Source organism: Sus scrofa, chromosome 7 (genome assembly GCF_000003025.6).
Source record: "Sus scrofa isolate TJ Tabasco breed Duroc chromosome 7, Sscrofa11.1, whole genome shotgun sequence".
Taxonomy (NCBI): Eukaryota; Metazoa; Chordata; class Mammalia; order Artiodactyla; family Suidae; genus Sus; species Sus scrofa.
The window spans coordinates 115,264,130-115,404,994 of record NC_010449.5 but is presented as its reverse complement, the minus strand read 5'-3'; the positions used below and the strand labels follow the sequence as shown (position 1 = coordinate 115,404,994).

General features: G+C 50.5%; 5 protein-coding genes, 2 long non-coding RNA genes and 1 pseudogene across 8 annotated transcripts; 3 read left to right on the top strand and 5 right to left on the bottom strand.

The window, feature by feature from the left end:
- Positions 29,106 to 29,907, top strand: LOC100519611 (annotated as a pseudogene).
- Positions 34,134 to 41,346, top strand: LOC100152306 (interferon alpha-inducible protein 27-like protein 2). Of its 2 annotated transcripts, XM_021099654.1 has the most exons (6): positions 34,134 to 34,264; positions 34,421 to 34,450; positions 35,005 to 35,166; positions 35,653 to 35,900; positions 39,553 to 39,680; positions 40,832 to 41,346. In XM_021099654.1, exons 1-6 carry the CDS (start codon positions 34,258 to 34,260, stop codon positions 40,968 to 40,970), a joined length of 714 nt encoding a protein of 237 aa, XP_020955313.1. In that variant the 5' UTR covers positions 34,134 to 34,257; the 3' UTR covers positions 40,971 to 41,346. The 2 variants fall into 2 exon arrangements, with proteins under 2 accessions (XP_020955313.1, XP_005666469.2); XM_005666412.3 differs by lacking the exon at positions 39,553 to 39,680 and having other exon boundaries at positions 34,135 to 34,264; positions 40,832 to 40,855.
- Positions 43,458 to 48,376, bottom strand: ISG12(A) (putative ISG12(a) protein). Its single transcript, NM_001198921.1, is given in 6 exon segments — positions 43,458 to 43,687; positions 44,177 to 44,338; positions 45,140 to 45,169; positions 45,900 to 46,028; positions 46,846 to 47,001; positions 48,328 to 48,376. Coding segments are annotated over 5 exon segments (531 nt in total). The 5' UTR covers positions 46,973 to 47,001; positions 48,328 to 48,376; the 3' UTR covers positions 43,458 to 43,604.
- Positions 57,640 to 76,873, top strand: DDX24 (DEAD-box helicase 24). Its single transcript, XM_021099653.1, is given in 9 exon segments — positions 57,640 to 57,699; positions 57,702 to 58,358; positions 66,274 to 66,792; positions 68,111 to 68,264; positions 68,518 to 69,033; positions 70,987 to 71,062; positions 73,199 to 73,387; positions 74,661 to 74,790; positions 76,329 to 76,873. Coding segments are annotated over 9 exon segments (2,568 nt in total). The 5' UTR covers positions 57,640 to 57,644; the 3' UTR covers positions 76,601 to 76,873.
- OTUB2 (OTU deubiquitinase, ubiquitin aldehyde binding 2) lies at positions 78,940 to 100,186 on the bottom strand. The gene is made up of 6 exons (XM_001925368.4): positions 99,970 to 100,186; positions 87,826 to 87,921; positions 86,440 to 86,558; positions 83,331 to 83,415; positions 82,578 to 82,772; positions 78,940 to 81,688 (listed from the first exon to the last, which is right to left on the bottom strand). The coding sequence occupies exons 1-6, from the start codon at positions 99,970 to 99,972 to the stop codon at positions 81,482 to 81,484; spliced, it is 705 nt and encodes a 234-aa protein (XP_001925403.1). The 5' UTR covers positions 99,973 to 100,186; the 3' UTR covers positions 78,940 to 81,481.
- LOC110261730 lies at positions 110,624 to 118,745 on the bottom strand. Its single transcript, XR_002346199.1, has 4 exons — positions 118,093 to 118,745; positions 116,558 to 116,632; positions 116,174 to 116,284; positions 110,624 to 111,903 (listed from the first exon to the last, which is right to left on the bottom strand). It is a non-coding gene; the product is annotated as an uncharacterized LOC110261730 (long non-coding RNA).
- LOC100518436 (putative uncharacterized protein encoded by LINC00521) lies at positions 120,157 to 123,549 on the bottom strand. Its single transcript, XM_021100085.1, has 3 exons — positions 123,460 to 123,549; positions 121,965 to 122,187; positions 120,157 to 120,592 (listed from the first exon to the last, which is right to left on the bottom strand). Exons 1-3 carry the CDS (start codon positions 123,547 to 123,549, stop codon positions 120,399 to 120,401), a joined length of 507 nt encoding a protein of 168 aa, XP_020955744.1. The 3' UTR covers positions 120,157 to 120,398.
- LOC106504541 lies at positions 127,570 to 134,168 on the bottom strand. The gene is made up of 4 exons (XR_001298102.2): positions 133,835 to 134,168; positions 131,529 to 131,587; positions 130,577 to 130,705; positions 127,570 to 128,769 (listed from the first exon to the last, which is right to left on the bottom strand). It is a non-coding gene; the product is annotated as an uncharacterized LOC106504541 (long non-coding RNA).

Sequence of the window (140,865 nt, the reverse complement as noted above, 5' to 3'; positions counted from 1 at the left end):
TCGCATCCTTCAGGGTTTTACTCAAATGTCACCTTCTCCGTGAGGCCAACTTCGGATGCTTTTTTCCTTTTTTCTTTTTTGGCCTCCCCAAAACATATGGAGTTCCCAGGCCAGGGATCGAATCCAAACCAGCGTTGCAACCTACGCCCCAGCTGCAACAATACCAGATCCTTAACCCACTGCACTGGGCAGGGGATTGAACCTGAGTCCCTGCCACTGCAAGATACCACTGATCCATTGCAGGGGGAACTCTTCAGGATGCTTTTTATGAAAATGAATCTGCCTTAGTTTGCTAGGCCACCATAACAAAATACCACAGACTGGTGACTTAAAACAACAGAAATGTTGTCTCACAGTCTGGAGGCTGGAAGTTCAAGATCAAGGTGTCAGCAAGGCTGGTTTCTTCTGAGGCTTGGAGATGGCTGCCTTCCTGCTGTGTCCTCCCTGGGTCTTTTCTCCGTCTGTAAGCGTCCCTGGTGTCTCCTCATGTGTCCAAATTTTCTCTTCTCACGAGGACACCTGTCCTATTGGGTTAGGGCCCACTATAATGGCCTCATTTTAACTTCATCACCTCTTTAATGCCTAGTCTCCAAATGCAGTCACATTCTGAAGGACTGGGGGTTATGATTTTAACATATGCATTTTGGAGGACACAGGCCAGCCAGCCCCTAATACTCAAGCACCACTACCATCAGCACTTACCAGTCTAATATTCTGAGCATTTTACTTAATCGTCTCTTTTGCCGTCTTTTTCCCCTCGAGCCCTCCACTCAAATGCTGTCTTCCATAAAGGGAGGGTTTTGTCCATTTTATTCACCCCTGCATTCCCAGTGCCTAGAATAGTGCCTGGTACCTGGTAGGTGCTTATTAATTATTTGTTGAAGAATAGGCACAGGGACGTCCCATTGGGGCTCAGCAGGTTAGGAACCCAACTAGTATCCATGAGGACACGGGTTTGATCCCTGGGCTTGTTCAGTGGGTTAAAGATCTGGCATTGCCGTGAGCTGTGACGTAGGTCGCAGACACGGCTTGGATCCCACGTTGCTGTGGCTGTGGCTGTGGCGTGGGCTGACAGCTGCAGCTCCGATGTGACCCTTAGCCCGGGAATTTCTATATGTCTCCCGTGTAGCCATAAAAAGCAAAAAAAAAAAAAAAAAAAAAAAAAAAAAAGGCATAGCCTCTCCATTACCTTGCTGTAAACTCGGGGAAATTGCCTAACTTCTCCGGCCCTCAGCTCCCTCTGTCGATTGAGGCAATTGGTCTGGGTAATATAGAAGGAGAGTTCTGTCCTGTTTGAATCTTTGTGCTGACTTAGATTCCCTTAGAAAACAGTCAGAGGCAAAGCCGAAGTGCGCACCCTTCCCAGGGAGGTGAAATTCCAGGCAGTCAGAGTAGGAAGAGGAAAAGGAGGCGGGCAGACAGGGCAGCAGATTCGGGTGCTGTGCTGCGGAACTGGCCTCCGGTCCAAGAACAGGCACAGCCAGGTGCTCAGCCACAGAGGACATCTCCAGGCAGGCAGTGCAGAAGCCCCCGCCCTGGGAGCTGCCCACGAGAAGGAGGCAGATAAGGCTTCCTCCTCCCACTGTCTACCTTCTCCTGCTCAGATTTGGCCCCTTGGGAGTTAAGTCCTGAGCCCTCATGGCCTTGGCGGGGGCAGGCCCCAAGCCCTCGCAAGGAAGGTCTCTGTCCCTCTGACCCAACTGGGAAATGAAGGCTTCAGCCCCTCAGGCTGCAGGGAACTGAGAAAGGAGGGTAACCAGGACAGCAGTCCTGGGTCCTTGAGAAGTGGCTGGGAGCCTAGGAGACAGCTGAGATGCAGAGGATGTGGGGAAGTCTAAGATGGGTCTGTGCAGGACCTCAGGGAAGGAACAGTGAGGAGGGGAACCCTGGAGTCTGTGACAGACGTCAGGAAGCCTCCACGGCCCCAGCAGCCCAGCCTCTGGCAACGTCCTTGAACCGGGTGCCCAGCCTCATCACCTGCAGGGACCTCTCCAAGTGACCGTGGTGATGGAGGGGACTCCGGCTTCCTCCACAGAGTGACCTTGAGTTCCATGGGCAGGAGCTGCTTCAGTAGCAACAGGATCTGGGCGCCCAGCCTCCGCCCCCCCCCCGCCCCTGTCCGCTCCCCCCCCCCCCCCGCCCCCGTCCCCCCCGTCCCCGTCCTCCCCCCCCCCCCCCTCCTCCTCCCCTCCTAGCTGCCTCAGCCCCTCCTCCCGGTCCTCCCCCCACACACCCGCCAGCTGCCTCCCCACCTCCCCTGATAGTCACTTTGCAAACTCTTCCCAACTCCAGCCGCCCCCTCAGCTGTCTCCGGAGGGAGAGAGGGCGTTCATTGCCACGGTTCCCCTCCTCCGGGAGGGGGTGTTTTTTCTCCTGTGTGGGCCGGGTGTGTTGGGTTGTGCCCCTCCTCGAGGGCAGATCCCTCCCTCTAGGGGTGACGGTACACACTAAGAGCAGATTGCACATTTGTCTCCTGGGAGGCAGTGGGCGAGGGAGGCAGAACGCGGCGTGTGAGCGTGGGGAGGGTGTCAGCAGATCGGTGATGCGGTGATGGGCCCGAGAGCCGGGAGCTGACGCTGCTGCCTGTCTGTAGAGGCAGCGGGAGGCTGATTATAGGGCTGGGTCCCGTGGCCCTGGATGTGGGTGCAAGGAGCTGCGTACTCACTTGACTGCCAAGGTGGGGGTGACGGTTACCCTGGTGACTGGGCTAGGAAGTGGGTTGGCCTTGCAGGCAGTCAGGCTGTAAAGAAAATGTGATCAGCCGGGTTAGGGCTTCTCTCTTCTTGATGGGAGTACTGCTTAGATGGAGCCTTGTCATCATAAGCGAAGGACAGCTTTCAGGGCTCCCACCCACCGTGCCCTCTGCTGGTTCCCTGTGAAGATGCCACTCCCCACCCGCAAGCCCACTAAGCTGGCATGGAAGCATCCTAGTCCTAACCAACCCTGAGACCTGGAGAAAGTCACTTTCTCTCTCTAGCCTTACCCAGATCTCCAAGACTCCCTGGATCCCCTCGTGTTCTGATTCCTGCGCCCTGCTCCCTAGACATTCTGATTCAGCAGGTCTGGCGCTGGGCCTAGGAATCTGCACTGCAGCCCTTCCCCTCTCCACACCCCCAGGTTCCCTGTACCTGCTGTTCAGAACCCCTGCCTCTTGGCCCTGCCAGCGCAGGCATGGGGATCGGAAAGACCCAGAGGCTTCTCGGCTCTGCCACCTGCTTGGGCAAGTTATCTACAGCCCAGCTACGCCTCAGTTGTCTCACCTCTACAATGGGAGAAAGAGGACTGCCAGGCAGAGTGCTTTACTAGGAGAATCAGCTGAGATGAGGCTGCGCTGGCGCCTGGCACGTGCCGAGGGTCCCACAAGTGTTACGATTTTGCTAAATTTCAGCTTGTTATTCTCTACAAATCTGTAGTGTCTCTACTATCCTCGCCCCTTCCCAGCAGCCCCCTTCCATCTGCTCCTCTTCTCCAGCCAAGTCCCACATCCAGGCAAATGGTCTCTGCCGTCAGCAAGGAAGCGTCAGGCTAGACCTCAGACAGAGGAGGAGGAGACAGTACACTCACAGCTGGGGCCCTCACACCCAGTTCCATGTGTCTAATCTGTTGCCATGACAACTCATCGCTTCCCAGCCTCGATGGGGTGGAATGACTTCCTCCAACTCAGGGGCTCTGGATGTGAACGGTCATTTTACCAAAAGGCACCAGAGCTGGGAGCGCTCCACACTCACCCCCATTCCCACCACCGCATTTTCTTTCTTTTTTTAAGGGCTGCACCCGTGGCATATGGAGGTTCCCAGGCTAGGGGTTGAATCAGAGCTGCAGCTGTCAGCCTGGACCGCAGCCACAGCAACACTGGATCCGAGCCACATCTGTGACCTACACCACAGCTGACGGCAATGCCGGATCCTTAACCCATTGAGCTGGACCATGGATCGAACCCACAGCCTCAAGGTTCCTAGTCGGATTCGTTTCTGCTACACCACAAGGAGAACTCCCATCCACTGCATTTTCATTTCAGGATAAACTGAGGGCTCTTCCCAGTTGAGGACTTACCTGAATTTTGTGTCAAGGCCCCAGCACCTAATGCAGTGCCTGGAGAAATGCTGAGTGAAGGAAGAAAGGAATGTAGTGTCCATCAGATTCTCTTGGATTTTTTAACAATGAACTTTGTTTAGGAGAGAGTTGAAATTAGGAGTCCAGGCAACTGGTATTTATTTTCTTCCCCATCTATCCCCTTCGGGAAAACTGCATTCCAACCTCTTTCAATGGCATTTATTCACCTTGGCATTGACACAGGACTACATAGGAAAGCCTAGAGCCTCCAGACCCCCCAAGGTGTTGGAAGTGTTCGTGTTGCCTCAACAAGTGTGTTCATCTAAACTCATTTGAACCAGAGTGGTTATTAATATGTCAAATTCCATACAGCAACAATGGTCATATTCCCTTTGCAGGGCCTTGCTTCCCCCAACCACAAATGTTTAAGGTTCCCCTTTACCCCCAGCCTGGTTAAAACAAATCTAAGATTGTAAATCCATCACCTTTCGTCATAGTGACCGGTATTTTTCAGATAACGTACCCTCTTGTCGGGGGACAGAGGTGTAAGTCTCTGGCTTTTTAGACACAGCGGTGCCAACTGTGCCTGAACCTTTTGAAGTCACGTGCGGGTGGGGAGAAATAGTCTGGTGCTCTTAACCTTTCTTGACTTTAAAAATTAATTTTAGGAGTTCCCGTCGTGGCGCAGTGGTTAACGAATCCGACTAGGAACCATGAGGTTGCAGGTTCGGTCCCTGCCCTTGCTCAGTGGGTTAATGATCCGGCGTTGCCATGAGCTGTGGTGTAGGTTGCAGACGCGGCTCAGATCCCGCGTTGCTGTGGCTCTGGCGTAGGCCGGTGGCTACAGCTCCCATTCGACCCCTAGCCTGGGAACCTCCATATGCCGCGGGAGCGGCCCAAGAAATAGCAACAACAACAACAACAACAACAAAAAAGACAAAAAAAAAAATTAATTTTAAAAAAATTCGTTGAAAGCAACACAAAACAAAACCAATTCCCATCCTCCTCTCTCTGGAAGACCACCTCTCTCTAGTGAAAGAATTGCTGAAACTCAAATCTGCTCAGTATGGTAGCTGATTAACAAATCCCATAAGAAAAAGAGATTAAAACTCGTGGCTCAGTTTTTTTTAAAAATATCTGAGAGAGTAATATTTCTATTCTGTCTGCCTTTAAGAGACAATTGTGAGATGACAGAAAATATAGGCATTGGTCTCTCTCTCTCTGCCCTTGGTTCCTGGCACAGAACTCCTAAAACCCTTGTAATTTCCTTAGTAGTTAGAATGCTAGGAGCATCATTTGATCTACTGCGGCCACTCTGGGTGGAATCCTGGATGGAGGCTAGTCCCCAGAGTGATCAAGCCATGGTTAGAAGCTTGGAATTTTCAGTCCTACTCTTTGTCCTCCGGAAAAGGAAAACTATGCAAATGGAGTTAGTCATTGATCTGGCCCCGTGAGGAAGCCTCCCTAAAATCCCAACAGGAGGGGGCTCAGACAGCATCCAAGTGGGTGAACAGGTGGAGGTGATGATGGGAGAGTGGTACCCGGAGGGGGCTTGGAAGCTCCATGCCCTCCTCTCTTCCATTGTGCGTTCATCTGTATCCTTTATCACATCCTTTTATAATAAACCAGGAAACACAAGTAACCTGTTCTCCTGAGTTCTGTGAGCCACTCTAGCAAATTATTCAAACCCAAAGAGGGGGTTGTGGGAACCTCTGATTTATAGCTGGTGGGTCAGAAGCACTGGGGATAACCTGGACGAGTGAGTAGCATCGCAAGTTGTGGGGGGCAGTCTTGTGGGACTGAGCCCTTAACCACAGAGATTTGATGCTACTTGGAGGTCGATAGCATCCGAACTGGGTTAAATGGTAGAACAGCCAGCTAGGGTTGAGGACTGCTTGGTGAATGTGTGAGAGAATGCCCCGCCCCCCACCCTATTGCAGTTGGGCCCTAGCATGATTCCAATAACTGAGCATTGGTTAATGAAGCCTGTGCTTAAGAAATAACATTTGGGAGTTCCTGCTGTGGCTCAGCAGGTTAAGGACCTGACGAGTGTCTGCAAGGAGGTGGGTTCGCTCCCTGGTCTCGCTCAGTGGGTTAAAGATCCAGTGTTGCCCAAGCTGCAGTGTAGGTCAAAAATTCGGCTTGGATCCCATATTGCCACAGCTGTGGTGTAGGCCGGCCGCTTAGCTCCGATTCAGCCCCTAGCCTGGGACCTTCCATACACTGCAGGTGCGGCTGTAAACATTTTTTAAAGAATAAAAATGAAAATAAATAAATGAACACATAAATAAATAAAAAGAAGCCGCATTTTTTCTTTCATTAACAAACATTTGAGTACCTATCTGTGCCAGGCAGGGCCAGCTCCATGGGGCCTGCAGCCTGCACTGTGGCACAGGGAGGGCCCAGCCCCCAAAATGCCCTGTTTGAAGTTTAATGCTCTCCCATACCATCTGGAAATTTTTTTTTTTCTTTTTGCCATTTCTTGGGCTGCTCCTGTGGCATATGGAGGTTCCCAGGCTAGGGGTCAAATAGGAGCTGTAGCCACTGGCCTACACCACAGCCACAGCAACACCAGATCTTTAACCCACTGATCAAGGCCAGGGATCAAACCTGCAACCTCATGGTTCCTAGTCGGATTCGTTAACCACTGAGCCACGACAGGAACTCCACCATCTGGAAATTCTTTTTTTTTTTTTTTTTTTTTTTTTTTGTCTTTTTGTTGTTGTTGCTATTTCTTGGGCCGCTCCCGCGGCATATGGAGGTTCCCAGGCTAGGGGTCGAATGGGAGCTGTAGCCACCGGCCTACGCCAGAGCCACAGCAACGCCAGATCCGAGCCGCGTCTGCAACCTACACCACAGCTCACGGCAACGCCGGATCGTTAACCCACTGAGCAAGGGCAGGGACCGAACCCGCAACCTCATGGTTCCTAGTCGGATTCGTTAACAGCTGCGCCACGATGGGAACTCCTGGAAATTCTTAACAGCTTTATCTTTGAACTTGTGTTTGTACATGCACAGGAGCAGAAGAACCAGCATGGGGCATAGACAAAGGCAAGCTTCCCTCATCTGCTGGTTTTTGAGTCTGGTTCTGGTTCATTTGCCAGCACAATACTTTCTTTTGTACTCTGGGTCTCAAAGATCTGAAGGGAAGCAGTGCCACCCAGCTGCTTGCAGCCTCCCCACAGCACACATTTGTGACCTGTCTCTGTTTTCAACCTCAAACTTATTGCTTTTTATTTTTTTTGGCCACACCCGCGGTATGTGGCTGAACCCTGGCCAAGTTCCCGGGCCAGGGATCAAACCCACACCGCAATTGCTGCCTGCACCACAACTGTGGCAGTGCTGTATCCTTAACCTGCTGCTCCACAAGGGAACTTCTTCAACCTCCCATTTATTCATCAGTTCCTTAGCCAAGCAGAATTGAAAGCCGATTTAGGGTTCTGTCCTTGACACCCAGCTCTGTTGCAAAAAGGAAGAGACTCCTTTATACAAACACGATGTGAAAAGTATATTCACGAAGTTTCCGTCATGGTGCAGTGGTTAACGAATCCTACTAGGAACCATGAGGTTGTGGGTTCGATCCCTGGCCTTGCTCAGTGGGTTAAGGATCCGGCATTGCCATGAGCTGTGGTGTAGGTCACAGATGCGGCTTGGATCTGGCGTTGCTGTGGCTCTGGCGTAGGCCAGCAGCTGTAGCTCTGATTGGACCCCTAGCCCGGGAACCTCCATATGCTCTGGGTGCGGCCCTAGAAAAGACAAAAAGACAAAAAAAAAAAGTATATTTGCTCTAACAGAAATATTTATAAAGCATCTCTCTACTCACCTAGCACCATGCTTGGGGCTAAGGGAGAACAAAAGGGGTGAAAATGGGATGCAGCCCCAGCCTATTTGAGCTCATGATCTAACAGGAGAACCAAGATGTACAAACTATTAACAAGGGCAGCATCATATAATAACCACATAATTGTTTTAAAATCAAAACTAACTGTAGTTACTCAGGAGTTACTTCTTAGACAAAGCAGGAGTGTGGGGATGAGGCGGAAGGGAAAGTGTGTGCTCTTACTTATATCCATGATAAATCAAGCCTTATACTTCGCCATGGTGAATCAACTATAGCTCAATAAAAACTTTCAAAAGAAACTTAAAAGTTTTTTTGATAAAATTAGTTTTTTAAAAAGCAACTCTATACTACTTGCTCTTTCCCCTTAACATGAGAAGTAGGGAGTTCCCACTGTGGCATGGTGGATTAAGAACCTGACTGTCACTGTTCAGGTCGCTACAGAGGCTCAGGTTTCACCCCTGGCCTGGCCACCAGGGCTTAAAGGATCCAGTGCTGCTACAACTGTGGCGTAGGTCACAGGTGCGGTTTGGATTCAGTCCCTGGCCTGGGAACTTCCATATGCTGAGGGTGCAGCCATCAAAAAAAAAACATACCAGGTAGGACGGGATATAAGACCTAAGGTGGGTGCTTCCTATTTGAGGAGATTATCTCAATGAATCTTTAGCCATCAGGGCTCGTCCCTGAACCCTTTGGAGGGGTAGGAATGAAAGTCTCCCCCGATGAGGCAGAGGGGAGGGAGGAGATACCACAACACAGGGCACAGTAGTGGAAAGACTTCTAAAGACCAGGAAGTCTAATATTCCGTATTAAGCAGCCGGCATTGCTGCGTTGTAAAGGCCCTCCCTTGCCGGTAAACCTTGGATAAAATCTGCCCCACAGACCAGGGCACTGTGCCCCGGGGGTGGGGCTTCTTCTTTCATTCTGATGTTTCTCAATGTGTCTGACACTTGGCCAGGAAAAAAAAAAAAAAGTATTTCTTTATAAGAGAGAAAAAAGAAATGTTTAATGACTAGAGGCAAAAGAGAGAGTGATTAATGGTCCACCAGCTTCTCCAGATGTCACATCAGGGGACAAGATACAGAATGTGTTAAAAGGTACTTCCTGAGGGTGTGGGTTGGATGGGGAGATGAGTGGGAGACCCAGCGATAAATAGGGGCCCCAAAGACTCAAAGCACCTCAGGAGTGAGCCTGTATCAGAAGGGCCCACATTCAGGGTGAAACAGAATGAGCAGGTATCAAATGCTTCCACGCCATTTCTGAGCAAGACCTTTAATGCCACCGTGTGCTGGGACATCGCCTGCCTGGGCAAACAGAGCCCCAGGCAGTCCGTTGCCACCTGTTTCACCCCAACGCCTGCTCATGTTCACTCCTGACTCACACTGGCTCGCTGTTGCAGAAGAGGGGGCAGCTCTCGCTTCTCTCCCTGTGTCACCACAATAATTACTGAGAACAATAATTTGAACAATGAGAACATATAATTCTCTGGTAACGTGCAAAATACCGTCTTTCGTGGCAAAAAAAAAAAAAAAAAACCTGAGTATTGGGTAATGGAAGCCGTTGTGTTGCACTCTCTGTTGGAAACAGAGTCACTCACTCGCTTGCTCATTCTTTAGGAATGCCGGGGACAGGACTGGCAATGTACACCACAGAGTCCAGAGTCCGGCTTTATTCGCTCCCAGGGAATCATGATCCAGAAGGAAGGCCCACCAGAACAATGACCATTTGATGCTGGGCTCTTGGGGAATAACAACTCACCTCACAGAACCCAAGAACCCTCCAGCCACCATTGTGGAGGGGTCTGGTCTCAGGCCAAAAACCTCCTGAATACCCCCCACGGACATGACACCGGAGGCTGATCTGGGTCTGAATCCCAGTCCTGCCCCTCACGAGCGAAGTGACGTGGGACACGTGTCATTTCCTCCCCAAACCTTCGTTACAGAAGGAGAAGCAGAAATAAGGCAGGTGCTCTCAGATCCCTCCAGCAACAGGAAATGGGAAGGACTGAAGGATGTAGAAACTAAGGAGGATCTCAAGAACGGCTCTTCTGTGCCGCTTCAGGCAAATCGCTGTGACTCAAAGCACAGCACACACCGAATGTAAGCACAAACAGAGATGAGGTCCTCTTTTTGGAGCTGCACCCGCTGCATATGGAAGTTCCCAGGCCAAGGGTTGAATCAGAGCTGTAGCCGCCCGCCTACGCCACAGCCAAGGCCACGTGGGATCGGAGCCATGTCTGTGACCTACACCACAGCTCAATGCAACGCCAGATCCTTAACCCACCGAGCAGGGCCTTAACCCATCCCCGTCCTCATGGATACGCATCGAGATCGTTACCACGGAGCCACTATGGCCATGCCTATTTCCTCTTAAAATGAGCTCCAGACCCACAAAACAATTTCAAAAATACTGCATTGCAACAGAGTCTTGAAGAGAAATCAAAGGGGCATCAAAGCACGTACGAAAGGTCCGTCTCCATTCAGCAGTCACTCCAGCTCTGGAAACACACGAACCCCGACACAAACAAAACCTGCTTAACACAGTTTTCGAGTTTGTTGCTAAGAAACCATGGCTGCCCGGTATGTACGTGACCATTCTGCATCTTGTGTCAACTCCTGATGATGGAGAGTGAACTTGACACCGGAGAATGGAAGGGGGGATTGTGTTTTTCAGCACCTCTGCAGTTAGTCCCGTATTGTCTGGAGGCCTGAAGAACCAGGTGAACGAACAGACGTCAAGGAGTTGGGGCAGAATGGAGGGAGGGCGAAAGGAAACAGGATCCTTCACGTGATCATCCACAAAGGCCTACCAGCTGGGTGGTAGCGTTTCACTGTCTGTCCTTTTTTTCCTTTCAAATACTGTGCTGTCACACTGGTCAAGCATAGACACCCAGGCCTTGACACCATGATCTGAGCAGACCGAAGATGGAGGGGCAATCGTCATTGTCACCCTAAGCCACTCCCCTCTCCTGGTGGTAGGACAACAATGCTGATGGAAACAAGGCTGCCTCCAAAGGTGATGGGTGGTCCCCTCCTAGCAGCCCTGCTCTAACATCCTGCCGGTCCCGGACGGCTGAGCATCCTTTAGCCTATGTGTGGCTGCAGTTTCCCAGAATCCCACATCACTCTGAAGCACAGGAGATGGTGTCTTTCTGAGCTTCGAAGGCATGTTTCATCAATCACTTCGCTTAGGAAAGCAAATGGTCTCCAGATGACTCAAAATTATTCCTCCACGCCTTGGATGGATTTCAGCTCCCTTTTGTTGGACGTGTCATTGGAAAATCAGTTTTTTTAAAACGTGGGTCCTAGTGATGAGGCATGGGAGACAGAAACATTAGCAAACAACAGTGCAACGTGATTGTCAGGGTCAACACACGGGGCTGTGGACCCCAGATAAGATGCTCACGCCTGAATGGAACAGGTGTGGGGGGGTCACAGCAGGGGTCCTTGAAGAGGTGACGTCTGAGAACCTACCGCTGTGGCTTCTCCACTTGAGGGAAGATACATGGCCTCAGTCATCCTTGCATCCACCCCGTGCCTTGCACAGAGCCTCACACTCGGTGAGTGTGCCATAACCATGGCCATGGACTGTCACCGGCTCAGGCATCTTAGATGACCTTTTAACATCTCAGCCTTGCTCATTTCTTGAGCCCTAGCTAATTCTCTACCTTGCTCATTTCTTGAGCCCTAGCTAATTTCATTTGTTTGACTTTGACTTGCCAATTTTATAAAAAACCAGCTCCAAACCAGCTTCCAGGCGCTTACCGTGACTTGGAAGAGGACCTCTTCCTTGTCCAAGCAGAGCCTGGCATGGCGGGCCCATTCTGGGCATCAATGCCCTGAGGCTCCCCAGAGCAAGCCCTCCTTTTTGGCGCTTGCTGAGGGGTCAGGCAGGTCAGGGGGCAAATGGCGGGGCCCTGGCACCTGTGCCACCATCTCCATTGTCAAATCACAGGGCTTTCATGCAGCTGTGTGGGCACACATACGCTCGTAGATTTTGTTTGGGGGCAGTAGTTTTCCAGAAAAGTAATACAAGTATCAGTTAAACTCATTAAGTCAGAAAAAAGGAGAAAAACACCTCCTTCATATGTTAGCAACATTTTGAATGACAGCCTTTTTAAAAAACATACCCAGTGCTAGAGGGAAAACAGACAATGACTGCTTAAAAGCCACTTGTTATTAATACCTAACTTATATGCTGTATCATGTGCATTCTTTAAAGTCCTATCTGTGGGGGGAGAACTGTGTACCTTGGATCTCAGTCTTCCTTAATCACTGCTTTCTTGATGTCAATTTCCGTTCAAGAACTTGAACTAATGCCTAAGTCCTACTGAAGCCGGTCCAAAGCCTCGGGCCCCGTGTTTTCTATTGTGAAGTCCTTCTGCCCTTTAGCCTCCTGTTCTCACCAGGGTTGCTGCCTCTGCTTGTGCTATAAACCATGCTCCTTCCTGCCCCTGTATGCTTACCTGAGATCTTCCCCTACCGTGAAAACCCTTGCCTTTCCTCCACTAATAACAATGCACCATGTCCTTCAAAGTTCAACACATGGGAGTTCCCACTGTGGCACAGTGGGTTAAGAATCCACCTGCAGTGGCCTGGATCGCTGTGGAGGCACAAGTTGGATGCCCGGACCAGGGCAATGAGGCAAAGGATCCAACGTTGCTGCAGCTGCGGCTCAGATGCAATCCCTGGCCTGGGAACTTCCAAGTGCGGTGGGTGTGGCTATAAAAAAAAGTTCAGTGTAGGCCTGCTTTCCTTCTGGAACTCTCTCACATCATCTTAGCCCTCCTCTCTTCCTCAGTCCAGTGCCCCCATCAACGTGCACATGGTCTTGTGGTCTACACTTGTTTGTGTCTTGTGTCTGTTTCAGAGACAGGAGGCAACATGCTTTAATGGGGAGTTCATTGGATTTGGAATTGAACCTCAGCTTCATCACCTATTAACTGTGTGGCCTCGGGTACAGTAGCGGTTGTCTCTGGACCTAGCTGCCTCATCTATTAAAAAAAAGGACTATAAAATCTCCTTTGTGGGATTGAGGTGTTTGCTTTTTTTTTGTTTTTGTTTTTGTCTTTTTAGGGCCACACCCACAGGAAGCCTAGCATACAGGGAGCTTAATAAAGAGGTTACCGTTGGTATCAGTGATCTCGAACGCCTCCTTCGGGCCTGACCTTCTCAGAGGGCATGATTAAAGAGAGCTGGATGGCTGGGGCCCGGGCAGGAAGGCGGTGGCCTCTTCCTGATGCAGGTCCTGCCTGAACACGCAAACCTCTCCTATGGACTTCCTCCTCTCCCTCCCGCCCCAAACGAAAGGCCGCTTGCCATTGTTGGCCTGTGAGATAAATTGTACCTTTTGATCCAGGAGTGTTTGCTTCTCTTTTGTGCCTCGATCTGGGTGTTTCAACAAAAATACCCCCTCTTTAAGCCGCTCCACCCTAGAGCCCAGCTCAAATCCACCCCCTTCTTCATCCTTTCAATCTGAAGTTGCCAGGAATGCCTCTAAACCCCCACCTCGCCAATGTGTCCTTTGCTCATTGCCCTGCAGGATTGAAGGAATTAATCTGTGAAAAGCCCTGAGGGTAATTCCTGGTGCAAAGCAAGCTCTAAGGAAGTGCTGGCTTTCATTACAATTATGCGCACCCTCCATCACTGACTGGGCTGGAGGCCATCAGCCCTTCTGTCCGGGTGCCTCTCCCGACCCAGTCTCCATCTGTGGAGGCTGATGGCCAGGGATGCGGGACCAGGCTCCTTGCCTCTCGCTTCCTGTTGGGCTCAGCTAATGAGGAACCCAAGGGAGCGCTGTCAGGGTATTGCTTTCCTTGGTACCTTCCCTGCAGGACACTGAGAGTGAGGCCGCAGAAGGCCCGTCCGCACAACTCTCTCCCTCTCCACGTCCTGGTAACAGCTCCTCCCAACCTCCCCCCCCAGGCCACTTGATGTCACTAGTCCCAAAGTACAGCATGTTCCCTTTATTAGATTCTCCTGAGGTTACTCAGACTGACTGTATCATCTCTTTCTTGCCAGGCTCCTATTTGAGATATCTGCTTTTTTTTTTTTTTTTTTTTTTGTCTTTTGTCTTTTTAAGCCCACACCCATGCCATATGAAGGTTCCCAGGCTAGGGGTCTAATCAGAGCCGTAGCCGCCAGCCTACACCACAGCCACAGCCAAACCAGATCCAAGCCGGGTCTGCAACCTACACCACAGCTCATGGCAACGCCAGATCCTTAACCCACCGAGCAAGGCCAGGGATCGAACCCGCAACTTCAGGGTTCCTAGTCAGATTCATTTCCACTGCGCCACGACGGGAACTCCTACTTTTTTTTTTAATGGCTGCACCTGCAGCATACGGCAGTTCCTGGGCCAGGGATTGAATCCTAGTCGTAGTTGAGACCTGTGCCACAGCTGCGGCAACACCAGATCCTTTAACCCATTGTGCTGGGCCAGGGATTGAGCCCTCTGAGCCACTGCAGTTGGATTCTTTTTTTTTTTTTTTTTTTTTTCTAGGACCGCTCCAGGCATATGGAGGTTCCAGGCTAGGGGTTGAATCGGAGCTGTAGCCACTGGCCTACGCCAGAGCCACAGCAACATGGGATCCGAGCTGGTCTTCGACCTACACCACAGCTCATGGCAACGCCGGATCCTTAAGCCACTGAGCAAGGACAGGGATCGAACCTGCAACCTCATGGTTCCTAGTCGGATTCGTTAACCACCGAGCCACCAAGGGATCTCCTGCAGTTGGATTCTTAACCCACTCTGCCACAGTGGGAACTCTGACACCCATTTTCTAAATGTGGTCCCTGACAATGTTAGGGTTAGTTAACGTCAAGTCTGTCATGTTCAGTGAGTGTCTTCAGAGTTTCTTTTTTAAAGACAATTTGAGAAGTTCCTGCTGTGGCTCAGGAGATTATGAACCTGATTAGTATCCAAGAGGATTCGGGTTCCATCCCTGGCCTCCCTCAGGGGTTAAGGATCCTGTGTGGCTGTGAGCTCTGGCCTAAGTCAGCAGCTGCAGCTCTAATTCTACCCCTAGCCTGGGAACTTCCAAATGCCATGGGTGCGGCCCTAAAAAATGCTAAAAAAGGACTTCCCAATGTGGCAAGCCAAAACGAATCTGTCTAGAATCCACGAGTGTGTGGGTTTGATCCCTGGCCTCCCTCAGTGGGTTAAGGATCCGGTGTTGCTATGAACTGTGGTGTAGGTCACAGATATGGCTCAGATCTGCATTGCTATGGCTGCGGTGTAGGACAGCAGCTGTAGCTCCGATTCAACCCCTAGCCTGGGAACTTCCATATGCCGCAGGTGTGGCCCTAAAAAGCAAAAAAAAACAAAAGACAATTTGAAATATACATATGCATTTTCAAGATCGTTATTAGTACGAATTCTTCTCCTTTTTTTGTCTCTCTCTCTCTCTTTTTTTTTTTTTTTTTTTTTTTTTTTTAGGGCTGCACCCACAGTATACGGATGTTCCCAGGCTAGGGGTCGAATTGGAGTTGCAGCTGCCGACCTACACCACAGCCACAGGATCCTTAACCCACTGAGGGAGACCAGGGATCAAACCTTATCCTCATGGATACTAGTCAGGTTCCTTACTGCTGAGCCACCACAGGAATTCCAGTATGAATTCTTTATACTTGCTTTAAAGATGTAAACTTGAGACTCCCTAAGTATGTCAGGAACTCCTGGGTTTTAGAGTTTCTTTGAGAATGCCATGCAGGGCACTGAGGCAGAGAGCCTGGACGAGGGGGGCTGAGATGCCGAGGAGCTGTTCTATTAAGACCATAGCCTTCACAGCGGGGGGGCTTGGGTCCCCGTCGAAGGGGCATGTTCTGGCCCCTCCTGGGAACCACAGTGCCCCTCAGAGAACGAAGGTGCTGTCCTTATTAGCTGCGCTGGGCAGACGAGGGAGCAGCCACAACACCAGGAGTTGCTCTGGACAGTGGAGCTGGGGGAAGGCAGCCCCACAGGAAACAGCCTGTCCCAGGCCTGGAAAAGGGCTGCTCCAAGCCAGACCTGATTTGGAATGAAAGAAGGAAAGAGAGAGAGAGAGAGGAAGGAAGGAAGGAAAAAACAAAATATTTCTTTTTTTTTTTTTGTCTTTTTACTATTTCTTGGGCCGCTGCCACGGCATATGGAGGTTCCCAGGCTAGGGGTCTAATCGGAGCTGTAGCCGCCGGCCTACGCCAGAGCCACAGCAACGCAAGATCCGAGCCGCGTCTGCGACCTACACCACAGCTCACGGCAACACCAGATCGTTAACCCACTGAGCAAGGGCAGGGACTGAACCCGCAACCTCATGGTTCCTAGTTGGATTCATTAACCACTGCGCCACGACGGGAACCCCCAAAATATTTCTTGAACTTCATTGTTGTAGCAGAGGCTAATTGTCACACATACACACACACACACACACACACACCCATTTTATAGGAGAGACTTGTACCGATGGCCACCCAGAAGAAATCATTCCCAGAATCCTTGGCAGATGATTGTGCACAGAATTCCCAGGTCCCGCCCTTAGGGAAAGGGGCATGATGATAGCAGGTTATGCTTACTCAGCTCTGCTCTGTGCAGCTCAGGGACCCATGTTCCTTCTGTCCCTAAGACATTGCCTTCATCTGCTGGGTCTGCATTGGCGCTCCACTCATGTCGGCATTCTGTGGTTGCCAGGCTCTGGGGTGGGGGTGAAGGTCGCTGGAAAGGGCAATAGAGGGGAGTTTGCTGAGGGCGATGGGTCTGTTCTGCGTCGTGACTCTGGTGGGTGTCACATGAACCTATACACGTGTTAAAAGCCGTGGACCTGTAGACCAGAAGGGGGGAAAGTCGATTTTACTGCATAATTTAAAGACTGAAATTAACACAGAGAGGCTAGATATGTATATATGTGTATGTGTGTATCTATGCACTATACCTACATTTAGAGTTTAGTCCTGTGCCTGATGCACAGAAAATGTTCTAGAACAGTCCTATTTGATGTGCGGTCCACAGACCAGCATCCCACACTTACTGTTCGGGTCCCTGATGATTCCGGACCTCGTGCTAGAGAATGAATGGATGACTTAGTTAAGCACCCCGGTTAGGCTGCTGCCGACTTTTCATTTTGAGAGACAACTTCCTCAGTGGAGTTAAAAGCGTGTTGATTTACATGACAGGTGCAAACTCCTTTTGTAGAAGCAGGTGAGCCCTTTGAATAGCGCTGCTCTGGAAAGCGTAGCTACAAAATAACGTTCACATTATGTGCATAAGAACCTTGCAACAATGGTCGCTGAAGGCGGGGACCATGGCGCTGATCCCTGGGTGGCCCGTGCCGGCACAGGACCTGGCCGGCAGACAGAAGATGTCAAATCAGGTTGGATGGAGGAGATGGGGACGCGTGCTCACAGTTCATCCCCTCATGCAGTTGACCAACTGGGGGGCAGATAAACAACCAATGTCGCCTAATGCAAGGCGTATTGAAATGTCAGCTGAATCGTGGCCCAAGAGTCCTGCACAAGGACCGAAAGGGGTGACAACCTGTTGGCACCTGTGTATTTCCCTGATGCCCTGGATTTTGCCTTTTTTCCATATGCCCCCAGAATGAGTCCTTCTCTCCAGGCTTTCACTGTCTATAGCACTGCTGCCACCATTCTTTTCTTTTTCTTTCTTTCTTCCTTTCTTTCTTTCTTTCTTTCTTTCTTTCTTTCTTTCTTTCTTTCTTTCTTTCTTTCTTTCTTTCTTTCTTTCTTTCTTTCTATGGCCATGCCTGTTATATGGAAATTCCCAGGCCAGGACTGAATCCAAACTTCAGCCATGACCTACACCACAGCGTGGCAACATCGGATCCTTTAGCCCACCGTGCTGGGCCAGGGATCCAACCTGCACCTCCACAGTGACCCGAGCCACTGCAGTTGGGTTCTTCACCCACTGTGTCACACTGGGAACTCCTGCTGCCACCTGCTTTAATCTAGAGCCCTGGCCTGTTCCAGAAAAGTCACCCCAAGATCTCATCCATGAAAAGGCAAAGGGGTGAAACAGAGGGAAATACCTGAGACTACAATTGAGAAGCCAGCACCTGGGGCCCCCACGCTGCCCTCAATAAGCTGGTTGGTCTCCGGGTGGGGGATGCCACTGTCTAAAGGCTTCTATCTCCCTTCTACCTCCCTTGCTGCCCAGCAGATGGGCTGGGCTCCCAGACTCACCTTTACCCTTTCAACCCTGACCCCTGACATTCTCAAACTCACTGGGCTGACAACCTCACTCACTCATTGATAGGACCCTTTTCTTTCTTCTTCTTCTTCTTCTTTTTTTTTTTTTTTTTTTTGTCTTTTTAGGGCCACACCTGCGGCATATGGTAGTTCCCAGGCTAGGGGTTAAATCGGAGCTGTAGCCGCCGGCCTACATCACAGCCACAGCAACAGCAGATCCAAGCCGAATCTGCGACCTACACCACAGCTCACAGCAATGCTGGATCCCCGACCTGCTGAGTGAGGCCAGGGATCAAACACACATCCTCATGGATACTAGTCAGATTCGTTTCCACTGCATCACAAGGGGAACTCCCAATAGGGCCCTTTTCATCCTTCTTTTCCTGCCTAAGAGCTGCACCTCTGGGCATGCTGGTCCTTTGCTGAAGGACCAGCAAGCTTTGACCAGAGAGAAAAGCCTGTTTCCCTCCCGACAGGAAATCCAGAAGTTGAACGCCTAGCTTCGATCTCTTATCTGTCTTTGAGGTTTCTGGGTGCCCTCAGCACAGCCCAGAGCTGCCCAGCAAAGAAGTCTACCATCTCTGCCATCACAGAACTGCTGGCAGATCGCAGCTGCCTCTATTCTTCAATGTATAATTTATGCGGCCCCTTTCCACTGCCAACGACAGCCCGCAAAGCACACTCGATCCTGCCCAGGGAAACCGGGAGCTCTGCCCTCTGAGATGCGTGTGCTCTCCACCCACGGCCACGCACAACTTTTCCGAAATCTCTCGCTTTACTGGGGCACCTCACTAGGCCAGGAACAATGGGACCTGGGAATAATAAGACAGTCACCACAATTTCAAGGCTGCTCTCAGAGGCAGGGACGTGGGTGATATTAAACACATAGAATGTATTTGCAGCAGCCACGGAGCTGTGCCCAGCAGGCTAGAGCCCACAGCTTTACACAATTACATCTTAGCAGCCAAGTAGCATGGCCAACTGGGCATCGGGTTCCTAATCAGATGGCTGGCTTCTGATTTTGAGGCTGTCTGCTACCAGGAGGCCTCTGAAACATCATGCCAACTCTCCTCGCCTTTCAAATGTAATGCACTCGCTCCGGCCCGGCCAGCCCTGCTGGGTTGCAGCAAGGATCAAGAGGAATAATACATGATTTAATTTGTTGGTGATATTGGAAAACATTAAAACCTAGACAAACAGGTAAGATTCTAAAAATGAAAAATTCTTTAGCAAACCTGCTCAATTTTTGACATAGTAAGTACATATGTTACAGTGTGAAACAGAGGGTCGCATTCAAATTGCATAGGTGTCTATGCCAGGGCACAAAACTTGCTTAAGTAAAAAGATCTCTGTGCTTGAAAGAAAAAAAGAAGGAGTTCCTGCTGTGGTGCACTGGGATTGGTGGCATCTCTGCAGCTGCAGGATGCAGGTTCAATCCCAGCCGGCACAGTGAGTCAAAGGCTCCCTTTCTTGCCACAACTGCACCATAAGTTGCAACAGTGGCTGGGATCTGACTCTTGACCTGGGAACTCTATGTGCTGGGGAGTGGCCAAAAGTGGGGGGGGGAAGAAAAAAGAATATTAAAAAAAAAAAAAAGGAGTTCTCCCTGTGGCTCATCAGGTTAAAAACCTGACACAGTGTCTGTGAGGGTTTAGGTTTGATCCCTGGCTTTGTTCAGTGGGTTAAGATTCCAGCGTTGCCACACACTGTGGTGTAGGTGTGGCTGTGGTGTCGGTGGGCAGCTGCAGCTCCGATTTGACCTCTAGCCGCGGAGCTTCTGTACGCTGCCGGTATGGCCCTAAAAAAAAATGAAGAAGAAGAAGAATATAAGCAGGAGTTCTTTGTAACACACTCTACTCTGGCGACTCAGTGTGGTCTGTGGGCTGGCGTCAGCATCAGCACGTAGGAGCTTGTTAGAAATGCAGGGTCTCAGGCCTCTCTAGGCCGAATCCCTGAATCAGAACCTGCTTTTTCCCAAGACCCCCAGGAGATTTGGGTGAGAAGTGCCATAATCAGCAAGCCTAGGAGTGGTGTGGGAGCAGGGGTGTGCCGTCTGGAGCCCACAGCTCTTAGTTCAAGTCCAGTTCTGCCCCCACCTGCCTCCATGGCCTTGGGAAAGCTGCTGGAGCCTGGTTTCCTCAACTAGAAAACCGTGTCGTGCTATTTCACTTCTCGGTGGGACAAAAGGAACGTGAGGGGTAACCAGACATGGCCAGATGGGAGATGGAGAAGATACAGTGTCGGAGAAGAGCAGGAAACGGATCAGTGCTCCTTCTGCTGCCCTGTGTCAAGTCCGCCCAGCCCATCTCTTCCCCAGTGGCCAAGACCTGCTGACCAAAGGCAGACAAAGAGCACGTGGCTCCCATCCTGCCTGCAGAAATCTGAACATTCAACCAACACAATGGAAAGAGAAGCCGCAGAGCTTGGGGCCATGAAGGTCCCCGCTTCCTCCAGGAGAACTGGTGGGTTTTCGGCCTGTTCCCAGATCACAGAGCATCCCATGTATGGTACCTGGAGACCCAAGGCTGAGGTCGGCCAGGGAGTGGAAGAACCTCAGAGCAGCCTTATGCTCCAGGTTGCAAAGCAGAAGGCTGGGGAGCTCTCCCAGGCTGTCTCGAGGCCTTGCCTGCAGGTGGATGAGAGACATTCCTGTTACACTGGGTTTTCTATTAAGCAGGCGTCTTGATATAACCTGAAAGTGAGGGTTCTTGACCTATGTTTCAAAATTCTCCAGCAATGCTGGGAAATGGACTGCGTCACACTCGACAAAATTCCATTCAAGTAATTACCCAGGGAGAATTATTCTAATTGCACAGATGTAAGTGCTCCATTTCGTGGGTTTAAAAATACCCACTTTCCAGGGCTGTGGGGAGCATTAAATGAGATAAGGCGTGGATGGCTCTTGGCAGAGGGCTTGTGTTATTCATCTTTTCCCTGCAATCTTGCAGATGAATTGAAAGCTTCAGTCTGACCCAGAGGCCTCGTCCTTGACCTCAGCCCTGGCAGCTGCATTTTGATGGCTCTGCTAATCAAAGGTCTAGTTCACAGTCATGGCGTCCCAGGCCCTGATCCTAAAAGCCCCGACTCATGGCGGATGGAATTTTTTGCTTTTGTTTTTGTTTTTTCTGACAAAGCTCTTCTATTTTTTTGCTGAAACCACAGGCAGCCTGGCCCTCTGTGCTTTCTGCAGCTGAAACTGATCCCTTGAGGAAATCAAGTTAAAGAAGCGCTTGCAGACACTAGTTTTAAATGCTCCTACATGTGCATTCAAAACCCAGGGACTATACAAGCCAACATGTAAGATAAATAGTACATATTGAGTACACACTGACCAGGTGTGGGAGATGGATTTATTGGCCCCGATTCTTCACCCTCCCTGTATCCACACCCTTGCCAAGGCCTCATTTAGGCAGGGTAATTCCACACCCCCAGATCTGGGGCTTGACCATGTGACTTGCTTTGGCCAATGGGATGGAATAGAAGTGACGTCACGCCAGTCCCTAGGTCTTAAGAAGCTTCACATGTTTCTGCCAGCTACGGAAAGAACTTCCCCTGTGCACCTGCTGTCCCATCAAGCTGGACTCCAGACTGAACCCACGTGGGTCAGAGCCTCACCAACTGCACACAGATCATTAGGGAATCTTAAAGCAGAGTCATCCAGCCCAGCCCAGCCTCAAATAACAGAACTGCCCCAGCCTGCCTGGAGAACCAAAAGAAAAGAAAAGAAAAGAAAGGAAAGAAGAAGAAGAAGAAAAAAAAGGCTGTTGCTTTAAGCCACTGTGTTTGGGGATAGTTTATTATGCAGACTTCTTGTGGCCGAAGCAAACCAATATACCACGTGATGAAATTGAAAAAATAAAAGGGGAGGAAAAGAAATTAGGAGGGAGAAAAAGGAGAGCAGGAAAGAGGGGGAAGGTGAGATGTCCTTACAAAGTGTGAGCTCGTTCTGGCTGAAGACGAACATGGCCTGTCAGGTGCTCTCGGCTCCAGGCGCCCAAAGCAGTAACTATGTACCTTGGTGCCACAGAGCCTGGTTGTAGCAGCTGCACGTCATCCTAGGAAGCTGAGTAGAAGAAGCCCAGAGGAAGCAGAGTTCACAGGGAGACAGAAAAGGGACTGCAGAGCTAGGGACACGTAGGACCAAGGATCAACAAGGCCCACATCTGCATTCCAGGTGAGAGAAGATTGGGGATCAGATATATGTTACTGAGACTCAAGCCCAGCTTAGGAAGGCAGGACAGGGCTGATCAGAACATTAGCCTTGGACCGAGGCAGGCAAGGGAGACCCAGAACTAAGCCCATTTCCTCTGGGTGAGGGTGGGGCAGGGACAAGGCAGGTGCCAAGTGTTAAGAGAAAGGCACTTAAGTGTAGGAAGGAGTCAAATGGGAAGAGAAGTGTTTTAGTTAGGGTTCCCCAGAAAAACAGAATCAAATGGATGGATAGATAGAATAGAATAGAAAGAAAGATAGACAGATATATAGATATGTAGATAGACACACAGATACATAGATGGAATAGATAAATACTTAGATCTATACATACATACATAAAAAGAATAGATACTTATATAGAATAGAAAGATAGATACACAGATACATAGATAGATATACAGATAGGATATATAGATGCATAGATACTTAGATACATAGAAAGAACAGATACATAGATACACACATACATACATAGCATAGAATAGATACATAGATACATAGAATAGAAAGATAGATACATGGAGTTCCCGTCCTGGCGCAGTGGTTAACGAATCCGACTAGGAACCATGAACCATGAGGTTGCGGGTTCAGTCCCTGCCCTTGCTCAGTGGGTTAACGATCCGGCGTTGCCGCGAGCTGTGGTGTAGGTTGCAGACGCGGCTCGGATCCCACGTTGCTGTGGCTCTGGCATAGGCCAGTGGCTGTGGCTCCAATTCGACCCCTAGCCTGGGAACCTCCATATGCCGCGGGAACGGCCCAAAGAAATAGCAAAAAGACAAAAAAAAAAAAAAAAAAAAAAAAAAAAAAAAAGAAAGATAGATACATACATACATAGAAGAAAGATAGATACATAGATACATAGAATAGAAAGATAGATTGATTGATTGATTTGAGAAATTGGCTCACATGACTATGGAGGCCAAAAAGCCTGAGGATCTGCCATCTATAAGCTGGAGACCCAGGGGAGCTGGTAGTGGGTTCAGTCTGAGTCTGAGGCCTGAGAGGCAAGAGCACCAGAGTCAGGGCAGGAGAAGGTGGCTGTCTCAGCTCAAGCAGAGACTTGAACATGACCTTCCTTTGCCTTTTGTGTTCTATTTAAGCCCCTGGCAGGTTAGATGGTGTTCACCCATGTTGGGGAAGTTTCTTTACTCTGTCTACCAATTCAAATGTTCATCTCTTCTTCTCAACTGAGAAACCTTCACAGACACCCCCAGAAAATGTTTTACCCCTCTATCTGACCTCCCTTAGCCCAGTCAGGTTGACCCATAAAATTAGCCATCATACAGAGGTGCCCGGTGGTTGCATTTGGGGGACTTGTCACGTGTGGGTTACTCGCCTATTGGAGTGGGTTGAATGGCAGCCCCCCAAAGATGCATCCATGTCCCGACCCCTGGAATCTATGACTATGACCTTGTTTAGTAAAAAGGTCTTTGCAGGGAGTTCCCATAGTGGCTCAGTGGGTTAAGAACCTGATGATGTCTCTATGCAAAATTCCTGGCTTCACTCAGTGGGTTAAGGATCCAATACTGCCACAAGCTACAGCATAAGTCCCAGGTGGGGCTTGGATCCATGTTGCTGTGGCTGCAGCTCCAATTTGATCCCTAGCCTGGGAACTTCCATATGCCACAGGGGGGGCCCTTATTTAAAAAAAAAAAAAAAAGTCTGCAGAGTTCAAGATCTGAAGATGAGATCATCCTATAGGATCCAGATCAGCCCTAAAACCAATAACAAGTGTCCTTAAGAGAGAGAAAAGAGGGGAGTCCCCTGGTGGCTCAGTGTGTTAGGGATCCAGCATCGTCAACCTTGTGGCTGGGGTCACTGCTGTGCTACAGGTTTGAGGATTTGAGTCCAGGCCCTTCTACCTGTGGCCAATATTAAAAGGGGGGCTGGGGGAGAGAGGCCACGTTGTAATAGGGAAGAAGCTTTGTATTCTATTACAAGTTAATCACTAAAGGAGTGTTGCCTCTATGCTTAAATTACACACAATGGCCCATCTGTGGGAACCCTGCCTAGAGGTAATGAGAGTCAAGCTAAAATACCTTTGTTTAGCTGACAGGAAACATTCTAACCAAGCCCGCCTAATGGTTGCAGGAAAGAAGAAATTAACACACCCTCTCTGGAGTCTGGCCTGAACCAGGACTCTCGCCCTCTCCCCTTTTAGGATCAAAGAAGCCTGAATTCTAGCTCAGGGAAGACGGCTCTTTGGGACACCAGTCTACCATCGCCTTGGTCTGGCTTTCTGAATAGAGCCAGCAGTCCTTGCCCTAACAACTTGTCTCTTGATTAATTGGCCCATCGTGTGTTGTGCAGTAAGAGCTTGGACTCAATCAGGATGTGAAGATGAAGGCAGGGATGGCAGGGCTGAAGCCACAAGCCAAGAAAAACCTCGAGCCCCATCTCGAAACTGGAAGAGGCTGTGAAGACTGTGCCTGGAGCCTGATGCCACCTTGATTTCAGACTCTTGGTCCCTGGGACTGTAAGAGAGTACATTTTTTTTTTTAAGCCACAAGGTTTGTACAATTTGTTATGGCAGCCCGCTGAAGCTGATAGACCCCTCCACCCTGTGTCACAGTAGAGTCAGCTACCGATGAGAACGTTCCCCCAAAACACCTCTCGGAAAAGAATCCCTTCATACATGAGCACGTCTCATCCTGGTGTCACCTCATGCCTCTTGGAATGGTTATTATCAAAAAGACAAAATAGCAACTGTTGGCGAGGATGTGGAGAAAAGGGAACCCTCATGAACTATTGATGGGAATGCAAATTGGGGTGCAGCCACTGTAGAAAACAATGAGAGAATTCCTCAAAAAATTCAGACTAGACCCATATGATCAAACCATCCCATTTCTAGGTATTTATCCAAATGTGAAAAGATACATGGACCCCCCTACGTTCATTGCAGCATTATTTACAGTAGCCAAGATATGGAAGCAACCTAAGTGCCCGTTAAGGGATGAATGCATAAAGAATGCATAGTGTTGGGAGTTCCCCGTACTGGTGCGACTAGGAACCGTGAGGTTACGGGTTTGATCCCCGGCCTTGCTCAGTGGGTTAAAGAACTGGCGTTGCTGTGGCTGTGGTGTAGGTCGGCGGCCACAGCTCTGATTAGACTCCTAACCTGGGAACCTCCATACGCCACGGATTTGGCCCTAAAAGGACAAAAGACAAAAAAAAAAAAAAAAAAAAAAAAGAATACATGGTGTTATTTGCCTTCTCTGATTTACTTCACTTAGTATGAGAGTTTCTAGTATGATATCACTTATATCTGGACTCTAATACACGGCACAAATGACCCTTTCTGCAGAAAAGAAACTCATGGACTTAAAGAACAGACCTGTGGTTGCCAAGGGGGAGTGGGAGAGAGTGGGATGGACTGGGAGTCTGGGGTGAATAGATGCAAACTATTGCATTTGGAGTGAATGGACAATGAGATCTGCTGTAGAGCACAGGGAACTATATCCAGTCACTTGTGATGGAACATGACGGAGGATAACGTGAGAAAAAGAATGTATATATATACACGTGTGAGTGGGTTTCTTTGCTATACAGTAGAAATTGACAACACTATAAACCAACTGTCATGGAAAAAATAAAAATCATTAAAAAATACATGGTGCAAAAAAAAAGAAAGAAAATGATAGCCAAGATTTGATAAGAAATTGAAAAATATTTGAAAAATAACCAAGTGTGATTTTAATTTATATTTCCTGAATTTGTGTGATATTGTGCTTCTCACACATGTGTTGGTTATTTGAATAGCCTCATTGTGTGGTTTCCTTTTAGGCAGCTTGCATGTTTTTCTTCTTGACTGTTTACTTTTTTATTGATTTGCAGGTGTGATTTATATATTCTGGATATCAGTGTGTGTTACCTATATGGCAAATATTTTCTTCCACTGTGTGGCTTGAGTTTTCATTCTTCTCATGGCCTTTTTTTTTTTTTTTTCTTTTTCTTTTTTGGGCTGCACCTGTGGCATATGGAAGTTCCCAGGTTAGTGGTAGAATAGGAGCTGCAGCTGCCAGCCTACACCACAGGCACAGCAATGCCAGATCCAAGCCACATCTGCGACCTGTGCCACAGCTTGCTACAACACCCGATCCTTAACCCACTGAGTGGGACCAGGGATAAAACCTACCTCCTTGTGGATACTAGTCGGGTTCATTACTGCAGAGCTACTAAGGAAGGAACTCCTAGAATATTTTTCATCTCTATAATCACAAGATTAAATCTCTTGAAGTACACCATTAAAATTGGGATCTAAACTCTAAATAACTCTAAAATGGCACATATACCAAATTCCCATGCGCAAGTTAAAGATTGGTGCCTACTTCAGAGTTCCTGCTGTGGTGCAATGGAATTGGCATCATCTCTGCCGTGCCAGGATGCAGGTGTGATCCCTGACCCAGCACTGTAGGTTGCAACTGAGGCTCAGGTCCCTCCAGAGGAACTCTGTATGCTTCGAGGTAGCAGGGGGGAAAAAAAGATTTGATACATACAAATTATTTTTTTATTTTTATTTTTTGCTGCACAGCAGCATGTGGAAGCTCTTAGGCCAGTGATCCAACCTTCGCCACAGCAGTGACAATGCCAAGGAAATTCATGTACAAATTATTTTTGAAATAAATGCCCAAAACATGAATATCATTGTTTTCTCTTTAAAAAGAAACATTTCAGGTTTAAGGTGACAAGATGTTAGCTTTTAACTGGGTGATGCTGCCATCTAGTGGACACTTTGGAAAACTGATGGCATGTTTTTAATAGTCACAGTGATGGATGTTCTAGTATGTAGTACAGAGGGCCAGGGATGACTGACATCCGGAAATAGGCAGGAGAATCCCGAAAGATTAAAATTATACTCTACAGGAGTTCCCGTCGTGGCTCAGTGGTTAGCAAACCCAACTAGCAACCATGAGGACGTCGGTTCAATCCCTGGCCTGGCTCAGTGGTAAGATCTGGCGTGGCTGTGGTAGTCGAAGACAAGGCTCAGATCCTCGTTGCTGTGGCTGTGGTGAAGGCCAGCAGCTACAGCTCCAATTCAACCCCTAGCCTGGGAACCTCCATATGCTGCAGGTGAGGCCCTAAAAAAGTCAAAAGACAAAAAAAAATTACCTGGGTTCCCGTCACGGCTCATGGTTAACGAACCGACTAGAACCATGAGTTCGGTCCATCCTGCCTGCTCAGTGGTTAAGGATCTGGCGTTGCCATGAGCTGTGTGTAGGTCAGAGACTTGCTGATCCTGGGCTGTGGCTCTGGCATAGCCTGTTAGATCCTCGCCTGAGAACCTCCATATGCCAGGTGGCCTAGAAAAAAAATGACAAAAAAAAAAAAAAAAAAAACAAAGCCACATAACAAAAAACTCATGATTATCTGAGCCTAGAAATTCACCATGTTATATATATACATATTTTTGCATGATTTTAATATAGATTGAATTTTTAAGGCATTTCATTCCTCTTGCCAATGGGGGTACATTGCCCTTGGATTTGTTCTGAACTTTCCCAAGAGTTATTAACCATTTCAAAAAAAATGTATCATCAATTTTGTCACACCCAGTACTTGAATCAGTCTGCACATGCAGCTGTCTCACTCACGAGGGGTGGATATAAACATATAGGCAGGGTTGTATAGCTATATTTCTTAAGCCCTTGCTTCAAATTATCAAATATAAAAAAATGTTAATAGAAATTTCCCTTGTTGGGCTGTGGGTTGAGGATCTGGTATTACTGCAGCAGCTCAGTTTCGATAGTGCAGTGCGGCCATAAAAAGAAAAAGCCTGTTGGGGAAAGAGATAAATCTCTCAGTAGAATTTCAAATAATTTATGGAGCTAGTCCATCCTCAAAGAGGCGGGGCCTCAACGTCCACTCTTGAAATGTTGGCTGCAATGGTTTCCTTTCCAGGAGGATGGAAAGGGATGGGGGTGGGTAACTTAATGGGAGAGAAGCCTGACCAACGCCACCTCAGCCAAGTGTTTTACTTAAGCCACACTGAGGACGACAGTGCAGGGGTCACAGTTTGGAGAAGCACCTGAATTGTATTCCACCAAACTACAAAATAGGGAAGGCCTGTAGAGGCAAAAAGCACAGGTTACATAAATTGTTTGTCAACAGTTAGGGTTGGAGCCAGCAAGAAGTAAGGATGCTTATTAAGCAAAAATTGGTTGGAGATCAAAATGGTTGCATGGTTACAAAGAGAGATCTTGAGGGAGTTCCAGTCATGGCGCAGTGGTTAACAAATCCGACTAGGAACCATGAGGTTGCGGGTTCGGTCCTTGGCCTTGCTCAGTGGGTTAAGGATCTGGCATTGCTGTGGCTGTGGTGTAGGCCAGAGGCTACAGCTCCGATTAGACCCCTAGCCTGGGAACCTCCATATGCCGTGGGAAGTGGCCCTAGAAAAGACAAAAAAAAAAGAGAGAGAGATCTTGACACCATTTTAAGGTGGCAGCTGGCAGCTACTAGCAGATCCCATTTTGAGAACAGCTTGTGGTGTCCTTGAGTTTGACATAGTTCAGAAAATTCAACTTCTTGGAGTTCCCAATGTGGTGCAGCAAATTGGACTAGTATCCATAAGGATGTAGGTTCAAGTCCTGGCCTCCCTCAGTGGGTCAGGGATCTAGTGTTGCCGTGAGCTGCAGTGTAGTTTGTAGATGCAGCTGTGGCTGTGGTGTAGGCTGGCAGCTGCAGCTCTGATTTGACCCCTAGCCTGGGAACTTCCATATGCCTTGGTGTGGCCCTAAAAGCAAAAAAAAAAAAAAAAAAAAAAAAAAATTCAACTTCTCAAGAATGCAAGAACGTGTCTGAAACCACATCCACAATAGCCTCCCAGATGCCTTAACCAGTTTAATGTTTTGTCAGAACAAAGAACAAACATGAAACAGGACAAGGGTATATTCTTTCAAGATTCCCAAAGGGACAGATTAGCATGGACACAGCAAATCAGCATGATCTTGGTGTCTGGGAAGGAAATCTCATCTTCAAAAGCGTGCCAGCAGCCAGCATCGCCAAGGTCCAGGCCATGTTCAGCTCCGGCTAGGACTGTGAAGCCCAATGGCGAGAAGCCGGATGCACTGGAGACGGGCATCTCCCAGGCTCTCCCGGAACTGGAGATGAACTTGGACCTCAAGGCCCAGCTGCTCGAGCTGAACCTCATGGCCGCCAAGGAAGTTGAGGTTGGCAGCGGTCAGAAAGCTGTTATCATCTCTGGTCCTTTTCCTCAACTGAAGTCTTTCCAGAAACTCCAGGTCTGAGTTGTGTGTGAGTTGGAGAAGTTCATTGCTCAGAGGAGAATTCTGCCCAATCCACCTCAAAAAATCCATACAAAAAATAAGCAAAAGTGTCCCAGGAGCCACACCCTGACAGCCATGCACGATGGCACCCTGGAGGACTTGGCGTTCCCTCGTGAGATGATGGGCAGAGAATCTGGGTGAAGAGGGACGGCAGCCACCTCATAAAGGACCCTTTGGACAAAGCACAGCAGAACAACGTGGAGCACATGGTATGAAACATTTTCTGGAATCTATAAGAAGCTCATGGGCGAGGATGTTAATTTTGAATTCCCAGAGTTTCGGCTGTAAATAGAAATGACTAAATAAAATATTATTCATAAGTGATTTATTTTTTTCACACCTGTCGCATATGGAAGTTCCCAGGCTAGGGGTTGAATCAGAGCTGCAGCTGCTGGCCTACACCACAGCCACAGCAACTCGGGATCCAAGCCGCGTCTGTGTCCTACACCACAGCTCTCGGCAATGGCAGATCCTTAACCCACTAAGCAAGGCCAGGGATCGAACCCGTGTCTTTTTGACTTGGTTTTTTTTTTTTTTTTTTTTTTTAAAGATTCTTTTTTGACATTAAACAGCATTCTGTTAGATAAGTTCAAGCCAGATTGTCGTGCCATGAACGAATGACTAAACATGGTTGCGGTTGATCCCTGCCTGCTCATGGAACGACGGCTTCTAGTGTGTAGGCAGATGGCTCGATGGTTGTGTCTGGCGTAGTGTGCTACAGCTCTATCAACCCTAGCTAACTCATATGCACGGAGCCAAAAATACAACAAAAAAAAAAAAAAAAAAAAAAAAAAAAAAAAAAGTTCAAGCCAAATCATGTATAAGCCAAAGTAACTTCCCCATACCTCAGATGTGGAAATTTTTCCCACCAACATTAACAGTTATAAGTCATGCTGGTAGCATGTATCTTCGATAGGCGGTGATAAGAATGGCAATTTACCTCTGTGACCTTCCTCCTCCTAAACTTTCAGCTAATCACAAGGGGACCATTCAGACAAATCCCAGTGAAGGAACACTTTCCAAAATACCTGACCAGTATGCCTCAAAACTATTAAGGTCATCAAAATAAGGAAAGCATGAGAAATTGTCACAGCCAAGATGTACCTAAGTAGGCATGATGACGAAATGTCATGTGATATCCTGGAAGGATCTTGGAACAGAAGGATATTAGGTTAAAACCAAGGAAATCTGAATAAAGTATGACCTTGACAGTAAAGTGCCAACACTGGTTCATTAATTGCAACAAGAGTACCCTACTTTGATGAGATGTTAATAAAAAGAGAAATTGGGTGCAGGGTATGTTTGAACTCTCTGTACTATCTTTACAATTTTTCCTTAAATCTAAAACTTTCTTTAAAAATAGGTCATTCTGGTACAAAGACAACTACAAAATGTCACCAAGGGATATGAAAAAAAAAAATAAGTAGAAAGACATCATGTTCGTGGATTTAAAAAAAAAATTACCCTTTAAAGATATTTCTCCCTGGATATTTATTTCAAAATCTAGCTTGGTTTCAATCAAAATAGCAAAGAATTTATTTGAAATTGAAAAACACATTGGTTAATTTCATCTGGAGAATGAACAGGTAGGATGAACCAGAAGATTTTTTTAAATCTAAATGAAAACAAGCACAGGTATTAAATCAAATATCAAATTTATAAACATTAAAACAGTGTGACACTGTTGCCAGAAAGGATCGCTCATTGGAACAGAAGAGAACATTCCCAAACAGGTATACTGGCATATGAATTTTGTGTGGGTGGTTTTTTTTTTTTTTGGCTGCATCCACAGCATGTGAACATTCCCTGGGTCAGGGATCAAAACTGTGTCACAGCAGGGACCCAATCTGCTGCAGTGACAATGCTGGACCCCTGACCTGCTACACCACAAGAGAACTTCCAGAATTTTGACTATAAGTTTGGAATTTCAAATCAAAGAGGAAATGGAAGATGAGTTAATAAATGGTGTTGGAACATAATAAATGGTGTCTATTTATGAGCTGGTTGGCTAAGACATACATAGATATGCAAAGCACCCTCATATGCACCAAACTAAATTCGAGATGGATTAAAAAGTTAATTATAAAAATCAAAACCCCAGAAGAACCCCCCCCAAAAAAAATACAGATGATGAGGTATCTAACAGTAGGAGGAATAGCCTTTTCAGGCACACAAAGACAAAAATAATAAAGTGGAATATCTCCCAATTTGTATAAAAATTATAAACTGTTCTGTGTTACAAATTCCATCCCACCACTCCCTTCCTCTCCCTCAAAAAAAAAAAAAAAGTTATGAACTGGAAACAAAAGTTTGCAACATCTATGAGAAAAAAAAAAAAAAAAAAAAAAAAAAAAAAAAAAAAAAAAAAAAAAAAAAAAAAAAAAAAAGTTATGAACTGGAAACAAAATGCAACATCTATGAGACATGATTAAGACAGTTAATATAAATAAATTCCTGTGTATCTATAAGGGGAAAAGGTAACACTTCAATGGAATACAAGAAGATAATTCCCAAAACAAGAATACACAAGCCTAAGTGACTTAAGAATAGGTTAACCTGACTAGCAGTAAAAAAGAAACATAAATTAAGATGTTATCAGTTTTCACTTTCATCAGCAAAGGTGTTTTTTGTTTGTTTGTTTAATGACAAAGCTTATTGATGGTTGGGAGTAGAGAAAAATATATCCTCATACTTTGTAAAACTAATACAATAAACTGATACAATTGTAAACTGATACGATATTTTGGAGGACAATCTAACAATAAAGTATCAAGTGCCATTAAAAAAGGTAGCATTTCTGACCCAGCAATCCCTCCTCTAGGATTACATCACCCAAAAATACTTGTGCACCATGACATAAGCCCTTCAAGCCAGGATACCTTATAGAGCAAAAATTACAAAAAATTTAAATCCTTAAAAACAGGAGTTCCCATTGTGGCTCAGCGGTTAAGAACCCGACACAGTGTCAGTAAGGATTCAGGTTTGATCTCAGGCCTTGCTCAGTGGGTTAAAGATCCCAAGTTGCCGCACGCTGTGGTGGAGTTTGCATACGAGGCTTGGATCTGGCATTGCTGTGGCTGTGGTGTAGGCTGGCAGCTGCAGCTCCAATCTGACCCTCAGCCTGGGAACCTCCATATGCCACAGGTGCAGCCCTAAAAACAAAACAAAAAAAAGACAACACCCTAAAAAAGGGGGGGCTGATACATTGAATCATAGTTTATCCCCAGGAAAGAATGTTGGATGACAAGTAAGAAACCTGTTGAAAGTCTGAAAAAAGGCACATGTAGGGACAGAAAACAGACTGCAGGTGGCCAGGGGATGGGGCTGGGAAGGGGCTGACTGCAAAGGAGTGGGGGAATCTGGGGGTGGGGAGGTGGGTGATGAAAATGCCCTGTAGCTGAGCCTGCATCTCCACAACCGTAAAACTGTCCAAATGGAACTGAGCAGGACCCTTAGGGACCTTCCTGGGGCAGCCCTCCCACCCCCATATCTTCTGTTGTAACTCCTCTCTGAAGTACCTAGATAATAAATAGGATCTGATGCATGTTTCCTGAATTGTTTTACAGACACTAAAACCATCACCAAACAGAAGAAATTAACTTCTTGATGACCTTGAGCGTGAGACCTACTGGTGCCCAGGCTTGACAATGTTAACCCCTGCCACCCGGCCCTGTGACCTCACCACCAACCCATCAGAACTGTGTAGGAGTGGATCCCTTGCCCTGTGACCCCCCACCCCCACCCCACCTGGCTTTTAACGATGTTTTACAGGTTTGGTTCAGGGAGTTCAGGCTCTTTTAGGGGCACAAGTCTTGCGTGCCTGCAACAGGCCTTTCTCTGCTCCAGGCTCCCACGATTCAGTTTGTTTGGCCTCCCTGCGCGGGGAACACGCACTTGCCCTAACACGAACACACAGACATGACACTAAAAAGTTGAATTTTACTCTGGGTAAGTTGTGTCTCCATAAATTTAACCTTAAAAAAAAATCCTGAAGACTATTAAGCAGCCTGGGGAAATGCAAATGGCAGTTAAACAAAATGATTCGTTTGCCAGGTGTACCGCGGGCGTGGCGCTTAGAGGCGACATGCCATACTCAGCGAGTGACAGAGATGGGGTGGTCCAAGGAGACAACAGGAAGGAAATGCGCCCAAATCTATCAGCATCTCCCTCTGGAGGTGAAATGAAATGTTTCTCGCCTTAGGTTTTGTTTAGGTTTTTTGTTGTTTTGTTTTGTTTCGTTTTTGCAGTGATCAACTCTTCTGTCTTGGGGGAAAATGCCACAGCTTGGAAGCACCGCCCAGTTGCAATGGTTTTCAGGCGTTTTAGGGCTCTTTTCCCTCTGGCAGAACACTAAGGAGAGAGAAACTCACCGTGGGGGTGGGTGGGGTACCACCAGTGGGCAGGGGCCGACAGGTGCCGGGCGTGCGCGGGGAGATGGATGGGTGGGGTGAAGGTGGGGGACCGGCGAGTGTGGGCGGGACGGGGGTAGGGGGCTGGCGAGCAGACGGCAAGTAGGAGGGAAGGGGTGGGGAGGCTGGGGCGGGGGGCGGACACTGCGCTTGGGTCCCTGCGTTTTCCTTGGGCCGGGCGCTGCGAGGGGCCGGCCGCGTCCCCATTGGTTGTCGGGGAAATAAGATCACCTCCTGGACCATAGTCATTTCCGGAGCTGAGCTGCGGCGAGAAGAGGGTCCCCATGATGAGTGAGTCTTGCTTCCCCGTCAGCCTGGAAGTCGGGGGAGGGGGCGGGCCTGCTAGACCCCAACCCAAGAAGGAACAAAGACTCGCTTCTTTCCCTCGCTCTCTCAGCCGACTAACGCACGCACCCTCTCGGTGCCTCTTTCTCTGTGTCTCTCAAGAACGGGCAGCTGCAGCAGCCATCGGAGGAGGTGATCTCGCTGGATCTCCAGGCCTGCACCTGCCCCCGGCCCCGGGATGGGTGGGAGACCTTAGAGAGGTGGCCCTGCCGGAGTGGCGAGTGCTGGCTCGTTGGCCTCCCTCCGCTCCCAGAGCCGCGGGGGGCGGGGGGGGAAACCTCGGGGGCAGAGAGCGGTGCTCCCCCGAAAAGGCCTCCGGCACCCCCCGACCTAGCTGCTCCTCTGGCCCTCGGGTGTCATAGGCATGTAGAGATTTCATTCGAAACCGGGTTTGCTGCCGAAATCGGGGGTGGTTGATTTCTCCCCCACACGCACACACCTGAAGCCCAGGGAGGGGTAATGACTCCCCCACTGTCACTCAGCGAGCTAGAGACCCAACCGGCCCCCCCTCTAACCTACTTCCGCAGCTGGGTCCACCCCCCCCCACTTTTGTTCTCTACCTTGGGAGCCCCTCCAAGGGGCTGTCTCAGGATGCTCGGAGCAGAGTCCCTAGACTCTGTCAACGAATTCCCAACCGGGGTTCACTCCCGAGCCCACGCCCCGAGCCAGCTCCTCTCCCCCTACAGCCCTGGCCGTGGGGGCTGTGCCCGTGGTGCTGGGCGCCCTGGGCTTCACCGGGGCAGGGATCGCGGCCTCCTCCTTAGCGGCCAAGATGATGTCAGCGGCCGCCGTCGCCAACGGGGGCGGCGTCGCAGCCGGCAGCCTGGTGGCGACTCTCCAGTCCGTGGGTAAGTGTCTGAACAGGACGAGGGGCAGGGGGAGGGGGTGAAGGGTCAGAGTCCAAGTCTGAGGGAGGGTGTCTGCTCCTTCCAGCAGCGGGGTCCTCAGCATCGCTGATCTCTGGCTCCCCGCGCCCTCCTTCCTGACTCTAGAGCGAGATTTGCGGGGAGAGTTGGAGGGGTGAGGGGGTCCTGGGAAAGAGAAGAAGGGAAGGAGCCAGGGCATGTGATGGCTGGGCTCTGGGTCCAGCCCTACCCATGGCAGACACCTGCGTGGCCCTCCTGTCTCTGGGCCTCCGTGGGACTTGGAGCTCTTGAAGTCTGTGGCTGACTCTCACCTCCCATGAATTCACTCTCTCCTCCTGTCCCCAGCCGCCTGCAGAGCAGAGCCTTGGGGGTTTCAGGACCTAGAGGTGGGATCTCTGGGCCTTGGGGCTGCGGAGGGGCCCCGGCCTCGGCACCTTCCTCTGTGCTTATTCTCTGACTCTCGCCCAGGGGCAGCTGGACTCTCCACATCATCCAACATCCTCCTGGGCTCCGTGGGATCAGCTTTTGGGGCTTGGCTTGGAGGTACAAAAAAGGTACCTCCTTCCCCTCCCCCGGCTGAACCCAGGGCTGAAGGCGGCCAGCCAGGAGAAGATGTATCCCAAGCTGAACCTCCCAACCCCCCCTCAAGTCGGAGAAGCTTGAGAAATAAAGTCACCTGCCCGTTCCCTGTCTTTGTTCCTGGCTGCCCCGGGCTTGTGAGTTGGCAGTTTCCTATTCTCTCCATCGCCCAGCCTGCCTGGTGTCTGGGGGCAGAGCGAGGTGGCAGGCTGAGCAAGCAAAGAACCCCTAGGCAGGAGGCGTGGGTTGGTCTCGTCTTACACGGATGGGCAGTAGACCTGGGGGCCATCAGTGGGTCTCGGTTAACCCCTCCCTCGATGATGGGGTTGACAGAGGTTCCCAGCGAGGCGGAGGTGAAGCGGAGACAGGATGTGTAACGAGCCACAGACCCCAGAGCCCTTTGCCCATCCTCATTAGTGGGCACTACCCATTCAGGGGTGGCAGGACACCAGCCTTGCTCAAAGTGCAGTGGGCAGGCTGACAAGCAAACCACCAGGACAAGGACAGGAGAGTAAGCCAAGGGCTCTGGGCACCCCAGGGGAGATGGAATCAGGAATGGTCACTGCACTGTGTCTGGAAAATCAAAAGGGAACTGGCATTCTTTCCTTGAAAAAGCGTGGCTTTCCTTGAACCCTTAAGAGAGCTGAAGTGGCAGGGCCTCCAGATGGCCTGAACTCTCAGGAAAGTCAGGTACCTCGAAGGAGAGCACTGAGCCACCTGGGGCCAAGCTCTGGAGGGAGTTGGGGCCAGTGCAGGCAGGGACAAGTTCAGCTGAAAGCCTTTGATTGATGGGCTAGCGTGAGCGCAGAGAAATGGCAATAAATAAACATCTCTCAATAATCACCTTAGGAGTTCCCGTCATGGCTTAGTGGTTAACGAATCCGACTAGGAACCATGAGATTGTGAGTTCGATCCTTGGCCTTGCTCAGTGGGTTAACGATCCAGCGTTGCCGTGAGCTGTGGTCTAGGTCATAGATGCGGCTCAGATCCTGTGTTGCTGTGGCTCTGGCGTAGGCCAGTGGCTACAGCTCTGATGAGACCCCTAGCCTGGGAACCTCCATATGCCACGGCATCGGCCCTAGAAAAGGCAAAAAGACAAAAAAAAAAAAAAAAGAAATGTCATTGGACTAAATGCTCTAATCAAAAGACCCAGAGTGACAGATTGGATAAAAAAGCAAAAACCTTCAATCTGCTGCCTACAAGAAACTCACCTTAGGGCAAAGGACACATAGAGATTGAAGGTGAGGGGTTGGGAAAAGAGATTTCGTGCCAATGGACAAGACAGGAAAGCAGGAGTTGCAAGGGAAGCTGGGAAGCTACCATCGAAAGGTTGGGTGTTTCAGACCAACCTGCAGGTTCTTCTCAAAAGACTCACTGGGTGCTCTCTGGAACAGCTGGAGGGCAGAGGGGAGCTCCAGCCTCCCCACCTGCCGGGATCCCCTGGGGAACAAAGACCTGATGTTGCTGGGGGAGGGCAGTAAATGCTGTAGCCCATAGAGCACAGGTGTAGATCATTTTATTTTTTGGTCATGTCTGTGGCATGTGGAAGTTCCTGGGCCAGGGACTGAACCTGCGCCGCGCAGTGACAATGCCAGATCCTTATCCCACTGAGTCACCAGGGAACTCTGTGGTGAAGATCATTTTAGATGGGAAAGAGGAGTTCCCTGGTGGCCCAGAGGTTAAGGATTCAGCATGGCCACTCCGGTTCAATCCCTAGCCTAGGAACGTCCACACACACACACATACACAAAATAAAAATTTAGAAGGAAAAGAAAAAGAGAACAAACCTCTACCCCCGAAGCTGGGGTGTTAAACTTTTCCCACCCCAGACAATGTGGACACATCCACTGCTAGGGTGGGACGGGGGTTGGGGCTGCTACTGAGAAAACCCCGCCCCCGGTCCAGGTCCCAACGAAGGCTGGGTGCAACCAAAGAGAACCCCATTGCCCCTGCTGCTAGGCTAGCAAATAACAAGCAACGGATGTCTACACTGCAGGGAGCAGGTGTCCAGAGACCATCTCCCAGACCAAATGGAAGTCTAAAGCTGAGGATGGAGCAGACACAGATGTATCACCCTCCACTGGAGGCACAGCTAACACTGGTTAGAGGCTGGTAGAGCCCTGACGGCAGCCACAGCAACAACAAAACCCTCACCCAGCTGATCTTAGAGCAACCTCCCACATGCAGGTCCTGGCATGTGTATTGTTCACTGCTGCAGATGCTCTCAGAGCCTGGCCTGTGTTCCCCAGCACCGGCTCTTCCACTGCCTGCTGCTCCCTGCTGCTGGACGCTGCCCCTGAAGCCTCAAGGCAGGCTGGGTGTCCGATGTTGGTCCTCCCAGAATATCCCTCAGCCAGAGATGGAGTCTTTTTTTTTTTTTTTTTTTTAGGGCCACACCCACAGCATATGGAGCTTCCCAGCTAGAGTCCAATCCTAGCAATGCCAGAACCGAGTCATGTCTATGACCTATATCACAGTTGACGGCAGCACTGGATCCTTAACCCACCGAGTGAGGCCAGGGATGGAATCCACATTCTCATGGATCCTAGTGGGGTTTGTTAACCGCTGAGCCACGACGGAACTCCAAGCAGTGGAGTTTACTTGGAGGATAAAGCCCCTGGAGGCGGGACAACTCGAGGCCCGTTCCACACCCTCTCCCAAAGGGTTCAGCCTCAGCTGCCTCCAGGGCAAACCCGTTCAGTGGCCCTTTCTCAGCTGCCTGTCTTTCTCTGTCTTAAGCCCCCCCTTTCCCTGTGGGTGCCGTGGGGTCACCTCCCAAATAAACTACTTGCCCTCTAATCCCTGTCTTGGTGTCTCAGCCTGAGACAGCTTCCTGCCTTCTGCTCAGGCCCCACTCAGGAGCCCAGGGGGCTGACCCTAGACAGCCACAGAACTCTCTCTCTCAGATTGTTCCCAAAACCCAGCTCTTCTCAGGCTTCAACCAACTTCTATCAGGATGAGGCTCACCCAGGTGGCTCCACAGTCTGCCTCATGGTGCCACACCTGATCAGGACCCCAGATGGGCCCAGATCTGTTAGAATCCCAGCAGAATACACAGCTCAGCTTTGGCACAGCCACACACACACACACACACACACCCCACCCCCACTGGCCTACCCTGCACAAAGCCACACACCAGGGCCCCGAGAGAGGTCACTCAAGCCAGTGGACCATCCTTAAACTTTTTGCAATTTTCAGGGAAAGCCTGGCCCACTTTCAGTTTGGAAAATATTCCTCGGAGTTCCCGTCGTGGCGCAGTGGTTAACGAATACGACTAGGAACCATGAGGTTGTGGGTTCGGTCCCTGCCCTTGCTCAGTGGGTTAACGATCCGGCGTTGCCGTGAGCTGTGGTGTAGGTTGCAGACGCGGCTCAGATCCTGCATTGCTGTGGCTCTGGCGTAGGCCAGTGCTACAGCTCCGATTAGACCCCTAGCCTGGGAACCTCCATATGCCGCGGGAGTGGCCCTCAAAAAAAAAGGCAAAAAGACAAAAAAAAAAAAAAAAAAAAGAAAAGAAAAGAAAATATTCCTTCTTGGAGTTCCCAGGAATTTCCATAAATTCTGGGCCGCAAAAAAAAAAAAAAAAAAACCGGGACAGGAAAATGTTCCCTTCACTTTCGTTTTTCTGCTGGAAGAGCCTCCTTACCAAAGCTACTTGGGAAGGCGCCTGGCTGGGGCTGGCTGGAAAGGGGCTTTCATGGTTGAACTGTTCCATCCCCACCCAGAGCTCTTCACCAATTTGAAATTTTTGATTCATTGCGAAAATAATTTGAATCTCTCTGAACACAGGCTGATACCTTGAGGACGCAGGTGGTCGGAAGCGAGCTAAGTGAAGGTTCCAGATCTCCTGGAAACACCCCTGGGAGTCCCCCATTCTCAGTCTATGGAAAGATGCCCATCTTCAGTAGCAGCAGGAGGTAGGGACTGTGGGTCGTGTCTTATAGGTTCTTTCAACAAGGTCTATAAAACAGGCAGCAGGGGTTCCCGTCGTGGCTCAGGGGTTAATGAAGCCAGCTAGTATCCATGAGGATGCAGGTTCCAACCCTGGCCTCGCTCAGTGGGTTAAGGATCCAGCGTTGCTGTGAGCTGTGGTGTAGGTCAAGACGCGACTCAGATCCCGAGTTGCTGTGGCTGTGGTGTAGGCTGGCAACCGCAGCTCCGATTGGACCCCTAGCCTGGGAACCTCCATATGCTGCAGAGGCGGACCTAAAAAAGACAACAAACAAACAAACAAAACGGCAGCAGCATCACCTTCTTGGAATAGTGTGTGGGTTTTATGTGCCGAGTCATGGGCTATATTTTGACCGTAGTCAAACATAGCATACAGAAGTTCCAAGGCCAGGGATCAAACCCATGCCACAGCAGTGACCCAAGCCACAGATCCTTTAACTACTAGGCCACCAGGAAACTCCCCCCTTTTTTTACAGTAATTTTTTTAATGTTTTATAAAACGTCAGTTTTGGTTTACAAGGTTGTGGTAATTTCTGCTGTACACACAATAAGCCGTTTTTCATGTGATTTGCTTTGATACTCATCCTAGCACTTTTAGAATTGCTCTGTGTGTATTCAGGGTGCCCCAGAGGTGTCCCAGCAGTTGCTGTGGGGACTTGGGAGGACAGGGGGAGGGGCTTCTGGGAAACAGAAGCTGTGGACAGCTGTCCTGTGGACAGCTGGACATCTCCATTCATTTGCTTCCTGGGTCAGGCTCCTTTTTCCAGTCTCAGACCAGCTATGTGACACCCCCCCCCGTGGTCCCTTCAGCCTCTCGGGGAGTGGGTGAGCCAGGGTGACGCTGCACTTCTGTCAGAGGGCAAGGGCCCCAGGGCCGGGGCAAAAGGCCAGTGAGGGCCAGAGATGCGGGGGTACGTCCGCTTCCCTGTCATGTCTGAGCCTTCATAGATGTCCCACGACAGGCTCTGCCACGGGAGTGGATCTCGGCAACTTGGGGACCTTATGTGGCCTGGCTGAACCTTTCTATGGGCATCCTTGTCGCAGGTGTCAGAATGTAAGCATTTCTTTGCTTGGGCTGGTGAGATTCCCCAGAAGAATCTTCGTGCCTCCGTTTCAGATGCTATAACCTGGCTGCAGCATCCTGGGTGCCTATCAGTGAAGAAACTAGAGGATCTCAACATTTGCACAGAGACCTCATTCTCAGTATGAAGTTCTGGGTGCCTCCTGGCCCAGACACCCAACCTCGCCAAAACTAAACCTCCAGGTGTCTGCTAGAGGAGGCTACCTGGGGGTCTGCCTGCTTCCTTAAGAGACTGCCAGCCAGCCCTCCTGCTGCCATTGCACCTTAAGGCCAACCTCTAGTATCACATACCGCTCCAGTGGCTGAGGCTTTGGGGGTCCCAGGAGCAAAGGTGCCTCTTCCTCCCCTTCTCCACGGATACCTTAAGATTCGGCTTTCTGGGGAAAGCTAAGTGGAACCAGATGTCCGTGTGATTTCTGACTTCTAAATTGTGTTACCGCCATCTTTTCCTCCTGTCTCTTTGTTCATGTGGGTTTAAGCCTTTCTTTAGTCCTTTACTGCTATTTTAGTGATATTTTGAGAAGGAACAGGTAAAGCGATCTCTCTGTTGGACTGATGCTTCTATTGTGTGCAATCAAGATTCCCTCCTTATCTCTCCGTGGCGTGAGAGTCTCAGCCTGCGTGGTGGCTCTGCTCCAGGAGGCCCAGGCTCCTGTAGTCTTGTTGCTCTGCCTTCCTTAAGGTACTGCTGTCATCTGCAGGGTGGAATATGGCATTCCCCTGCCTGCAGCAGAGCCCCTGGGAAGGGGTCAAGGGGCAAGGTGGACTCACCCACTCCCTTAACAGCAATTAGGCTGCATACCTCATTCCGCTCGCCTCTTACCGGCCAGAACCCAGTCCCATGAGCACAGTTAACTGCAAGAGGCCTGGGAGTGCAGTCCTGTGCTGGGAATCATGGACCTGGCCAAAACTCAGGGCTCTCTTCACAAGAGCCAGAAGGAAAAAGCAGGTAGGGACCCCCTGGATCCACAGGAGCATGGTGGGGGGCAGCTGAAGCCAGGAGTTTTAGGAATCCTGGGGCTTCCAGGGTACATCCAAGCCAGCTCCTGAGTGAACAACCACAGGCTGGTAGAGAGAGGGCCATCCAGGCTGTATTAGTTCCCAGGCCTGTACAGAAGTTACCACAAATTTGACAGCTTAAAATAATACCCATTTATTATCTTTGTTTTGTTTTGGCCACACCCAAGGCATACAGAAGTTCACAGGCCAGGAACTGAACCTGCCCCATACCAGGGACGCGAGCCCCTGTGCCCAGGTGACAGTGCCAGATCCTTTACCTGCTGAGTCACCGTTCTCTTACAGTTGTCGGTCAGAAGTCCAGGCAGTCCTGCCTGAGTTCTCTGTTTAGGGTCTCCCGAGGCCAAAATCAGAGGGGCCTCTCATTTGGAGACTGGTAAGAATCAGAGCGTGTGGAGGTTCCCAGGCTAGGGGTCAAATCAGAGCCACAGCTGCTGGCCTACACCACAGCCATAACCACGCTAGATCCAGGCCACATCTGCAACCAACACCACAGCTCATGGCAACGCTGGATCCTTCACCCACTGAATGAGGCCTGGGATGGACCCCACATCCTCACGGACACTAGTTGAGTTCATTACCACTGAGCCACAACAGGAACTCCAGATGCCCCTCTTATTTCAAATCTCTGACTTCCTCTTCTGCGGTGAGCAGAGAACACGCTCTGCTTTTAAAGGGCTCGTGTGTTTGGATTAGGCCCACTGCACAAGCTCCCTTTTGTCATATAACTTAGCATAATCGCGGAGTAATATCTTCTTCTTCAGGACCCACTGCACCCAAAGGGGTTGCACAAGGCTGAGGTCACTGGGCTCCATGCTTAGAATTCTGCTACTACAGAGGCCAAACCTGAATACCGGAAGCATGGAACCCAGAGGCAGGGGCCTCAGACTCAATATCAGAGTAGAAACGGGCCCTCTGGGAACGGGGAGGCCTCATCTTCATGAGTGGGGTAGGGAAGGAGGTCAGGACACAAAGTCTAGAACATTGTTGCCCTGGGGTGGCCTGCAGAGCTAGTGCCCAGCCTGGTGTCTGACCCACATGCTCAAAGAGTTTGTGGAAAGGAGGAGCGAATCAAAAGAATGAATTTTCTGATGCTCTGGGATGGCACCCATCCTGGTGATGAGAAGTTTCTAGAATACCTTGTTCTGTGGGGAGAAGGACATTTAGGGACCAGGACCCTGAAGCAGAAAGGGCAGAGCCCCTGACAAACTCGGTTTTCCTTCTTGTGTTTGGGGGTTGGCGGGGGAGGTGGGGGGAGGCCAGGACTTTGGGAGGACGCAGTGACATTCAGGGGCCCTCACTTTCTGAGCCTCTGCCAGGCCACTTAGGAAAGAGAGGGTGGGGTGGGTAAGTGCAAATGAGGCGCCAAGTAGGATGCTCCCTCCCATTCCATTCCTGACTCTGCACTGGGACTGAGCCAAACACTCACCCTGGCTGGGACTTTGAGGTCATTTAGATCAACACCCCATTACAGAGGGGCAAAGGCAGTCTCAGGGCGGGGGTGACCCATCTGGGGTCACACACAGCTTCCAGGGGTGGCTTCCAGTCCTCACATTTCGACTCATCCAGCTCGGGGCACCCTAACACCATGTCACTCTAAGAGAAGTGAGCCCTCCCCCACCAAGAAGGAGGAGATCCAGAGGGATTGCAACAACTCATTTTTATTGCTTGTTTTCAAGGGGGGTGTAGCATCTGGCATCTTGTCATCCCAGGACTGGTGCCTCACTGCATTGGGCTGGGGGGCAGGGACCCACCAAATCCTCTTCTCTGCAGTAGGAGTGACAGGGAGCTATTACAAGCCCACTATTTTGGTCAGGAGGACAGACCCCACGGTGCCCAGAAGGGCTTTGGATGACAAGGAGAGTCCACCAGCCCCTGGGGGAGAAGCAGAGACAGAGTGGGACAGTTTGCGGGGCAGAACCGCGGGGTCCGAGACTCTAGGGCCCATCGGGAGGGCCTCAGGCCCAGAGACCGCACCCAGCACCCTTCTCTTTTTCCCTGGACCCCAGGATCTGTGTTTGCGGGTGGGGGTGGCTATCGCAGGCAGGTACCCAAAGGCATGGAACCCAGAACTGGGATTCGCCTCGCTTTCTAGGGAAGAAGGCCGAGCCCCAGGTGAGGCAGAGACACCCCAGTTAACCCAGAAAATCTGCTTTGGCCACAGTCAGTCTGAAGCCAGCAGACCCCAGGCCAGTGTGCCTTCCTTTCCTCCCACGCGTCCCCCAGAGGAGCCCAGAGAGACACAGAGACCTGGGAAGGGGAGACAGAGGAACGGGCGGGGCTGAGATGCAGGCTGGATGTTCTGAGGCTCTTGTCCGTGTCTTCCTCACCCTCACTGCAAGCCCTGCTGCCAGGGACACTTACCCACAGACTGGAGGGTCGCTACCAGGCTGCCGGCTGCAACCCCGCCCCCGTTGGCAATGGCAGCCGCTGACATCATCTTGGCCGCCAAGGAGGAGGCGGTGATTCCTGCCCCCGTGTAGCCCACGGCGCCCAGCACCGCGGGCACAGCCCCCACGGCCAGGGCTGTAGGGGAAGAGGAGCTGGGTTAAGAGGAAGACAGGACCCTCCTTCCCCAATACACACACACACACACACACAAGCATGTGCACACATACACAGCCCGTCAAGCTTGGGGGACTTCAGGGAGCCCAGAGAAGGGGTGAAGTCTGAGTCTGGGAGAGGCTCCAGGCATGGTCAGCAGTCAGGGGCACTGGTGGGGAGGCAGAGGGAAGGCAGCAGGGTCCCTGGGGACAGGGCTCTGATTGCGGAAAGGCCTCGGCCTCTGCCTTTGTGAGATGCTGGAACTTAGGGGGCTGGAGGTTGCAAGCTTCTTGTCTTCACTGAGGAAATCTTTTAACACAAGCAAATCATAGCCAGGGTCTTGCATAAGCAGGAGCACATTCCGAGCCCTGCTTAGATCCCAGTTCTGGGCCTCCGTGGGGTCACCACAGAGCATTCAGAAGCCAGAGTTGCTGAGCCAATGGCTTCTCCTTAATGCAGCTTCCATGTTTAAACTCTCAAGTCGCATCCTGTGTATCCTATATCCCTCGAGATAGCCCTGAATGGGCAGTCCTGGCCTGTTTTTCAGAGGAGTTCAAAGCCACACCCAAAAGTCATGCAGTGGAGGCTCTACATAGATTTGGGGTTCCTGCTGGGGCTGCCTCCACAAGTTTCCATGGAAACTCATCATTTCTCCGTCCCATTCCTTCTCCCCACCATGTACAGGAGACCTGGGGCATGCTTGGGTGGGTACAAGGCCAGTTGCTCCCCAAGTCCCAGGGTCTGGGCACAGAAGAGAACCAGTCTTTCCTGGTGGACACTCACCTCCTCCCGCCACAGCTACAGAAGCCTTGGCTGGAAACCAAAAGAACATTCTGTGAGTGGATCCACACTGCCGCCCCGCCCCTCCACCCCCAAGCCCATGGCCCACCCATGGGGAGAGGGCTGCTCCAGGTCAGGAAACACAGGAAGGAAGGATCCCTGCCTGCTTCTTCCTGAGAAGTGGAAGCTTCCTGAGCTTGGCAAGGGCTGCTGGGGAGTCAGATGACCTGTCTGGAATGGACTTGCATGCCTTGGCCTAGAGTTATCTGGAGACAGGTTTTCAGGTCCTTGTTCCAGAAAATTCAACCATCAGATAGGGATTTGTTGTGTCCTCCCTTCCTCCCCCCCTTCTGTTCTTCCTTCGTTCCCTTTTTTTTTATGGCCACACCAGCGGCATATGGAAGTTCCGGGCCAGAGAGCGAATCCAAGCCACAGCTATGACCTACGCCCCAGCTGTGGCAATGACATGAACTTTAACCCACGATGATCCTTAACCTCCATGCACCAGGCTGAGGATTGAACCCATGCCTCTGAAGCGACCCAAGCCACTGCAGTCGGATTCTTAACCCACCGCGCCACAGCAGGAACTCTTCTTTGGCCTTGCCCATGGTACATGGAAGTTCCTGGGCCTGGGATTGAACCTGAGCTACAGCAGTGACAATGCCAAATCCTTAACCTCTAGGCCACCAGGGAACTCGTTGCTGTGGGGGGAGAGGGAGGTGTCCAAGGAGGCGCGTCTGTCACCACAGGGTCTGTCACCTACCTCCTAGTGAAGAAGCCATCAAAGTCACAGGAGGGGATCCTATCAGGGAGGAAGTACTCAGTGTCCCCAGCAAGGATCCCAGGCTAGATGCGGCCCCGGTTAGGGCAGCCTTGAATGACAGGGTGAGCCCTAAGGAAGAGCAGAGGGTGGGTACACAGGAGTCAGAGGTCAGAAGTCAGGCAGAGGTCATGGATTCCATCCCATACTGTTGGCAGAGATCAGAGGACCCAGAAGGTCTACCCCAGGGGAGAAAAAGGTGAAGTGAAGGGTGCATGTGGGAGCACTTTGTGGGGATTAGAAGCAAAGGTTAGAGGCTCACTGGGGCCCCTGATGGATCTCAAAAACTTAGTCCTCGGGGGTGGGGGGGACAATAAAACAGGACATATACACTCTTCTATATATAAATTAAAGCAGATGCAAACAACACCCCTTTTGCCAAAATATATATGAAAAATAGACATGCATTCAACATGTTAGAAAGGTTGCCTTTGAGAGGGGGGAACCGAACCACAGGCAAAAGGGAAGATACACAGGAGAATAAATAAACAGAAGCAGAGAGAGGGCCTCTAAGAACTAATGAAGAAAAGGGGCCGGAACTGAAGAATTTTGTTCAAATCCACACCCTGGATCTGAGATCCAGCAGGACAAACTTACCAAAAGCTGACTGGACCCTTCGGTAAAATCCTAAAGGGGGTGAGTTCTGGAGATGAGGCAGGACAAGTGAGAGCCAGAGAGTGGGGCTCAGCGGCAGGGGCCCTGGCCTCTGTGGTAGGAGGGGCCCAGATGCCCCATGGCCCCCACCCCCTCCAGGGTCCCACCTCCCTCTGGCTTTTCTCAGAGAGAAAGCCAGGGCAGCCGTCCCTGGGGAAAGACAGGTGAGGGAGAGAGGCTGCAGCGATGCCACTATCCCCTGTGCCCACCCTGGCTCCCCATTGGGAACACTCACCTGCTGAAGGAAGTCCTGCCAAGACGCTGCCAACAGCTGCCCCCCCTGCTTTGGCCAGACTCCCTGTCGCCAGTATCTTGGAAGCCAGGCTAGAGGATAAGACTGCTTGGGTGGCTACCATGGCCATGGTGGCACAGAAATTCACCAGCACGGAACCTGCAGAAAGGGTCGAGCTTTGATGGGGGAGGGGGACACCAGAACTGGGGTCACCCCCCACTCCCCTAAAAATCTCAAGGGGCTCCAGCGGGGTAAAGAGGCTGCCCTGAGCTTGTGAGGAGGCAGGCCTGGGGAGGGCCCAAGGACCAGGGCTGGGGTTACAGAAGGACCTGTGTGAGGGGAAGATGGCAATCGGGGAGAGTATGTTTCCCCGAGGTAAGCTGCTTCCTTCTTCCTGAAACAGAAGCAGATTTCTAGAACTCCCTCAGATGTCCATGGAGCATGTTTGAAAGTTTCCAAAATTGGGAACTCAGAAACAATTAGTTTTTTTTTTCCCCTTGGGCCATGCCCAGGGCATGAGGAAGTGTGGGGGCCAGGAGTCAGTCCTGGCCTACATCACAGCCACTGCAATGCCAGATCTGAGACACATCTATGACCTACGCCGCAGCTTGCAGCAACACCATATTCTTAACCCACTGAGCGAGGCCAAGGACCGAACCTGCATCCTCGTGGATACTACTTCGGGTCTTTAACCCACTGAGCCACAATGGGAACTCCTGGGTTCCTGTTCTTATGCAGTCTCCTCAATAATACAACGAGAAGGCTGATACTACTCTCCCCATTTTCTGATGAGGAAACACTAGCACAGAGAGGGTGAGTGATTCGCCCAAGGTCACAAGACTTTTGCCTGGCAAAAAAAGAAGAAATCATGCAAGATAAAACACCACAGAAAGACATCTTTAAAGGGCTAGGGGGTAGTTCCCGTCGTGGCTCAGTGGAAACAAATTTGACTAGTATTCTTGAGGACACAGGTTCAGTCCCTGGCCCCACCCATTGGGTTAAGGATCCGGCATTGCCATGAGCTGTGGTGTAGGTCGCAGATGCGGCTTGGATCTGGTGTTGGCTGGAGCTGTGGTGTAGGCCAGCGGCTGTAGCTCTGATTCAGCCCCTAGCCTGGGAACCTCCATATGCTGCAGGTATGGCCCTAAAAAGCAAAAACCAACCAACCAAAAAGAAACAAAACGTGGGCCTGAGATGGCTCTGATTTGGTTCCTCTCTCACCCCACCCTGCCTCAAAGCTTGAGGGTAACCAGGGCAAAGACAGATTGTCGTCCCAGAGTCCCAGAGCCCAAGGACAGGTCAGGGCTTAAGTCCCTTCCCTCGGAAACCCAGCTTCTGGAATTGCAGTCTCTCTGATGAGAAACATGAGACAGTTCTTGGAGTGGATGCAAACAGATGCCTCCGCTCCGCTCGCTGAGCCCCCCAGCCACCCAAGGGTGGGGGCAACAGGGGGGAACAGCCCCTGCCCACCCTTCTCTGTCTTACCCAGAGAAGCGGATTTTCTGCAACCACGGAGCTGACTCCAAGCTTCGATGTGTTCTCAGAGGTTCTGAGGCAGGATATTTACAGCGGAGCCACTCCCACTGAAACGCAGCCTGGGATATGCCGGCAGCCAGTGGGATAAATTTCGTTTTCTCAGGAAACGAAAACCACACCCATTGTTCTCCTCTCTTTGGGGGCGGGGCCGGGGGGCGGGCAGAACCCTCCCCCATATCTTGTGCTTTAGCTCCTCTCTGAATTACCTAGACAATAGTAGCTGGTGCATATATCCTGAGTTTTTCAGATGCAAAACCACCATCAGGTGGGAGAAATTAACTGTTGGACCCTCGTGAGCTCCTAGCCTCCAGACCTTCTGGCACCTAAAGATCCAATCACCATCAGCCAAGCAGAGTAGTGTGCTCGACCAGATGGATCGCAAAAGCTTTGCTGAGACCCTGCAGGAAGTCCAGGGTTTGGGGCGGGGAGAGGGGCAGGAGCCATCCGTGCTCCTTGCTGGGCCCGACAATTAAATCTTTCTCTGCTCCAAACTCTGATATTTGGGTTTGTTTGGCTTCCCTGTGCGTCGGGCACATGAACTTGCCTTCCGAAACATCTTCCCCAAGAGACAAACTTAGTTATGGAAGAGATAATCTTCTAATCACTTTCTACCCCCTAGATCTTAACCAAGTGCCATTGAATTTCTCTGCTGCCGTTACTGCAAACTATTGAAAGAGTGCTAGAAGTTCCCATCGTGGAGCAGTGGAAACGAACCACGAGGTTGCGGGTTCGATCCTGGCCTCACTCCGTGGGTTAAGGATCTGGTGTTGCTGTGAGCTGTGGTGTAGGTTGCAGACACAGCTCGCATCTGGTGGTGCTGTGGCTGTGGTGTAGGCTGGCGGCTACAACTCCGATTAGACCCCTGGCCTGGGAGCCTCCATATGCCGAGGGTGCAGCCCTAAAAAGTCAAAAGACAAAAAAAAAAAAAAAAAAAAAAAAAAAAAAAAAAAAAAAAAAAAAAAGAAAGAAAGAAAAGGAAAGAAAGAGCCCTAGGCAGCTATGGCTGTATAGCACATGAAGGCTTTTCAGGCATCCACAGAACTCTAGGTGATAATCAACACTTATTCGCCCACCACTCAGCTCAGGGCTTCAAACCTTACAATTTACATAACCTGAGAATCCCTTCTAACCTGCCTCCTTTCTCTGTCCTCTTCCCCACAGCTAATCACCGCCAGAATTTAGGGTTGCTTACGCCCATGCATGCTTTTATACTTTAACCACATAAGAAAGTTAAATGCAGAACTTTTCTTGGCACTGGTTGAATATTCATTGCTATTTCCACTGAGGTTCAAAGAGAGGGAGTGAATCAGTCAGGGACCAAGAACCGCCACCTTCTAAACTCTCCTGGAAGGGGATGCTAAGATACTGTAAAACTCATTTTCAAAGGACTAGAGGAATACATGAGGGAGTTGAGATTGGAGAGGAAAGGAAAAGGAGAGGGAGGAAGAATGACAGCGTGTTGGTGGCCAGTGCCTTCCTCCAAGTGCCATGGTCACAAGTGGGAAAGGGCTTTGCCCAGCTGGACCTCAGTGGGACCCCTTGGAAAGTGTGACCCGAATCCCTTGGAGTTTGAAGGATGCTAGGACAGGTGTCTGAGTTGGACCTGTAAAGGCTAAAGGCTCGAGAGTATGGCTGGCAGGGCTTCCTGACAAAGGAGGGCAAGGGGGCCACCCTGGGGGTGAGCTGCCCCTTTAAAGTTTGTGACCCTTTCCCATGAACTACACTGGGAACAGGCAAGCAGAGTGGGAAGTGCTGAGAACCAAGTCACAAGCAATGCCCAGACCCTCCCCCCCCCAAAAAAGTATATACATATATATATATACACACACACACAAAGTTTTATATATATAGATAAATATCACATTTATCTACATATAACTATATAACTAGTTATATATATAGTTCCCTGGTGGCCTAGCAGTTAAGACTCTGGCATTATGACGGCAGTGGCCCAGGTCACTGCTACAGTGTGGGTTTGATCTCTGGCCCTGGAACTTCTGCATGCTACAGGCACTGCCAAACAGACAAACAAACAAAGCAAGCAATGCCCAGAGAGTCGAGGGGAACCCAGGATGGGTAGATTGTTGGTGTGCCATGGCCAAGAACAGAATTGGAGGTGTCCAGCCAAGGGAAGCTCCCCTTTGTCTAGGACCCTGCAGGTGAGTGACCTCTGTGGATAGGAGGGTCCAAGAGCCTATAAAAGCATTTTCAAGCTGCCCCCCACCTCCACCCCAGTCAAAGCTCCACAAGAGGTCTTTGTCTCATTAATCCATGTGTTACAGCACTCAGAGCATGAGTGAGCGCCCAGCAAATTTTTGTTGAAAGCATTCCTTTTACGTAATTAATTTATTTAATTTTTGCTTTTTAGGGCTGCACCCGTGGCATATGGAGGTTCCCAGGCTAGGGGTCGAAGTGGAGCTGCAGCTGCTGGCTTATGCCACAGCCACAGCAACACCAGATCTGAGCCGCGTCTGTGACCTACACCACAGCTCAAGGCAATGCGGATCCTTAACCCATGGACTGAGGCCAGGGATCGAACCCATAACCTCACGTTTCCTAGTCGGATTCATTTCCACTGAAAGAATTCCTTTTAAAGTAGCTTTTCCAATGAATCCCAAGGCTCCCCTTATACAGGTTGGAGGTGGGTGCTAGGGCTGATAGTCATAAAATTGTTAGCCCAAAGGGGCGTGGCCAATAGCTCTCTTTGAAGTGGGGGTCCTTGTTGCCCACTGTTCTTGGCTTTGATATTTGAGATTTCTCCAAAATAGGAACCCACGGCATAAGGAAGTTCCCAGGTCAGGAATCTAACCTATGGCACAGCAGTGACAATGCCATTTCTTTACCTACTGAGTCACCAGGGAACTCTAAGCAGAATTGTTGGGTGCCGGGGTCCAGTCCCAGCAGCCAGGAGACGATGAACAGGAGGAGGAGCTACAAACCGGCGTGGAAAGAATTGGAGCCAACTCCCTCAGCAAATGCTGCAGATGACCCATTTATTGAAAGGAGAGCATCAGCTTTTATACATTTTACTCTTGTGCATGATTATACAAAACAACATGTGCTAATTTATTATTCAAAACACAAAACAACAATATGTGCTAATTTATTATTCAAAATTGTTCTTTTAGTTTTAGATTTTAAATGAAGATTACATAGAAAATACATGCAAACTGTACTTTTATTCTTAGAAGATAAATGATTAGCTAGCAGAACAATAGGTATCTAATTTTTGCTTCAGCATGATTTGGCATAAGGTGATAGATATTCTTGCCTCAAGCTACGTGTTGTGCTCCTATAGCAGGCATGAGCAGCCATTAATGGGGAGTGGGGTATTTACCCATGGCTTGCTTTGAGGTCAGGCTGACCTCAGACCATTAGCAGGTCGTGGGAACATAAACTGTCTTATATAAACTTTGTCTATAGTTATATATACCTTTATTAATTATCAAATCTATAGATCAAAGAATCTTTCCAATTATTAATAATAATTTCCACCTGCTGGGTCCCAACAGGTAGCGTTTATTGTGGAAAAATATCTCGCCTTATAGTAGCCACAATTGTTGGGCCATGGGCAACACCCAAACCACCCCCTAACCTGTCTCCATGGGAATGGACCAAAGTCCAACAAAATTCCCAGGCTTACGTGGCAGTTCTGCTTAATATTTACCACCTACTATTACTCCACTGAAGGGAAACTTCCCATTCTTAGGAAAGTTCTTTATACATAGTTCAATTGTTTTCAACCTATTTGGCAAGGGCTTAGGTTTATAAGTAGGTAATGGCCCATATTTGGGTGGAGGTTCAGGAATTTGAGAAGGTTCCCATTTTATGGGCCAAGAATGACTTACAACACACATTAATGTCAGACAGGAAAGAAGCGCAAGAATAGAAGAGGAAATCATTTTTTCAGGAATTTTTACTAAACAGGATCAGCTGGGAGATTCTTCGAAACTGCTTTGCAGTTTCAGTTTCTTCAGCCTCTGCTGTAACTTTCTTACAGTTAGACCTCACGCAGGATTATTCTTCTTAGCCACTTTGTGGCTCCCAGCAGTTGGGGTTTTTCCTCTTCTTTTTATGGCTGCACCAGCAGCATATGGAAGTTCCCAGGCTAGGAGTCAAACTGGAGATGCAGCTGCCGGCCTACACCACAGCTACAGCAATGCAAGATCCGAGGCTCATCTGTGCAACTTGCTGCACCTGGTGGCAATGCCAGGTCCTTAACCCACTGAAGAAGGCCAGGGATCAAACCCACATCCTCAGGGACACTATGTCAGGTTTTTAAGCTGCTGAGCCACAATGAGAATTCCCAGAAGGGGTTTTAACATAAGGAATTCGCTGCCTCCAAAACTGCTCCAGGATTGGAGGAGAAGGTTCTAGGCTGGGTTCCAGCAATGAACACCCTACCCTCCCAGAGTGATGATGAAGAACTGGGCCACCAAGGATGCTGGGACTGCTGCCTTGATCAAGAACCTGGATACTGAGACTTCACTTTAGGAGCAAACTACCTTGTATGCTCTGTGCCTGTAAAATGATGCATCTCAATCAGGTAAGTGCCCTTACAGAACTGGTGTTGCAAGGGACTCTGGGGAATGTGCCACTTTCCATCCCTGAGGGATCACAGCAGGGGATGAAGCAGAGAGGAGTGAGCACCTCCCAATAGCTTGTCCAGAAAGTAAATAACTAAAAATATCCAGTTTGCATGGGGCAAGGAAAGGTGAATCCTCACACCTTGCTGGGTGGGATGTGATCAGATGCACACTTTATGGCTGGCAATACGGAAAATGTGGTAAATGCTTTCCTTCCATTTGACTCAGAAATACTCCTTCTTTGCATTCATCGCAAGAAAAGAATCAGGCATGCTCATAAAAACATCTTCACACGAATGATTATCACGGTATTATTACAGACAGCAAACGTCTGAAACAACAGGAAATTAAGGACACAAAATTTTATACCTCCACATAATGGAATCCTATGCAGCCACGGATGGTAGCGTCAAAGACAGGTTGATCATTAAGTGAAAGATGTTTGAGCTCAGGGACCTTTGCACTCGCTCCGTCCAAGAAAACACCTGGGAAAAATTCTGGCCATGTGCTACCATTGTTATTGTTATTATTGGCAACAGTATGAATTTTTTTTTTTTTTTTGGTTGTTTCTAGTTTTTAGCCATTACAAGTAAAGATGCTATGAACTATCAACAGATGCTATGGGACTAGATCAGTGCTCTGTCACTTTTGGTGTTGGGTTCAACGACAAAAGTGGAGGGGAAGGAGCCTGTTCTTAAGCTAAGCTCAACTGTCTTAGGGGGAAAATAAAACCAGGCCTAAAAAAAGGATAAAAAATCAACATAACCCAGCCGAATCCACACTTGCAGACTCCTTCTTGTGGAATAGGCTCATAAGTTCCAAAGGCAAAAAGCCCCAAAGCCACAGACTACATGGCTCAACAAAATGATCCCTGTCGATGAAAAACCAAGCACTCCCCTGCGCTGGGCTTGGGGGGTGTGGGTCTTGCTTGCTCAGAGCTCCCAACCACTCTGCTAGTTAATACACCCTGCTCGCAATCTCATTGCTCAGCCTCTGCCTCCTTCTTCCCCGACATTCTAACAAGCTGCTCATTCATTCATTCAACAAATATCTATAGCCCGCTAAGTGAGCCAGGCATTTTGAGGGATGCCAGGATGAATTTGTGGGCATTTCCTGAGGAGCTTGCTATCCAGGAGGAGAGATAAGAAAGTAAATCTCAATCTGATGCAGAGTTGAAAATGCTATTCACCACATTGAAAGCTCTGGGAATCCTGAAGGAGATGTTTGATTAAATACATTACAAGCCTGAATTACACTTTATGCAACTTGGGTACAAGTTTCAAACAACATTCTGCAAGGAAATTCAAATTTCAAGCCACTTCAGCCTCAACACGTTCATATTTTAAACTAGATATTGAGCAAGGGTCTTAAAACTGGTTTTGAGACAATTTTCTTGCCAGATCTAAGACCCCAGAAGCAGCCTGCTTTGGAGAGTGAGGAAATTGGCACCCATTGTTTTCTTCTAAGTCTAAAACAGACTCAGAAAGAATGGCATTTTACTTATTTATTTTTGTCTTTTTGCTATTTCTTTGGGCCGATTCCGGAGCATGTGGAGGTTCCCGGCTAGGGGTCGAATCGGAGCGTAGCTGCTGGCCTACGCCAGAGCCACAGCTACGCGGGATCTGAGCTGGGTCTGCAACCTACACCACAGCTCACGGCAACGCCGGATCCTTAACCCACTGAGCAAGGCCAGGGACCAAACCTGCAACCTTATGGTTCCTAGTCGGATTCGTTAACCACTGAGCCACGACGGGAACTCCAAGAATGGCATTTTAGTATCGTATCCATAATAATCAGGAAAACACCCAGTTTTATTATGAAAAAATAATGTGTAAAGAAAACAACACTTGTCAATTTCTCTCCGTGAAGTTTTCCATTTCCACAGATGATCATCCAAAAACTAGATTCAGAAGAAGTAACTATCCTCCTCACCTCTCTTTCCTGCTTTTGTCAGTTTCAGGGTCAACTCAAGGGAGCCATGAGAGATAAAGGTGAAAAAAGCTATTTTAATTTAGGTGGTACTGTTTGCAGCTCTCTCTTGGCTGTTCAACAGAGCTGTCTCTCTCCACCAAGGAAGACATCCAAATAAAACTACCCTTTTCTCTCGTAGGATTTTTTGTTTTGTTTTGTTTGTTTCTGCTTTTCAGGGTCACACCTGCAGGACATGGAAGTTCCCAGGTTAGAGGTCTAAATTGGAGCTGCAGCTGTTGACCTATGCCACAGACACAGCAACGTGGGATCTGAGCCACATCTGCAGCCTACACCGCAGCTCATGGCAATGCCAGATCCTTAACCCACTGAGCAAGGCCAGGGATCAAATTGGCATCCTCGTGGATACTAGCTGGGTTTGTAACCCACTAAGCCACAATGGGAATTCTCAACATAAATTTTACTTTATTTTATTTTTTGGCTGCAGTATGCAGCAGCTGGATGTAGGATCTCAGTTCACAGACCAGGTATTGAACATGGGACACAGTGGTGAAAGTACCGAGTCCTAATCACTAGACCATCAGGATACCTAGGATACTTCTCCTAGGGTTAATTTTACGCATCAATTTGGCTTGGCTGCTGTGCCCAGATATTTCATCAAATGCTTTTCTAGACTTTTTTTTTTTTTTTTTTTTTTTGCTTTTTAGGGCCACATGGAAGCTCCCAGGCCAGGGATAGACTCCGAGCCACAGCTGTGCCACAGTTGTGGCAACATTGGATCTTTTCAACCACTGCACCTGGCAGGGGATGGAACCTGCACCTCTGCCATGACCCAGGCTGTTGCACTCAGATTCTTAACCCACTGCACCACAGTAGGAACTCCTATTTTAGATGTTTTTGCGAAGGTGTTTTGATGAGACCCTACTCTTTGGTGAGGTCCCTTTCCTCACCAAACAGCCAAGGTTTGTCAAGGTTCTGTCAAGACAAGTTTCTGTGACACTCAGTTCCAGGTGTACTGGTTCAAAGAAAGGAACCGTAGAATGCATTTTTCACTTCCATCAGGACACCCGTTTTATTAATGTTACAAGGCACAACTTGGATCCACATAATAAAAGAATACTTAAATGCATTTTCCCCGAAGCCTGAGACGTAACACAGAAGCCACTCGGGCATGCACACCCCAGCCCGCCTACCTGTTGCGCCTGCTCCCTAAGCCCGCAAGGAGAACCAACCCCTAGCTGCGCGGAGAGTCGTCCTTCCGCTCTCTCCACACCCCCGAGCTGCAGAAGTCGGTCCGCGCCGCAGCGAATCAGGTTGCGGCGTTTAGAACGGGGCGGGACTTCCTGCCCCGCGTGCGTGAGTGCAAGCCCCGCCCCGGAACTGCAGTAGACGCTGTCTCACAGGGTTGGCGCGGCGGTTGCTGAGGCGGTTGGTCGGCGTCTGAGGAAACCGTTGCGGCGTCTTACACGGTGAGTACCGGGTACAGGTGGGGCCGGGGCCGGAACCCGAGAGGGGCTGAGGGCGGGCTCCCATCGCGGGCCTCTCTAGGCCATTGTGTTCTCGGGTTCCGAGAGGGCGTCAGCCGGCCCTCCGCTGGGGGCTCCAGCTGAGGGGGCGTCAAGGCTCGGCGGCCTCGGTTTGTCGGTTTAGTGCGCGCCAGTTGTTGCTTGAGACGCGGAGTGAGCGCTGGTCCCTAGGCCGGGCGTCAGGAGGAGGGACCCTGCGGGTTACACTTTGAGTCCTCGCCCCCATGTGCCTCATCCCCCCCAACCCGCCAGGCTTGATCCGGGTTGTTTGTGATCGCGGTGTAGGCGACGCGGGGGTGAACCTTGGTTGCGCGTTGCGTTGCTTTCCTCGCGGGGCGCCATGCTAAGCCGCTCTGGATGTGCGTCACCTTTTTGTCTTCGTGTGACGATCCAAGGACGCGCAGACCCTCAGCATCCCCGTTTTCCAGACGAGGAACTGAGACTCGTAGAGGTTAATAACGTCCACCCCAGACCCAGAGCTGACCAGTGGCGAGTTCGGATTTGAATCAATCCTTTTGCGCTTTCCAGTATTTTTTTCTTTTTTCTTTTTTCCCTTGGCCTGTCTGAAAAGGGAGAACATGAATTGAGATCCAGTCAAACAACTTGTGCATAAATGGTTTTTATATCACTTAAAAATGCAATGAAAAATCTGGTTGGGTTTTAAGCCAATTGGCAAGGCCAGAGTGGTGGCACAGGCAGGTGCCCTGTTGGGGCAGGGCTTGAGAAGAAGAAAGCTTTGTGCACTCTTAATAAAGCTGGTCCCCTCACCCCCAAGACCCCTTTTAGATTCTTATTCTGCCTTCAAAATGGCTTGAGTGTGGCAGGCTTCCATGCTCTGCATTATTGCATAGGATATTTTGTGACTTAGCTAGTATAAACCTCTCTGCCTTCAAAAAACATGCGGTTCAGAGGATTAAGCAGGACCTGCTACTGCCACAAAAGCAGTTACATGAGATCTGGAATCCAAACCCGATCTAGGTCATAAGTCCTTGCTCTACCTCCTGTGTCTCCTCTGTTCCAGGCCAAGCTACCTGCTGTGTGGGTATATTTCTTTCCTTCTTTGATCTTCTCTAGCTGGGAGCATCAGCATTAGAGGCATTTTTGGGTCCTTAACTGCTTTTCAGGGCCTGATACTCTATAGGCTGCATAGAAAATATTTGTTGCCTCAAAACTTGTGCTTTTCATTTGCCAATCTTATGGACCATTTCTCTCCTTTTCAGTAACCATGAAGTTGAAGGAGACAAAATCAAGGCCAAAGCCACCAAGCTGTGGCAAATTTCAGAGGAAGGAATCAAAGTTGTGGGAAAATGGAAGCAGGTGAAGATTGATCCAAACATGTTTGCAGACGGACAGATGGATGATTTGGTTTGTTTTGAGGAACTGACAGATTACCGGTTAGTCTCCCCTGCCAAGAATTCCTCCAGTCTCTTCTTAAAAGAGGAGTCCAAGAAGAGAAAGGCACAAGCTGTTGCAGAGGGAGAGGAGGAAGGAGAATCTAGCTCCTCAAAGAAAAAGATGAAATTGAAGAAGAGTAGAGATGTGGCAGCTGAAGGAACCAGTGTTCAGAAAGAGTTTGGGGTCAAAGATCCTGAGCCAGAGCCCCAGGGAGATAGCACAGTTTGTCCTGATGCAGAGGTAGGGGAGATGGCATCAGAAAGCCCAGCGCAGACTGTTCCAAAAAAGAAGAAAAAGAAAGGGAAAAAAAAAGCAGAGCCTTCTCAGGGTACTACTCCAAAAGTGTCTAAAAGAGCAAAGACATGGATGCCTGAAACACATGATCACAAGGCAGATGTATCAGCTTGGAAGGATCTGTTTGTACCCAAGCCAGTTCTCCGAGCACTCAGCTTTCTAGGCTTCTCTGCCCCCACACCAATCCAAGCTCTGACCTTGGCACCTGCCATTCGTGACAAACTGGACATCCTTGGGGCTGCTGAGACAGGTAAGGGCATCCGTATCTGGCCAGGGTAAGATTGCTTCTGAATTTGACTTGTGACTGCTAACAGGCTGGATGGCTGGGAAGAGGGGAATGTTGGGAACATAATCACAGATGCAGTTTTGATTAGCACTCAGCTAGTTCTGGGTTGAAACATGCCACTGCCTAATTGGTGCCCTAGGCAGTATCTTTCTGAGCCCTGTAGACCCCATTATAAAATGGAGATAGATAATAGTACCCACTTCCTTTGCTATGTGGGCTAAATGTAAATGTCTACTAAATTTATATGTTTACACAATAGTAAACAACCAGCAAAAAAACAAAAAACAAAAAACAAAAAAAACGAGTAGTAATCTAAAATTTACACATTTCATTGTAAGTGACTAGCAGATGGGAGTTTTTTCCTGTTCTTGAGCATTTTTTGTAATGGAGGAGGAAAGTAGGGCTAAGGTCAGTCCTCTGGAGAGGTTAGGTCCTCATTAGTGTAAGAAGTGCTTTAAGTCTCAAAAATTGTCCAAAAATAAAAGGGCTGCCTTGGGAATTGGTGAGTTTATTGTCATAGGAAGGATTTGAGTGTGTGATAACCATTGGATGGATTTTGTAGGCAGTTTTGGGCAGGAGGTGACTTTTGGGACTAGGCATTGTTTAAAGATACCTCATTTTCTGGGCCCTTTTAGACTTTGCGGGGCAAAGACAGGTTGCCACACCCTGGGGAGACTAAACTACTGATGGGGGAAGGAGCTTATATTACCTAGAACTGTTAGTTCACCTTGACCAGCAATAACCAATAGAAATATGTATGTAATGTGAGCCACATATGTAATTTAAGATTTCCTAGGAGCCGTATTTTAAAAGGTTTTAAAAAAAAGTGGAAATTAATTTTAACAATATAACCAATTATGTAATAAATATTTCAGTGAGCAGTTAAGGTAAAATTATTGAGATATTTTACATTCTTGTATGTGGCTAGTGGCTTCTGTGTTGCATAGAATTAGACCATCTAGACACTTTGTGCCTTGGATTTCTGGAAGAGTGGTTGGGAAAATTGAGGTGAGGTCCTGTCTAAGTCATAAAGATGGAAGAGCGAGGAAACCCCTGGAAAGGGGAATGGAGGTAACATAATAACATACATTTTAAATGCATTGTGCACTGTGTTACACGCATTACATTGATGAACTCAGTTCTCACAACCACCCTCAGGTAGGTTCCATTTTAACTGATGAGGAAACTTGGCCTCACAGAGGATGGACACTGTCTCTAACTGTCCCACTGAAAGTGGTAGCGCTTGGATTCCAGACTGCCCAAGTGCTGTTTAACATTCTGCTACAGTACTTTGGTCTGTGCAGAGAGGCCTGGAGGCAAAGGCGAGGGGTGAACCACTGTGGCTAGAGACTGACATTTGGTCTGATACACACACCTCCTGTCAGGCTATTTCCATGGAATGCTGGGAATCCACAGGTTCAAGACTCAAAGACTCTCAGGGCTGTGGACATACTGCAGCCACTGCAGATAACGAATATACCCCCTACTCCCAAGTGATACTTTGGACCCCTCTGCAATCCCTCCTTTCCTAGGCCCCCTCTTGGTTCAGCCACGGGCAACCTCTAAGAGGCCTATCATCACTATAGATTAGTTTGCATTTTCCAGATTTTTAAAACGGAATCATGCAATATATATTTTTGAGAGGGAGCGTGTCTGCTCTTTCAACCAGCATATTTTGAGATTTAGCCACTTTATTGCAAATACCAGTGGTTCATTTCTTTATATTGATGAGTAGTATTCCAGTGTATGGATATGTACAGTTTGTTTATTTGTTGATGGATAGTTCTGTTCTTTCTAGTTTGGGGCTATTACAAGTAACTATCATAAATATTGACTTATCAGTCTTTGTGTGGATCTGTGCTTTGATTTCTGCTTGATAAATACCTAGGTGTGGAATGGCTAGATCTTAGGGTAAATGTATCTTTTTAGGAGTTTTCTGAAGTGATTGTACAATTTCACATGTTCACCAGATTATGAAGGTTTGAATTGGTCCATGTCCCTGCTAGTACTTGATATGGTCAGTCTTTAGTTTAATTTAGACTTTAAAAAAAATTTAGCATTATTTCCTTGTGGCTTTAATTGGTGTCTCTCCAGTGACTAGTTGAGCAGCATCTTTTCAAGTGCCTAATTGTTGTTTGTATTATCTTCGATGGTGGTGTCTGTTGAGTTCTTTGCCCGTGTTTTTAATTGGGTTGTTGTTTTTTCTATTATTGAGTTCTTTATATTTTTTAGGTGTACTTCCTTTATCTTATATGTGATTTGCATTTTTTTTTTTTTTTCCTAGTCTGTGGCTTATCTTTTCATTCTCTTTACTGTGTCTTTCAAGAGCAGGAGTTATTTCTTTATTTGTTTATTTTTTGCTTTTTAGGGATGCACATGTGACATATGGATCTTCCCAGGCTAGGAGTCGAATTGGGCCTACAGCAGCCAGCCTACGTATGCCACAGCCATAGCAACACCAGATCCAAGCCGCATCTGCAACCTATACCACAGCACACCGGATCCTAAACCCACTGAGGGAGACCAGGGATCAAACCCACATCCTCATGGATACTAGTCAGATTAATTACTCTTGAGCCACAACCGGAACTCCCAGGAGTTACTTCTTTTGATGAAGTTCCAATTATCACTTTTTCTTTTATGGGTATGCTTACCTGAGAATCCCTTCCCTACCCCGAGATGCAAAGATTTTCTCCCATTTTCTTCTAGAATTGTTGTTAGTTTTAGGTTCTGTTTCACTGTGATCCTTCCTGTGCTAACTTTTATGGTGAGAGATACAGATCAGAGTTTTGCTTTGCATATGGCTAAAGAACTATTCCAGCACTGTTTGTGGAAAAACTACTCTTTCTCCACTGAATTGCCTTTGTATCTTTTTTGAAAGTCAGTAACCACATAGGTTGGGTCTATTTCTGGAGGCTTTTCTTTCCCATTGATCTATTTGTTTATCTTTACTGTTTTCCCAGTATCTCACTGTGTTGGACATAGTAGCTTTAGAATAAATCTTAAAATCAGATAATGTAAGTCCTCCAACCTTGTTCTTTTTAAAAGTTACTTTGGTTATTCTAGGCCCTTTGCATTGCAATACGAATTTTAAAGTCAGTTTGTCAATTTCTAAAAACAAACAAAAAAACCATCTGGTATTCAGATTGGGATTGCATTGGTTATAGAGCCATCTGAGGACATGACATCTGGACAATATAGAATCTTCTAGTCCATGAATGTGATATATCTCTCCATTTTTTTAGGTCTTCAGTTTTTCTTGGAAATGTCTCCTAGTTTTCCATGTATGCACATCTATTAGCTTTATCCTTAATAAGTATTTCATATTTTCGATGTTCCCGTAAATGATAATTTAAAATTTCCTATTTTTGATTGTTGCTAATAAATACAAATATGTGTATTTATGTATTGGTCTTGTATCCTGCAACTTTCCTTTTTTTTTTTTTTTTTGTTTTTTTCTAGGGCCCCACCTGCGGCATATGGAAAGTCCCAGGCTAGGGGTCTAATCAGAACTGTAGCTGCCAGCCTATTCCAGGGCCACAGCGATGCGGGATCTGAGCTGCGTCTGCAACCTACACCACAGCTCACGGCAACACCAGATCCTTAACCCACTGAGTGAGGCCAGGGATCGAACCCGCAACCTCATGGTGCCTAGTCGGATTCGTTTCCATTATGCCACAATGGGAACTCCTTTTTTTTTTTTTTTTTTTAAGATGACAGGACTTTCTGCAAAGCTGATGATATCATCCAGTCTGGATGCTTTTGTTTAGTTTTGTCTTATTGCACTGGCTAAAACCTCCAGTACAGTTCGAATTGAAATGGTATATGGGCATTATTGCTTAGTTCCTGATCTTTGGGGAAAAGCATTCAGTGTTTGATCATTAGGTGTGATGTTAGCTGTAGGCTTTTCATATATGTCCTATATCAGGTTGAGAAAATTCTCTTCTGTTTCTGGTTTGCAGAAAGATTTTTTATAAGGAATGGTGGTTGTATTTTTTAAAATGCCTTTTCTGCATATATTGATATGTGTGTTTTTTTCTTTTTTGTTTTTTTGATAATGGTGAATTACATTGATTTTCAAATACTAATCTAAAATCAAATTCTTGGGATAAACTGAACTTAGCCCTAGTTTATTATCCCATTTGTACATTGTTGGATTGATTTACTAAAATATTGTTGATAATTTTTGAGTTATGTTCATGGGATGTTGATTTGTAGTTTTCTTTTCTTATAATGTCTTTGACTGGTTTTGTAATCAGAGTGATTCAGATCCCAGAATGACTTTTGAAATCTTCTCTTTAGTTTTCTGAAAGAGTGTATATAGAATTGGTATTCTTCATCCTTATATAGTTAGTAGAATTCATCTGTGCCTGCGCTTGTATTTATGGAATACTTTTTATTTTTATTTTTATTTATTTTTTTGTCTTTTTGCTATTTCTTTGGGCCGCTCCCGCGGCATATGGAGGTTCCTAGGCTAGGGGTCGAGTCAGAGCTGTAGCCGCTGGCCTACATCACAGCCACAGCAACACCAGGCCCAGGCCACATCTACGACCTATACCACAGCTCATAGCAATTCCAGATCCTTAACACACTGAGTGAGGCCAGGGATCGAACTTGCGTCCTCATGGATGCTAGTCTGATTTGTTTCTGCTGAGATACGACGGGAACTCCTTGAGTAGTAGTTTTCTACTTACAGTTCAGTTGGTCTTTGTTTTGTGTATTTCGAAGCTCTGTTGTTAGATGCATAAATGTTTACTTCTGTATCCTCTAAATGAATTCACCACTTTTCATTATGAAATGGCCCCCTTTTTCCCTGATGATGTTTTTGTTTTAAAATCACCTTTGTCTGGCATTAATATAGTTTTTCCAGCTTTATTTTGATTAATGTTAGCATGGTATGTCTTTTTCCATACTTGTACTTTTGTTCTTTTTATGTCTTGGTATTCAAAATGAGTTTCTTGTGAGCAGCAGGTCTTGCTGTTTAATCCAATAATCTGTCTTTTTTTTTTTTTTTTTTTGTCTTTTCTAGGGCCACTCCCGCAGCATTTGAGGTTCTCAGGCTAGGGGTCTAATCGGAGCTATAGCCGCCGGCCTACGCCAGAACCACAGCAACTCAGGATCCGAGCCAAGTCTTTGACCTATACCACAGCTCATGGCAACGCCGGATCCTTAACCCACTGAGCAAGGCAGGGATGGAACCCGCAACCTCATGGTTCCTAGTCGGATTCGTTAACCACTGCGCCACAGCGGGAGCTCCCATTAATCTGTCTTTTAATTGTGTTGAGTTACTTACATTTAAAAAATATTTCAATAGATTTCAAGCAAGTCTTCTCTTAAACATACATGTTACATGATGTTACATTCCCAGAATATGTAGTAACATCCTATTTAGAACATTTTTTATTCTTTATTTTTACATTTTTTAATTAAAGTGTAATTGATTTACAATGTTGTGTCAGTTTCTGCTGTACAGCAAAGTGATCCAGTCATATATATGTATACATTCCCTTTTTTTTTTTTTTTTGGCTCTTTAGTGCTGCACTTCTGGCATATGGAGTTTCCCTGGCTAGGGGTCTCTGGAGCTACTACAGCTCCTGGCCTACACCACAGCCATGCCAGATCCGAGCCACATCTGCAGCCTACATCACAGCTCATGGCAACGCTGGATCTTTAACCCACTGAGTGAGGCCAGGGATCGAACCTGAAACCTCATGGTTCCTAGTTGGTTTCGTTTCCGCTGCACCGCAACAGGAACCCCTTATATGTTCCCTTTTTAGTATTATCCTCCATCATAGTCTATCCCAGGAGATTGCACATAGTTGCCTGTGCTATACAGTAGGACCGCATTGCTTATCCATTCTAAATGAAGTAGTTTGCATCTACTAACCCCAGCTTCTCAGTCCATACCACTCCCTCTTCCCCCATGCCTTTGGCAACCACAAGTCTGTTCTCTAAGGTCTTCTGCCCATTTTTCACTTAGGTTGTTTGTTTTGCTGTTGTTGTGTTGTTTGTATATTTTGGAGATTAAGCCCTTGTCGGTACATTTTCATTTTTTTTTTTTTTTATGGTTTCCTTTGCTGTGCAAGAGCTTGTAAGTTTGATTAGGTCGCATTTGTTTATTTTTCTCCCATCCCATCCTTTGCTGTGAAAAAGCTTGTAAGTTTGATCAGGTCCCGTGTGTTTATTTTTGTTTTTATTTCTGTTGCCTTGGGAGACCAGAGATGATTTACATTTAATGTGATTATTGATAGTGATTGGGTTTTAATCTGTTATTTTGCTATTTGTTTTCCATTTCTTCCAGCCATTCCTTGTTCCTTTATTCCTCCTTTTTTTTTTTTTTTTTTTTTTTTTGCCATACCTGCAGCATGTGGAAGTTCCTGGGTCAGGGATTGAATCCGCTGGATCCTTAACTTCCTGTGCCACAGTAGAAATTCCCCCTTATTTCCTCTTTTACCCTCTTTGGATTGAAATTTTTTTGTGTAAGATACCATTTTATCCTTTTTATTGTCTTATTGGCTATAACTCTTTATCATGTCCTTTTAGAGGTTGCTTTTGGGTGTGCAGTGTATATCTTTAATACATCATAGTCTACCTTTAAGTGGTAATATACTACTTTGTATACAGGACAAGAACCTTACAAGAGTATATTTCCTTTCTTCTCTCCTTTGTGTTTTTTGTTGTATGCTTTGTATGTGTTAGAAATCCCCAAACACATTTTTATTACATTTGCTTCAAATGGTCAGTGGTTTTTAAAGAAGTTTTTAGATAAAGACATTTAAAAAATATTTATCCATGGTACTGTTTCTAGTGCTCTTCATTCCTTTGTGGAGCACCAGATTTTCAGCTAATGTCATCTTTTCTTCTGCATGAAAAACTTCTTTTAATATTTTTTGTAGTCCAGATGTGCCAATGATAAATTATTTCAGCTTTTATATACTTACAAAAGTCTTTATTTTGCATTTGTTTTGAAAGAGATTTTTTGCTGAGTGTAGAGTTCTAGATTGTCAGGTTTTTTTTTCAAGTCTTCAAAGATGTCATTGTACTTTTTTTAGTGTTTGTCGTTTCTGATGAAAAGTGCTATTTTTCTTATCTGAAGTTTTATGAGTCTGTTTTGCTCCCTTTTGTTATAGTTCTTGCTTATAACACCTTATTTCCTTGTAGGTAAGTTATTTTATTTTGTTTTTTTAACTGAGAGCTGCTTATTTTCCTCTGAAAATTACCTGTAAGAATTCTTCTGAGGGCTGTGAATGAAAGTTTCTCCCTCCAGAGATTATTTAATTGCTTCTGCTTGGGGCATTTTAATTTTAGAACCACTTTAAATTCTCAGCCTAAGGTGTTTTGTCCTGTTTGTTTTTGACCACACAGATGATATGAATACTTGGGTTCTATATACATTCAAAGGCCACTTTGAAAAAATGTTCAAATATAGGTAAAAGTGTGCTGCTTTAAAAATTTCTCAAAAACTAAAAGTTTCCTTTTATTCCCTCCTTCCTCATCAAAGAAGTCTTGAGAAAGTATTATAGATTTCCATTCCTTAACCCTCAACTTTATGTCTTTCACAACAACTATAAAACACACACATACCAAACTTTCCCATCTCTTTATCGTTTCATTGTTTGGACATTTGTCTCTAGTTAATGGTGACCTCAGCTTCAAGGCCAGTCTGTCAGACTTTTCCTCAGACTCCTAATTATAGGTGCCCTCTGGTTGCAGTGCTGTAGGGAGACCTCTGTAGGGTGGAAGGAGTTTTGGATTGGGTCAGGGTGATACTTGGCTATTTTAGGGTCCCTTATTCCATGTAAAGGCTAGAACCTCAGGCAAAAGTACACACATCTGTTAATTCACACGGTTTTTGTCTGTTTTTTGTTCTGCTTCCAAGGAAGTGGGAAAACTCTTGCCTTTGCCATTCCAATGATTCATGCAGTGCTGCAGTGGCAGGTGAAGAAGAAGCCTACCCCAGTTCTAAGTACCACAGGAGCACCACCTGAGGAGACCAGTACTGAGCCTGGAGCTGAGATAGGCTCACCAGGCAGGGCTGGAACGGAGTCTGGAGCTTTGCCTGATAAGATTGGAATTGACAGTGAAGCACTTCCCAGTGAGGCTGGAGCCAAGACCAGTGCTACTACCGCAGACCAGGTGCTGCCCTCTCATGATGCTGATGATGCTGGTGAAGGACCTTCTTCCCTGATCAGGGAGAAGCCTGTCCCCAAGCAGGATGAAAACAAGGAGGAAAAGCTTGATGAAGAGCATTCCGGAGAGTTAAAACAAGAGCTGAACAGCAAAATTGCCACCTCTGAAGCACATCCAAAGCGTCCCCTGCTTGGACTGGTTCTGACTCCTACTCGAGAGCTAGCCGTTCAAGTCAAACAACACATTGATGCTGTGGCCAAGTTTACAGGTGAGGTTTAATTCCATTTAATGTTCCTAAAGGGATCCTGATTCTGGGGTGGCAGAGGTGAATGAGCTGTGGCTCCCGCTCTCTAGAGGGAACCTTTCTCATATGCTAGAGAATTAAGCCCTATAGGAGTTGTTTGAGCGGCTCATTCTTAATTCGCCCAAGGATGATACACAGCTAATGCTATTCTAGCAGCATAGAAAATTAATTTATTGGATACAGTGGATGCTTAGGGCAGGGTTTGGCAAACCACAGTTTGGGTTTTGTTTTTATAAATAAAAGTGCCGCCATACCCATCCATTTGCATATTGTCTGTGGCCACTTTTGTACTGCTAAAGCAGAGTGGAATGGGGTAGTAGTAGAGATCATTTAGCCCATGGGGCCAAAAGTGTTATTTATATATATATGTTTTGCTTTTTAAGGCCGTACCTGCGGCATATGAAGGTTCCCAGGCTAGGGTCGAATCGGAGCTGTAACTGCTGGCCTACACCACAGCCACAGCAATGCCAGATCCGAGCTGTGTCTGCAACCTACACCTCAGCTCACAGCAGTGCTGGATCCTGAACCCACTGAGCGGGGCCAGTGATCAAACCTGCAACATCATGGTTCCTAGTCTGATTCGTTTCTGCTGAGCCACAATGGGAACTCCAAAAGTGTTTAATATTGAAAAAGTTTGCTGACCTCTGTCTTAGGGCATTAGAACTTAATTCTCTAGGGAATTCCTTGGGAAGGGCTGCACAGTAGGGATTTCAATTTTATAATGAAAGGAACAGTTATTTACTAAGCTTGTTCTATGTGTGAGACATTTTACTAAGCGCTTTGACTGCATGTTTTTTTGGTGTTCCCTTCACACTGGATACCTTTGAGAAAGCCTCCCCTAGAGAGAAGAAGAGAACATGAGGCCTTACAGGCGATCCAGATGAATTCTAATTGGGAGGCGTGGGCGGGAATTCCTAGGGGAGCTGTGTCACAGCTGCAGGCTACAGCTTTTCCAGCACTGTGGTGTACCACCGCTCAGTTTTCCAGAGCTTTGGACGTCAGCCTGCCTGGGTTCCCATCCAGCCCTGTTGTTGTAGTTGGAGGGGACAGAGTAGGAAAAACTGAGGTGGGAAGTAGGCAGTGCCTAGATCCTTGACGACTTGAGCAGCCTTCTAGTGGTGGCATCAACAGGTCAAGGCCAGCTCTTAGCACTCTCCTGGAGTGGGGAGCTGTGCTGGTGACTGGCAGCCTCTGCTCATCTGGGGGTGCCTGTGTCAGCAGTGGAAGAAGAAACAAGCAATCAGACTGAATAACAGTGTCCCTTATGTTTTGTGTACCCTAGGCATTAAAACTGCTATTTTGGTTGGTGGGATGTCCACACAGAAACAGCAGAGAATGCTGAACCGCCAGCCTGAGATTGTGATTGCCACTCCGGGCCGGCTGTGGGAGCTAGTTAAAGAAAAGCAGCCTCATTTGAGCAACCTTCGGCAGCTCAGGTGAGAGACAGTGCCTCCTCCTTTCCCCTGCCCCCTGTTGTGAAGTGGGCTTGGGGTGACGTGGTGGTCTGCAGTACCTCCTCCCTGTCACAGAGTGCCATGGTGTGGTACCAGCCAGACTTTGGCCTTTAGAAAACCAAGCATGTGTGAGGGAGAGTAGTAGAGGGCTCTGGTGGTGGTGGTTGTGTTTGTGTTGGGGGGGGGTGGGGTATAGCATGTGCTACCTCTTACCTGGCTCTGTCCGGATCTCTAGGTGCCTGGTGATCGATGAGGCTGACCGGATGGTTGAGAAAGGCCACTTTGCTGAGCTCTCACAGTTGCTAGAGATGCTCAATGACTCCCAATACAACCCAAAGAGACAGACACTTGTTTTTTCTGCCACACTGACCCTGGTACATCAAGCTCCTGCTCGAATCCTTCACAAGAAGCACGCTAAGAAAATTGACAAAACTGCCAAACTTGACCTCCTCATGCAGAAGATTGGCATGAGGGGCAAGCCCAAGGTCATTGACCTCACACGAAACGAGGCCACGGTAGAGACACTGACAGAGACAAAGATCCATTGTGAGACTGATGAGAAAGACTTATATCTGTACTACTTCCTGATGCAGTATCCAGGCCGCACCCTAGTGTTTGCCAACAGTATCTCCTGCATCAAACGCCTCTCTGGGCTCCTCAAAGTCCTGGATATCATGCCACTGACCCTGCATGCCTGCATGCACCAGAAGCAGAGGCTCAGAAACTTGGAGCAGTTTGCTCATCTGGAAGAGTAAGTCAGGCCTATCCCAGACTAGCCATTGGGTCAGGGTTGCCAGGATGGTGGGGTGACGATGGTGGGAAGTTACTGTCTCTCTTGGGGCCCTTATCAGTAGAAGGTAGCCCTTTTTTGCCCAGCGTGAGGCAGGCTCACTCTCATGTTCATTCGGTTGCTGGTAAGGCCCCTAAGAAACTTCTTTAATGATGAGTGATGGTGACAGTAATACCTGCTATTATTATTGAAAACTTAACAATAGAGGAAGTATTGTGCTAGCATTTTAGATACATTATTACATTCATTCACTTTTGACATCCTTGAGAAGAAGCAGAATAGAGTCATGGCTAAGAGCACAGACTACCCGAGATCAAATCCAGGGTGTGCTACTTCTAACTTGTCAAATTACTTCTTAATGTTTCAGTTTTCTCATAGTTAGTGTAATAGTAGAAGCTATCTCAGAGGGCGGTTGTGAGGAGTAAGTGGATTTATGCACATGAAGTGTTTAGAATGATGCTTGGCACATGGTATGTCTTTGCTAAACATTTGCTTTAATGCCACTTGTGATTATTATTTTATAGATGAAAAAAGTAAGGTCGAGAAAAGCACATCAGCTTGCTCAAGGTTTCTCACCTTGGAAGTGGTAGAACTGGGCCTCAGACAAGTCTTTCGGTCCCCAGAGCTCATGCTGTCATGTCCGTCTGCTTTGGCGCCAGACTGATGCTCAGACAGGCATCAGGGTGCAGATTGTCAACATGAGGGCCTGGGGAGTTGAGCCTGAGTCTGAATTGGCTTCTGCCCACAGTGTTTGCCAGTTATAGGTTACAAATTAGTTTCTAGAACAAGTGGTTTACCTCCCTTCGAATGTTGGTAAGTAGAGTTAGTAGTTTACTGGATCAGAAGTTGGCAAAATATAGCCCATGGGCCAGATCTGACCGATTGCCTGTTTTTATAAGTAAAGTTTTATTGGAACATAGCCTGTTTATGTATCATCTGGGGCTGCTTTTGCACTATAATGGCGGAGTTATAATTTCAACAGACATCACCCACAAAACCAAAATAATTTGTTCTCTGGCCCTTTATAGGAAAAGTTTCCTGACCTTGACCCAGAGCAAAGGTTTAACATTTTACAAACTTTAGTTTGCATTGTATTCCATGGCCCTATCTCAGAGATACAGGGAGTGGGACCCTGAAGGGCCTAGAATCATAAGCTTTTTAAGACATACCTCAAGGTTTTTTTGACTCTCCTCAAACTACACATAAAGACACATCACCCAAAACATATTATCAAGTGCTTACTGTAACCTGTACAGCACTGTTCCAGGGGCTGGAAATAGAACAGTGAATAACGCAAAGTCCCTGCTGTCGTGGCATTTACCTCCTAGTGGAGGGAGACAGTAAATTGAAAAGTAAGTATATAGTTTGTCAAGTGGTGCTAAGTGCGGAGACATAAAGTTGTATGGGAAGTTACATGGGCTCTGGGTGTGTGGTCTAGGAGGCTTTTCTCATAAGGTGCGATTCGGGCAGAGAGTGGAAGAAATTAAGGAAATGGGAATATCTGAAAAAGACCTTTTATGGCGTCAGGTGCACTAAATGCAAAGGCTTGGAGGCAAGAGCAGGTTTGGCGTGTTTGAGGAAGAGCAAGGAGAGCAAAGCCGTCAGTGTGCCTGGAGGGTTGCCAAGTAGAGTACGGCCGCACCGAATTCACTTTCATTATTGCAGAGTGTGGCTTGTTGATGGTGGCCAGGGAAACCCAAGTTTGGATCTTGGCTCCCCAACTGAATAGCCATATATGTGCCTTGGGAAGCTAATCTCTCTGAGTCTTGGTTTCTTCGTCTGTCAAAGGGAGATAATAGTACTGTCCTGTATAGAGTGTAAGGATTGTAGTGTTTAGAGCACTCATTTGGTGGTAAGAATTCGATTAATGATAGCCGTTGGTTATTATTAATGAGCTTTCTCTCTCCACCACAGTTGTGTTCTCCTGGCGACAGATGTGGCAGCTCGGGGCCTAGATATTCCTAAAGTCCAACATGTCATCCATTACCAGGTAGGGACGTCAGAGAATTTGTGGGCATCTCCTAGCATTGAATGGGGAATTTTTAAAGCCAGGGTTGGGGGAAGGAGGAAGGAGAAGGAGGAATTGTTGGTCAAGGCCTCATGCAACAGAGAATACCACTGGCATCTAGTGACTGACTGGCTGCTGCCACTTTGGGAACGCTGTGGTGAGGTTTATTCTCCAAAACCTCCTGACATTGTCTGATGTCAGGCAGTCCCTCTCTCTCTGACTTGGGCAGCCTACTTAATATTGGCAGGTTAGAGCCTTTGATTCTTCCATGAAATGGGCATAAGTTTAGCATGTCAAATGGGTACCTTGGTGTAGCAAAACAAGAGTGTGAGAATTTTACGTCCCACCTGGGCTTAAACCCTCGTTGTGTAACCCCGAGCAAGTTGTTTGGTTTCTTTGTACCTCAGTTTTTTCCTTTCTTAAACGACAGTGTCAACTTCTTAAGTTCTTGTAAAGTGAAGTAAGTCATTATTTGTGAAGAGTTTAGAAAGTCAGGTGGCACATCATAAGCACTTCATAGATGTTAGCAGCTGTTGGCATTAATATTAGTGCATTAATAATCTTTACCTAGTAAAGATTGGCACAGAGTGGTGGTTGAGAGTATGAGCTCCAGAGCCACACTTCCAGCATCTGAACACTTGCTGGCTGCTTCTTAATGAGTTTGCTTTGGGCATGTTCCTTAGCGTCTCTGCTTTCAGCATCTTTGTAACTTGGGAGTAATGCTGACTACCTACCATACCCCATAGGGTTATCACAAGAATTAAATGCACTGATGCTGATAGATCACCTAGCACAGTGTAAGTACTCAATAAATGATAGCTGTGCTGGTATGATTATTTCTCCTTTAAAATCCTCCTGGCTCTTAACAGTCTTTTAGGGTGCCAATTCAATTTAGCACATCTTTATTCCTTTTTTTTTTTTTTTTTTTTTATTCTTTCTCTTTTGGGGGAAGAGTCTGGATCAGTCTTCGTCAGAAATATCCCGATAAACCAAATACAGTTCTAGCCTTAAGAAGTATCACATCCACTAGGGGCGGGGAGATAACCACAGGCATAATTTAAGGTGGAAGATATTAGAAAGTTGCAAGATACAATGGGAGAGAGAGGTAGTTTGGGAGGTTCGGAGGTTAGAAAGTGCTTTCCGAAAGCTGCTTGGCATTTAAGGATGGAGAGGATGGGGCACGTGGAGGAAGGAAAGGAAGGAGGAGGGAACATGTGGCAGGGGCAGCTGACTGGGAGCCAGGAGAGGGGTGGGTACCAGCGAGGAAGGCGAGAATGGTAACAGCTGTTCACGATGGCACTCAGAGCACCGCATTGGAACAGTACGGAGCGTCACCTGGGCTCAGTGGAGAAGACCGTTCTTGATTAGCGGTGTGTACCCTGGGTGTGGGGGAGGGAGGGATCAGCAGCCCCCACACCACCTTATCTGTATCCTTATGCTAGATCCAGTAGATTGTGGAGTGGAGGCAGCGTAGCCCTGGGGTTAGGTGGCTTTGGAACTGACGGCTTCATTTCGAGTCCTGGCTTCACTACTTAGTTGGGTAACTTAGGGGATTGCTTATCATCTCTGTGTTGCAGTTTGCTGGTCAATAATATGGATAATCACCAGAGCACCTCCCATGTTACTGTCGTGAGGAATAAATGGGCTAACATGCTGAGTGCTTAGAGCTGTAATCACTCTAAATGTTGGTTACGATTACTGTCATCGATTGTCCGTGTAGAGTCGGTGAAGAACCATTGGAGTATCTTTAGGTAGAGGGGCATCGTTATGGGCAGAGCTTTGACTTGGGAAGATGACCCTGGCAGCTTTGGGTTGGGTTGGGGTGGGGGGCGGGTAGGAGGACTAGAGACCAAATAAGTGACTGCCACTGCCCAGTTGAGTGGTCATGAGGGCCTGAACCAGGACAGGGGGGCAGAGTCTGTACAGAGAACGGGCTGAACCCAGGGATAGTTTAAATGTGGGCCTGTGGGAGAAGAGTTAGATCTGTCCATGGTGCTGGAGAGGTGTCTAGCGGCCTGGCTGGGAGGGGGAGGGTTCCCCATTGGGTTGTTGGCCCTGAGGGGAAGATCGGTATTTGGTGACAGCCATGTGTTGTCCTCCTGGTTTCTCCTTTGGCAGGTACCTCGTACCTCAGAGATTTATGTCCACCGAAGTGGTCGAACTGCCCGTGCCACCAATGAAGGCCTCAGCCTGATGCTGGTTGGACCTGAGGATGTGATCAACTTTAAGAAGATTTACAAAACCCTCAAGAAAGATGAGGACATCCCACTGTTCCCTGTGCAGACAAAGTACATGGATGCAGTCAAGGTAAAAAGAAAAGTTAGAAGTCTGGTGCTAATGAGGGGAGGGATTGTGCTGCTCCCTTACTTTGCTGTGAAGTTCTTGCAGTACCACCCTTGGAAGCTAATTAATAGCTCTGCCAACAGCTAAGCAAGGAGATTTATTTAAAAAAAAAAAAGAAGAAGAAGAAGGTGGGCACTGTGTCTGGTAGAGGGAGGAAGGGGCGAGTGGCCAGAGTGAAGAATTTTCCTCAGGGGCCCTTTCTTTACTGTGCCCCTGAAGCCTCCATCATCAGTCTCCTCCACTGGGCGGGGGCAGTGAGCATGGCTGTCCTAGACACCGCCCTCCCCAAACAGATGGATGGTTGTAGAGACGTGAGGTCACTGTGTCTTGCTGAGGCAGAAGCTAAAGGTTTGTCACATCCCTGAAGCAGATACCCGTAATTCCTACCTTTGGGGTTTTATTTTAACTCAGTAAACATTCACTGAGTGGGTGCCACTTACTATGGGCTGTGTCGTTTTGGTGTCTGACACACCATAGCCCATAGTTCTCCACTGGCTCATGAGGCAGGCTGAGTCCAGGCTGAAATCAGGTACGAATGGAGCACTGTGGACTGGCGGGTATATGGATATGTTGGTAGGAGACGCAGGCAGAGTTGGGATGAGGTGAGGTAGGGATGGAATTCCAGGAATTGAGGGAGCAAAAATCATGGAAAGGTTCAAGTTCTTTTGGCTCCCCTGGCTCAAGAGGAGTGCTAGCTGGGGGAAAATGTGGTAGGAGATGAAGATGGAAAAGTGGAGACCGCAGGGAGGGTTAGAAGCCACCCTGGTTTCCCATGGCTCCTTTCCCGCACATCACAAGATCTTGCCCATTTTGTTGGTGTATCCTGTCACTGGTCTGGCCCCAGGACCCATGAGAGGGAGAATTGAAGTGTTTTTGGCAAAGAACAACATGGAAGGGGTGATGGGGTGGGGTTAGGGTTTCGGGGGAGGGAGACGGAGCTCCTTTTGGACCCGTGTAGATTGGCAGTCCGGCCAACCAAGGTGGGCTCCCAGGAAGAGGGCTGTGCAAGTTTGTTTGGAAAGCCAGCGCTTGTGATTCGTGTGTACACACTCAGGAGCAGCCACTGCCCTGTGTGCTTTAACCCGGAACTAAAGCAAATGCATGGTGTTAGAGCTAAGGTGCCTTTCACTGAGCACTGATCTTAAGAGCTTTTTTCAAAAGGTAATTTAAATGAGACTTTTCTTCCTAGCGGCCTGAAACCTTTGTCAGATGAATACTTTCTGTTCCTTTTCCATAGGAGCGAATCCGTTTAGCTCGGCAGATTGAGAAGGCGGAGTATCGGAACTTCCAGGCTTGTCTGCACAACTCTTGGATTGAGCAGGCAGCGGCTGCCCTTGAGATCGAACTGGAAGAAGAAATGTATAAGGGTAGGGGCCCGCCAGGGGGACCTGAGGAAGGGTTTATTCAGCCCTTTTCTTTGTTTCTCCCTTCAACTTTTGTCTGTTGGAACATCGTCACTACTGTGGATCCTTCAAAATTGGCAAGACACCTTTTTCTTCTTTGTGACAGGCCCTAGTTCCTATGAGCCTAAAGCCCTGGGCCTTTGTTCCCCTCTGTCATCGTTTGTCTGCGCCTTCAGTTCCCTCCCTCATGTGGAGCAGCAGTGGCGTGACGCTGGTGCAGGCTCTGGGCCAGACCACTCATGTTTGCCAGCTGCCCGTCCTGCACCAGCTGTGTGGCCAGGCCAAGTTACTGAACCTCTCTGTCCTATCTAGGTGTTGTCTCTTAGAAAGGCCGAGCATGGGGTTGAAAGATGGCTTGAGTTAATGAGTGTAAAGGGCTTAAAACAGTGCCTGGCAAATAGAAAGTATGCAATACATTTCGAGTATTATTATTACTATTATTTTTGTGTTTTGTCTTTTTTTAGTGTCGCACCTGTGGCATATGGAGGTTCCCAGGCTAGGGGTCTCAATTATTATTTGTTGCCACTTGTCTTCCAAGCTGACAGAGCACTTCTGCATCATCTCAATTGACCTTTTCCAGTCTTGTGACGTACACAGCAGGAATTGTCCTTTTACACTTGGGAACTAGAGGTTCATAGACGTGATTTGTGCAAGGAAATAGCTCCTGCACCAGGTGTTTCCTGAGCGCCTGCTCCAAACCTGGGCCAGGGACTAAGGATTCAGGGATGAGTCTGTGTGGTTTTTGCTCTAGGAAAGATCTTGAGTCGAAGAAGTGGTAGAACCAGTAGAACTGACACCAGAGTTAGATCCAGTGCTCTTTCCACCCCTTGAGTGGGCAGCTCAGCTAGGGTGCTGGTATCTTGGTGGTAAAGCCAACAAATTCAGAGGTAGACTCACGGCTCTTTGCTTAGCATGGAAGCCGGCAACCAAGCCCCTGGGTGCGTGGTCCTCCTGGTAGCTCAGGTTTGGCACTAGGCCTGTGATGCACGAGGCCCTGGCTTCCCTTCCTGAGGACAGGCTGGCCTGGAGCCCTTTGGCTGTGTCCATCCCTGCAGGTGCAGCCACAGTGCTTGTGGGGAGATGCGGGAAAGCTGGACTGCATAGGTGCATTCACTGTCTCCTGAGGGGTTTGTAGCCCTTTAGTCACCAAATTTCAGGTGACGAGTAGTTGGATCACAGGGAGAAAACGTATCTTCAAGTCAGGAGCCTGGGGTTCTGATCTCAGTTTGAGAGCTAGTTCTGTGACCTCCAGCGAGTGACCTGAGCTTCATCAACTGTAAAATAAACTTAGAGGGTTTTCGTGAGGAGGAAAGGGCAGAGTGGCCCTGAGTGGCACTCCTGAACTGTGTTGCAAGTTAGCCAGCACTAGCTTCTGCAGAGAACTTTTGAGCCCTGCCTCACCAAAGAGTTCCAGAATGCTTTTCATCACGAGTTATCCATCAAGGGAAACAAAATGCTCCTCAAAGTCATAGTAAATACGATCTATTTTGAATTGTTTCAAGGAGGAAAAGTTGACCAGCAGGAAGAGCGTCGGAGACAGAAGCAGATGAAGATCCTGAAGAAGGAGCTGCGCCAGTTACTCGCCCAGCCGTTGTTTAAAGATGATCTGAAAACCAAGTATCCAACTCAGTCTGGCCAACCGCCGGTGCTCGGGTCTGCCCCAAGGAACGCTGAGTCTGCGCTGAGCTGCCTCTCCAGACAGAAGAAGAAGAGAAAGAGGAGGCCAAAAGAGCAGCAGCAGCAACAGCCACAGCCAAGCACAAGTGCAAAGTGAGCCCCCAGGTCAGAGTCTGGGTGACCGTGCACCGCGTCTGTGTTCTCGGGTTGTGTGGGAACCTCCCACCTTGCATTTCCCTCCACCGTCAGCCTCGCTTACAAAAATCTCCCTCTCTCCACCACTGCCCCCCAACCCAGTAGCAGGGGAGACCTCATCCAGATTTGTGTTGTTTCAGAGTAAGAATTCTGTGTAGCAGTTTGTATATTTCTGCATTCCAGTGTTTACAGGCTTCTTGTATGTTTAACTGGATTTCTGCAATTAAAGACCATGGTCAGAACCAGTGTATTATCTTGAATGTTTAGCCAGAATGTGAGGGGCACTGTCATAGTCCTGTGGCTGCAGGATGCACATGGGGTGTGTCACCCCGCAGCACAGCATTGATGGAGCAGGAGGCCGGTGAGTTGCACAGACCCCTGTAGTGTCATTTCTGCCTGTGTCCCTGGGAGTGCGTTCCTGCCATTTTGTCTCCACAGCAGAATCCTAACAGCTCCCTGGCTCTCACAGCCATGGTTCTGTCTGAGCCTCCCTGGGAGGTGGGCAGGGAAGAGGTTGCCATCCTGGGGTTCCAAGAGAACATAGCTTCCTTAATGTCACCAAGCCTCATGTGGGGAAGCCACTTGGTAGCAGTATGCTATACCGGGCAGGTGAGGTGCTCGGGATCTGGCCCTGGCCCTGGCCAGTCTCTCCAGCCTTGTCTCTGTTCCCCTCTTCTGAGTGACAGAACTGGTTGCCGCCCATGGCCTTGTGCACCCATTCTCTTGCCCTGAGCCTTTGTACCAGCTTCCCCCCCCAACCCCAGCCTGTTTGCCTTTTTGCTCCCTGAGCACAGGAGGCATGAGCCCCAGGAGGGTGAGGTGTTTCTTCTGTGGGCTCCCATGGTGCCCATGCTCACCCTCTCCACGGCACTTGCCACCCTGGTATCTGGAATCTTGCTGAGCTCCTGGAGAGCAGAAGCTGCTTCATCATCCCTTGTAGCAGTTGCACTCACATCAAGGCCTGGTGTACACCCATGATTTCCTGGTGCCATGGCAGCTTTCCCTGCGTGGCATGGCCAGTTATGGGAGAAGCACAGATTTCTGTACCACCAAGTCTGGACTTCTAAACAGATATGCCCCGAGTTCCCTGGTGGCTCAGCAGGTTAGGGATCCAGTCTGTCGCTGGATCAGGGCCATGGCACACGTTCATTCTCTGGCCCGGGAACTTCTCTGTTCCACAGGCATGGCCATAAATACCCAAAAACAGATGTTCCCTTGGCCTCATGGTTGGCAGCTGTAGTCCCTCAGCCCCTCTGGATAACCGCAACAGGGTAATTGGTCTAGATTCAGATTTCGGTATTACTGAGTGTTGGTTAGCCACTTTTATCTTTAATTGTCATTTAGTTTGTGTCAAGGCCCTGGGACATAAGTTTTGTACCATTTTGTAGTTGAGAAGGTTGACGCTGACTGGGGAAGACACGCTCAGGGTCACACAGCTGTCACGTAGCAAAGCCAAGGTTAGAACCCTGGCTGTTTCCTTGTAGGCCCAAGGCAAGTTTGGAAAATTGTTTGGGTTTTAAAAGACAGCCGTGTTGCCAAAGAAGTCTCCCAGTGACTTGGAGAGGAGAAAGCAGAAGAAAGCGGCCCTAGTCTGTGAGGTCAGCTCCTGAGCGACAGCTGAGAGGATGGCAGGGGGCTCTCCAATTTCCAGGTGACACAGTGGAGGTGTAAGCAAGCTCAGGGTTCCTGAGCAGCCCCTCAGCCATGAGAGAGGACACTTGTCACAGGCCAAACAGATCCACCGATGTTAACATTCTGTGCTCGCTCCCCTATGGAAAATTCTTCAGTGGGGCAGCATGGTAAAGAGCTGGGTTGGTTGTGTGTGTTTGTTTTGCTTTTCAGGGCCACGCCCGCAGCATATGGAGGTTCCCAGGCTAGGGGTCAGTCAGAGCCACAGCTGTCAGCCTACACCACAGCCACACCTACGCCACAGCTTGTGACAGCGCCACATCCTTAACCCACTGAGCAAGGCCACATATCAAACCCACATCTTTGTGGATACTTGTCAGGTTCCTAACCCACTGAGCCACAATGGGAACTCCACAGAGAGGTAGGTTTTAAAAGATAGGGCCAGCCTCCCAGGCAGTTCTCTGACCTGATCAGGTGAAGCTTTGGTGAGGCCTCTGGTTCCTTTGGCACCTCCAGCTCCGCTCAAGGGCAGAATTTCCTGAGCATCTGGTCCTTTAACTAACCAAGGACATGCCTGCCCCTGCTAATCCATTCACACAAACAAGCCCTGTGGGATAGGAACAGTAATCTTCACTGCATGCAGGTACCAACTACTAAGAAGCCAGGACAAAATTTCCAGAAACTGTTTTAATGCTAGGAGAACGTTTTCACCAACTGCCTGGCCTACATCCCACCGGGTCAGGGGCCTCTAGGGAGCCCCTCACTGAGCTGCAGCCCCTGCCCCATTTTTGCTCATAGGAGTGTGTTTGGTCTGCAAACTTATTCCTACTCTTTGGGGAACCACAGTGCCACTGCCAAGCTGGTGTGTTTCTTGCAACATTCCGCTGCATCCCATGGGACACGGAAGGGGAGATGCTTCCCATTTGGAGGGCACTCACTGTGTGTCAGCTCTTAAAATTGTTTCCACACGTAATCTCGTTGCACTTGAACCAGTAATCCTGTGATGTGTTGGTACTGTCTCCATTTCACTAATGTGGGCATTGGAACTCTGGGAGCTGAAGTGACTTGGCTGAGGTCACATAGTTAATGATAAAGTTGAGATTTGAACTCAGGCAGCCTGTTTCCAAAGCTCCTTTGTGCTTAAAATAGGAACCAAAAGCCAGAACAACAGTTCTTTTTGTTGCTAACCGTTCACACTGATTTATAAAGTCTCCTTCCAGCTTTTGGTCTGGAAAGAGAAGGCTTTGTGGGGCAGGTGGAGAATCACCACGAAGTGTGATCCCCGGCGTGACTGGCTGCTGTAGACAAGCAAGGGCACGCCTGCAGGTGACTGGATTTTGACTAAGCTAAAGTTCCTCTGCATCCTGCCACTCCTTTTCCTCCACAGTGAAGGGAAAACAGCAGTTTGGATTTGGCCAGTGGTTTTGTGAAAAGTGGGAGAGCAGAGGACAAGGTCATGAAAACAGCCTGCCTCTCTTGAGCAGTGATACTAAACTGATAGGCTCTCTTCAGAGGGGAAGGAGAGTCCCCTCTGAGCACTGGCAGGCTCTTGGCCTGGAAGCACTGCCTAGACACATCTTGGGGGACTTTCTGCAGCCTGTCTGCCAAAGAAAAAGCTCTGCTTTTGTAAATGCGCACTCGCCCTGAGTGCTGTTCGGTGGCAGTCAGTGCCGATGACGCTGTGCTCGAGAGCCCAGCCGGAGGCCCAGGACCCCTCTCACAAGCCCACAGGGCAGCCGAGCTTGAGCTCGGTCCCTGTTTGGAAACAGGGATTGTGATGCTGACAAATCAGGGAGCGTGTTACCCCCACTCTTCGGTGCACTTGTCACAGCAAGGCGGGACACTGAGCCAGTTAAGAGATGAGGGGCAGATATACATTCCTGTGAAAAAGTGACAGTCACTTAGCTTGAGCCCTTGGGTCCCGATTCCAGCCAAGGGCCATGTGGGAACCTGGGTCCCTGCCTGAGACTAAAAGCACCCTGACGTCGGACTTCACAAAGGCGGAAGAGTGATGAGAGTCTGGCGTGTGTATGGACTGGGAGCAGTCTGTTACCCGGTGCTCCTATGAGAAGGCCTTCCATCAAGGAAGTGCCCACCCCAAGGGGCAATTCCACCCCCCACCCCCCACCCCCACAGAGGAAGAGAGCTTGCTGGCTGTGCCCCAGCCCAGCCAGGGCTCCTCGAGGCCCCGAGGCAGCAAGGTGAGGAGGTGAAGGGCCGTGTCCAGGTAGATGAACAAGGAGACTGGCCAGACACTCCTGGCTACCAGGCAGTGTCCACAGTGGTGGTCTCCCCCACTGCCAGTCTCCTCCATGCAGCTCTGTTCTTCCCACCTAACCTCTCAGCAGCCCATAAACCAGACAGGGGGAAAGGGGAAGGAAGCCAGTGGTAGCCTCAAAAGACGTCTGCTCTGCTCAGCTGGGGCCTGCGGCTGCCGGTGCCGGTCCATGTCTCCACCTGCCCGAGTGTCTCAAGTCTCCATCCAGGATGTGCTGGGGTTGACGAGGCAGCTTCTTGGTCCCAGACCCTAGTCTTTCTCAAGCCTCTGTCCAGGTGGGACGGCCCTGGCCTTGAGGGAGGTAGAGGCTTCATGCAGACGGCTACAGGCTCCTTTCTAGACTCTGGCATAAAAGCCTCTTATTTCTCAAGTGAGGGGGAAGAAAACACTCCATTGTGAACGGCTGGGAGTACACCGAAGCCCTCGTACTCAAGTTAGCTTCAGCGCTCCATCCACCGAAGTCCAGTCCAAGAGCCGCTTGAGTTGACTTTTTTTATAGAACTGGTTACGTCACTTAAGACAGCTGACCTTGAGCTTTTCCTCCCAGAAGAGGGAGGCGCTGCCCCTCGTGAAAAGAAACCAGAGGACCCCATTTTTATCCAACAGGATGTCAACAGTGGCAGGAACCTCCTCAAAAGGGCCCAGAGAGGGGAGGTGTCCTACGCAAGGTCTCAGGGGACTGAGAGTAGAGCCAGGAGTTCTGGCTTCCTACCCCAGGGTTAGAAAATATTTGTTCCTCCTTGAAAATAAATATTAAAAATATCACCAAGTTACCAACAGTCCATAGGGAGTAGGCCTTATTCCCAGTGATGTTGACCCAAAGGCTGCACATTTTTAACTACAGTCTAAATCGCTTAAAAAATTGCAAAGCCATGATGTTCCATTCAGAATGCAGTCCCATTAGGTGACAGGCTCCACTGCATGGCCCAAAATTAATCAACGTTTATCGGCTGCGTAAAGGATGTTGTAGTGGGATGTTTTATAGAGCAGGTAAACGGAAGGGATGGCGGCCTCGGGGAACACGTGGTGGTTCAGGGCCGTGTCCATTTCGTCCACATACTCCACCTGCAAGGCAATGTTCAGTGCCTGGGACAGGGCTGTGATCTGGATGTGGTCACACTCCATGGCCATGGGCTCCACTTCCTGCAGAGGCCAAAACGAAAGAAAAACCCAGTTGAGGAGGGAAGCCTGGCAGAGGGCAAGTGAAAAGTCCAACCCTGGCTTTTATGGTCCTAGGTCAAAACCTCTGCGCTGGGAAATAAAATCCACAACCACCCATGAGGCAGATGTTGACACCTGCATTTTTCAGAGGAGGAGACCCAGGCTCAGTGAGGAGGTAACAAATAGCCAGAATTGCAAGGCTCGAATCTTGATCTTTTTTTGATTCTCAACCCCTAGTTCTGTGTGAAAAGAGACACGCTGAGGAATCTGGAAAGAGGAGCAAGAGTTTCAGCTCTGGCTTCCTAACGCACATAATCAGAGAATCCTGGCACAGGGAGGGACTCTGTCACAAGGGGATCTCAAGCTTCCGTGCCTACAGAGAGCTAGCGAGTGAGTCAGTGGAGAGACAGACGGCTGCGAGCTGGCTGGCGTGTCGCAGGAGCTAGGGCACTTGCCACTTAGATCCTGCTGACTGTGGTCATACAAGAAAAGGCCTGGGGAGCTAGATCGATGTTTCCAGAGAAATCCAAACATTCATACAAAAATGGCCCAGTGTTTAAGTGTTGGCCACTCTTTCAGGTAAATACCGTACATCATAAAACAAAACACGTCTTAGGGCAAATGTGACTCTGCGGTTGCTTCTCTGCAGTTTTGTGAACAGTTCAGTCCAAAACCCTTACTTCTCAGATGGGGAAGCTTGACACCCAGAGAGGGAAAGTGACTTGCCCAGAGCCCCACTCCGGGAGGATCTTTTGGGCTTGCTAATCTAGTGCTCTCTGCATGGCGGTGTAGGCTTGACACCCAAGTCCCCTGGTTAGGGAGTGCTGGTGCTGAAGTCTCCTAAGGAGAGAGGGCTGGGCCCAGGACCTACGTGAGTGCAGAAGTCTCTGATGTCCATCTCCTCGTCGATGAAGTGTCGGAAGAAGTCCGCGCGGTTCCTGATGAAGGCTGAGGTGAGCAGGCGCAGGAACTGCACGATTCGGTCCGAGGAGCTCTGGTCGTTGAACACCTTCAGCAGGCTGGACACGGAGCCGTCCTTCTCCACCAGCTCCACCACGCTGTAAAACTGCACCCCGGCCACCATCAGCCCGGGGACAGGCCCCGCCCCTCCCTCCCTGCATTTCTGGCTTTAGATCCTCAGGTTAAAGCACCCAAATCAATCAGAGATCCCACCAGAGCCAAGCAACAGGGTTAGGGACACTTTGTAATGAGTCCCTTACCCGGAGGCCCATCTGAGGATGCCGTTGGAGGCTCCCTCAAGGCCGAGGCTGGCGCTTCTGTACAGATGAGAGGTGAGTCCTCCGGCTCCTCGCTTCACAGCGGGGCCAGGGGAGTGGGGTGGAGAGGGGGTGGGCGGAGTGAGGCCGGGAGGAGCTTCCAGCCCGAGAGCTACTTCCCCAAAGCAGGTGCCTCTTCCCAGAGGGAGGCCAGGGCCCTGGGACCCCTGTCCCCTTGATGTCCCCACGTGCAGGAAGAACCTCCAGTCCTTCCCAGCTGGGAGGAACAAGAGAGGCACAACCACAGGCCATGGGCCATGAGAGGACTCCAGCCAGTGCCAGCTCCTGTCTACTCTGCCAGTGAGGAAGGCCCTGGTCCCTCAGCCATTGTGTCCAGCTTAACTCACAGCATTAAAGAAGTTCTGGAACTTGTGCTCCTCAAAGCCAGCAGCCAGAAGGTCGTTTGGGGTCTGCAGGACACGCTCTTTAAACCTGAAAGGGGAAGACATGCTCACGGGAATGAGGTGGGGGGACTGCTGCGACCTGCGTGACCAGTGACTGTCATCCACTCTCAGCCCCCCAGCCCCCACCCACACACCTGAGAGGGTGCATGTCACAAACAGGTGAAGGACTTTTCTGCCTTTCAAAGCACTTCCCCATGGACCCCTCTGTACAATCACAGGTGGTGGGTAGCGCACCCATTTCACAGATGAGGAAACTGAGCAACCACCGCCAAACCCCAGATGATGTTAACTCTGCCTTTCAAAGATCTCTCGACTCTGTCCCTCCGTCCTGTCCGCAGGGTACTCAGCATGTCCTCACCATCTCTGGCCCTGGCCACACTCAACCTTCCCTCGCTCCTGGTCCCTTCTCCACAGGGACCTTAGAGGGACCTGCCACAGCCTTCTTCCTCTGCCAAGCTCACTACCCCCCCCCACCTCCAGTCCTGCAGCCTCCCTCACGCCCCACAGCCATTCCCCAGGCACATTCTCACCCCTTAGCACCTGCTGTCGCCTCGGCCAGGGATGCTTCTCAGAGGTGTGCTAGTGCGGTTTGGTACCCGCTCCTGAGAGCTAACTGTTAAATTTAGCATTCTGCCATCCAGGTGTTAAAACGAAAGTTTTAAAACATTATAATCTGTGCTCTCGAGGTTGTCTTTGTCTATAGTGTGTGGATAGGGATATACAATTTGCACTATGGAGTGTGTTACGTATCAGCTCCCGGCTCAGTGACCCCATGATCACTGGGGGAAAAAAAATCCTGTCGCGTGTACCACACAAATCAACTAACAGGGCCCGTCAGGGCTCCCTGCCCAGCAGCCGTTAAACCTTTGCGAGCACTGACCATCCCCCGAGACCTGCTCCCGTGACCCCTGCTTTGTTCGTGCTCCCAGCGCAGGCCCCCTACTGGCCTGTTCCCCTCTGGGACCTGTCCTGGTACCCTTGGGGACACAGTTGAGTAGTGGAGACCTAGTACCTGGTCTAGGCCTGTGAGGCTGAGCCTCAGGGAGAGGGGCGGTGCGGTGGGTGGTGCGTGTGGCATGCAGTCACCTAACCAGGAAGGAGGGGCGCTCCCCCGCCCCGCCACCCCGCCACTGCCAGCGGGCCGTGAACCTGGCTGGGCCGGTATGGGAAGGAACGCTCTGCCAAGTTGCAGCCCCGCTAAGTCGCTCTCCAGCTCTGGGCCGGAGGTGCCCCTTCTGTGCAGCACGGGTGATGGCAACAGGCCTCCACGAGGGGCGCCTCTGTCCCTGTCCCTGTGAGGCTGTGATGTGCACAGCTCTGCCTCCGGCTCTCCTGCCATCACTCCTTCCCCTCCCTGGCCATGTGCCTCTACACCCCCTCTGCATCCACACGCCCATTCCTCACCAGTGGCCGCCGACCCATTGTGCCAGCACTGGGTCAAGGAGACCCAGGTCATGGGGAACGAAGGACTCCCACCCCTACGAGGAGAGGAACAGGGAGGAGTTTGGCATCAGAACTTGGAGCGCAGGCCCTCTCAGCAGCACACCGCTTTAGTGTGACCTTGGGCAAGTCATTAACCTTCCCGAGGCTCGGTTTACTCATCTACAGAATGGGTAGCACCAGCCTCTTACTTCCCGCTGGCCCCCACTTGGGTGGCCCAATTCGAACTCAGCATCGCAAAGTCGAGCTCCCAATCCTGCATCCCTGCCTCCCTGTGCAGCAGGTGGCTTCCCCATCCAGGTAACTCTCAGGCCAAATATCAGGCAGTCACCCTTGACTCCTCTCTCCGCTCACACACCCCACCCCACCCCAGCCACGGGTGCATCTGGAATCAGCTCACTTCTCTCGACCTGCTCACGCCACCATCTCAACCTCTCCTTCGGGCCCTCCTGGACCCCAGCCGCTGCTGCTCTTTGGCGCATGCGCCTGGTGTATCCTGCACACGGCAGCTGCAGGTCAGGCCCTTTGCTCTGCTAAACCCTCTGTGGCTCCATCTCACTCAGGCTGACATTCAAGACCCTTCTTAAGGCCCAGGAGGCCCTGCCCCGCCTGCGCCCACAGCCTCCCCAGCCCCTCCCTAAAACTGCATCCCCTCCCCCTGGACGACGTGGCTTCCTTCCCTGCCTGACTTCACCATCTGACACATCAAATGCTGTCCGAACCTCCTGCCCATCTTCGGTTGGGATGCAAGCTCCACGGGCAGGGAGTTATCTCGTTTGCTGTTGCATCCCCAGGGCCCACCACACCGCCTGTGTGTGTGGCACCCAGTTGCAGTGACTGCAGGGAGGGGGTGCCCTAGAAGGAGGGGAGGACAGAAACCTGCCACCGGGGTCCACGGAGCAACCTCAGGCGCTCTGTGACCTTTCGCCACACCGCACCGTCCTGGAGCGTGCGTGTGGGAGGGTGCCTCATGCGGAGGCCTGGGGCCTCCATCGAATCTTCTAAGGATCCATCCAAGGTTCGCTCCTTGCTACTCCAAGTGTGTTCTGAGGCCCAGCAGCACGGCTTCTCCGGGGAGCTCATGGGAAATGTGAAATGCGGAACCTACTCAGTTGGAATCTGCATCTGCAGAAGATCCGCTGGTTTGTACCAAAGACGGATGGGAGGCCCCAAGTGAAGCCAACACCTGAGGGGCTGAGGAGGATCGCTGTGGGGACAGAGGGACCTTGGACAGCACCAACCCCAGATCCAGGCTGACCAGCAGACACACCAAGGTCAGCTGAAGTTATCCAGAACAACAGGGCAACACTTCTTTGCTCTCTTCTTGGAGCAAGTCTTCGAGAACACACCCAAGGCAACGCACCTGGGCACCCTCGAACCAGAGGGCTGAAAAAGCCCACCAGCTCACTGGTCCATCCCCAGCCAGCCCCTGGGCTGCCCCACCTCCACCACAGTGGGCAGCTGGGCATCCCCTAGCATCAGTGCCGCTGCCAGGCTGTGCCCAAGAAAAGCCCTTGGGGAGCTTCTGGGCGGAGGTAGCAGAAAACGCAGCCTGGAAGCCTGGGAGCCCGGGAGCCCGGGAGCCCGGCCGGCGTCCCGGTGCCGCACTCACTTGAGGATCTCCCTGCTCTTCCCCAGCAGAGACTCCAGGTACGAGTAGCCCAAGGCCCGGTAGAAGCAGTTCCCATCTCCCTTGGTCTTGCGGATCGCGGTGAACCTTTTGCTGAGTTCCTGCAGGGGACAGAAGGACAGGAGGGCGACTGTGCCAACAGCACCCCGCCTCCCCCATGAACACCTGCTCCCTCCTCACAGACTGGCTGCCCTTCACAGTGTCCCAACTCTATTCATCCCACAAAAATAAACACACAGAGTGGGTCCCATGTCAGGCACTGAGTGTGAACAGGGGCCCCACCTCGCCTGTGGCGGCCTAGAGTCCACGGTCTACAGGTGGACAGTTAGCTGATCCCGACAGGGGGACAGGGAAGCCCCGGGGTACCACGAGCCAGTGGCATCTTCATCAGACTTCAGAAGTCCAGGAAGACTTCCTGGAGGAGTGGCACTGAGAGGAGCAGAAGCAGCAAGGCTGGGCCTGGCTGCCAGGCGGGCCAGGAGTTTACAGCGTCAGTAGGAAAGGCCTCCTCAGACATCCCCAAGCAGTCTGGCCCGTCCTTCAAAGGTCTCTCAGAGCCCCCTCCAGCTCTGCTCCTCGCTGTCAGTTTCCCACTGAAACGGAGGCCCCTCGGGTGCCTCGTGGGCCTGCCTTTCAAGGGGTCAGGGAGTCCCTGCTCCCACCATAGCGATGAGCAGGCTTGGAGCTGACGGGGCCCCTGGAGGGAAGCTTTCCTGGGAAACCATCTTAGTCCCCAAGGAGGCTCCAGGGGACACGAGAGTCGGTGTGCTGCCCAGCCCTTGCTCCTGCCCCAAGAAGTGCTCCCTGCAGCTGCAGGGGACAGTCCTGCCGAAGTGCAACGAGGCAGGGAGAGGGGGCCCCTCAGGCTCCTCCTGTGGCCCGTGTCCTCTGACTGTCCCTGCCTCCTGCTGGCAACCTCTGGCTAGAGTGGGAGGTGCCCTGGCAGAGTGGTGATGAATGCAGCTTTCATGAGACCAGGGCTGCCTCGTCCAAACAGCCGCTCATCCCCACGTGAGCTGTAAGACTGTGCACCTGCCATTCGACTTCCAGGCCTCAGCTCCCTCAGCTGTAAAATGTGGGTAATACAAGTCCTGATGTTGCAGTGGTGTAATGAGGTCTCACGAGTAAAGGAAGCACTCAGGAGAGTGCCAAAAAATGCCCTTTGTTTTTCGTTTTTTTGTTTTTGCAACTAAAGGATTTGTCACCAAGGCAAATGCCCAACATCACGATATTCTGAGAGGCCTTTAATTTGCTCAGGAACCTGATCCAAATGGGAAGCCTTTTTGTCTTCCAAGTGGTACCTTTTTCTCTGCTCCCACCTCCAGCCCATTTCACCCAGGCTCCCCTCCTCCTGACCCCCTGCCTTACCTGGATTTTCCTCTGGTAAATCCTGTTTTCAGGATGATCCCGAAGAATTGAGAGAATGTCACATTTTTCTGATATTAGGTTGAAAGGTGTTTCACTCTGAAAGACAAAAGAGGTGAAGCTGTGACAATTTCAAAAGCGGCTGCTGGGCTTTCGGACCAAGGAGAAACCTCTGAACTGCTGGCTGCAGGACGCAGCGACTGTTACTCTCCCCACCGACAGAAGCAGGTGCACGTGCCCGACTAGGATCCTGGATGCCACGGTCCCCGGCGGGGAGTCAGGATCAGCCCCATCAAGAGAGGGGAACCGTCCTGTAACTTCTGAATGGATGCATTTTATAGACTCTCATACCTCAATGCATAAAAGTAAGTTCCAAATGGTTTCAAGACTTAAATGTCAGACCTGAAACCATTAAACTTCTAGAAGAAAACATGGGCAGTATTTTGCTATTCAACCTTGGGCTTAGTAATATTTTTTTGAATAGGTCTCCTCAGGCAAGGAAAACAAAAGCAAAAATAAACAAATGGGGTCACCTTAAACTAAAAAGGCCTTCAGGAGTTTCCTTGTGGTGCAGTGGGTTAAGGATATGGCATTGTCCTTACAGCAGCTCGGGTTGCTGCTGAGGTGCAGGTTTGATCCCTACCTGCCATGAATGCATGCTCCACACCTCACCTCCCCCAAAAAGAAGATTTTGCACAGCAAAAGAAATTTTTAACAAAAGGAAAAGGCCACCTACTGAATGGGAGATGGGGTCTGCAAATGATATGTCTGAATAAAGGGTTAATATCCAAAATATACAAAGAATTCATATAACTCAACACCAAAAACACAAACAACCCAGTTAAAAAATGGACAGAGGATCCAAATAGACATTTTTCCAAAGATGCCACACACGTGGCCGACAGGCCCACGAGGAGATGCTCAACATCACTAATCATCAGAGAAATGCAAATTGAAACCACAAAGAGATGTTTCCTCACACCTGTCAGAATGGCTATTATCCAAAAGACAACAAATAACAAATGTTGGGGCTGATGTGGAGGACAGGGAGCCTCACGCACTGTTGGTGGTCATGCAGAGTGCTGGAGCCAACTTGGAGAACAGTAGGCGGGGCCCTCAAAGAATTAAAAATAGAACATGACTCAGCAATCCCACGTCTGGGTAATCATCCAAAGAAAACAAAAGCACGAATTAGAAAAGATGTGTGCACCCCTATGTTCACTGCAGCATTATTTACAATTGCCAAGGTGTGGAAGCCACCCCCACAGCCATCCATAAACGGAGGGATAAAGATGTGGGTATTCATACAACGGAATATTGCTCAGCCTAAAAAAGAGTAGCGCCATTTGTAGCAACATGGAGGGACCTGGAGACTCTTACACTGACTGAAGATAACGACGAATATCATATGCTATCACGGAATCACGGAATCCGAAAAGAGAAAATGAGCAAACGTAACACAACAGAAACAGAGTTATATATACAGAACACACTCAGGTGGTTGCTAGAGGGGAGGCAGGTGTGGGGAGGGGAGAAATGGGGAAGGGAGATTAAGAGGGATAAACGTCCCGTTGCAAAATAAATGAGTCAGGGCTACGAAATGTACAGTGGGGCAACTACAGTCAGTAATGATGTAACATCTTCAGTGAGAGTAACCTGACCGCGGAGATCGAAATGCAGAGAAATCCGGCATCACCGTGCTGTGCAACAGGAACTCATACAGTGTGGCAGGTCCGTTATATTTTACAAATAAACTCATTGAAAAAAGAGCCGATTTGTGGTTATCAGAGGCAGGGGAAGGAGGAGGGGGAATTGGAAGAAGGCGGTCAAAGGTCCAAACTCCGGTGATGAGATCAATTAGTACTGGGGATGTAACATACGACATGATAAAGAAAATGAACACTTACATATGAAAGTTGTTAGAGTAAATCCTAAGGAAAAATATGGTCTTCTTTTCCTTTTTTAATTTTGTTTGTTTGTTTATTTATTCATTTTGCTTTTTAGGGCCACGCCCGTGGCATATGGAGATTCCCAGGCTAGGGGTCCAATGGGAGCTACAGCCTACGCCACGGCCACAGCAACGTAGGATCTGAGCCTCGTCTGTGAACTACACCAGAGTTCATGGCACGGTCAGATCCTTAACCCACTGAGGAAAGCCAGGGATCGAACCAACAACCTCATGGTTCCTAGTTGGATTCATTTCCACTGCTCCAGGATGGGAACCTCAAAAGATATTTTTTTTCCATTTTAGTTTTGTATCCATACGAGATGACGCTGCTCACTAAACGTGCTCTGAATTGGAGCCTAAAAGTGTTCCATTTCCAGGTGAAAATAAAAGAGAAAACAATCCTGTTTTACTTACTTTTTTATTGGCCACACCCATAGCATGTGGATGTCTCCAGGTCAGGGACCAAATTGGCACCACAGCTGTGATCTGAGCCACAGCAGTGACAACACTGGATCCTTAACCCACTGCACCACCAGGGAACTCTACAATTGTTTTAACTTCGACTAAGCTGGCTTTATTAACTTCATTGGCACATTTATAAGAATGTAGGGTCTGACCCATTCGAAATCTTGGAAGGTTGGAGTTCCCATCATGGCTCAGTGGAAACGAAGCTGACTATCATTCATGAGGATGCAGGTTTGATCCCTGGTCTTGCTCACTGGGTTAAGGATCCGGCGTTGCCATGAGCTGTGGTATAGGTACAGACGTGGTTCAGATCTGGCGTTGTTGTGGCTGTGGTGTAAGCCGGTGGCTGCAGTTCTGATTCGACACCTAGCCTGAGAACTTCCATATGCCGTGGGTGTGGCCCTAAAAAATAAATAAATAAATCTTGGAAGGTTTATGTTATCGACATAATAAATATTAATGGCTGGTGTACAGTTAATTTTGCTAATAAAGCAAATATACACAGGTTCCATAGGTTCTAAATTTTAAAATCCACCTCTGGAGTTCCCGTCGTGGCTCAGTGGTTAGCAAATCCGACTAGGAACCATGAAGTTGCGGGTTCGATCCCTGGCCTTGCTCAGTGGGTTAAGGATCTGGTGTTGCCGTGAGCTGTGGTGTAGGTTGCAGATGCGGCTCAGATCCCGTGTTGCTGTGGCTGTGGTGCAGGCCGGCAGCCACAGCTCCAATTAGACCCCTAGCCTGGGAACCTCCATATGCCACAGGTGTGGCCCTAGAAAAGACAGAAAAAATAAAAAAATAAATAAATTAAATAAATTAAAAAAATAAAATCCACCTCTGCTGCTTTGAGGGGAGGGCAAGATGACGACAGGTAATATTTTAAAATATGTTCCCACTTGACACCCCCCTTCTCACTCACCATCTTATTTCATTCCAAAGTCCCATTATTTATCTCACTAGCAAAACGTCTTGTTTTTACATAGAGCTGACTTAAAATGATGACTTGGGTTTTCGAAAACAACAGGTTGATTAAAAAATAGTGCAGCTGTATTGAATGTTGCCTGTGCCCGAACCGCCCCAAGCAAAAACCAGCAAGATGGTGGGGGGGGGAGGCGGACACAAAATCAGTTCTATTTGATGAGTAGTTTTCTAAATTTAATTTAATTTAATGATTTATTTTTAGGGCCACACTCACGGCATATGCAAGTTCCCAGGCTAGGGGTCGAATTGGAGCTGGAGCTGCCAGCCTCCACCACAGCTCATGGCAACGCCAGACCCTGAACCCGCTGAGCAAGGCCAGGGATCGAACCTGCATCCTCAGGGGGGCCAGTCAGATTTGTTTCCAGCTGAGCCACGGTTTGGATCGGAACTCCTAATTTTTATTTTATATTGGAGTGGAGTTGATTTCCCATGCTGTGTTTGTTTCAGGTGTACAGCTAAGTGATCCAGTTAGACATGGACACATATCCACCCTTGTTCAGATCCTCTTCCCAGATGACTCAGTAGAGCTCCTTGCGCTGTAAGAGTAGGTCCATGTTGATCATCTATTTTTATAATGAGTGGTTTCTGAGATGATTCACTGGGGGAGTGAAAAGGAGCGTAAGGAGTTAATCTTAGGAGTTCCCGTGGTGGCGCAGTGGTTAACGAATCCGACTAGGAACCATGAGGTTGCAGGTTCGGTCCCTGCCCTTGCTCAGTGGGTTAACGATCCGGCGTTGCCGTGAGCTGTGGTGTAGGTTGCAGACGCGGCTCGGATCCCGTGTTGCTGTGGCTCTGGCGTAGGCTGGTGGCTACAGCTCTGATTCAACCCCTAGCCTGGGAACCTCCATATGCCGCGGGAGCGGCCCAAGAAATAGCAACAATAACAGCAACAACAACAACAACAAGACAAAAGACAAAAAAAAAAAAAAAAAAAAAAAAGGATTTAATCTTAAATATGGGAGATAAGAACTTAGGACATAGAAACTCGTCCTGGCGGTGAGAACACTGCAGGGGGGAGGATGCAGGACGGGGACACCTGCTTTATGCCTGGGAGGCTTTACCCAGGGTTCCCACTTGCCACAGAAGGACTGACTTGGCATTCTTGACAGATTTACTTAGGCTACTCAAAACAGCCAATTCAGATGAACAATGTTAACCAGCGGCTTGGGGGCAGGGACGGGGGGGCGTCTCAGCCGATGAGAGTTTGTCACCTTTTCCCCTTCATCCCTGAGCCCTGTTCCCATCCCCGAACCGCCACAGGCATTCCCCATGGCATGTCTTTCCGTATGTGTCCGTCATCTTAAAATTGTGGCAAACCGTACTGAAAACACACCCCCATAGCCATGTTTACGGTGCAGGTCGGTGGGATTAAGTACATTCGCACTGTGGTGCAACTGTCACCACCACCCTTCCCAGAACGTCTTCATCATCTTCAAGGGAAAGAAGCATTAACTCCCCTTTCCCCCTGCCCCCGGCCCCTGGCCACCTGTGAATCTGCCTCTCCCAGGGACCTCACGTAGGTGGAATGCATGTCTTTTTAAAAGAGACAGAGTTGTGTTATGCATGTGTTTTAGATGTGCATATAAATTATTCTACAGATATCATGGCTTTTCTTCTTCGCTCAGTACTATTTAAGATCTACCACGCCTGGCAAACGGCTCCCAGGTTGGTGATCCTGCCCTGGGATGGGGTCTTGGGTTAGCTCCAGCGCCCCCTGGTGGTCCCAGGTGGGTTTACCGGGGCCACTGGGAGGCATGAGTAGGTTTCTACTATGGCACCTACAAGTTCCTGCCTAGCAAGTGGAGAGGGAACCAAGTCAGCCTGGGTGGTCCCTCCCCTCCCCACCAGCAGAGCCCTGGTTACCCCCATGGAAGAACAGCCTCAGTTTACTGGCCCATAAATTGGGTACAATACTCTAGGTCCGACCCTGGCTGACGCTAACTGGTGATGTGTTCTTTATTTTTATTTATTTTTTCTGTCTTTTAGGGCCGCACCCACAGCATATGCAAATTCCCAGGCTAGGGGTTGAATCAGAACCTCAGCCGCTGGCCTATGCCACAGCCACAGCAACGCAGGACTCGAGCTGCTTCTGTGACCTACAGCACAGCTCACGGCAACACTGGATACTTAACCTACTGAGCGAGGCCAGGGATTGAACCTGTGTCCTCATGAATACTAGTCAGGTTTGTTACCACTGAGCCACGACAGGAATTCCCTGGTGATGTGTTCTTTAAATCATGGCTGAAAACTTCCAGGATGTTATGGGAAGAGGACAGGCCTGGCCTGTCCTGTCGGACCTAATCGGGCCACCTGAAAGGATATCAGGCCTTAACTTACTGGTTTGCATATTTGCAAATTAATCCAGGCAGAGCACCTCTGCTTGGAAACAGCTCTAAGCTGTGGAGTCAAGGATATATTCTAACCTGAGAAAAGGATATTTCTCGTTTCTCCAAACACTGGCTCCTCCGCAGCAGCCCTGAGAACTAGCCTAATGCACTAGAATGTGGGCTTGGTGTTCAGACCAAGTTCAAGTCCTTGTGGAAGTCCTCTTCTCTCCTAATACAGAACTAGTTCGTAAGCCCTACTACGGTGCTGCCGACCCTGCACCTGATCCCAACCCCCATCCACACGCCCCTGCCTCCAATTGCAGGGAAAGCCTCCTTTCCCTCCAAAGCCTCCCTATAGATCCTGAGCCTGTCCACACAGCCCCAAGGGTCCCTCAACCAGCCCGAGACACATAAAAATACAGGTTCACCCCAGCCTACCGCCTTTATCCCAGTCCATGGATCCTGCAACCCTGATGTGGCATTTGAAGCCCTGAAAGCTTCTGGTAAGGATGTCACCAAGCAGAGTCATAGAGAGGTCCCACTGCCAGTGGGACCCCTGGTCCAGCACTGTGCCAGCATCTCCAAGGACTCCTCCGGAGACGGTGGGGTGACAGAGAACTTCAGGGCAGTCAGGGACCAAGCTGGAAGGATTGGGCTCTGGCAGCTCCGTGCTGCAGGCCTTAAAGGTCTGTCCCCAAACATGATATGTGATCCAAGCAAAGACCCCTGTCCCTCCTGAGAGTTCTCCGTGGGTCCCTCTTGGAAGAGTTATAGCTCAGCGTTTTCTGAGAGCTTTCGTGAGGGTGAGATAACAGGAGCGTGAAGCTCCCTAGGACAGGGTCCTTTGCCCCTTTTATCATGGTAACCCGAGTGCCTGGAACAGCTGCTGGCCCCCAGCAGGGGCTACGTAACCACTTGTTGAACGATGAAGTTACCTCTGCTGGGCAGTTTCTGCAAGCCAGGTGCTGGGGGTTATCTTATTTAAGTCTCTCAGAAGCTCAGTTTTACACATGGAAACTCAAGCCCAGAGAGGTCAAGCCATTTGCCTAAGGTCACACAGTGAGACAATCCAGGGAGATACTTGGACCGTGGTCACCCAGCACCTCAAAGGTAGTCAAGAGACGTGGTACCTTTCTGTCCCCTCTCACCCTCCACCAAAAGAACCCACAATCCTCATGTGTATCCTGTCATCACTCCTGATGGCTCAACAGCCAGGCCTGGAACTCAGGCCTCTGCCTATAAACCCCGATTAACGTGGCCTTCGGTGCATCTGTATGTACCCCCAGCCAAGGCACTGAGGTGCTGGGGGGCCTTCCCTGGGCCCCGACTGGCCATGCTGGCCCATGGCCTGCCCGACGTCCCTCTGAGGCTGCTCTGCTGGTGGGGCTGACCCGACTCTGGGCCCAGCCCCCAGAAGCCACAACTCACCGCACGGCCGGATCTCAAGCTACCAACTCCCTCCTGGCAGAGCCAGAGTCTCCAGGCTCGTCCTCCAGAGGGGCAGGGCCCAGAACTCGGCCAACCACCCCTCTCAGGAGATCCTGTCACTTTCAGATGCTCCCCACGGCTCCGAACCTGGCCTTGCCAAGCTGGGGCTGGGGTGTCCACAGTGGGCTGTTTGCAGGGTCTGGAAGGAAATGCTTTTTAAATGTCTACTTTAGGGTATGATTATAATATACCAATATCTGGAATAATCAAACATTTTTCACTGATGAGTGAACCAACTGGCAACCAGGGAGTTCCACTGTGGCTCAGCAGTAACGAACCCAACTAGTATCCATGAGGATGTGGGTTTGATCCCTGGCCTCACTCAATGGGTTAAGGATCTGGAGTTGCTGTGAGCTGTGGTGTAGGCCGCAGACGTGACTCGGATCCCCCATGGCTGTGGCTGTGGTGCAGGCCAGCAGCTGCAGCTCTGATTCTACCCCCAGCCTGGGAACCTCCATGTGCCACAGGTGCGGCCCTGAAAAGACCAAAAAAAAAAAAATCTGGAGGCCCAAGATTGAGGGGAGACCTAGTGCTGTGAACCGCCTTCCTGTTGTGGCCATAACCAGTTACAAACTCAGTGGCTAAAAACAACCAGATTTATTCTCTTCCATTGCTGGAGGCTCTCAGGAGAACTCACTTCCTTACCTTCTTCAGCTTCTAGAAGCTACCTTCACTTCTTGGCTCAGGATCCCCTCCTCCCACCATCACGTCTCCTTCTCACTCAGTCTCCTGCTTCTTCCTTATAAGGACCCATTGTTGGCTCACCTGGGTAGCCCAGGGCACGCTCCCCATTTCAGGACCCTTAATTCATGACACCTGCAAAGCCCTGTGGCAGGGCCAGGGGTGGGGGGCACCCTGTTTGCAGGCTCTGGGGCTTAAGATATGGGAGTCTCTGCAGTGCTGTTAGCCTATCACCCCCACGCCCTGTTCTGCTGTTCAGCTCAGGAAACAGCAAAGACCCTGAATCTGAGCCCCGCCCCGCCTTGGGTCGCAGTTCATGGCTGGCCTTGCAGAGACCTTTTTTTTTTTTTTTTGTCTTTTGTCCTTTTAGGTCCGCACCCATGGCATATGGAGGTTCCCAGGCTAGGGGTCTAATCGTAGCTGTTGCTGCCGGCCCATGCCACAGCTCCTGGCAACGCCAGCTCCTTAACCCACTGAGCGAGGCCAGGGATCGAACCCGCAACCTCATGGTTCCTAATTGGATTCATTTCTGCTGCCTTGCAGAGACCTTGAATTCAGACACTGGCCCCCTCTCCTTCGATGCCTGGACTCACGCCCTCCTCCTCAAGAGACCCTCCTGTCTTCCTCTCCTGCCCTGACTTCTCCCTGGAGCTCCAGCCTCCAAACACCACCAGCCACCAGGATGTCTGACCAGCACCCCCGAATTCCTGTGCCCCAACTGCTTTCTCCCTCCACCCCCAACACCCCCTCCATTTGTCACCGGATCCTCAAAAGCCCGTCCAGCCAGACAGAGCTTGCGCCGAAGCCCAGGGAGCCGCTTCCCATCTTTTTTTCCCCCGTTGGCTCTGCTCTCGGTCTGGCTGGAGCCAACACTGTCTGTCCCCAGGGAGGCTGCACCAGCGCCTGCCCACCGACTTCCTGGCTTCCACTCCCACCCCCATCCCCACCATCCCCCACGGCAGCTGGCATAGGCTCAGACCATGCGAACCAGATGAGGGCGCGCCCTGCCCCAGTTCCTCCCAATGCTTCCTTCACCTGGGAAAAGACTCAACCTTTGGGTGACAACTGCCCAGGTCCTACACCATCTGCCTTGCTCCCCTCAATCTCCTGAGCTCCAGGAGACCCTCTTTGTGTTCTTGCAACAAGACACGCCCATCCCTACCACAGGACCTTTGCACATGCTCTTCCTGCCTGCGGAATGCATCTCTGTAGCCTCTTCAGTGACTCAGATGATATAAGCTCCTTCCCTGACCACCCTAAAATCGCCCCTTCTCCACCCCGACGGCCTTGACTTCTCTTACTGCTTCGGAGCCTTCTCTGCCATGTGGGTTCCCCCGTTCACTTGCCTTCTGTCCATCTCCCTCCACTAGAATGTCAGCTCCATGAGGACAGGGACTTAGCCTGCCTGTCCGTGACCAGATTCCACAGTACTGCCCCCCAAAATGCATAACGAGTGGATGAGCGAACACAGATGGATGAGCTGGTCTCGGACTCCAGCCTGACTGCTTCTGGCCCTCCGTCCATTCCGCTGCCAGAGACCATCCAGACGGATCATCTCTTCCTTGTCAGGAATATGCTATGGTCCGCCCTCCCCGACACCACATTTGCAGAATAAAACCCAAGCCCCGCAGTACAGCATGCGAAGCCCTTCACAGCACATTCTGACCTGCTTTTCTAGACTCATCTCTCCTCCCTCCCTTGAGCTCCCTGCATCCTGCTGAGAGAGAGTTCACCGAATATCCCACGCTTAACCACGTCTCCAGGCCTGTAAGCACACTATCCCACCCCGACTGGAATATACTCTTCTTCAAATCCTTTCCGAACACTCCTATACATCCTTCAGCACCCTGTTCAAAAGGCCCCTTTGTGAAGTCTTCCCTGACATGCCCGCTTCCTCAGAGTACAGGGCTTCCTGCTGTGCTCCCCAAGCCCTTGGTCAGGCCTCTTAGGTCACAACCAGTAGCTCAGGAATGGCTTGTGTCCAGTGCTGTCTGGTCCAACAGGCAGTGAGCTCCTAAGAGAGAGGCAGGCCCCTGGTCTTTCTCATGAGTGCCCGACTAAGGTGCCTCCTGGGGGCTGGTTTGACAAACCAAAGAACAAAGCACGAAGGGCCCCGTGGTTTTGTTATTCATATCACTCATCCATTCACTGAATGTCAAATGCCCTTTCAGCACGAGATCCTTCACTACCTACACCTCCCGCCACTGGCAGCCCCAAGCCTTGGCCTTATCCCGGCCACTGCCTTCCCAAGGGGTTCTGTGTTTTCTTTCTTTCCCTTTTTTTTTTTTTTTTTTTTTTTAAATTTGGCTGTGCCCACAGCATGTGGAAGTTCCTGGGCCAGGGACTGAACCTGCACCATAGCAGTGACAACACCGGGTCCTTAACCCACTGAGCACCAGGGAACTCCTCTGTATTTTCTGTCTAGGAGCCTTCCTCAAGCTTAGCCCAGTGACTTTGAAATGGATAAGGAAAGAAGACATTATATTTTGCAAAGATATTCTCCTCTGCCCACCACACGCACACTCACCACCATCCACACCATGCAGACTCAAAAAACCACTACAGAGCCCAGGGGCCTGGCAAACAGCAGGTGCTCAATAAATGCTGAGTGAACCGAAGAGAACACATCTTGCACTGCTTCTGGCACCCCTATGCTCCCATGATTCCCAGGCAGACATCCTGAGTTAACTTGAGGAGTTAATCACTTCATCTCTCTCCAAGGCACCCAGGCAGCCCCCGAAAGATGCCTTTGACTCCATCTACTCTGGTCTCCAGGGCAGACAGGAGGATGGAGTCAGAGGCCTCACTGTGCAGCACTAAGGCCACAAGTTCGGGTCCCAGTGCCCAGCTCCCCACCATGCTCTCACCTACCTGGTGGTGGCTGGAAGGCATGCCAGCCTCAGCTCCAGGGTGGCTAAACCCATTATTACCCTAGCTCCGGCCACTCCCTAGTGGGTGATACAGAAACCCCTGGGCCCCCTTCCAGGAGCAGCAGAGCTAGGTAAACCCTTAGGCACTGGTAGAAGCGGGAAGTTGGTGCTTCCAGATGCCCCAGAAGCCTCAGCCACGCCCAGCAGCAGCTGGCTCAGATGACCTGGCTGCCCAAGTCACACTCGGAATGTGACCAGGATTTGACCCGTGCTGCAACTCAGTGGCTGCCCGCAGTGATGACCCACTTCCCTGCCCAGACATGGGAGGGAGGAGGCCAAGTATGAAGAACCAAGCACTTGTGCAAGCCCATTTCCAGGACTCTGTTGTCACAGGGAAAGCCACGGCTCATCACCTGAGCCAAGTGCTCCATGCACATCACCTCACGTGGTCCTCGAGGCGGCCCATTATACAGATGTGCGAAACAGCACTGAGGAGGGGGAGCGACCAACCAAAGCCTCTTTGCAAGGGGTGGAGGTGGGATTTGAACTCAGGGCTCTGTGACCACAAGCCAGGCCACCAGCCCTTGTTCTCTACAGGCTCCCAGGGGCAGGGGGGCTGATGGTTGAAGAGTTTTAGTCTTTCACCACACCCAGATGGACTGATGGAACGCAAAGAGCACTGGAGTAGGAGTCCAGAGACTTGGGTTTAGTCCAAGTCCACTACAATGAGTCCTGGGCCCCTCCACATCTGCACCTCAGTGTCCCCATCTGCCAAAGCCCTAGTTTTAGCCTGGCTCAGAGGTCTCTTTCCGCTTTCTGAAGCAGGGGTTCTTCTAGCCTTAGCTCTGCCTGGCCCCCTCATTTCCGTGCCTAACAACTTGAGACCTGAGTCCCAACTCTAAAGCCCTCCGGTCGATATGCAGGACAGAGAGGATGTCCGGCCACCGTGCACCCCCCTGGCCCAGTAGTGGGGCGTGGGAGTAGGGAGATCTCTCATGGCTGAGCCCTCGTGTGGGTGGAGCTGTGAGCTGCCGACTCCGGGGCTACTTAACAAAAAGGAGGCGACCCTTAGCCTTGGAGCCTCCCTGTCCCCGCCGTCGGGCAAGCACTAGGCGACTCCCCGGACAAACGCGCCGGGGGCGGGGGACCCGGAGTCAGGCTGGGTCCCTGTCGCTGGCCGTCTACCGAGGTTTTCCAAGGAAGGACAGGGTCCCCAGCACCTGCCCGGACTCAGTATTCCCGAGGGGTCCGCACACGGCGGCTCTGAAGCTGGGGGCTGAGCCTCGAGCCCGACCCCCGATCCGCGAGTGCACATGCGCCCCGGCGGCGACCCCGCCTACCGCGCCCCCCTTCCCACTCCTCCTCCCCGCTTCCCCCCAGGACCACTGACCATAGTGACCGGAGCCGTCGGGCCAGGTCCCGCCCCAGCGAGGAGCGATCCGGTGCGGGAGGGCGCCGTGGGAGCCACTGGCTGGATCCGCCGTTGGGTTGGGCGGCGGGGGCCTCGAGGGCGTGGGGGCGAGCGGAGAATACACCCGACCGCTCCGCAAACCAGAGGTTAGACCTCCACTGTGTCCCAGCAAGACACACGCCCCGCGATTGACGTCTGAAGCGGGCAATCAGAAGCCGGGCCACAAGACGTCACAGAAAGTGGGTGGGACCCCACGCACCTTTAGCCTATGTTTTAGGGCCTATTTGACAGGGTACCGCCTCCTCTTAAAGACACAGAAACCTTTTAACTAGCAAAGGAGTTAGACCAACCCAGAAAGACAGGTCTTCATTTGTGAAGGATGAAGGGCTTTTAACCAAAACCGTAAATTGAAGTCTTCTGAAAGATTAGCTGGCTCTCCATTAATTCATAAACCAGGTCATATAAGTATAGTTTGCTAAAGATCAGAGGACAGGCGCTTGGGGAAAACGTGTCCAGTAACATTAAGTTACCTGCCTGCATGTGTAGCTTCTAAATAATATTTTACCCCCTTTCAACTCATGAATCAGTAGGTTGCCAGGCATCCAATTAGTGTTTGTTGAATGAATAAATTTCCAGGATGGTTGATTCTGTGCCTCTGGAATTGTATGGTTATATATGAGGCACAGACCCTGAACCAGGTTTGGTGACTCACCCTGCATACAAGCTCATTATTGTTGAACATTAAACAGAGGAATATGTATCATTCAGAGATTCATTCATCAGCTGGTGGCCCCTGGAGGATGGTGCTTTGGGTGGGGGAAGGGAGCTCCGGTGAATTGTATGTGCCCATTTTATAAGTATTAATACTTCCAGGACCCTGTCTCAAGTAATTCCCCACCCCAATTTCACCCTCTGCCCCAGGCACTTGCTGGGTTCTTTCTTTCTTCTTTTTTTTTGGGGGGGGAGTCTTTTCAGAGCCTCAACCGTGGCATATGGAGGTTCCCAGGCTAGGGGTCTAATCGGAGCTACAGCTGCCGGCCTACGCCAGAGTCACAGCAACACCAGCAAGGCCAGGGATTGAACTCTTGTCCTCAGGGATAATAGTTGGGTTCATTACCGCTGAGTCATAATAGGAACTCGGAAAAATATTTTGTTAGTAGTGAGGATTTTAAACAAAAACAGAAATAAGAACTTGCCCAGAATCTCAGTATATGTGTAATGGAAATTTTCCTCAAGCAGGGCTCAAAGGACCAGGGGGAAATGTCATCTCTTTAGCCTGTTACTAATAAGGCTTCTTCCTGAGCTCCTTAACATCTGGTTAGAAGAGAAAAAAAAAAAAAAGCAAAAAAAAAAGCTTGCAAAGAGTTCAGCCGGTTTCAGGCTGGGTTGGAGTGGAAGATGTGAACAGTCCTTTTGGGGGTCACCCCTTGGCTGGGAGTGAACATGTTCTTTCTGGAATGAATCTACTCTCCTCTTCCAGCACCACTTCTACCTGGTGTCCAGGTGTCTGCGAGGAGGAGTCGGGGATGGTTGCTATGGTTGCTATGGCTTCACAGGTTTGGGTGGGAGTGTCTTGTCGTCTCCAGCAAGAATACCCCCAGCCTTTGGGGATGGGCTCTATGGCCCATGTGACTCAGGTTCTGGCCTGTCTCAGGCTGGTGAGACCCAGAGATCCCTCTCAGGTTGCCCCTACTTTACTCTCTGCAGTGTGGCCCTAGCGCAGCTTTCTCAGGCCCTCTCTCCCTCACCTCCCTGCATCCCCAATACATGAGCTTAGGAGGCCAGCCTTTGAGTGTCCAGAACCTTCCCCATTTCCCTACTTCTTAGTCTCTGCTGCACCTCCTGGAATATCTTTTTCACAGGCTCCACTGGAAGGATAGCCCACCCATCCTTCAAATTCTGGCTCCTTCTCCATGCAGCCCTGTGATTTGGAAGGGGCGGTAGGGTGTGGTAATTGCAAGTATGGGCGATGACAGCAGGTGTGTTTGTATTGCGATTGCCATGGCATGGCTCCTTGAGAAAGGCACACCTCTCTGAGCCTGTTTCGTCTGTACGCTGGGGGGGGTATTCACATCACCTCAAAGGGCACTTGGGAGGACTGAACATGATGATCACGAAAAGCACTTGACCCTGTCCTTGGCATCCAGTAAGTGCCCCATGTACGTGGGCTTTGCCTAGTACTTATTGGAGGCTTATTGTTCATCCTTGGGTGGCTAAGCCTATAGGGCACAGGTGGGAATTTGCATGTGGTGGGAAGGAGCCACAAGGAGGCTTACGTCTGCACGCCGGAAACGGGCGGGCGTCTGCCCTCCCCTACATCAATGACAGGAAACTCTGATGGCGAGGTCTCAGGCAGTCATTCCCATGTTGCCAAGAGCTGTGTTAGGGGAGACCCATTTTCTGGTGCTCTTTATGTTGCGCTATTTCATGCACTTGGCCTTCTCTGCTCTGCAATCTGCAGGCGGGGCGCGCTGCAGGAAGACCGGGAATCCCAAGTTGCAAAACTTTCCACCTCCTTGCAGGAGGGCGACACCATCCTGGCTACTTTCTTGCCCCCCTTGCATCAGAGCCTGCAACTTAGATCTGGAAAAATTGTTGAGATGCAAACATGTGTGCTGTTTCACTGCTGGGGAAGGTCAGAAAGAATCAGATTCCTCCCGTCCCCACCCCCACCCCCAGGAACCAGAGCCATGGGCCAGCCCTGGGGTCAATGGTTGAGAAAGAGGCATTTATTTATTTACTTTTAGCTCTGCACCTGTGGCATATGGAGCTTCCCAGGCTAGGGGTCAAATCGGAGCTGCAGCCACCAGCCCACACCACAGCCATAGTAACACAGGATCCAAGCCATCTCTGTGACCTACACCACAGCTCGCGGCAACACCAGGTCCATAATCCACTGAGCGAGGCCAAGGATTGAACCCACATCCTCATGGATACTCGTCAGGTTCTTAACCTACTGAGCCACTACGGAACTCCTTGTTTGTTTTTTGTTTTTGCTTTTTTTGGCTGCCTCCGTGACATGTGGAAGTTCCCCAGCCAGGGCCTGAGCCTGCACCACAGCAGCGAACTGAACTGTGGCAGTGACAATGGTTGATCCTTAACCCACTGCGCTACAAGGGAACTCCAAGAGCCTTTCACTTTTAAGAGAAGATTGTTCCATAAAGAGCAATGGAATTTGGGGGGGGGTGGGTTAGAAAGTGGGGAGTTGGGCCTGAGGGAATAGGGAGAACTTTCTGGAATGGGAGAAGGAGTGGAAGCGAGTGTCCCAGAACTGGGGGAAGACTCGTGCTCCTCCCTGAGAGGAAACGGCTGTGTGTGCCAGGGAAGGGCCGGATCCTGGCCTGGCCAGGCCAGAGAAGATGTCCTCCGTCTCTCCCTTCAAGGCATGTTGTGTGTTTGTGCAAAGAGTGTGGCCACAGAAACAAACGGTTCACTCAAGCTTTGACAAAGATTTACTGTGCACTTACTGTGTCCTGGGCACCGACCATGCACATCTGTGCACAGAACGGACAGAAACCACTGGCTTCACGCAGCCTCTGTCCTGGTGGGGTGGCAACCCCCAGCGCTTGGCACTGAACCTGTTGCCCAGACCACACAACCCCCAACAGTGGGCCAAAGACAGCAGAGAGCGCTTCAGACAACTGAGATTTAATTCTCTGCCAGCCCAGGAGATGGGACACACACTGAGAGTCACTTTTAAGGGGGAAGAGCAAAAGGAATGTGGTGTTTCTTGTATCCTCAGAGAGGGCCCCAGAGAGCACGCCAGGCTGCTGTGGCTTTTCAGATGCAAGGCAAGAAAATCTGGATGAGCAGTAACTTTTTTTTTTTTTTTTTTTTTTGTCTTTGCACCCATGACATCTGGAGGTTTCCAGGCTGGGGGTCGAATGAGAGCGGCAGCTGCCAGCCTATGCCACAGCCACAGCCACACCAGATCTGAGCCATATCTGCGACCTACACCACAACCCAAGGCAATGCTGAATCTTTAACCTATTGAGCAAAGCCAGGGCTTGCACCTGTGCCCTCATGGAGAGCAGTCCGATTCATTTCCGCTGAGCCACGGTGGGAACTTCTGGATGAGCAGTAACTTTACCAGGCTCAGTCATACCGTACGTATCACAGCTCACTTTTCACTTTAAACAGGACCCCCCGCACTAGGAGGCTAATAGATGGGTCAGTTTTCCAGCCAACTGCCCATTTGTGGGTCCCCCCGCCCCAGGCCTGGGTTCTGAAAGCGAACGTTTCTTTTTCTATGGTTCTTTTTGTGGCTGCACCTGTGGCATGTGGAAGTTCCCGGGGCAGGGATTGAATCCGAGCCACAGCTTTGGCAATACAGGACCTTAACCCAGTGTGCCACAGGGGGAACTCCCTCAGTTCTTCTGTTTGGATGGCAGCTGTGTGTACTCCACACAGCCTCCTGGACTGGGCAGGGAACACTCCCCAGCTTCCATGGGAGGAGAAGACGTCCAGTGTGGTTTACAGGAAGCTGAGGCCACTGGTGCGTCCTGGACTTGGCAAGAGTTGTCTGTCCCAGAGCCATCCTCCCCGCCCTGAGGTCTGGCTCCTGAAAGAGGCTGGAACACGTCCTGGCCAGGAGACCTGGACCACTGGGACATTCATGCCCTTACACCCTTATGCAATTCCCTCCCCGGTGCTTGGGCTGGACCTGGTGACTTGCTTGTGATGAGCAGAGTACGACAAGAGCAAGGGGCTGTCATTGCTGAAGCCCAAAGACAGGGCTGCTTCTTTTTTGCCTCCATGCCACATGGAGGTTCCCAGGCTAGAGGTCGAATGGGAGCTGCAGCTGCTGGCCTACACCACAGCCACAGCAACGCCAGATCCAAATAGAGTCTGCGACCTACATCACAGCTCACGGCAACACCAGATCCTTAACCCACTGAGTAAGGCCAGGGATCGAACCTGAGTCCTCATGAATAGTCAGGTTCATTACTGCTGAGCCACAACGGGAAATCCCCAAAGACCGTGGCTTCTGTCCTGCTCACTCTCTCTTCCCTCTCACTTGCGTTGTGAGCGGCTCTAAGAGGAGATCTAGCCGAAGGGCAGAGAGCTGGGGGAGGCCCTCCGCCGATAGCCAAGGAAGCATCGAGGGCCTCGGCTCAACAGGCTCTGAGGGACTTCATCTGTCCTCAGCCACCTCAGTGAGCTTGGAAGCTGATTCTCTCGCAGTTGAGCCTTCCGATGAAACCACAGCCCTGGCTGACAGCTTGATGGAAGCCTTGTGGAGAGAGGCTGAGCCAGGGGGACCCAGCTAGGCCACGCCCAGATTCCTAACCCACTGGAATAATGAGGTGGTATGTTCATTGTTTTGAGCTAAGTGTGAGGCTGAGTTGTTCCCGGCATTAGGTGACTAATACAGCCTCTCTTGCTCTCAACCTCAGCCTTCTCCTCTGCAAAATGGGGGTTAATGATATATCTCTGGGCAACTGTGGGGATCGCACGGGGTGGGGGGTCACTTCCTCAAGCCCCGCCCCCGGAGCAGAGCGGATGTTCCAAAGCACCTTTCCTCGCTAAGGCTTTAGTCGCGCAAGTCAATGTCTAATTGAAAACTATGCAAGTGCTGGGAAGGAGAAACAGGGTGCCATGGGAGCAGTAGTGGGTCCCGGGCCTTGTCCAGGGGGAGAGGGGAGTCTCAGGGGAGGTCAACTTGACGGAGGCCTGAAGGCTGAGCTGGAGGAGGTTTCCTGTTTTTCTCTTCCCAGCCTGCAGCCCCTTCGCCTCTCTCTCAGCACTCTCCGGGTTCTCCTGTCCCAGCATTCGTCACAGCTCGTCACCAGTCACGTGTCTGCCTCGGCGACGTTCCCAAACGGCGGGGACCGGGTCGCCACAGCACACCAAGTACCTGGCACAGGGCCTGGCACATAGTAGGTGCTCAAGAAAACGGCACTGAACGGATGCGTGGGCAAAGCAAAGACCCCGGGACAAAGAGTTGGCGACGGAGGGCCAGCAGAGGGGAGGCTCCAAGGAGAGGAGCTGGGGAACTCTCGGAGCTGGGAGGGGCCTGTCGGGCTGGAGCTGGGCCAGCGGGGAGGGCGGTTCAGGTGAGGCCTGGAGGAGGGCGGACCGGCAGGTGGGCCTTGAGGTCTTGGGGAGGGGCTTCTCTAAGGGCAATAGGGAGCCTTGGAGGGGGCGGGAGGGAGGGTGGACATAGTCCAATGTGCTGTTTTGAGAGCTTGTGTGGCTGCCGTGAGCAGAAGGGGTTCGGGAGGGACAGGACCGGAAGCAGAAGACCGGAAGGAGGCGGCCATAGTCGTCCTGGCCAAAGGCCAGAGGCCTAGGGTCTTGGGGCCAGAGATGGGGACGCGGACAGCATCCAGGGCCCGAAGGTGACATGGACAGGATGGCAGAGTCTGGATGTGGGGTGGCAGGAGGGAGAGGGTCCAGGGTGACGTCACAAAGGGCAGCCCTCAGTCAACTCAGCAGGGCTCAGGGCTTCTGTGAACCCCCAAACACCGTCTCCCGTGGCATGAAAAGCGGAGACATTCAGGGGCCGTGATCCCTGGAAACTCTCTAGGCCCCTGGAGAGAGAAACTCAGAAAAGCCTGGCCTTGGAGGGCTTGGTAAAAGCGTCTTGAAACTTGAGCCTGTATTTACAGATAATGGAAGTTGTGTGGGATGAGCGCGGGCTCCTTGGCCCGGGTCCCGGGCACCCCCCTCCCCACGGGGAGCTCTGCCAAGCAGGGCTTGCATTGCAACAGAAACACGGAGCAGCTTCCTGGATCATCCGCTTTCCCCTAAGCTTTTTTTCACAGGGAAAAAACACGATTTGATTCCCCCCTCCCCTTTTTTGGTGCAAGAACAAAGTATTATGAAATAGAAAGCAAATTCACTCATATAAAATTTACAGTTGAAAGTGCAAATAAGTGTATGAAGATATTTGATTTCCTATAATTTTTCTTCCATTACATATTTGTGAAAACATGGAATTTAATGGCTGCAGAATTATCAGTTTTGCATCATTAATTGAACTCTTTCTCTGCGATATTGAGGTTGCATTGGTTTAGTTACTGTAAGGAAAACAGGGTGGACTGCTTTGTACAGACACCATTTCTGTGTTGTGATGGGCATTTCTGGCCCATGCTTGCCCAGCGCCAGGTCCCACCTCCTGGTGAGAACAGCAGCCTAATTTCCCTTCGGGGGGAACCATCTGTCCCCTTCTTTCAGTTGAGATGGTTGGTCTCCAGCCATGGAAAATACTCCTTCTCTCTAAAACTCTAACAAAATTTGACCCAAGCCTGGCGATCCGAATGTGGAATCTACCCTTGTTACAGAGATTCATTCAGGATGGACAGAGAGCCCAGGCCTGGCCGATCTGGGATTCGTGGGTGAAACCATGAAGTAGGAGAGCCGAGCCCACATACAGACTGGATTCTGTGACCGCCGAGTTCCTGATCAAGCTCTTCCCGAATGTCTAGAAGCCACATTCTTCCCGTTTCACAAGCCATTACGTTCTCTTTTGTTTTCTTTTTTGTTTGTTTTTGATTTTGTCTTTTTGCTATTTCTTGGGTACTCCCACGGCATATGGAGGTTCCCAGGCTAGGGGTCTAATCGGAGCTGTAGCCACCGGCCTACGCCAGAACCACAGCAACGCGGGATCCGAGCCACGTCTGTGACCTACACCACAGCTCGCGGCAACGCTGGATCATTAACCCACTGAGCAAGGGCAGGGATGGAACCCGCAACCTCATGGTTCCTAGTCGGATTCGTTAACCACTGCGCCACGACGGGAACTCCCCATTACGTTCTCTTTCTGGCTTAAGCCGAGTTGTGCTTTCTGTCCTTTTGGACCAAGGATCTCTGGTTTTCTTCCCTTAAATTTCTTGACCCGGAATGCCTGCGCCAAAGGACATAATCATTTTTGAAGCCTCTTGAGACCTTTTATCAAATTGTTTTCTAGATTTTTTGCAAACAGAGTTGGAGAGCCTATCACACATGCCTTAGCATATGAGCTAAAATTTTTTGCTGGGCGGAAATTACATGGTGTAATTTTTTTTTTTTTTTTTTTTTTAGTGAGGTGAGATACTTTTCATGTTTATAGGCCATTTTAATTTATTTTGTGATTTGCTAAAATAAAGTTGATGTCACTTATTTTTTTGCTTTGTAAGAGTTCTTAAATATCCAAAACATTGATCGTTTTTCAAGTGTCTCACCATGTCCCCCCAGTTTATGGCCTTTAAATATTTTTTGAAGTATTCTGAGGTAGATACATTTTTCATTTTTATGTGGTCAAATTATTTTCAGGTGTCACTTCTGTTGCTCTCATGCTTCCAAATTCTTCCTGACTAAAGACCAGGTAGATGTGGAACAAATTTTCTTCTTTTTGACCTTGAGATAGTCAGTGCTTTGCATCCTGTGACTAGGGACCATCAGCGTTGGAACCACCTAGAATGCTTGTTAAAAATCCAGATTTGGCAGCAGGGCGGAGTGTGTGTGTGTGTGTGTGTGTGTGTGTGTGTGTGTGCGCGCGCGCTCAGGCCAGAATCAGAATTTCTGAGAATAAACCCTGTTGAGCAAGTGTCAGAGGTGGTTTTAATAAACATTAAAGCTGGAAAACCACCAACTGACGGAACTGGAATACAGTACACGGGGTAGAAAAAGGACACAATTTGATCTTCCTGCCAAACAGCCAATTTTCTCAGTACCAGCTATTAGGTAAGAGTCCAACACTTCCTGGAAGGCCTATAGAAAGAATTTTCTCACACTTGAAGATAATTAAAGCTGGATTTCGACATCGGATAATGAGCTCTCCATCTCAGAAAATGTCCAAGCCCTGGGCCTCCTGGGGTCTTGGGGTCTCTGGGTCTGGTGGGGCAGTCAGATGAAATGACATTTCATAAGCTACCTTGAACCACCGCTTTTTTTTCTCCAAATGCCCTCAAAGGCCTTTCTCCAGCTCATCTGGAACCCAGGAGGGAAAGGCTTTAAAAGTGCAGGGGCAGGGCTGAGAGAGCCTTCTGCTTGACAAAAAAACCCAGCAACCATAAACCCCGGTGCTCTAGCCCATACTAGCAGCCTGAGCCGAGCCTCTAAGCACAGGGCGCATTTGTCAGTTTCATGACCCAAGCCCTGCCCAGGGGAGGCTGGGAGCTCCTAAAAGTTGGATACCCGCTGCAAGCTTAGACTCATGGCTAGGTAACTGCCACGTCTGCTCTAATGGCCCTTGTCCCCAAGGAGCGAGCCAGTCATCTGAACTCGGCCTACAAAGGTGCACAGCAGGCACATGGCAGGGGACAGAAGGACAAGGACTCTTCGCAGAGCCCCAAGGGGCAAAGCGAGAGGACTGTGCCTTCAGGCCTGTAGGGGGCGTTGTGTCCAGCACCTCCCAGGGGGTCAGACAGGGCAGGGATGGCCATCCTAGGATGCCAGGTCCCCACTGTGCCTCTCCGTCATGCAGATGGGGGACTGGAGTCCAGGCCGAGGCTGGGGAGCCAGTTTTCTGGGTGGAGCAGAGCCCAGTTGAGGCATTTGAGGTGTGCCGTTACTCAAAGAAGCAGTTCTCAAAGAGGGGGTCCTGGGACCAGCAGCATCAGCATCAGCTGCTAGAAATGCAGATTCTATGGCCTGCCCTCCGCAAGGCCTGCTGGATCAGAAGCTCTGGGGATGGACCCACACTCTGCTCTAACAGGCTTTCCTGAGGAGTGTTCAGATCTAAGAACCACTGGCAAAACGTGCACCCACATCACAGGGTGAGTAATGAGACACATCAGCTCTTTCTGGAAAGTCAATGTTGTAGGGAGAGAAAGAAAACAGAGGGAGTTCCCGTGGTGACACAGCAAACCCGACGAGGATCCATGAGGATGCAGATTCGATCCCTGGCCTTGCTCAGAGGTTAGGGATCTGGCCAGGCTGTAGCTGTGGTGTAGGTTGCAGACGTGGCTCGGATCCGGCATTCCTGTGGCTGTGGTATAGGCTGGTAGCTGCAGCTCCAATTTGACCCCTAGCCTGGGAACCTCCATATGGTGTGGATGCGGCCCTAAAAAGAAGAAATAAATAAGTAAATAAATCAGAGAAAACAGAGAGACTCCCTGCAGTGGACTGGATGTTCCTTCTCCCCCAAATGCCTGCGCTGAAGTCCTCGCCCCAGTGTGATGGTGTTAGGAGGAGAGGGCCTCTGGGCCGGGATTAGGTCGTGAAGGGGGAGCCCTCTGGAATGGGATCAGTGTCCTTTCACAAGAGACCCCAGGGGACTCCATCAGCCCTTCCACCCTGTGAACCAGGAAGGGGCTTTCACCAGACACTGATCCTGTGGGTGCCTTCATCTTTGGCTTCCAGCCTCCAGGACGATGAAGCATCAACGTCCGTTGTGTAAACCACCTGCTGTATGGCATTTTTTATAGCAGCCAGAACAGACTAAGACACCCCCACGTATGGGCTCTGGAGCAAAGCCCAAACCTCGTAGCCCTGGCTGCGGACCCCATGGCGGCTCCCCTGCCCATCATCTCAGGCTGCCCGCCAGGTTCTTTGCCCTCCAGCCAAACCCGAAGGGCCTACCCTGTGTTTCCTTCCCATCCTACAGCCCTCCTCCAACCCCTCCCTTCTGAAATCTGTCTCAGGCCCTACCTGGGATGCCCTCTTTGCTCCAAAGGCCTGAGAGACCAGAAGCTCGAAATGATGCCATCTCCCCAGTCCCTGTTTTATTTAAATTGCTCTGAAGACCTGACTCCACAGAACCTGCATTATTAGATTTAGCTTCCCTAATTGATTCAGTGGCCCTGTCCTACTCAGCCCCCAACCCTCCCTCCCTCTGAGCTTCCTGTCCCCTCTCCCAACAGCCCCTGGAACACAGCAGATCCTTAGCAGGCATTGACTGAATAGCAGCATCTGTTCTGAAACTCCCCTTTGAAAGTGAATTTGCTGACTTGCCCCTGTTGGCTGCAAATCAGTTGCTCTGAACTTAAACATTTACCTAAATCAGTTAACATCAGAAGACTCCAGAAGTGAATTCTTTTCGGGGCTGTGGAGGTGGCTAGGATGATTTTTACTCAAGGGGCGCAATAACACCAAACCAGTGCTGCCCAGGCAGACCAAGTATTTCCAACCTTGACCTAGAGCAGCGGGCCAGAGTGGGAACTCCCTTACACATTCCGGCACCCAATTTCTCAGGTGGGAAACCAGCCTGCAGAGGGCCTTGGCCTTGCCGCCGTCTCCCTGAGTGGAACACTCATTCCAGGCAGCTCTGGGACCCTTGGGTGCAGAAGGCACCGACCTGGAATTCAGCTTCTGGGAGCCAGTGATGAGCTGCCCCCTACAAACTGAGAACCACAGTCTGCTGTGGGCGAGGCGGGCTCTCTGCCTCCTATGGCTGCAGGTGGCTCTTTGTGAGAATTTCCTGTGACTCGGGCATTCCCAGTAGGCAGGCATCCATCCAAGCACCTTGGCCTCAGATGGACCCACTCGTGACAGTGAGAGCGAACCCCCAACCCCCTTCCACGCTGAGACTTCCCACCTTACAGCAGCTCCAACTCAGGAAACTCTCTCCTGCCCATGGTCCCAGGCAGGTTCACCGTGATCCCTGCCAATCCCCAAGGTGGGGAACAGCCCCCCTCTACCGCAGCTGACCCCAGGAGCCTGCCCGCCCTCTCCCTGCCCCCAGGCTGGCTTCCACCCACTCCGGAGGCTGGTGGTGAAAAATGGAGGCCAAGCGGGTAAGAAGATGGTCGTGATGCTGGCAGGGCTGCGTGGCCACGGGCGGGGTCAGAACAGGCTGGAGCCCTCTGAAGTCTGGGGGCCAGGAAAGGGGCTCCTGGGGATTGAGTCTTGACTCTTCGAATGTTTCCTGAAGGGCCTGGGGTACCTTCTGAGGCCCTGGTCTTTGGGGTTGTCCTCTGACCAGCACGCTCTGGGTCCCCTGAGCAGTGAGATGAATCTCACAGTCTCCATTTTGTCCAAAATAAATTCCTGGAAGGAAAAAGAACTCTCTCTTACCTGACTGTGTTCTGGGCCCTGGAGCTACTTCCCAGGGGCCAAAGCACCAGCAAAGGTTGACCGGTATCTCCCACAGCTTTCACAAGGGCTCTGCAAAGGAGGTGGTATCCATGCCAATTGGCAAATGAGCCACCTGAGGCTCAGAGAGGTTGAGTGACTTGCCCAAAGCTCTACAGCCCCACAGTGGCAGAACTGGATGACTCAGAGTCCGGGTGCTGGTGGGTCTCCCTGAATGTGGGTGCCTGCCTCTTCGCGCTGCTTCTTCCAGGAAGCCCACCCTGACTGCCCTCATTTCTTAAGGGCCAGGTGACCTTCATCGGCCCCCATCTCTAACTCGTTCCCCTGGCACAATGCCGAGCCGTGGGTGACTCTTAAGTCTTGACAGCGCGATCACTGAGGGGGACCTTTGGAATCCCCTACATCACCTGCTAATTTCTTGCTTTTTCTTGGGAAGAAGATGAAATGAATACACTGGGAGTATTTAGGCAAATGAACCCTCACTCAAGTGTTCATCATTCCTATCACAATGTGAAGGAGCTACACCCCAGGGGATGCTAATTATGCGGCCTTCGGTGTGAATGGTGCCCCAGGAGCTATGCCACAGAGCAGAGCGGCTCTGATACTGCCTGTGAAATTCTTGCAAGATAGTCTCTCAACTAAGAGGCAGACTTGCTCACTTTGATTATTGCTGCTGGACAATACTTGCTCCCGTGGAAGGCAAGTTATGACATAGGACAGAACCAGTGTTGAAACTGGAAGACAGGGGAGGGTGGAAAGAAAGAATGGGTCCTTGTGGTTCCACTGAGGAGCCAGACATGAAATCTACCCCTTCAGTGAACTTCCATGTATGACCCAAGACGTGCTGTTCTGAGAGTCAAACGACCTCAACAAGGAAGAATAAGGCTGGGGGACTCACTTCCCAATGACAAGACTGAGCACAAAGCTGTAGTAATCCAGACAGTGTGGTACTGGCTAAGGACAGACATGTAGGCCGATGGAATCGGATTGAGAGTTCAGAAAGAAGCCTTCATATCTATGGCCAATTGATTTTTGACAAGGATGAGGAGACAATTCAATGAGCAAAGAGTAGCTCTTTTCAGCAAATGGTTTCAGGATAACTGAATATCTTTATGCAAAAGAATGAAATCAGACCCCTACCTCCTACCATATATAAAAGCTAACTACCTAACTAAACTCAAAACTAAACTACTTGACTAAATGCAAAAGCGTTTGCACATTCCGCTGTGGCCCAGCGATAAGGACCTGGGGTTGTTACTGCAGTGGCTCTGGCTGCTGTTGTGGTGCAGGCTTGAACCCTGGCCTGGGAATTTCCATATACCGTGGGCTCAAAAAAACAAAACAAAACAAACAAACAAAAACCATAAACAGAATGAAAAGACAATCCACAGAATGGAGAAAATATTTGCAAAAAAAAAAAAAAGTGACCGACAAGGGATTAATCTCCAAAATATACAAACAGCTCATGTAGTTCAATATAAAAAACAATCCAATCAAAAATGGGCAGAAGATCTAAATAGACATTTCTCCAAAGAAGACATACAGATGGCCAAAAAAAGCACATAAAAAGATGCTCAACATCACTAATTATTAGAAAAATGCAAATGAAAACTACAATGAGGCATCACCTCACACTGGTCAGAATGGCCATCATCAAAAAGTTTTCAAGTAATAAATGCTGGAGAGGGTGTGCAGAAAAGGGAACCCTCCTACACTGTTGGTGGGAATGTAAATTGGTACAACTGCTATGGAGAACAGTATGAAAGTTCTTTCAAAACTAAATATAGACCTACCCTATGATCCAGCAATCCCACTCCTGGGAATATATCCAGAGAAAACCATAATTCAAAAAGATTCATAAACCCCTGTGTTCACTGCAGCACTATTTATAATAGCTAAGACATGGAAACAGCCTAGATGTCAAAACAGCTTGGATCCTGTGTTGCTGTGGCTGTGGTGTAGGCCGGCAGCTGCAGCTCCATTTTGACCCCTGGCCTGGGAACCGCCATATGCTGTGCGTGCCGCCATAACAAAGACAAATATATTCATATATATGAATCAATTTAAAATGTAATAAAATGATACAAATGAACTTATTTACAAAACAGAAATAGACTCACAGACTTAGAAAACAAATTTATGGTTACTCTAGAGGAAAGGTTAGAGGGAGGGATAAATTCAGAATTTGGGATTAACATATACATGCTATTATATATAAAACAGACCATCAACAAGGACCTACTATATGGGGAACTCTAGTCAATATTCTATAATAGCCTATATGGGAAAAGAATCTTAAAAAAGAATGGATATGCATATACATAACGGATGTGTATACTCTATGTATATATGGCTATATATAAAACTGAATCAATTCACTGCACATCTGAAACTAAAAAAACATTGTAAAATCAGCTATATTCCAATATAAAATAAAAATTGAAAAGTTCCTAAAAATGGGTCATAAGCCTAAATATTGGAGCCAAAACGATCGACTTCTTACAAGAAAACTTAGCTGTAAATCTTCACGACCCTGGATTAGGCCATCATTGCTTAGATGCGGCCTAAAGCTCAAGTGACCAAAATAAAAATATGTAATTTGGGTTTCATCAATATGGAAATCTTTGTGCTTTCAAGGATATCATCCAAGTGAAAAGACAACCTATAGAGTGAGAGAAAATATTCTCAAATCAGGTCGTTGATAAGGAACTTGAATCCAGAATACATCAGGAATATTTACAACCCAACAAGAAGAAGATAAACAATCCAGCTAAAAAATGGGCAAAGGATTGGAATCGAGATTTCTTCAAAGGAGATATACAAAGGACCACTAAACACATGAAAGGAGGCACAACATTATTAACCGTCAGGGAAATTTTTGCAAATCAAAACCATGCCGAGCTATCACTTCACACCCACTAGGATGGCTAAATTATAAAAGCAGACAACCAAGGGTTAACCAGGCAATGGAGAAACTGGAACCCTCATACCTGGATCCTAGGATTGTAAAATTATGCAGCCACTTTGGGGAAACAATTTGGCAGTGCCTCAAAATGTGCAACACAGAGTTACCACCTGACTCTGAAATTCCACTCCTAGGCATGTATGCAAGGTAACTGAAAGATATGTCCGCACAAAAACATGGGCATGCATGTTCATAGCAGCCTGATTCATCATAGCCCCCAAATGAAAACAACCCAAATGGCCATCAGCTGATGAATGGATTGACAAAACGGGGTCGATCCATCCAATGGAATATTACTCAGTCGTAAAGAGGAATGAATTATGATTCATGCTACAATGTGAATGAAACCTGAAGACCTTATACAAAGTGACAGAAGCCAGATACAAATTGTATTCTGGGAAGGTGAGGAAAAGATTCAGGAATTAGATGCTCACGGTGGCTGTGCAATTCTGACCGTACCGAAAACACTAACATGTACGCATTAAACGGGGAAATGATAGGGTATGTGAATGACATCTCAATAAAGCTATTATTAAAAATAAAACAAGATATGATGTTGTGGGGCACGTGGCCTCCGTTCCTGCAGCATCAGCATTTTGATGGATGCGGCTTTGGTCCTGGCGGGGCTCTTCCCAGTGAGAAGGGAAAGTTCAGTGGACGTGACAAGAGTCTGAGGTCTGAAATGAGGACCCTGGAATGTGTATATATATGTATGACTGGGTCACTTTGCTGTACCGCAGAAATTGACAAAACATTGCAAATCAGCTATACTTTAATTAAAAAAAATTTTTTTAAATAAAATGAGGACCTTGCACAGAGGCTCCCTTGGTCACTGAAATGCGCTCCCTGTGTAAACATGAGACCCCATCCGTGTGCATCTTGGTGTGTTTGTTTGCATGTCATGTGTGTCAGTGTATGCTGCAAGTGTATTGTAGGGTGTGCAAGTGCCTGTATGAGTGTGTACCCTGTGTGTGTGTGTGTGTGTGTGTGTGTGTGTGTGAGCTGTACTGGGCTGGGGCTACACATTCAGACCAGGAAGAGCAGGAGTTCCTTTACAGCCCTCTGACCCTGCACCTCATGGGTGCTCTTTACAAGTTGTCGAGAGACCAGAAGAGACCTGAGACCCCCGCTAGACCCCCGTAGGAGCCATGCATCCGGGGAGCGAGGGGCGAATAGAGTGGCCAACCACGGATGCACCAGGAGCCGAGGCCCAGGGCAGGGCAGGTGGGAGGCCAGCCCCTGGGCAGCGGGAGTCCTCACCTGGATCAGGTCGAGCTTGGAGAAGAGCCCCCTGGGCACATCGTGGGCAGAGGGGCAGCACCGCTGGGCCATGCTGTTGATGGCCATTTGCATGTAGCTGAGCAGCTGCTTCTGCAGGAGGAGGAACAGGCTTGGCTTTTCCCAGAATCCCCTGCCCCGCTGTCCCCAGCTCACTCAGGCCAGAGGAGTGTCCTGGGGCCAGGAGCCACCTTCTCAGCCTGCACAGAGGCTCCACGCCTAGAGGGGCGAGTCCCTCCCCCGCTGGGGACCAGTAGGACCCTGGACCGACTAACTTCCCAGAGGGTCCTCCTGGCTGGGGACACCTGTGCCCCACACCCGGGGAAGGGGCCAGGAGGGGACATCAGGGAACCCAGGGCTCCTCACCCTCGGCAGCACCAGAGTCCTGGGCTTCAGGCCTTCAGGGTTGTGATTGGCTGCAGTAGCAGCCTTGCTTCCCACCTTAAAGAGAAAGATCCAGAAGGGGCTCTATAGACTGTGGCCAATCCAGTGCCCCCCAGAGCTCCTTGGTGGGGTGTCAGCAGCTCACAGACCCCAACTCCCTTAGGATCCCATGGAGCCCACGAGAGTCCCACGTTTGCTGACTGCACCGTGCCCAGCTGGCATGGGGCCTAGCCCTTGCTTGGCCTTCCCTTCCTCCTGCTCCCGTGTCCTCCCAGCAGCCCCCAGGCCAGAAGGGCACAGGCTCTGGTATGGGGAGGACCCGGGAGTCTGGAGAGTAACCAGAGTGGTTAGTTTTGTTTTTTGTTTTTGCTTTTTCATTTTGCTTTTGGCAGGGATGTTCTATTTTTTGATGAAAACCTCGTTAATAGCAATTCCATAAAAACAAACACGTAAACAAGGCCAGTACGGAGCAGCTCAAGGCATTCAACCCAGAAATCCTTGCTGCTGGCCGTGGACTTCGGCCCCGACTTACTCTTTCCGAGCCTCACTCTTCTCACCTGTGACACAGGTAAGAGTAAGCATCAGGCGTATTGAGGTGCGCACGCGCCAGGCCCTGGACGGGACGGGCCGTCCCAGCTGGTTCTTGCTACAGCCCCGTCCTTGACTACCTGTGGCCCCTGTCCTCACATCTGTAAAGCTCCATCCGCCTCGTCTTAGAGAAGCCCTTTGAAAGCTAGTGGCCGCCCTGGAGAGGTAAGCGGGTAAGTGGGGTGTGTGTGTGTGTGTGTGTGTCTTGGGGTGTGTGTATGTGGGGTGTGTGTGTGGTGTGTCTGTATGTGTGGGGTGTGTGTATGGTGTGTGTGTGTGGTATGTCTGTTTGTGTGGAGTGTGTATGGTGTGTGGGTGTGTGTATGGTGTGTCGGGTATGTGTGTGTGTGGTATGTCTGTATGTGTGTGTGGGGGTATGTGTGTGAGGTATGTGTGTGTGGTGTATGTTTGTGTGTGTGTGTGTTATGTCTGTGTGTGTGTGTGTGGTATGTCTGTGTGTGTGTGCTATGTCTGGATGTGTGTGTGTGTGTGTATGTGTGGTGTGTGTGTGGTGTGGTATGTGTGTGGTGTGTGTGTGTATGGTGTGTGTGTGTGTATGTCTGTGGTGTGTGGTATGGTGGTGTGTGGGTATGGTGTGTGTGTGTGTATGTCTGGATGTGTGTGTGTGTGTGTGTGGTATGTCTGTATATGGGTGTGTGTGGTATGGTGTGTGTGTGTGTGCTATGTCTGGATGTGTGTGTGTGTGTGTGTGTGGTATGTCTGTATATGGGTGTGTGGGGTATGGTGTGTGAGTGTGTGCTATGTCTGGATGTGTGTGTGTGTGTGGTATGTCTGTATATGGGTGTGTGGGGTATGGTGTGTGTGTGTGTGTGCTATGTCTGGATGTGTGTGTGTCGGGGGAGGACGTTTACTGAGAGCACAGCAGCCCCTGCCCTGCCCCCCTCCCCCAGCCAGTAGACGGGACTCACCTCGGAGCTGCCCGTGTCTTTCTGGGAAGTGACATCGTGTTCCAACTGCTGCCACTGCTCCTGCTGGAGGTGACACCTCTTCTGCAACTGGCACAGCTGGATCTTGAGGCTCTGCGGTGAGGGGCTGGGTCACCTCGGTGCGTCTGCCCTGGGCCTGGGCCTGAGGAGCTGGCTGCTCAGGGCAGTGCCCATGATGGAGGTGGAGGAGGGGAGAGTTCTGGGTGCTCAGGGTCCTTCCTCTCAGGCACCGGGGACGCAGGAACAGACGTGCCCAGGCCGACTGGGTTGGAATCCCAACCCAGCCCCCGGAGCCCTGTTTTCCTCACATAACCAGGGGCACCAGTCTGGGCCCTTCCAGCCACAGGGGCTGCTTGCTCCACACCAGGGAGCAAAGCTCCGAAGCCTCCTGCGGCCAGGCCCGCGGGCACAGGCTGTGCTGGGGGCCCTCCCCGTCCAGGCCCCGTGGGGGTGTGTTTGGAAGACACAGGATATACATGTGTCCTCGCTTCCTTCTCTAAGCCCTGGTTTCCTTACTTTGAAAATAAGAAAAATAGCATGAGCGGGACTAAGGTGCAACATTTAACTCAGAATTAATATGAACAATATTTCAGGAGTTCCTGTTGTGGCTCAGACGGTTAAGAACCATAGTAGTATCCACGAGGGTGCGGGTTCGATCCCTGGCCTCGCTCAATGGGTGAAGTATCTGGTGCCGCTGTGAGCTGTGGCGTAGGTTGCAGAGGCAGCTTGGATCCGGCGTTGCTGTGGCTTTGGTGCTGGCTGGCAGCTATAGCTCCAATTCGAACCCTAGCCTGGGAACTTCCATATGCTGCAGGTGAGGCACTAAAAAGGGAAAAAATATTTTAATATAAGGTTTACAAAAAATCAAACTTATGCAAAAAAATCCGTGATGAACAAAATACTAAAATTTTCAGTAAAGTTGGGATCCAACCTGCTCTTGTAGGCTCACCTCTCTCCCCTCCTCCAGTCTCAGCCTTAGGAATAGAAACACCTACCTGTCGGCACTGGGGTGAGATTTAAAAGAGACTGGAGTTCCTGTTGTGGCTCAGTGGAAGTGAATCTGACTAACATCCATGGGATGCAGGTTTGATCCCTGGCCTTGCTCAGTGGGTTAAGGATCTGGGATTGCCACGAGCTGGGGTGTAGGTCGTAGACACCCAGCTCGGATCTGACATTGCTGTGGCTGTGGTGTAGGCCTGTAGCTGCAGCTCTGATTCTACCCCTAGCCTGGGAACCTCCACATGCCTCAGGTGTGGCCCTAAAAAAAATGATAGATAGATAGATAGATAGATAGATAGATAGATAGATAGATAGATAGATAAGGATAAAGCAATTTAAGCGCTTCCCACGGTGCCCTGTTCACACAGGAAAAAAAGGAGCAAAATGGTGTAGGGTTCTGGTGCTGCCACGAGGGGGCGGACACCAGCTGCAAACGCCAAGCCAGCTCTTTGCAAGAATCGACCCACCTGCCAACCTTTCTCTCTGTGACCCCTTCCTTTGTCCTCTCCGTGTCCCCAGGCCCCAGGTGCAGCACTTTCATCGGGCCATGCCTTTGCCAGGGCAGTTTTTTTCTGCATGGAATGCCCGTCTCTACTGGCGAAACGTCAAAGAGTAACCAAAAACGAGAGAGGATTGCTCGGGCTCTGACTTGGAGCCCGTCTGGGTTTGGTGTCTCCCAACAGCTTACCAGCTAGGTTGCATTCCCCCGCCCCCCGACAGGTGCAGAAACTGAGTCCAGAGGGTACAAACGTGCCCAGGGTCATGCAGCTAGTCTGAGCGGAGTTGGAATTTGAGCCCCAACCTCTCTGAATCCAGAACTCCTGGCTTTTCTACCACGAAGAACAACTTTCTTCTTCTTTTTTTTTTTTCTTTCTGTTTTTCTCCTTCCTTCCTTCCTTCCTTTCTTCCTCTCTCTCTTTGCCGCACTTGGAGTTCCCTGGCTAGGGGTTGAATCAGAGCTGCAGCTGCCAGCCTACACCATAGCCATGGCAATGCCGGATCCTTAACCCACTGAGAAAAGCTAGGGATTGAACTCATGTCCTCATGGATTCTAGTCAGGTTCATTACTGTTGAGCCACAATGGGAACTCCCAAGAACACCTTTTAAGCATAAACTGAGCTTCTCTCAAGCAGAAGGGGAGGGAAAGGGGTACAGAGCAAGGCTCTGGAGAGACAACCCCACCCAGACCCCCTCGGCAGCGCACCCCTCTTCCAGGCCTTCCCTGAGGGGGCAGAGGGAGAGGGGGCCCTCTACCCCAGGTCTCTGGGCCACGGGGGATGGGCCAGGCTTCAGGCAGCTGTTACCGGGATAAGAGCCCTATGGCCTTCCTCTAGAGACTCCAGGCTCCGGTGGACGGCCTGGTTCATCCTGGAGAAGGCCTCCAGATGCTTCTGGATGTCCTGGCTGACTGTGAAGAGCTTCCTGTAATGCTCCACCATGGCCTCCACCAGGGCCTCCGCTGGCTCCTCCCCCTGGCTGGAGCCTATGGAGACAGTGCGCAGAATGGGGGGTGCAGAATGCCCAGCCCTCCTCTGCCCCCCCCCGCAGTGATGCTAATGAGGTGGGTGGGATTTTGCTGTTGATTGACATTCCTACTAGAGCCCCAGAGTCCAGAGGTGCATAAGGGAGAGAAGCCCCATCACCCACCTCCGGCTTGGCTTCGGAGACCAAGGATTCTGGAGCAAAGCTGCCCAGTGAGGCGGGAGACTGCCCACCCTCCCCCACCCCAGGAGAAACAGCTCCCTGGGGGATCCTGCAGGAAGAGGACAGGGATTGTTGCTGAGCTGAGGGATGGGGTCCCAGCTTTGGTGGTTACTCTTTCTGGATGGGTTGAACAGCGCTGAGTTGCTGAGTTAGACTAGGAGGCTGTAGCAGCACTGGGTACTGGGTTGGCTTCCAGCCCCTTGCCTGACCTGGAGCCCTGCACCCCTCCTTGGCTTGGTGCTCAAGGCTCCTTGGTGCTGATCAAGCTTCTAATCACCTCCCAGCACCCCTGCCAGGTTCTGGCACTCCAGCACACTGGAACTCACCATCCTTAAGCCCACCACGCAGGACCATGGTGCCAGCCTACGTTTTGCTGGTCCCTCTGCCTGCAATGCTGTTCCCCTTTGCTGAACTCCTTTGACCCCATGAGGGGCCCCCTCCTCCAGAAAGCCTTCCTTGACCTCCAGGGAAGCTTCCCTCAGGCTCCTACAGATCCGTAGCACTTAGCACAGTGCCCCTGAAATCAGACAAGCATCTGAGACCCAGCCTCACCATTCCTGGCTGGGCAACCTTGGGCAAATTACTTAACCTCTCTGAACCTGGGTAACACAATTCTCAGAGGCTCATAAGGAGGGGTAAAAAAACTTTTTTTTTACTAAAGTGTTTAGCCCAGAATAAATATTTCATAAGCAGTAATAGTTATTTTTAATATTGATGCTGCTGAGATGAGAATAATGATGGAAATAACACAAATCCTTGTGTTGTCTCTCCTTCTCTTTCCTGTCAAGTTCCCAGCACTGGTAACATCGACTCTGGTACAAATCAGGATAACACAACACAAAAACCCATTTCAGATTGTCTGTGTTATTTTAGTTCCTAACAGCGAAACCAAAGACAAATGAGATAATAACAATCAAAGCTGACATGGACCAGGCCCAAGCCAAAGACCGGGCATTGTGCTTCGTGCCCATGACGATGAGCTCATTGTACAGAGATGTCGAGGCCACGCCGCTGGTGCCCAGGCTGGGTGGACCACCGTGGCATCAGCCTTGGGTACCCATTCTGCTGGCGGGAGGTCACATGAGCCCCGGTCCTGAGGCTGGGAGGTGGCCGCAGAGAGGACAGGCTTTCTGGAGGAGGGGCATACGTACCCTGGGGGATTTTCTCAAGGACTTTGATCAGATAGTCTTCGAAAAGCTTGTACTTCACCACCTGTCTCTTCAGCTTCCTCTGCCTATAGGGACATTTCAGGACCAGTGAGAGCCACACACAAGGATGTGGTCTGGGAACTCCCAGATCATGACCCCTTGCGAGGGTCACCCTCTGGGGATCCGCTGGGACCTGCGCTGGGCCAGTCACGCCCCCCCCCCCACACTGCCATCAGCAGGCTGCTGAGTTGAATCTCTCCACCCCATCTTACTGCTAAGGAAACGGAGCTTCAAGCAGATAAATAGATGCCTGTGGTCCAGCCCTGAGGAAGGGGCCTGAGCAAGAGCGAGGCCGGGTCTTCCCCGTGTGGGGTCTACGGAGCCTCTCCTGCAGGTGGCGGGTGGCCTGAGCCCCCACCAGCTGGGGACCCGGCCAGGGGCTTCACCTCTGTGCCTAGGTGGCCCGTCTGTAACAAGGTAACCAGACCCTCCCTCACAGGCTGGCGGGGACCAGGCCTGGGGAGGCCAGCACACTGCCAGCACTGGGTCTGAGGTCGGGGCCCCAGCAGCCGCCAGAGGGGAGATGGCCACGTGTGGCTGCCCAGTCCTGCTTGACACCACTAAGCAAGATGAATCTCCAATAGGTTGCCTGCCGCCCCCCGCCCCCCAGCCCACGCCCATTCAAGGGCATTGGTCAAGGGCAGAGGGGGGCGTTCCTGCTGTTGCACAACAAGATAGGTGGGGTCTTGGGAGAGCTGGGATGCAGCTTCGATCGCTGGCCTGACACGGTGGGTTAAAGGAGCTGTGGCCTAGGTTTGACTGTGGTTCGGGTCTGATCCCTGGCCTGGGAACTCCACATGCCCCGGGGCAGCCAAAAAACGAAAGGGGCAGAGGGAGAAGCGGGGCAGGGCTGTGGTGGTATCTCTGCGGGACCGCGGAGTGCCACAGGGCAGGCCGCTCTGTCCCATAGGATCTGTTTCCTCATTCATACAATCCTGGAAAATGCAGGAAAAACTTGTCTCTCCCCCCCACGCCAAATACCATGGGGTGGGGGGCACTGTGAGCCAAATACTAAACCTTATTGGCGTTGGGAAGCCCTGTGAGAAGCTGATAGAATGGTTGGATCTTTTCTCCATAAAATTGCTCACAGATGCATCCTTGTGCATCTAATCCAGGCTTTTGAGAACCGCCGAGGGCAAGGACCCAGGGTCAGAAGCAGGGTGGCAACCTTGCAGGTTGATTGTGGAGCGGCTGAGCTGGCAGGTGCCCTGCGTTGGTGATGGGAGACTAAGCTTGCACAGGGCCTGAGACTCGCCCGAGGTCTAAGGTCAGAGGGCGGGAGCCGAGCTCCTCATCCCCCTCACCACTCACAAACCAGCTGCCCCTTCTGATTTGTTCCCAGGCATCTGTCCCCTTCCTCTTCAGGCATTTTTGCTCAGTCCCAGCCACTTAGCCCACTGCTGGTGGCACAGGGGGCACGGGATAACTCATACTTTGCCTGGAGCTGGCAGAGTTCCTGGAACAGCACCTGTAGGTCCCTGTCCTTGTCGCCAGTATCACTTGGGCCAGCCCCCTTGCCTGTGTCCATGGCCACTGGCATTGCCTCTCACCACCTCAGGCTGCGCTGGAGGACGAGAGCCCCGTGAGCCAGGCAGGAGGCAGGTAGCTGGCACAGCAAGAGTCAAGACAGGAGCTTTCTCTTCTGATCCTCCTGGCCGTCCTCAGAAGCCAGGTTATGTTCCCACTTCATAGAAAAGGAAGCAGAGGTTCAGAAGGGGTCCTTGTGACCAGCTCAAGGATATACTACATGGCTGCATTTGAACTTGGACTTCATGGACTCCAAAGGCTGGGGTCTTTGAGCTGTGCTCCCTGCTCTGGAGGGACCAAATGTGCCATTCTGCAGTGGCATCATTGTCTTTGTCACCCTGTAATGGGGACAGCTCCATCATGGTTAAGTCCCAAGACTGCCAAGGTGCCTGGCCCTGCCAGCAGGTGCTGGTTCCACATGCCTTCAGGAAAAAGCCCGAGGGTCAGAGCTGGGGACTGGTTCAGAGAGTCGCCCACGTAAGGAGGCACCTTTGTCATCTATCTCTACCTGCCCATCCCTCCGGCCATTTAGGTATATAAATGACTTCACTACTCTGAGCTTCTACAAGCTAGAGTGGGGGCTGAAACTGACACTTTGGAGAAGCTCATGGTCAAGCTGGGAAGGTGGCCTCATTCACAGGTTGTTTCAACACAGCTTTGTAAAGAGTTTCCAGGCCGCTCGCCTAAGTCTGGTTGCTAGTTATGAAAACTAGAACGCCTCCCTAAGCCTGCCATTCATTGGCATCTGTTGGGCTGGCCCGAGCACGTGGAAGGAGCAGGGAGAGAAGGTGAGGAGCCACATGCTCGGCCCTTCCGGTCCTGAGCATCAGGCCTGGGTACCTGAGCCCTGGGGAGGGCCCAGCTGACTCACTCAACAGCTCCAGGAGTACAAAGCCACAGCCAGGCAGTGACATCACAATGCTGGCTGCTGTCCTCATGACGTGTCCACTGCAGGATCCACCTGTGGGGGGAGGGCTCAATTCCTGGAGGTCCCGTGGTCCTTCCCATCCCTACCTCCCCGGTTTAGGTCCCAAGAAGGGGTGCAGAGACGTTGGTGACCCCAGGGGGAGCCTTGGGATATTTTTGTTTTTCTTCCAAGGCTGTCACCAGTAGGTAAGGGATGGGGGGGGTGTCTTTCTTGATGTCTCCACTTTGTGAGGGTCCCAAATCCCACTGGCCTGGCCTGCCTCCCGCCCCTTTTGCCTCCTTTTACCTGATTTTGGATCATTATAGCTCAAGCACTTCCCCAGCTGGGACACTCAGCAACCATGCAGAGCTCTGGCCTCCGGCAGGGGAGTCGGGGAAATCAAAGGAGACTTCAGGACCCAAACCTGGCCCTTCCCATGCCTATGGCTTGGCCCTACTACCTGGTGTTGGAGCATCAGGGCCCGTGCCGCTGGGGGGAGCTGGGCCCAGTGCCCACTCCGATACACCTGCTCCATTCACTGCCCTAAGAGCTGGCCAGGTCTTCCCCATCCGTCAGAGCCAGGGCTCTGCAGGGGGCAACCTGTGAAGTTAGTGCCTCAGGATGGTTCCCGAAGAAGTGGCCGGGGTGGGGGGGGGTAGGGAGGGGCTGCAGTGAGGTCAGAGGCGGAGGGAAGGGCTGGGTAGGGGCACAGACAGGGTTGGGGCTGAGGGTAGGGGGCAGGTGGATCTGTGGCCGGAGCTGGGCAGGGCCTGGGGTTATGACTAAGGCTGGGGCTGGAGTGCTGGCCAGCCCAGGGAGCTGGGCTTCTTGTTATTCTGGGACAATTCCCCGTCTCCCTTCCTTAGCAATTCCCCTCATGACCCCTCATGAGTGGGCAGTAGATGTGGTCCTAGTTGGTGGAGGAGCCCCTGGGCTGGTCCCAGGGGAGCTGCCTGTCTGCCCCTCCCTGGTTCTGGCCCATCAAACATGGGCTGAGACCAGCTGAGAAATGAAGGAGGGCAGGCCCGTTTCTGGCCTTGGGTTCAGACGGGCGTGCTGGTGCCAACGAAGAGAAGCCTAGGGTCCAGGGCTGCCCAGAGGGTCAGAGCAGGCCAGAGGGTGGGTGTGAAGGAGGAGGAGGGCTGGAGGGAGTTCCCCCAGAGCTGACGATGTCTGAGGTGGCTCTTGAGGATAAGAATGAGTGAGGATGGAGTTCCCGTTGTGGCACAGCGGAAGCGAATCCGACTAGGAACCATGCGGGTTCGATCCCTGGCCTTGCTCAGTGGGTTAAGGATCCGTGTTGCCGTGAGCTGTGGTGTAGGTCAGACGCGGCTCGGATCTGGCGTTGCTGTGGCTCTGGTGTAGCCCGGCGGCTACAGCTCGGATTTGACCCCTAGTCTGGGAACTTCCATATGCCATGGGTGTGGCCCTAAAATGACAAAAAGACAAAAAACGAAAACAAAAAACAAAAAAGAATGAGTGAGGATGGGAGTTCCTCTGTGGTTCAGCAGGTGAAGAACCGGGCTAGTATCCATGAAGATGCGGGTTCGATCCCTGGCCTCGTCGCTTAGTGGGTTAAGGAGCTGGCATTGCCATGAGCTGTGGTGTAGGTTGCAGATGCAGCTTAGATCCCATGTTGCTGTGGCTGTGGTGTAGGCTGGCAGCTCTAGCTCCAGTTCGACCCCTAGCCTGGGAACCTCCATATGCCGCAGATGCAGCCCTAAAAAGCAAAACAAAAAATGAGTGAGGACAGGTAAAGTGGGAAGGGCATTTCTGGCAGAAGGAATGGCAGGGATGAAGGTTCAGAGGCACCAAGCTGCGTGCAGGAACTGTGAGAACTGGAGGCAGATCCTTAAAAGCAGAAGGTGAAGGTCAAGGTGGGAGTGGGCTGGGATGTGTCTGGAGAAGCTTTCAGCAGCAGCCGGGGTATATCTCTCTCTGGTTGCAACAGACCCTGACCGGGTTCCCTGGGAGGAGAGAGCATCCGTGGAAGGCCTTGAGGGAGGCCAAGGGGTCAGAAGAAAAGCTAAAAACCCAGGCTCGGAGAGCACGGGGCCCTGGAGATCCAGGCAGCAGGAACTCAGGGGACTAACCCTCCACATGGACCTCCAGCCCCTTTCTGTAAGAAAGAACGTCTTTAGAGAAGGTGCCCGAGGGGCTGAGCCCTTTGTCTTGATGAACAATCGCACCGTAGGCTTTGCCTTGGGGGCTGGAGGTTTCCCAGAGCAAATCCTGAGGCTGTTGATTCTGGAAGGGGAAATGGACAAGGAGCAGGTGCCCGCCCCCGGAGGCTCAGAGAAGCCAGAACGAGGGGTTTGGGCTTTATCCTGAAGGCAAGAAGCAGACAAGGTCAGACTGGCATTTTGGAGCCAGACAGAGGGGAGGGGAGGCGGGGAGGCCAGCCATTCCCATGAGGGGGTTAACTTGACTGGTCCATGAGGTCAAACCTGTTATTCCACGGATGGGAAAACTGAGGCCCAGAGGGGTTAAGGGACTTACCCAAGGTCTCACTGGTGGGACACTGCTGAGCTATTAACCCCGGTGGTCAGGACTAGAAACGTCTGAGTTGCTGGGATATGGGGGAGGGGTTGTCCTACAAGCCAAGACCTAGAGGGAAGGGGGGCTGCCCTTGGGGAGACTCCATGAGCACCTCTGGGCGGCCGGCCTTCATTTCTGAGGAGCGGGTGACTGAGTGACCCTCCCGTGGCTGAAAGCACATCCTGGAGCCACCTTACAGGCCCCATTTCTTCCCAGGCTCAAATCCCACAGAGCATCAACTCTCAGGAGCGTAGGAGCCTAAACCACTTGACCCATTATAGCCACAGGCAGGCTGCGTAATGGAACGGTAGGGTGATGCGACTGAGGATTTTTTTTTATTTAAAAAAATTTTTTTTTAATTTTATTTTTTGTTTTTAGGGCTGCGGGGGCGACATATGCAAGTTCCCAGGCCAGGGGTCGAATCGGAGCTGTAGTTGAAGCCTACACCACAGCCACAGCAACACTGAACCCGAGCCACCTCTGGGACCTATACTGCAGCTCAGAGCAAGACCGGATCCTTAATCCATTGAGCGAGGCCAGGGATTGAACCTACACCTTCACAGACACTATGTTGGGTTCTTAACCCACTAAGCCACAGGGGAAACTCCAAGGATTTTATTTTTGGCCTGAAATGTCCCATCTGTGAACAAGTCTGGGAGACAGACTGTGGCTCCCTCCCTGTTGGACCCTAAAAAACTTTTAGAAAGACTGCAGTATTTACTAGGGATTGACACCTGTCATGGCCTCACTGCTGCCTGGCTCTTTGCCTGGAGTCCCTCCGTGCATTCTCAGAGCAAACCTCCAAGGGCTGGAGGATGGGGAGCACTGCTCCGTTTTGCAGATGAGAAAACTGAGGATCAAGGAAGCGATGTCACTTGCCAAGTAGCAGTGCTGATACATTATTGGAGGACTCGGAGCAACATGAAAATGCCGGGCTCCTTACTCAGAAAATTAAGAATTTCAAGACAGCGATGGCAGAACGTAACGATAAATAAGGAATCTTTGGAGCATGGGGCCTGTGCAACAACACAGATCCTGTGTGGGGATTTGCACAGGTCTAGGGATTCCAGAACCTGTGCTTAAACTTCATCCCACTCCCTTCCAAACCCACTAAGCTGGCCCAGAGCCCTCCTTGCTGCTCTGGTTCAGCCTCACCCTCCACCCACTCCACTCCTGGCTTCCAGCAAGCTGCTGTCGTGAGGGGAGGGGTTGTGGGCTTGCCTTGGGGCTAAAAGGAACTTTATTATTATTATTTACAAGGTTGTATTCGTTTCAGGTGTACAGCAAAGTGAATCAGTCATGCATATAAATATACCCTGAAAGGAGCTTTGCAAGAGGCCAAGGTGAGAGAGGCAGGACCTGCGGAGGTTCCACAGCTGGAGGAGCCCGGGTGTCAGACCCCCCAGCGCAGCCTCTATTCCCTGGGCTCCGGGGAGAGAAATTCAAGGCCAAGTCGTCTATTAAAGAGAGTTGGGAGCCCGCTTCAAGGGCAGAGCCACAATTAAATGGTAATAGAACCTCTTTTTAAAAATACCTTCACAAGGACTTGTGGGGCTGGAATTTGACCCCCGGGCTTGAGTCTCACAGCACAGCAGAAGGGAAAGCCAGACCAGGCCTCCACCAGAATTCCAGCCCCAGGTGCCCTCCACAGGGACAGAGCTGGCCTTCGGCACCTGTAGGTGATGCCCGGGATGCAGAGATGAAGTTGTGGACCCAGGCAGGTCTCCAGCTGTGCGACCTTAGGAAATGTACATAACCTCTCTGAGCCTCAGGTTACTGAAACCAAAAACAGATAACAACAACCTAGAATTAAATAAAACCATCAACATAGAATACATCATTTCATTTTTGTAAAAATAGCCTCTGTGTGTGTGTGTGTGTGTGGTGTGTGTGTGTGTGTACACATAGAGGAAAGTCTGGAGGGACGAGTGAACTTTGGGGGCCTTATTTGAGGGGCAGAGGATAAGGGGAAACTTCTGTATAATTTTAACTCTTGGAGAAAAGCAAGCAGCTTTGTGCCTGACACCTGGGAGGAGTCGATCGGCCTTAGTTTTCTTTCCTGCTCCTTCTCACTGCCTCCAGATCACGAGGGCCCAGGAGGTCGCCCAGCACAGGACAACCCGAGAGTGAGTTTGGACAGAGGGCTTGGCTGAGCAGATGGGTTTGGTGCCAAAGGCGGCTTCAGGGAAGGGGCGGGGAGGGCGTGAAGCCTGTGGCTGGTGAGGGGCCTGGAGTGGGTGCGAGGAAGACCCCCAGGGCCCAGTGATTCTGCTGGAACCTCGCTAAGGCCAGGCCCTGAGACAGGCTCTCAGCTCTCTCTCTCCCCTCCCTCTCACCCGGCAAAAACCAGAGCAGCCCGCGTGGGAAGCAGTGCTGTGGCCCCTCCTTTGAGGCCCAGCCTGGCTTCAACCCTCATCCTTGCCCTGTTCCAGGGAAGGTCCCAGATCCCAGAGCTGGGAATCGCCCACGCAGGTCCTGGGACCCTCGAGGCCATCTGTGGGGCAGCCCCGCGGAGGTGGGGCCCTCCTGGGAGGGAGGACAGAGGCACTGGCCACGCTCCCGGGTCCACCAGTGCGGGCTGGGCCTTCCAATGTCTATGGAGGTGACATCTTGACTCCTCCCACTCCCCACCCCTAGGGCAGCTCAGAAGAGGTGTGGGAAGGGGCTGCTCTGACCTCAAGGAGCTCGGCCTGAGGGGCAGCCAGGGATATGATTAACTCTTTCCTCTCCAGCCCAGACCATAACCTTCCCCAAGAAGAATCTTCATGGCAACTTGGGGAAGCACTGAGGTACGGAGAATGGACAGGGTTTATGCGTCCAGCAGGCCTGAGCGCAATCACACCTCCTCCATACTCCAGCCGTGTCACCTCTCTGGTCTGGGCTTCAATAATGATGTGGTCTCAGCAAGGCCCGCCGGTCCTGCCTTCAAAACTCTCAAATCCATCCACTGGCCCACATTGGTCCAAGGCCCCCATCTCTCCAGCTTGGACCCAATGCAATAGCTTCTTGCTGGGCAGCCTGCTTCTCTGTCCCCTGCCGGCCATTCTCCCCACTGCAGCCAGAGAGCACTCCTTCACGTGCTAAGCCACCCTCCCCACTTCCCTGTCTAAAACCAGTGCTGTGCGGATGCATGTTTAACCACCTGCTGACCAGGAGGCAAAGCCATGGTTTGTGGTGCTTGCCAACTTCCATGGTGTAAATACTCCCACCATGGCTGATTTCCAGCGGCTAATAGTTTGACAACTTGCAAAAAATCCGGAAGATTTAACAGGTGGTTCTCATGAGCGGCATGAGCTGGCTGCCACACACCGCTGCTTTAAAACTCGTCAATAATTACCAATGAATTTTTAACCCTGGATGATCAGGGCCTAAATGATGCCCCCTGACCTTGGCCATTCCTCCTGCACTGGTCTTCCCCTGCCCCCACCCCAGGGCCTTTGCACCTGCGGTTCCCTCTGTCCAGAGCGCTGTTCTCCCAGCTTTTCAAAATGCTTTCTCCGCATCGCCCTTCAGATCTCAGCTCTGATGCACCACCTCTCAGAGCCTCCCCTGACCATCTCAAATCCCCCTGACTCCAGCTTACCTTTGGTTTCACCTCACACTCATGTTCTATTTGGGTTTCATGGCTCTGGGTTGTCTCCCTTCCTCCCAGAATCTGATCTTCAGTAGGGCAGGAACCAGAACTAAATTATCCCTGCCAGAGCCTCAGCATCTAGGAGAATAGTACCAGACACACAGCAGGCACTCAGGAGATGTATGGGCACAGGCACAGCTTCAAAGATACACACCTTTGGGTTTGAGTCATGGCCCCCACTGTGTAGTGGTCACTGAGTCACTTAACGTCTTTGAGCCTCAGTTTCCTCATCTGTGAACTGGGGACAGCAGTGCCTATGTAATGGAGCTGGAAGGACCCACAGATGGCATATGGAGGGTGCTCAGTCCAGTGTCTGTTGTAATCAGAGCCTCGGGAAATGGGAGCAGCCTCTTCGCTTGCATATGTCCAGCAACGGGCACCTCATTCCCTCCCAAGCTAGCCTTGTGCATGTGCCTCTGTGAAATGGAGCTAACAAGGGTATCAACCTCATACGAGTTGAGGGGTGGGGATTAAATTAGCTGATGTATACATGCACTCAGCACCTGGCACAGAGTAAGTGCCCCCCACCCCACCCCTGCCCCCAAAGCTGCTATTATTGCTCTCACTCTGCCTGATACGTCTACTCCCAGATCCAGTTTTTGTGCCATTTTTGGGTCCATAGCCATTTCTGGTTAAGCAGGCCCTCTCTTGAATGTCCTGCAGCCAAGCTAGAGACAGGGTCAGTTGTGTCCAGGTCACCCACCTATACCTCTAGTCAGGGGTGCCTGGAATAGTCCCTTAACCTGAGGGACATGTTAGTATAGCCAACAGGGGCCCTGTAAGTGGGATGGCCCGATTTAGAAACAGTTAAATTTGAATTTCAGGTAAACAGCAAGTAATGCTTTTATACATATAGCCCATGCAATCAATATTTGGGATATACTTATACTAAAAAGAGAACCTGATATTTGTCTGAGTTTAACTGGGCATCCTATATTTTATCTACAAGACAGCAGGCACCTGCAAAAGGTCAAATAAAGAGAAGTTAATGAAATTGATGAAGGGACAGGGTCAAGGGCATCAAGACGGACTGAGGCACTCGGAGTCCAGCAAGAGTAGGAGGCTGGACTTCCCATTGCTGCTGGACTCGGGTCCCAGGGCCAAGGGCCAAGGGGGCATAGGCCAGGGCCTAGGAAGGCAGCGGGAAGAAATGACGACCTGGAATCTGGTGAGAAGCCACCCGAAGAGCCACAGCCATGGAGGAGGGAGTCCCTAGAAACCCAGGCTCAAAGCAGAGGAAGAGCTGCAGAAGAAATACTCCAGCCTTCCTCTGGTCCTGCCCACCTGGCCTCCCCTTGGCTGGACCCCATCAAAAGCCAGAGGGCAGGGACCTTGGGCGAAGTCCTGGTCAGCCTGCCGGGCATAGAAGGGCAGGGCAGGGATCTGACAGCCAAGGGGGCAGCCGGCACAGTGTGGAAAAGGAAGCCAGGGTTTCTTAATCCCCCTTGGGCTCTGTCCCCTTGATGAGACTTATCGAGGACTTTCCCAGCCAGGTTTGGGCGGGGCAGGGACAGGGCAGAGTCACAGATGCTACACACCAGGCTTCCAGACCTCCACCAAGAGGCTCCGGGAAGAAGCACCAAGCAGATGTGGCCAGATGTTCACAGAGGCCTTTCACCCCTCAAAGCACAGCTCCGACTGGCTCCAAGCCCAACAGGGTCTCTGGCCCTTTGTATCCAAAGCCTCTCTCAAGGCTTCTACCGATTCCCAGGGCCTCTGTTCTCCTGCCCCCAGGCTTCTGCCCCAGGCTGACTACCTCCACCCAGACTGTGCATGGCCCCCTGCCCCAGGCCCCAGGTCTATAGCACCCACCACCTTCCTGGGAAATGCTGGTGGGTGTGCAGGGCGGGTCCTCCACGACACCCACTCCCTCTGCCTCCTTCCTGGGTCCACCATCCTCCCTCTCTGCTGTGCGGAGTGGCTCCCCCTCCTCTGAGGGCCCAGAGTCACCCCAACCTTTTATCCATGTATTTCCCAACAAAACCTCCCTTTTTTTTTTTTTTTTTCTTTTAGGGCCACACCTGCTGCATACGGAGGTTCGCAGGCTAGGGGTCGTATCGGAGCTGCAGCTACCAGCCTACACCACAGCCACAGCAATGCCAGATCCAAGCTGCATCTGTGACCTACGCCACAGCTTATGGCAACGCTGGATCCTTAACCCACTGAGCGTGGCCAGGGATTGAACCTGTATCCTCATAGATACTCATCAGGTTCATAACCCTCTGAGCCACGCTGAGAACGGCAAGACCTCCCTCTTTATCTCTCTCTCCCAACCTCCCTCCCTCCATCCCTCCCCCTTGCTCCTGCCCTGCCACCCCCCTCCCCCAGTAGACTTGCTCTAGGCTGGAGAAATGAAAGAAAGCTCCCAGGCTGCTCTCTGCCACGGGAGGCTACAATGAGGGGGCGGCCAGCGGCCTCCGAGCCAGCAAGCGGGCTCTCTCACCAGACCCTGGATCTGTCGGCACCTTGATCTTGGTCTTCCAGCCTCCAGAGTTCGGAAACTTGCAGGTGATGCCAGGCTTTAAGTATGGACCCTCGGCCGCTGACCGAGAAGCAGAGCTACCCACCCACCTGGAAGGCTGAACTTGGACAGATGAGTGAGGGGAATAAGGGTCCATCTTTGGTGGCCCCAAAAAAACCAAATCATCTCTCCACGGGTGGCCCTGCTACACTCTGAGCCCTCAGCTAGGCCTGCAGAGCTTTCCTGGTCCAGCGCCGCCCGGCTCCTCCAGCCCGTGTCTGCCCTTCCCCCACCCTGTAGTCCAGCCATGTCCATATCCTATTGTGGCCCAGCTGGCACTGCCTACAAGGCCATGGGCTTCAAGGCCACGGGCCTTGGCTCATGCTGTGCCTGCTGCCTGGGATGTCCTGCAGCCACCTGTGCACAGACAACCTTCATCTGCCCAGACCCAGGGCTACCTGTTCCTCCTTTGCTGGCAGGCCTGCCCAGCCCCCGCTCGGACCCCTCCCCCTCCTCCCTGCCCACGGCTGTGCCTTCCCGGGCTGTGCCTCCCCGTAGGCAGGGGTTCTACATCCCAGCAGCTGACACTGCTTCTGGCTCTTAATTGAGCTCATGGCATTTAGTTTGTGCCTTGAGGATAAAAATAGCAATCATTACAGTTATTGAGCCCTGGCCTCGAGCAGCCCTAGACCTTCTCATTTAAGCCTCACGCAGCCCCAGGAGGAAGGTACTAGTTATGGACTTACAGGTGATGAGACCCCCAGGCCGGAGAAGGACTGAGCCACCCTCCCAGCGGCTGTGCTCAGCAGACCACATGGTGCACCTGCTCTAACCCCACACCAGCTGCTCCACCAAACCTGCCCAAAGGGCAGAGGGAAGGGGCATTGCAGATCCAGAGCCAGGGTCCAATGCAGCCCAGGGCAGAGGGTGGAGCGGCGGGGGAGAGAATGAGGCTGCGAGGACTCAGAGGTCCTACCAAAGGCCTGGGAGGCCCGCGTCCCATGAGCCAGGAGCCACATGTCCCCAGAGGGACACAGTTCTCAGCCCAACAGGCACCAGGCCACATGAGTCAGAAACCAGGCCACTGGGCGTTATCTTCAGGCCACAACAGTCCCTCTCCCGGGACATGTGGCATAACAGACACCTGATCCGTTAGGCCAGGCTTTGCTGCTAAATATAAGCCCGGAGGGAAGGCAGGCCTGAGGGGCCACCCATGGGCTCTGCCTCAACAAGGAGGCTCAGCCCTCACCCAGGAGCCCAGGGGCTGGCAGACGTCCCCTTGAGCACAACCCCGGCTGCTGGCAGGCGCTCCGGGCACCGAGGTCACAGGCTCCTCAGTGGCCAGGCCAGGAGCGATGACTGTGCAGTTTGGAGGGGATGCTAGGCTGACGGCAGTGGCACCAGGAAAATGGGGAAGGATGGGAGGAAGGGAAAGAACAGACAGAGGGAAGACTTTTAAACAATCTGAACATGAAACTGACCATACTAACGGCCTGAACCCAGCCAGAACCCTGATTGGCACTTGAACCCATGTGCCAGGACTCGAACCCAACCTAAAGCCAGATTGGGACTCGAACCCAGGATTTTAAATTAGAATCACTCACCCTGCATCTGGACTCACTGAGGTTCAGGTCCTTCACGTCTCTGTGCGAAGGAATTCAGCGAGAGACAACGTGATGGGCCAGAAATAGATTTATTAGGATAGGACGCTTGTGAGAGATGCAAGCGGGCAGGCACAGAAGCTCTGCCCCGAGGATCTGGGTGGGGGCTACAGTTTTATCAGCCAAAGGGAGTGGGGGTGGGAAAAGCCCCCCCTCTTCCTTTCTGGGAGTAGCAGCTCCTCCTTGGCACTTGGTAAGGTGTGTATTCAAATGAGCAGAAGGGCGGTCCTCGGGATTTCCCGTCGTGGCGCAGTGGTTAACGAATCCAACTAGGAACCATGAGGTTGCGGGTTCGGTCCCGCCCTTGCTCAGTGGGTTAACGATCCGGCGTTGCCGTGAGCTGTGGTGTAGGTTGCAGATGTGGCTCGGATCCAGCGTTGCTGTGGCTCTGGCGTAGACTGGTGGCTGCAGCTCCGATTCGACCCCTAGCCTGGGAACCTCCATATGCCGTGGGAGTGGCCCAAGAAATAGCAAAAAGTCAAAAAAAAAAAAAAAAAAAAAAAAAAGAAGGGCGGTCCTCAAACTCCTGCCCTTGGTCTGAACCTGAAAGCAGGCCCCTTCCCATCCCCACCCAACCACCTGAGGCAAAAATTCTCGTGCTCCCACTCGTCAAGCCAGCCGGCCTTGTTCTGATGGCTGTTTTGAGCGATTTATTAACTTAACAGTGATCTCCCAAAGCCCCCTAGATGTCCTTTTCCATCCGTGATCCTCTGCAATCCACAGGGACTTCTACAACCACCGGTGCCGCTGCATCCCTATCAAGCACACGCACCCAGAATATTAACTCTTGCCCCCGTATTAGCGGAGGGAACTGGGAGACAGATGAATCTTAAAGCCTCCATCTCCTTCTCTGTGAAATGGCCACATCCGCTCCTGAGGACTGGCTGAGACCACAAACGCCCAGGCTTTTCCAGCCCTCGCCTCCCTGACTCCACGGTCCACTCACCCCAGGGGTCCCCGAGGGCCTCCGGGAGGGTCGGCCTCCGTGGGGGCGTTCATGTGGGGGTCGGGTGGGGAGAGTCCTGCGCAAACACGTGCAGTAACTGAACTCTGCCCAAGAGCTAGTTATTTTGAAATGATGTGTAATAGGAGGTTGAATCCCAGGATTCAGAGGCTCCTCTGGAATCATTGTTATCCCATTTTTTATTTATGGCTCTGAAAATATTGAAGGAGGCTTGATTTGCATTCCAGCTGATTTACGGTTAGAATGTTTCTTCTTGGAGTGCAAAGAGATGTGGGTGGGCAATTTATAGCTCCTCATTCTGGTTTCAGAGGTGCTCAGAGTCTGGAGCAGGTTGCATTCCTTTTCTTTTTCTTTTGTCTTTTTACAGCCACACCTGCGGCATGTGGAAGTCTCCAGGTCAGGGGGTTGAATCAGAGCTACAGCTGCTGGCCTACACCACAGCCACAGCAACGCCGGATGCAAGCCGCATCTGCGACCTACACCACGGCTCATGGCAAGGCCGGATCCTCAACCCAGTGAGTGAGGCCAGGGATCAAACCCGCTTCCTCATGGATACTAGTGAGGTCTTAACCTGCTGAGCCACAACGGGAACTCCTCGGGGGCTGTATTCTTAACAGCTCACAGGTCAGAGCCTTCCTTCTTTTCTCAGGGCTCCAGAGAGGGGAAAGATTTGCATAGGATCATATAGAACTTTCCAGAAGGGCTAAGACCAGCACGCTGGCAGCCAGGCATGAGCTCTTTCCAAGGTGCCAGGTCCTTCTCACGGCACAGTGTGTACCTATACGTGAGCACCAAAAAAGGGAGAGATCTATGTTTTTAGGAAACAAGAGACTTTGACAGTTACTGACTATTTTCATAAGACTAGTTCATTTGCCAACTGTCCTGCCAACTGGTGGATTCAGTTTGCCTCTTTCCTTCACTTAAAGAATGTAAGCTACGCATGTGGGGTGTACTTGTGATGTAAGTGTCACCGTTCGTGTATGTGTGTGTGTGTCTATCTGTCTGTCTGCCTGTCTGAATGCTGTGGCATAGATCGCAGCCTGGCTCAGATTCGATCCCTGGCCAGGGAACTCTGTATGCCACGGGGTGGCCAAAAGAGAAAAAAATCTGACATTTCTAAGCCTTCATTCTTTTTTTTTTTTTTTTGTCTTTTATGGCTGCACCCACAGCATACGGAGTTTCCCAGGTTAGGGATCGAATTAGAGCTGCAGCTGCTGGCCTACACCACAGCCGCAGCGACGCTGGATCCGAACTGCGTCTGTGACCTACACCACAGCTCACAGCAGTGCCAAATCCTTAACCCACTGAGTGAGGCCAGGGATGGAACCCATGTCCTCATGGGTACTAGTCAGATTCGTTAACCACTGAGCCAAGATGGGAACTCCCCTAGGTCTTTATTCTAAGGGATGTTTATACACTAGCTGCCCCTTATCCATGCAGCATGCATTCCAAGGCCCTCAGTAGACACCTGAAGTTGTGGGTGGTACCAAGTCTTACATATACTGCTTTTTCCTATACATAATACCTATGATAAAGTTTAATTTGTAAATTAGAAACAGTAAGAGGTTAACAGCAATAATAAATAATAAAATAGAACAATGATAACAATACACTGTAATAAAAGTTATGCAAATGTGGTCTTTCTTTCTCTCTCGAAACATCTACCATACAAATGTAATGCCTTTTCCCTGTTAACTAAGCACTCATCACACACTGTACCTATAACGTCTGTAGTCTGCAATTCAACAGCAACACTGGCACCAATTTCTTTTTTCTTCTTTGCAATTTCACGGACAAAAGATTTATTCTTAGCAACCTCAGCATATAATTTCTTTTATTTCCCCGTGAATTTGTGAGCTTTCGCCTTTCTACTTAAAAGAAGTTCTGCACGGCTTCTCTTCGGCAGATCTGAATTGCCAGCATCAAGGCGCTTGCGCTTTGGGCCCATATAATAAAGTAAGACGGTTACTTGAATACAAGCACTGTGATACCTCGACGGTCAATCAGATAACCGAGACGGTCACTCAGTGACCAATGGCCGGGATACGCCGGACAAAGGGCTGATTCATGTCCCAGGCAGGAGGGAGCAGGACAGCATGAGATTTCATCATGCTACTCAGAACAGCTTGCAATTTCAAACTTATGAATTGTTTATGTCTGGAATTTTCCATTTAACATCTTTGGACTGCAGTTGACCGAGGGTAACGGAAATTGTGGAAAGCAAAACCGAGGCTAAGGTGGGAGTGACTGCTGTTCATAACATTTAATCCCTGCCACCTTCCTATGAGGCATGTCATTCCCCGCCCCCCTCATTATATAGATCAGAAAGCCAGGGCTCAGAGAGGTTAAGTGAGTTGTTCAAAGTCACACAGCTAGCAAGTGGTGGAGCTGACAGGTAACTCCAGGCTCTTGGTTCTTAGCCACTGGGCTCCTCAAGGGCGGTCTGGGCCAGTGGCTTTACAAGGGAGTCTGTGCTGGGAGTGGCCCCTGCCTGACCTCCTGGAGTGGGAACAAGGAAGCACAATGACACTGACACCCAAATTGCCTGTGCTGGAAGCCCCAGCTTGTATCTGGGGTTTGCGGTCTATTTCAAACTCTCCCTACCCCCAAAGCATTTCTGGAAGTCTCCAGGGGGCAGCAGGCATCATAAGTGTGCCCATGAGAATGTCCGACCTGCCTTCGGGGACCCTCCCTCTCTGCGGTGGTGCAGTTCCTGCCAGGTTGCCCAGCAACTTGGGTTTTAGGGTCGAGGGCATCAACCGTTATGGTTGCACCCTAAGCGTGAGAGGGCGTTGCAGAAAAACAGAACAAGTTGCTGGAAGCTGTGGCTTCTGCAAAGCCTTGGCGAGGTTCTTTCACACTCCAGGCTCAGTTTCCCTTTTTTCAGGAAAAGGACACTGGAGCAGAGGAACCCCGAGACCTTCTCTTCTGACATTTCTTCCTCTGCTCTTTCGGTTCCCTGAGGGACAGAGGTAGTATGGGTGGAGGTGTCCCCATCACCAAGGGCAGCCAAGTCCCAGGAGGGTTCAGGTTCCTCCATCCTGGATAACAACTCCCTCCCAGGCTGGCCAGACAAGTGCTGGGACCCCCCTTTACTCAAATAGAAGGTAAACAGGGGCGTCTGCCTCGCTTCCCACCTCCAGGAAAGTGGGATGCCCACCCCCTGCCTGCCTCCTCCTCAGCCCCACCTCCCACCCAGAACCCAGGGCCCCTGCATCACAGCAAGCCCAGGCCCCTCCTCCCAGTGCCAGGTCTGGCTGACCCCTCTGTGGTGTCACATCACTGGCCACTTTGCATTCCCCAAGCAGCAAGGCTTAGGTGAAGCCATCAGCTGCCCTTCAGCTGGCTGGCCTGCAGAGATGCCAAACGGGTGACAGCTGCATTTCTGGAGTGGCCACTTTTGCTGCCTGTGAGATCTGCCTCCAGATTGGCTGGCTAGGGACGGAATACGAGAGGCACCTGCCCTCCCCACTCCTCTGCAGTTATGGAGGGAACGGCTGCACGACCTGGCTTCGGCTCTGTCCGGATGGTGTTGGGCTGGCTAGGAGCTGCTGCCTCCAGCCGGAAGTGCAGCGTCTGACACAGCCTGGCTCATCCTGCGTCTGGAGGGTGGGCCTGCTGCCTGCTGCCTGCTGGTCCTGGTTGGGAGATGCCTTTCTCCCTTTTGCTAAAGACAATAGAGGGATCCCAGCTCTGCTCGGAACATGTTTATGTTCATGGAAAAACTGTTTCCAGCAGCTAACAAAGCTAACTTGAGTTCCCAGGGGTGACTCAGGCGTGGTGAGATCCAGCCCTGGAGGGGGGCCAGCAGCCTCCAGGATGGGCCAGTCCAAGGCCCACTGGTCAGCTGAGCCGACCTGAGCCACGGGAGATGTCCTCCCCTGCACCTCTCCCCTCCAGGTGGAGGGGCGTTGGGGAGAGGGAGGTGGCTCATGGAGGAGCCTCCCCTGGGCCTGGGCGCTGGGAGGGCTGTTTGAGCCCTGGGGTCTCTCTCTCTTTTTTCCCTTTTTACAGCCCCACCTGCAGCATATGGAAGTTCCCAGGCTAGGGGTCAAATTGGAGCTATAGCTGCCAGCCTACACCACAACCACAACAACGCCAGATCTGATCCGCATCTGTAGCCTACACCACAGCTTGTGGCAATTCCAGATCCTTAATCCACTGAGCGAGGCCGGGGATTGAACCCTCGTCCTCACGGAGACTAGTTGGGTGCTTACCCCACTGAGCCGCAATGGGCGCTCCCCTGGGATCTCATTTACTCCTCTAACAGCCTTGGGAGAGAAGACTCACTGCTCTCCTATTCTCTGAAAGTGAAACGGAGGCTCAGAGAGGCCCAGGGCCTTGCGCAGCAAGCGAGGGATGGGCAGGGATAATCCGCCTCTGGTGCGCAGGCCAGAAACTGGGCAGGGTGGTGTTCACGCAGATTGTGCGTGGGTGGTGTCTCCACATGGAAGATACTGTCCACACGGACTGACCCAGCAAGTCCCCAGTGGGCCATCCTCCAGGGAAAGACACTCCTTAGAGAAATTCAGAGCTCCCAGAGGATGGTCCTGGTAGGTCCCGTCATGGCTCAGCAGTAATGAGCCCAACGAGCATCCATGAGATGTGTGTTCGATCCCTGGCCTCGCTCAGCGGGCTAAGGATCCAGCATTGCTGTGAGCTGTGGTGCAGGTTGCAGACTTGGCTTGGATCCCGAGTGGCTGTGGCTGTGGCTGTGGTGTAGGCCGGCAGCTACAGCTCTGATTCGACCCCAGCCCAGGAACTTGCATGTGCCGGGGGTGCGGCTCTGAAAAGACCAAAAATAAACAAACAAACAAACAAACAAACAGAAAGAAAGAAAGAAAAAAAGAAGAAGAACTCCTGCTGCAGATGGCTCAACACCCCACAGGAACCCGGGAGTCGGGGGAGCTGACATTGCCCTTCTTCCCTGGGCGGGTGAGCTCTGCCTCTGGCAGAGGGTGGTGGGCGATTTGTGGGACCGGGGTGAGCTTTAGAGCAGGGAGCTGTGAGGCTGGCTGAGGCCGGTGGCCCTGCCCTTTCTTTCTGTCCTGCTGGTCTGTCCAGACCACTGCAGTCACGGACGTCATGGCTCAGGAAGGTCCTGGCCGGCTGCAAAGAGCCCGGGGTCCGTGATGGAGTTTGTGCTCCGCGT

Bases quoted from the DNA above. Each gene is read 5' to 3' on its own strand.
- OTUB2 (XM_001925368.4), bottom strand. The intron at 83,416-86,439 runs GTGAGTGCGGCA...TTCCCCTTTCAG, and splicing joins AAGAGCAGGGAGATCCTCAA to GTTTAAAGAGCGTGTCCTGC. The intron at 82,773-83,330 runs GTGAGTTAAGCT...GCCGGGGTGCAG, and splicing joins TCCAGAACTTCTTTAATGCT to TTTTACAGCGTGGTGGAGCT.
- LOC100152306 (XM_021099654.1), top strand. The intron at 34,451-35,004 runs GTGATCTCGCTG...CTCCCCCTACAG, and splicing joins TGCAGCAGCCATCGGAGGAG to CCCTGGCCGTGGGGGCTGTG. The intron at 35,901-39,552 runs GTGAGTTGGCAG...CTCTGAACACAG, and splicing joins TTCCTGGCTGCCCCGGGCTT to GCTGATACCTTGAGGACGCA.
- LOC100518436 (XM_021100085.1), bottom strand. From the start codon at position 123,549: ATGGACACAGGCAAGGGGGCTGGCCCAAGTGATACTGGCGACAAGGAC. The intron at 122,188-123,459 runs GCAAAGTATGAG...TGCTGATGGCAG, and splicing joins AGGAACTCTGCCAGCTCCAG to TGTGGGGGGGGGGGCGTGAC. The intron at 120,593-121,964 runs GTACGTATGCCC...CTGTCTCCATAG, and splicing joins CCTTGAGAAAATCCCCCAGG to GCTCCAGCCAGGGGGAGGAG.